Source organism: Leiobunum rupestre, chromosome 5, assembly GCF_980474605.1.
Source record: "Leiobunum rupestre chromosome 5, qqLeiRupe1.1.hap1, whole genome shotgun sequence".
NCBI lineage: Eukaryota > Metazoa > Arthropoda > Arachnida > Opiliones > Sclerosomatidae > Leiobunum > Leiobunum rupestre.
This window is the reverse complement of record NC_143388.1, coordinates 70,618,276-70,762,454: the sequence shown is the minus strand read 5'-3', so window position 1 is coordinate 70,762,454 and position 144,179 is coordinate 70,618,276. Positions and strand designations below refer to the sequence as shown.

Sequence of the window (144,179 nt, the reverse complement as noted above, 5' to 3'; positions counted from 1 at the left end):
CTCACTTCTCCGAATCAATCAACGGCGCTGCTGTCATTAGGTCAATGAATGCCACTAAACGATTCCAAGAGAAAGCGTTAGAGCTGCTGGACATCAATAACTCAATTGACTACCTGGAAAATACTATCACGAAGTAGGAATATATTCTTGCTCTGCTTAAAAGAAAACGGCCAACCTCCTTATCTTAAGTTACAAAAGATTAAATGACACGATTTTCTAAGTTGAGATCGCCATTGGTGTGATTTTATGCTACCCGCCTTATTGGAATACGGGCATGAATTAATATTAACGCCTTCTTGGCGAACTTTCATTTTGGTGACAAAAATTATTAGTTCGGTTTGTCTTCTTTAAGAGTTTAATGTAATTGCCTACGTAGGAGGGGTTCTAGTAGCGGCTGCAGGGCCACCGGCGCTAGTAAACCATAATGAGCTAGGATAAAACCAGGATGTGATCGACCTTAAAAAAAGGTAAAATCCTCAACCCGACTAAACGTCGCAAAAGAACATTGCAGATTTAACATTGTAGGGAAATTATCATTTTAAAACAATAATACAAACACTTTTCCAATGCGAGGAAAGTAATTAATTTCATTCCTAGAATGTTTAACAATTCAATTAATCCAATACCTAAATTAAATTCATTTTTTAAACATAATTCAGGTATGTAAATTTAAACAAAGTAACAATTTATTTACCACTTTTTAATTTATAGTAAACACTAATTTCAGTCATTTAATCTTTTCTATACTTTTTGAGTAAAATAAACGATAACATTTCAAGGGTACAAGAAATTTAGAAAAATGCTATATAATAATAATTTCAACTTTTTAATCGGATTTTTGGCCAATCATTTTTAAAGAAACTGTACATATTATATTGCGCGAGTTTTTACTAACTTCTAATGAAACTGGTCCATTAAACCTTGCTTTATTTCCCTTTCTACAAAAAATGAAACAATTTCATATTAAAATTCAAGATATGTTTCATAATTTTGGGTCTTTTTAAAAGATAGCATTACCGGCTATAGTGATAAGTTATAAAGATATTCATAAATTTCTTACAAGGAATCCAATATTTAGAGCACAGCCCTTATATTTTGGTTTTAATGCTTCTTTTTACACTAGATGGGCCCAATTTTAACTTTAGTAACGGGAAGTGTCTAATGAAATACTTTCTTATTACTAAAACTGGTTTATCCATTTAATTTTTGCGTATAGAATTATAAATTAAAGTTCCACCCTGGAATAAATTCATAAGATTCTGTTAGGACTGGGTATTGTAAAATCAGCCTCTTAAGGCGATATTGTGAAAGTTTTCTCTCTCTGGACTAATTTTATAGGTCTATTTCGCCATTTGGGCTTTACCATAAGACTATTTTATTAAGGCCCCCTTAGATTGAATTGGACATAAGGCCCATCCATGTCTTCTGTAGTAGAAAGGAGTGGTGAAATCAAAAATAGGATCTACGCTACCTCGCTGAGAAAAAGAGCAACTCATCCCAACCACCTTTACTACCTCTCTCCATCTGCGAAGCATGAGTAGGGGGATTTGTGCAAAAGTTTCAGTTTTATTCCACCACGGGGATTCATGTAGCCAGTCTCGCTAGTCACTAGCCTAACGCCAAAATCATATAATTTTCAAACTTATGGGGCCCTAATTGATACAAACTTTTAACCTGCTATTTTTTACATTTGTGACGATAAATAAAAAAGGAATGACCTTTTTCGGAAACGTCCAAAATACCACCGTCGCGTTCTTCATGACTTTCAGTCAGACATGACGATGTTTTACTAATTACTGTAATTTTTATCTTTAAAGCTGGTGTATAGCCCGAGGTCGCATTAGCCATGCTACATTTTTCCTAGTATTTGGAATAGTTCTGGTTTGCAAATCGCAATATTTATCACCAAGTGAAGTGGGATACACGATGGTTTGCTTAACAATTGTAAGTTATTAATTATTAAACCAAATCAATTTTAAACATAAAACAGTATTTTTTTGGTTCGCAGAGTAAAAGGTATTGTATCCCTTATCAAAATCAGGATTTGAAAATAAAACCTTAGAAAAGACTGGTTTTACGCGTATCACAAATCCCAAATAAGTCTCCCACATTCCAAAACTAAGACTAAAAATATATTTAAATGTAGATTCAATCAAGTCTTATTCAGGTTTCTTTAGCTTTATTTAAGAGTGCGCTTTGAGACTCGTTTAAATATAAATTCAAAATACTTAATTTAGACTTGTATTTTGGGAATTGTTGGAGACTTGATTTAATCCCGACTTCCGTGACTTCTAGGAGATTTGATTTCTTTGATTTTTTTAAACCTATATTTTTTCTATTGTAGGACACCCTATTTAGACTTATTTTTTACGCGATTTGGAAGCGACCCGACCTAAACTTGGCTTTGACGGTTTGAAAGCAGCTACATGCGATTTATATCCCTTTTCGGAATTCGTCAGAAATATTCAATGTTTAGAAAGTTTAAGGTAATGTTTACTTGATCCAGATGAATACCAAATTTGTATAACTGTTTTTGGTTTTGCAACAGGGTTTAGTAACCCAAGTGCGCTATATTTAGCAAATTCTAGAAATGGAAAAATTGCTTCAAATTGTTTCCTAACAATTTATCCCGGGTCTTGGTCAGACATTAGCTTTATTATTGAAAGTTGTTCTTCTGAAATAGAAACTCCCGACCTCAGATCCAGTTCCACCTTCAACCAATTTACAAGAGATTCGTTTAACTCGAGCATTCATTATAAAAATTGAAAAATATAAAAATTGCACCACACCATTTTATAATTAAATAAAAAATGCTTTTATCAAAGCATTTATAAGGTTGATTTAAGGGGTAGTTCGGATCTATGAAGGATCATATATTGGAAATGTTTTAGAATTAAAAAGTTATTTTTTGGAATTATTTTAGAAAGCAAAATATATTTCTAAAATAATTTTCATCAATTTTTCCTCACCTTTTATATATTTTAAAACCCTTTCCTTAAATTTGAGCCTTGAAACTGTAACAGTAACTTGAGAAAATATTAAATTGTAAAGGAGAACGCGGGTTTAGTTCAGAATTATGTATATTCTAATGGAAATATTTAAAATAAAGTTTAAAATCAGCTGCCATGGATGTAAAATAGGGCTGTGGGATAAAAAATTCGAAAGAAAAAGACATACTACGAGCTGAGTTATGCTGCTTGATAAGACACCATATTTTTGAAACGCTTATTTCTGGCCGTGCTTCTATATGCGGGGAATTTTTCTTTTTTCCGGAATTTTTCAACCTTTAAAAACGCTAAAAGGGAGTAATGCAATTTAAGAGGGAAAACGGGAAAATCGATAGAAATTTAATAAAGGATCATTATAAAAGTAATGAAAGTCACGATCTAAATATCTAAAGCAACTTTTGAGGATATGTTTATGCAACATTATTCAAATGTACGTAATTTTGTAATAAATAAAACCTTAAATTTTTATTCATTTTCAGAATTAATCTGAATATCTATATAAATTAGTATTAAGAGCGAGGGATACAAAATTGAAATATCTAGGTCAAAAACGCGAAAAACGGGATTTTTCATTTAATGAAATTATCGCAAGAGGAAAATTTTAGATATCAAATGTGGAAGCCCTGTTTAGACGTCTGCTATGCTGTCGTAACTGTCTTCTGCAGTTTTGTGTTTCAAACTACTACTCGCCGAATATTATAACCTTAATTAATGTGCTGTTTTAAATTAAATTTTTGCATAAATACACATGAAATTAAACGGTCAAAGGAGTTTGCAACTTTCTACGTAAGCTAATTCTCTTAACGAATTTAATGAATTTATAAAACAGACATGTACTTAATTATATATATTCAAGTCTGTACTTATTATTTTAAACTTCTGATTTAAAGTAGAATTATACATCAGTATTTAAATTTGGAATGGATCATGAAAAACTGAAGATCCTCACAAGTCAAGTACCCGCTGGTAGTAAAAAAGAGTGACATTAAAATGACCACATTTCTTTCTTGAAAAGCCTGATGAAATGTGTGCAGTTACACTGCAGTAGCCTATTTGAATTGTTAAAGGGACTTTCAAGAAAGACCTAGTCGAATTGAAATAAGTCATTCAGTCGTAACTTTGGGTTCACAATGTACGGCATGTTAACTTTAATAACTTTCTTGATTAAATTGATTTCAAATCTCTTGTATTAATCACTTTTTTACTTGTTTATTTTCTATGATGAGTTTCAGCTATTTAAATGCTGTAATTTCACACGTAATCCTTTACAATTTAAAATTTTCTTAGTTTACTGTTACAGTTCAAGGCTCAAATTTAAGGAAAGGGTTTTAAAATATATGAAAGGTGAGGAAAAATTGATGGAAATTATTTTAGAAATATATTTTGCTTTTTAACATAATTCCCAAAAATAACTCTTTAATTCTAGAACATTTCCAATATATGTGCCTTCATTAATCCCAAATACCCCTAAATCAACTTTCCAACTGCTTTGATAAAAGCATTTTTTATTTAATAGTTTTCCCTTTTCTCTGCCTCACTGGGCATTTTTTGTCTAAAATTTATAATTGAAGATAAAAGCCAAAAGTTAGAAAATAAAAAGATTTTATTTTTAAATATATTTTGAACAGACATGTTAATATTATTATATGTGATTTAATTTATTGAATATTATTTTAAATATTTTACTTAACATTTTGAAATAATGATGATAATTGGTTATGTCAATTTGAGTTAGATAACAAGGTAATAGGTGTATAACTGGTTCTAGTAAGCAAGTGAAATATGCTAATTTTGCTAAAACTTTCAATCAAAAACAGACCTTTGATAAGATACTGATTATGGGTAGAGCTTTTAATCGTTTACTTTTATCTCAATCATGTATCAAGAGTTTTCCAACTCGCCCGAACTTTCAAATAAAAAACCAACCACGTGTAATTTATATTCACCGAGGCAAAGTGTTATTTCTAGCCACGAAGGCATAGTGTAATTTATAGCCACAAGGCAATATAAATAAAATGGGGTACAGTATACAGACATTGTTAATAGCCACAAAGGCAATTAATATGAATATATGTTATATTAAAAAAACTAAAAAAAATCTAACGTGCTTAGTGTAAGTAAGCACATTTATCAACAGTAAACCCTAATTATTCGCGGTTGCACAGAAATATGACTACGCATTACCATTTACTACAGCTTCCGAGTCGAATATAACCCACTCGGCTATTAAACTATTCCAGAATAATGCGAAAATATTAGCGATTCCATTTGAAGAAATGTATACGCTTTTCTACAATGTTTGGTTAAAAGATAACCAAAATATTATTGAGCCTTGTAACATTAAAGAAGAAAATTAAATCGGTTTGAATTAATGAATATGTATAAATAATAATAATACTAATCAGCTAGGCTAATACCCAAGGCCACACCATAGGCCTAAGCAGCCTCATGTAGCTTAAGTTAAAAATGAATATTTAAAAATCATAGAGCGAATAACGTGGTTTAATTTTAATATGCAAATATACACAATTGAAATTTACTATGGTGCATAATAAGTTGTCCATCCGTGAGCATCATTAATAATCAACTTATAAACAAGCTCGATCCATGCAAGTATTTCATCAGCTTACTTCATTTCTGTAAGATTAAAAAAATTTCTATCCTAAGTCGTTTCTTATGTACCTTATTTGTTGAATCTACGTGATATGCATTGCAATTGTGTACTCATTAGGTTTCAGAATCATGTCTTGAAAGTGCTTTTTACGTTATTTCTTTTCCTCGCCTCATTTAATTCAAAAACCTTCCAAGAAACTAGTTTAATAACAAACATTTTAGGCACTGGATGAAGAATAGTGTAGGGTTTTATGGTTAAGCATTTTATTTTTCAGTTGTTTTACTACTCCACTGCTAAAAATAAAATACAAATTCAAAAAATTAAGAAGCAAACCAAATTAATCCACAATTAAAAATTACTTACCGCAGAAAGAAAAATTCATTCTTGAGTCAGAAAAAGGTATTTCTGAATTTGTTTTCGCTTCTCTAAATGGTCAATTACAGAAAAAGGCCCGCAACTCAAAGTAGATGAGGTGATAGTTCATTTTAAAGAACGCTACAGAAATCGAAAATTAAACATGATTTTTACTATTACTCTTATTTTTCTTATTTTAGTCTACAATTGTTACCCACAATCAACTCTCAATTACGTCTTTTTCAAATCCTCAGAAATGGGTTCTTCCCATTTGAGCCTAACGTGAAGTTTTCAATGACTCTTATTTAAGTCTAAAATTGTAACCCACAATCAACTCTCAATTACGTCTCTTTCAAATCCTAAAAATGAGTCTTCCCATTTGAGCCTAAAGTAAAGTTTTCAATGACTCTTATTTTAGTTTAATATTGTAACCCACAATCAACTCTCAATATGGTGTCTTTCAAGTCCCCAGTCTATTCATATGGGACTTAAATGAGTTTCAATTAAATATATTAAAATAATACTCGTTTCGTGAGACAAAAATAGATCTTATTTAAGAATAAATAATTCGGGTCTCACTTTTTATGCTTATATAATACTTAAAAAATCCTTGTACCTACAATAAGACTAATTGGTGACCAAAGTAAGACTCCCATTTTGATAAGGGACCTCAAACTGTTCCAGTTTAGAAACCCAGAAGTGCGACTCATGCAAAAATATTTTGTCGGATTGTAGGACAAGAACCTTGAAACGCCTTTCAAATATTTTAGAGATAAATCTACCTCTTAATACAGAATCTAATTAAGTCTTAAATAGCTGTAGATTGAAGCCCTCTAGAAAAGTAAAGTAACGGTTAAATCGTTAACAAAATTCTAAAAGAGTGTGAAAATTAAGTTAGTTCAAAATATAGACCAATTATTTTATGACGAAAGCGGGAGAAATAAGTGTTATAGTTTGATTAAATAAAATATTCGAAAATTTTATCAGAAAAATCATTGTGACAAAATATCTTAAATAATTTAATTTCGACTATTCGTTATTCAGTCTCTTGTAACATTCCCACCGATATGTGTATTTTTGACTGATTTGGACACATCGATGATTTCTGTGGAGCGCATTCTGGAATACGGCAGTTTGATATCAGAGGTAAAATTGATAATTTTAAGCGACTTTAAATCAATGTTTTATTCATGGTATTTGTGAGTCGTGCATTTCTTAAAATGTCGGTTCACTCTCGAAAACGTTTTGAACCAACTGAAATCATGACAAATCTAGTACAATCCAATTCTGCTTAGATCAAATAATTTAAATAAAATCTTGATTAATTTGAGTAATTATAGAATAGATCATCTGAAAATGAAATTGAATCTCCTATTTCCGTTTCCAGTTTCTTCTCTTACGTCAATTTTATTAGCTTTTAATTTGAACCGTACTTTAACGTTGTACGGTGCCAAAAATTCCTTTTATCTTTCGTTATTTATCCAAAATAAGTATTTAAGTTTTATTCCCAAACAGGCTACCTGGAAAAAGGATGATATTATTATCGCGCCGTCGTGGCCAAACAGAGGAGAAATCTCATTTTGCAACTACTCGACGCGTTACCGGCCAGGAACGGACCTCGTCTTAAAAAATATTTCGTTTACCATCAAACCAAGTGAAAAGGTTCCTACATACTCTTTAATAAATATTTTTTTAACAAGTGCATTTCGTATAACCTGGGAATTATCGAATTAAGAATTTTAAATGTCCTTGAACTATGTCGTTAATGTCATTTAAAAAAATTTCGAGATTCTTTTACCTTTTAATCGTAACTTTTGACGATTTACATTGCTTATGGATGAAGAACTAAAATAAGCTTTTTAATATTTTATACTTGACAGGTCGGCATTGTTGGTCGTACTGGAGCTGGAAAATCGTCAATAACATTTTCCGATTAATCGAACCAGCCCATGGCGAAATTGTGATCGACGGAGTGGACATCTCGGTTCTGGGTCTGTTCGATTTGCGCTCCAGACTGACCATCATTCCGCAAGACCCAATTCTCTTCTCTGGAACTCTGCGGTCTAACTTGGATCCTCTTGAGCAGTACACGGATCAAGAAATTTGGCTTGCTTTGGAAAGAGCTCATTTGAAATCAACGGTTCAAAATTTCAATGAGGGCGTAAACTGTGAAATTTCAGAGAGTGGACAGAACCTCAGGTAACACCAAAAAGAACCAGTCTTTACGATTGTCTTTCGAGTCCGTAAAACATGTTTTGCGGAACGTAAAAATTATTTAAGGGGTACCGCCTAGTTCTGTCAAAATTAAATGTAAGATTCAGAATACGTCAAAGCTGCCAACAAAATCCTATAAAACTATTTTAGTGTTCGAAACTACCGCAAAAAGTCCCAAATCTCTAAAACATACTAAGGCCAGAATTTTAAAAATTATATCAAATGTCTGAAACAAACAAAAAAATACAAATACGCTATTATCAGGCTGCGGCACTAGCGTTTCAAAGGTATAATTTTTCTTGTTATGGAAAATGCCGTGAAAATCACCTGGTAGGTTTCGTCTCTGAAGATGTAAAACGTGGCTTTCCACAGTGTTCCAAAAGCCCGATTTTTTGGCCAAAATTCCAGAGTGCATATAATAAATATTTGTTCATTTTTCGTTTATTCAGAATACCTGGATTTGTCAAATATATATATATTTTTTCATGCGACCCCTAGCGGCCAAGTTAGCTTCCTGTTAAGTTTTACACAATTGTGACTTTTACATATTGGATAGATTAAGCTTTAAGCGGTCACGCGTTTCGACAGCTCCTAAACGCGGTGATTTAAGCCTTAAATTTATAAATTTAACTATGTCGAAATGTACTAAATGTAGTAAGCTTTTTACAAATACGAAAGAGGTAATACAATGTACAATTTGTACGGAGTATTACCATCCACTATGCGGCGGAATAACAGATGAAGTTTTCAAAAAAATGGGCTCACGGAAGACTACATGGAAATGCGAACAGTGCAAAGAAAAAAAAACAACTAACAAGGAGATAACTATTCAAGAAGATACAGAAACCACACTAAACGAAATGAGTGAGTTAGCCCAACTAATTCAATACGTTAAAATTATGAGTGTTAAACTTGATAAACTAACGGACATTGAAATTAATGTCAAGAAAATCCCTGAAATTGAAAGGAAAATACAAAAGATAGACGATATAGAAAAGACGGTATCATTTTGTTCTGCAAAAGTAGACGATTTCACAAAACAATTAGACTTAATGGCAAATAAAATAGATAAGCTTAAAAAAGAGAATGATCAATTACAAATTGAGAAGAAATGTCTAGAAACGAAATTTAATGAACAAGCGATTACGATTAATGAAATTAAACAAGAAAACCTACATCATAACCTTGAAATTGTAGGTATTGAGTTTACCAAAAACGAAGATTTACTACTCATATTAGACGAATTAGCAAAAAAAGTGGGCGTAACGTTCGATTCAAATGACATCGTCACGGTCTATAGAGTAAATAAAAACTCAAACCCTTCCCAAATTATCAGAATTGTATATGTATCGAAGAAAATACGTGACTTATGGCTTAATGTATTAAATCTACAAAAAATTTAATGGCTAGCGATATAAATAAAGCGCTAAAAAATGTTAAAATATTTGCAAATGAACATTTAACCCCCTTAAATAAAAAAATATTATACGAAACTAAACAGGCAGCTAAAGCATTGAATTTCAAATATACTTGGGTTCATGACGGAAAAATTTCAGTGAGGAAAATTGATAATGGCCCACTGATAAGAATTCATACTTTAGATGATATAAAACTAATCAAATAATCTTATCTATTAATTTGTATAGTACTTTTTCTGTGTTACTTTGTTATGCTAGATACTAACAATAATACGGATACCTTTTCGGCAACATTTAATATCAATAATTGTACCCTAGAAGAGATGACTTTTAAAAATTTAGATTCTTTTTTAATAATACATTTAAACATCCGCAGTTTGAATAAAAATTTTGATGAGTTAATGATTTTTTTAGAAAACATACAACTCGATATAGACATTATTATATTAACTGAAACATTTAGTATTATAGACATAAATCAATTTTTTTTGAAGGGATACCAAGTACTACAAACTCAGATCTATTTAAATAGGAACGATGGTATTGTAGTGTATATTAAAAATAACTTAAAATTTGAAAGTCAAGATTTTACTTTTTCTGAAGCTACCTCTTTGAGTCTAGATATAACATTACCAAATAACCAATTGTATCGAATAATTACTATTTATCGATCTCCTAATAATAATGTTAATCAATTTATTAATGACCTTAGTGTAAAATTACCAACAACAATTAAAAATTGTAATTCAATCTGGATTGGTGATTTGAACATTGACTTATTATCAGAAAACTACTACCCAGGAATATTTGACTATTATGAATGAAAATGGTTATACAAGCTGTATAAACACCCCAACAAGAGTTACATCTACTACGAGTACTTGCATCGACCATCTTTTTATTAAAAAAAGAGATAATAAGGAAATTCAAATTAAAGTATGTGATTCGAATTTGACTGACCATTATCCCATCATTGCTGGCATCTCCTTATTGGGTACAAACAAAAAAGAAACACTTAAAAAACAAGAAATTACATTTTTAGACTACAACCTTTTATTTACAAATATAAAAAATGAAAATTGGTCAATGGTTTTTCAAGAAAATAATATAGACATCGCAGCGGATAAATTCATAGATACATTTAAAAAACATATTCAATCAGCTACTAAAAATTATAAAATAAATATATCTCATAAGACGGCTAAATTAAAGCCATGGATAACTAAGGGTTTAATTACTGCTATACGTAAGAGAGATACTATGGCCGAAAAAATTAAAAAAGAACCATTTAATATTGATTTAAAAAATAAGTACCGTACATATAGAAATAAAATAAATACACTTATTAAAACAGTCAAATACAATTATTTTAAAAATAAAATTAAAGATAACAAAAATGATCCGAAACTTATCTGGCAAACGATAAATAATGCCACAACAAACATTAAAGAAAAAATCCTTATCGACAGCGTAAATAATGGCGAGAAATTAATTTCAACAAAAGAAAACGCTAAAGAGGTCGCAAATATCTTCAACAACTATTTTTCATCAGTTGGCCCCACTCTTGCTAAAACGATTTTAGATAAAAATTGTAATAATAATACACATGTGAACGACAATTCTGTAATAGCAAACATACCTAGTGTGTTTATAGTGCCTTGTATTCCTAATGATGTTGAATCCATTATAAATAACCTAAAAAATACAAACTCTACTGGTGTAGACGATATAAGTATAAAAAGTTTAAAATTATGTAAAAAAATCATTTCTAATCCGATTTGTCATCTTATTAATTTGTCGATTTCGACTGGAACTTTTCCTGATTGCCTTAAAAAAGCGATAATTATTCCAATTTATAAAACTGGTAAAAAAGACACTCTTGGAAATTACAGACCAATTTCGTTGATCAGTAATATTGCGAAAATCTTTGAAAAATTCATAAAAAATCAATTAACGACATTTCTTGAGACACATAAAATTCTATCTAAAAATCAGTTCGGATTTCGTAAAGATTTAAGCACAAATGATGCAATAATAGAAGTTACTAAAGACTTATATAATGCACTAGATAATAATAAAAAAATAATTGGTATGTTTTTAGACCTAAAAAAAGCTTTTGATACGGTGTCTCATGATATTTTGTTAAAGAAATTAGAAAAAATTGGTGTAAGAGGTCTTATGTTAAAATGGTTTGAAAGTTATCTACATAAACGTTCCACCATAGTTAAAATAAATAATACTTTTAGTGACCCGTGCACATTAACCTTTGGAATTCCTCAGGGGACCATATTGGGTCCAATTTTGTTTTTGATCTATGTTAACGAATTATGCAATCTTAATATTGAAGGCCACCTGGTGGCGTTTGCTGATGATACTATTATTTTATGTTGTGCTGAAACTTGGGAGGAGGCTTTTAGTTTGGCTCAAAAGTCAATGAACCAAATCCACAAAGTTTTAGATAATCACCTACTGACTCTTAATGTTGATAAAACAAAATATATATGCTTTTCAAGTAGGATTTTCGATAATCAGAATAACTTTAAAATTAAAATACATAAGCACTTAGAGGATGAAATTACTTGTGATTATAAGTGTATGGAAATCGAGAGAGTTGACAAAATTAAATACCTTGGTATTATTATCGATAGTAAGCTAAAATGGAATTATCATATTGATATTATGTTAAAGAAGTTGCGTCATGTATATACAAATTCTTTACGATTCGCAATTTTCTCTCTTTACATTGGCTTAAAGTAACTTACCACGCGCTAGTCCAATCTATCCTTGATTATGGAATTATCGCCTGTGGCGGAACAAATAGGGTACACGTAGAACCATTGGAAATTATTCAGAGGAAAATAATAAGACTCTGTCTAAGGTGTAACTACCTTGAGCATCGGGTGGATTTGTACCGTAACATGAATGTATTTTCAGTTAGACAATTATATGCCAAACGTATTTTATTGTATACATATAAAAATAGGGACAAATTAATTCTTGTAAATTCTTATATAACGCGAGCCATGACTAATAGAAATGTTATGGTTTCTAGAATGCATAAGGATATTGGTCAAAAACACTTTAATTACTTAGGTCCTTTATTATATAATAACTTGGACTTACACATCAAAAACTCCATAAATATTTTTATATTTAAGAAACAAATATGTCACTGGCTTTCAATTTATGGATATATAAATTTGTATAACTTTTTATCGTTTATGTAATGTAAAGCCTATCCATGTTATATATACAGGGTCTTTTTTTTTGCTCGGAAAAGTGTTTTTTTTCAAAAACTATTTATAGTACCGATTTCAAATTTGGAAGGTCAATTCTCTATACCGGGGGACATCAGTTTGAGAAATTTGAGCGTTTTCGGTAATGTTTTTCACCAATTTTGAAAAATTATTTTTCGACCACTAGGTGCGAGATAAAAAATTTCTATTATAAAGTTGTAGGCCGTCATCGAAAACCCTTAAAAATTGTTCACTCGACGAAAAACAACTTATTTATCAGTGAAAATTCGAGCTTGAAAAATTTACAAGTTGGTGAAGCCAAATTACGATTGTTTGAAACGATAATTGAAAAGGGAACAAGTCTAATACAAACGTAGTAGAGTTTTCACACTTGAAAAAATGTACACGTTTGGTTTTTAAATGCAGATATTTTATTCACATAAATTTTTACAAAACATTTTCAATAATATCACCATTGGCTGCAACACAGGTTTGTGCGCGGACAATTAAGTTCTCAAACGCTTTCTCTACCATTTCTGGTGTGACGTCTCGGCAAGCACTGATTATTCGTCTAATGAGTTCCTCCCTAGTTTCAATGGGCGTGGCGTATACCTTTGCTTTAACGAATCCCCAGAGAAAATAATCCAGCGGTGTTAGGTCAGGTGACCTTGCTGGCCAATGCACTGGACCATTTCTCCCTATCCACCTTTCAGGAAACTCGTTGTTGAGGTGCTCAGTTACTTGCCGGGAAAAATGCGGAGGGGCGCCATCTTGCTGAAACCACAACTGACGTCTTTCAGCCAATGGAAGGTCGTCGATTGCGTCACTCAGTTCGTTCTGTAGAAAATGTAAATACCTTTGGCCGTTGAGGTTCGTCGGCAGGAAAAAGGGACCAATCAAACGGTTTCCAACAAGTCCAACCCAAACATTGACCCGTTCAAATTGAACCTGGTGATGATATTCAAAACCCCAATGTGGGTTGATGTCAGACCAAAGATGGCTGTTTTGATGATTAAAGGGCCCATCTCTAGAAAATGACGCTTCGTCGGAGAACAAAACATGGCGCAAAAATTGTCTATCTTCTTGGACAGCATTTAGTAACCAGTTGCTAAATTCATAACGTCTTTGATGGTCTCCGTCAATTAGTCCTTGGTGGAGCGTAGCTCTGTATGGGTGATAGCGATTCTTACGAAGAATTTTCCACACACGATTTGCAGAACAACCCAAACAAGCAGCGGCGTTAGCGCAACTGTGACGAGGATATGCCACAAAGTACGCGAGTACATTGTTCTCGAAGTCTAAATCCGGTTGACCCAATCCGCGAAACCTAGGTTGCAAGTTACCAAATTGATTGAAATCGTGAATTGCTCGTCTTACTGTATTTACAGATGGTGCTCCATTTGGATGTCTTTCTGCGAAGATTTCAGTCACTCTTCTAAGGTTTTGCGCTGCTTCTCCATAGTAAATGGCAACTATCTCGGTACGCTCAGCTACTGAATAACGAGGCATTGTTCGAAATATTATCAAACACTGATAATAATCTCCCAAAGTTTTCCTTTAAATACCCAATGCATGTTTAGGATTGACCTATAGCCTCGTGTTTTTTAAATCCGGTCGTTTTTTTAACCAAAGTTTCAACTGGATTAGGTAATTCGGTTTCAATTATCGTTTCAAACAATCGTAATTTGGCTTCACCAACTTGTAAATTTTTCAAGCTCGAATTTTCACTGATAAATAAATTGTTTTTCGTCGAGTGAACAATTTTTAAGGGTTTTCGATGACGGCCTACAACTTTATAATAGAAATTTTTTATCTCGCACCTAGTGGTCGAAAAATAATTTTTCAAAATTGGTGAAAAACATTACCGAAAACGCTCAAATTTCTCAAACTGATGTCCCCCGGTATAGAGAATTGACCTTCCAAATTTGAAATCGGTACTATAAATAGTTTTTGAAAAAAAAAACACTTTTCCGAGCAAAAAAAAGACCCTGTATAATTAAAACAAGTTGGCAAGCCAAAATATACCTCTCCTCGGAAGTATGGTCCCTAGTGGTATTAATTTCTCGATACGATCCCCAAAGATATCTCCGCAATTCAGAGTTATTTACGAAAAACGTATTCTCGGTTCAAACCCTGTCCGGTATAAAATTTTAATTTTAGTTTTAAATAATTGAGACGAAACAATCGAGTTTAATTTATTCAGAATATTATAAATTAAGTAGTTACAACAGCGAGTTAGATTCACTAAAACAATGCACAATTGAATGTAACCCTTTTTACAGTACATGTTTATCAGTTGAATATAATACTAAGCAAATTTTAATGAAAGAAACATCTACAGATGGTATTTGTATTTTTCTCGCTTACGAAATACTTGCCGCATCTTTAACGCTCATTTTATTTCAACTTCCAGTTGACGTTGTGACACATACCGCATGAAAAGACCAATGCCGTCCAATTTCCAATATCATATAATGACTCGCACACCCAAGAAATCATTGACTGCGTTAGAAATCGTAGATATCCAAATATCCACACCAAATATATTTACAAGAAGCAAAAACCTTACCATCAACAAAGCACAGAGAGCCACTTGACTAACCGCCAGCTCTTAAAGCAATTAACGTTAAATTATCTCCTTTGAATTAACACAACTATATATAGGTCGTTAAATAACAAAAAAAAACTAACAAAGTGGACCACCCACAGGGTCTACCCTTTAACCCTCTAATCTCGGCTGACTGCGCTAAAACAAGATTTAACCTTTAAAAAAAAACAGATTAGGCCTTCATAAATTCATTAATAAAAAAATACTTTATTACCTATTATGCTTCAGATGCCTGTCTTAATTTCAGTGAGTCTAAGCAGCTATCGGTGGTTCTGTGTTAGAGCGCTCGACTGCCAAGCCGAATGGTCTGGGTTCGAAACCTGGGTGGCGCATTTGTTTTTAATCAATAGAGAAACGCTAAATTAGAATTTCTTCGATGCAATAATTTCAATTTCAATTCTATTTCAATTAAACCAAAATTTCGTACTCTATTAAATACGCTTCCGATAAAGCTGAAGGTCTAATTTTCAATAATGCGTAACAAGTGTCGGTGGTTCTGTGGTAGAACGTCCGCCTGTCAATCAGGAGGTCTCGGGTTCAAGTCCCGCCCGATGCGATCGCAAATTGATACTAAGACGAATACCGTGTACAACTGGTGGAAACCCTGCCATTGGACGTTGAGAGGTAGCATTACACTCAGCACTCGGTCCGTCCGAAAGTCATTAAGAAGAAGTTAGAGAGAAAACGCCCATATAGACTCAACATGCACAACCATCAGAACACTAACACAACAAATTCAACACTCACAACCTACGCATAAACATTACAAAAACGTAATACACCAAACCGTAACGACGGTGAGCGAAAAAACACCATCCAAACCAAACCGCAAATGCATCCGTTAACGCTCACCGTCACACGGTGGTTTTGCCAACCCTTTGAGAAACTGCGTACACAGTGATTACACTTTGCACCGAAAATGCGAACGCGTTCGCAGGCCTGACAGACCCACAGACCCACAGACAGACACGGTGGTTGTATAACCCCTCCTAGGGGACTTTGTCCCCTCGGAGAGGTAAAAATAACAATTATGTGCCTATCTAAAGACTTATTATTCTTATCTAGCCGTTAACCAATCGCATAGTCCTTATATTTTCACAAAAAAACGATTAACAAAAAATCATAATATTTATTAACGGCAGTGTAATATAATTTTAATAATATTTTAAAAAATCTATAAGAAATATTTTTGTTATAAATTGTTAAAACAATTAAATGTTAATAAATTTAAACGTTCTAATACCTATTGATACAGTTGAAAAGCCTTTTCTATAAGGTGTAAAGTTAGTGGTCTTAAAATATATATTTCAAAAAATAACCTCCGAAACATTATCTTTTGTATATTAAAAGCAAAAATAACCGATGAAAATTAACCCTTTTTTTCGGTAAATCACAATTAACCTCTCATTTTACCGTTAATTTTTAACGGTTTGCCGAGCCCTACCGTCACTGATCTTCTATGCTTTCAAAGTATGACTAGAAGTAACAAATAAGTGTAAATATGTATATATGTGTGACCGTGGATATATTTTGGTTGTGATACCGGCGTTGCAGGTTGCTGTGAATAGCTCAAACAAACTTAACACATTAGAAGGATTGTGTGTATTCTGACCGTCGTACGTCTTGTTTTAGTAAAAGTACCTATATATAAGCAATTCAATAAGAAAAAGTAATTATCAGGGTTGTTCAAAATGAAAATTTCACTTTTTAAGACTAAATTTAACGATTTCTAGTAATTTGGCTTGTATTAATACTATTTATTTAAACGAACACGGAAGCTTATTCTAAAATGGTTATCAACCGAACTTATGGCACGTTATCGTCTTTAAGAAATACATAGGAAATATTTGTTAACTCTTAAAATCACGAGAAATGTATTCGAATATCTGGGGGGAATCCATAGCTTGACTACATGGGGAGGGGACCCGTTAGGGGGGAAAAATTCAATAGTGGGGGCAGAGGAAGTACGGCGGTGGCGGCCGCCACATGGGAGATGGTAAAGGGTGGTCGATACGTCCGTAAAAGAGTGTATAGGCGCCTGGAAATCCTATATTGCTGGTTTTTAAAATTAATAAAGCAACTAAATTAAATAACAAACGTTTCTAACTATACTTAAGTTACTACAGGCCGAAAATATAAAAAGGTGGGGCTTATTTTGAAAATATAGATTAGGAGGCTCCACGACGGGCTAATGCTATGATTACGTGTTCTTAGTACGTCTATGGGTTCTTGGTAGTTCTAATATGAGTAATTGTAATTTTAAAGCTAAAGATTTGTTAAAAATAATACTTCAAAGAAATTATGTACGAAATCAACTAAAATTAGGCCTACACGCTTTTTCGATATGAAGAAAGTTTATTATATTATTATTCAGAAATCAGAATGATAAGATATCTGTATTGCAGGGCTTTATGGTATAAAAACGTTTCGTCTTACATATCGACGTTACTCTCTGATAAAACACTGGCGAAAAGAGAACCGCTCCTGGAAACGAAATTGTTGGCTTTTTTTCTTCTGGGCATCTTGACAAGGTTAGTTTTTAAAAATTTATTTACGGAAAGTTACGGCGAGGATGAATATTTACCACTTTTAAAGATTAATTTTAATTAATGAAATTACAATTTATTTTAAAACCATTGGTTTTAGGAAACTGCGAGTAATATTTCCTTGATGCAGTTTAATCGCACTTTTTGCTAATACCTTTAATGGAAACTTTGTGGCTAAACTTTGAGTTTCAAAAGACCTTCTATCGAAATTGGCCGCGTTATACAGCGTAGGTGGTTGCTGGTAGGCCCTTCGTGCCTGTCAAACCAAAGGCTCTCTACACCTACTAGTAGGGTTAAAATTAATATTAATTCAAAAATCCCGCGCACACATCTGACAGCAATCCTCTTTAGAGAATATAAAAATCGCGAACGAAGGTTGAATAGGTTTCACTAGGAGAGTGCTACTCTAAGCTCCGTATTCCTTTTAGTTTGACGCAAAATGGAACGAAATGGAATGGAGATTAACAAACGAGCCCGGGCAGCTTTTAAGCATCCAGATATTTTTCAAAATGAAATGACCGCAGAGATGACCAAGAAGGTTTTGCAGATAGCCGAGGACAGCATAACGAGGATCGATCACTGGTATTACGCAGCCTTGAAACCATGAACAAGCTGAATGACTTGTACGGAGCGCACTGGGGTTGTTGCATAGCCAAGAAAGATTGCAGAAACGTAGCTGTTACTTGGGTTCATAAACACTACATCGATTTTAGCTTCGCCGACTTGTCCATCTTCATATGGAAAAATCAATAAAAACCTGTAACTTGGAGTTAATAAATGTTAGTTTATCTATATATACATTGTGTTTTTGATTTAACGACACCATTTTATCGCGTGGGCTATTTCAGTTAATTTCAGTTAAGGTTCATTTTCCTTGGTAATAAATTTTCACCATTTAAATGGAGAGAGCCCAGACTTTTAGTGTCGCACTGTTAAAAATAAAGGTTTTATTTTAGACCTCTAAAGTGCTTAAAACATTTTCTAATATTTAAGACCATTTAGGGTTTTATCATAAAACATATTTAAACCTTCTGCTCCCCAAATTCAGTCCTTTTGTGGAGTGTTTATGTACTTATTTTACATTCTTTTTACTTCATAAACAGTAAGAAGTTAATCATTTTTAACTTTATAGGCCCTTATTTAATTTTTTTATTATTATTCAATACGACTCAATAGATTAACCATTAACATGGCCAGATTAGGCTGGTTTTCGCTAGGGATAAATAGTCGTTGAACGAAGGGAGTTGATCACGTAAAGTATCATTTAATATTTTCAGTTTTTGATATACACATAGCAAGAACTCTTTGGTGCTGTTATTTGGGTTATAATAGTTTGACGAAATAATCAATATCCCCTATATTTAAATCTGTTATCAAATTTTTAAAGACTTAACCTTAGTTAAATATTCCTGGTGATTGGAATTTCTTCGCATTATGTTATTTTAAAGAAAATATTAATAAAATAATAATAATCAGCTAGGCTAATACCCAAGGCACCACCTTAGGCCTAAGTCATCAAGCGACTTTTGAAGCCTTTAATTCAGGTGGCCGGGTTAACAATGCGTAGGAGGGTGGTGGCAAGCCCTGCATGCCACGAGATCGAGCCAACAGCTCCCTACACTAACGTAGTATTCAAATACTAGTCTCGAAATTGGTCCATATCATTTTTTTCTTCGTTTAAGGGAATTAAATGGGTAGTCAAAAGGATTAAATGTTAGAACATCACTTTTTTATACAGGACAGGAAAAGGTTTATTCATAGGGCTCGTTCCCTTTCAATACCCCAAAAGGTATTGTAATAACCATGAAGGAGTAAAATGGGTCTAAAATAATTGATTAGACCGTTTTCAGTAACCAAATGGTTTGAAATAAATTAAAAGTCCAATTTTGGTCGTTTTATAAACCTTTATTTTTAACAGTGCGCCAAACGAGGCATAATATTTTTTAGTTTCGGTAATAAATAATCTTGGCCGCTTGATAAACTTTATTTACCACCGAATAATGGTTCCATGTTTGTAGTTATTAGTTTACTTTCATTCGAGGGCTCATCAAATTAAATGAAACTGATTAATTCAATTTTGAACATTGCAACTTTATTAAATTAAGTTTAAATACTTTTTAATTTTATAGTGTTTGGTAGTGATGGCTTATTTGGGGCAGTTTATTCAGATCGAAATATTAGATAACTTATAATAAAGCAAACTGTTAAAGTAGGGGTCATCTATAAAGAATATGTTACATTCAATTTGTTACACTGTTAGAAAAAACCGACCTGAGGTAAATCAATTCTGCAAGTTTTTGAACAACTATGCACAACTCATAAAACGCCATTTAAAATTTGCACGCAAGTGAACAAATCTGCATACATCATACAAATACTGGCTAAATTTGCACACATCTGATCTAACAAGGAGAGTACCCGAGGTGTTTATTGCCGATTTTATCAAAGTCGGGCGTAATGTAGACCTACATGAGATATGAAATTTTACAAAAGTAGATGTTGCACTACCCATTCATTTTGCTATGGCAACCGAAAATGTTTTTGATCACTTAAAACAATAAAATCTCCATTTAAAAAAGCATGGGATTTTCTCGGTTTCACAGGGTCCTAGCTACGAAAATTTGGAAAAAATTTGGACCACATTTAGGTAAATTTCATCAAGTTTGGGTAAATTGAAACATTTTTAGGGTAAATTGAAACATTTTTAGGGTAAATTTGTAACAAAATTTGGGTAAAATAAGGAAAAAATCTTATTTTGGTTGTAAGTGGTCAAAAACATTTTCGGATGCCATGTCAAATCGTATGGGTAGTGCAACGTCTCCTTTTGAGAAATTTCATATCTCATATACGTCTACATTACGGCCGACTTTGAACTAAATCGGCAATAAACACCTCGGGTACTCTCCTTGTAAGTTACACGAAACGTACCAAGGTTGTACTTTTTCGACCAAAATTTCAAATATAATCATGCCATGTTTGAACGCTAAAATTCGAAGTTGTAGGAAAATAAATATCCGGCCAAAGTTGCACATATATGACAAAAGATACAAACTTATTTCCAAATTTCGATCAAAGGTCAATAAAAATGAGCTATCAAAGTTGGGCGTTACTGAGCAAAACTGAACAAATATAAATGAGCTATCAAAACTGTGCGCTAATGAGCAAAACTAAAGAAATATAAAAGAGCGACCAAAGTTGAGCGCTACTGTCCAAATCTGAACAAATATAAATAAGCTACCAAAACGGGGTTCTAGTGGGCAAAACTAAACAAATATAATTGAGCTTCAAAAGTTGGCCGCTACTGTCCAAAGCTGAACAAATATAAGTGAGCTACCAAAGTTGGCCGCTACTGTCCAAAGCTGAACGATAAAATATGAGCTACCAAATCTGTTCGCTAGGGAGCAAAACTAAACAAATATAAATGAGCTACCAAAGTTGGGTACTAGTGAGCAAGCTGAACAAATATAAATGAGCTACCAGAACTGTGCGCTAGAGAGCAAAGCTGAACAAATAGAAATAAGCTACCAAGGTCATTTCTCCTACGTTTCATTTTTGCTGGCATAAATTTTGTATTAACCAAATTCATTTTCAAAAAGATGTCACGGAAAATTCGATACACACAATCCCGCTGATGTGTTACGAATACAGTCTGACATAAAACATTCCCTCTGTAGCAAAAATAGCACCCAAAAGTGTCGAAAATAGTATATAATCACAGCCCGATATAAAACATTCACCCTGTATCAAAATTAGCACCAATATTTCCAGAAAGTCTCCAACTTAGTAAATAAACACAGTAAAAAATATTCACAGTGTCCAAAAATTTGCGCTCGAAAGTTCTCATTATAGAGAAATGCGGGAAATTTGAAATTCAATGAAATTTGGATTGCACTCCATTGAAAAGTACAAATGACCAACTTCTTGTACTTCGATTTCAAAATTGTTAACACTTGCAGCTAGGGTTTAATATTCCTGATAGATTGACGTATCGTTTCATCTTATAAAGTAAACGATTCAGGAGTAGTAGCGCGAAGTTGGTTTAAATTTGAATAGCAAAGAAACGTGGGGTTCCACTAAATTGGGCAAATGATCAACTTCTTTGTGGCCCATTTAAAAATAATTTACAATGGCGACGACGGTATTCTATCACTGATCGATTGACGTATCGTTTGATTGTGTATCGCAATCCCTTTATTTTTACCTCTCCGAGGGGACTTTGTACCCTAGGAGGGGTTATACAACCACCGTGTCTGTCTGTCTGTCTGTCTCTCTGTCTGTCTGTGGGTCTGTCTGTCAGGCCTGCGAACGCGTTCGCATTTTCGGGGCAAAGGGTAATCGCTGCGTACGCAGTTTCTTAGAATTAGGGAAAAGGTTTTTCCAAAAGGGCCCGTTTTTGTTGTCATTGGGTGTAGTACAAATATTTTTCAATATGCGTTAGTACCGGGCGGGATTCGAACCCGAGCCCTCCTGCACGTCAGGTGAACATTCTACCACAGAACCATGGATAAATTGTACACTTCACTGAAAATTAGAAACTCTTCCGAGGAGAGGTATATTTTGGCTTGCCAACTTGTTTATTTTTTATTTTGTCAAAAAATAAATTTACATTGTTTGATTCACTTAAACCTCAGTGGGTTCTTTTAACGGACAAAAAATCCCCCTAGTTAAGCAGTGCTTGTATTTAGGGGGATAATTTACATAGATAATTATTTAACATTTTTTTAAATATATTTATTTATTATATTTGGGACGTCACACTCCAAATTTCAAGTTAGATTTTAAGAAAGACTTCAATTTAGCTTTAAAAGAATTTATCGACAACGCTGATATTACCTCAATATCTAACTCATTAAATAATTTTGACCCTTGCACTAAAGATATATTCGAAGTAGGAATATATACCTTTTGATTTGCGACAAAGCGGGTTTTGTAATTAAAATTATTTGGCGATAGAATATTTTTGTCAACAGTAGAATAACCGACATTATATATAATTTGTCCAATATTTAGAACATTATACTCTATATAGAGCTTAGAAGTTGATTAATACCATGGTTTTTTTAGGCAAATACGTAATATACGGTTTTGCAGGCTTATTAAAGGTTCTAAATTATTGGCAGTGGCACTACCCCAACAACTAATTCCCTCGCTAATTCCATATGAAAGAACAAGAGTTTACAGAAGCATGATAGACAGACCTTATAGTTGTTAAACACAAAATATTTCTCAATTGATATAAAGTAAAAACGGAGTATCTTAGTGTCTTAATGTTTTGACTAATTTGAAAGTCCCATTTTAATAAATTATCTACGTAAATTCCCAAATATTTCGTAGATTTAACACTCTCCAAAGCCTGACATTTACAATTTAATATATTTTTACAACTGACACGGTTATGAATCTTAATATGTTCATCAACAATTGGCTGACCACTAACGAGCGTAAGTGTAACAGAAAATGTAATATAACCAGTTTTTTTTCATTTTGAGGGCCAACGAAAAAGAACACATTTTCGATAGAATTTTAACATATGTTTCTAAACTAAAAAGTTTGAACAGGACTAAAACATAGACGAGAAGTGACTATAGTTAATGTAGATCGAGTAGCCAACGAAAACTGCCATGAGCCTTTTTTAAAATTAATATTACACGATTTGGCGCCCTTTTTCCCAGTTTTGGCTCCCGAGTTTACACCAACTTTGCTGCCCTTAAATATATTTCAGGTTGAGCCCTAGCCCACCCAGCCCTATCGTGCACACGCTTAGGACTAACATGTGCCTTACGTATGGCTTTTAGTATTGTCTAAACAGAAATTGTTGTTCTTCGTCGTTTCGTGTATTTGATATATCCGCAAATGTACACTCGTAACGATAACTATTCAAGGCTTAGTCACATTTCAATTTAAAATCGTATTTACGCTTTTTAATAATCATTCTGCTAGAAAAATAACAAATTGCCATAACTCCCTCTGTATTTGTTGTGCTGAATAAATATGATATACCATATTTTAATTTAAATATTACAAGGATTACACAACGTGCCAGGTAAGCTCGTCAAAAATATGGCGTCGTTTTCAAGTTTTAAATTATTGGGCCCGGCGAAATTTAAACGTGGAATAAAACCGTCGAATATGATCGCGTGACTCCCGACGTTGTCGTTGAAACTTCTAGAGCGATCTGCTTAACCTCTCTATTAAGGCGGATGCACACATAGCCTTCGCAAGCGAAATATCACTCGCAAATCGCGTCGGTTCGTGTGGTTTAAATGGAAAGGAAGCTCTGCCGCATGGGCGCGTGCGCGAAAATTTGCGGGTGAAATCGCTCGCAAACCTTGGCCGCGTTCAGTGACGCTCAACGGAGGGAAATTGATAATTAACCGTTGATCTCCGTTTGCAAGCGTAACGTGTAACCCTTCAGGTTCATTTTCCCCCGTATACTTATTTTTTTATTTTTGTGTTTATTTACTTTTGCTATTACATTATTCCCTCCACTCTCGGCCATCTATAGTAATTGTTAAGTATTCGTAAAGCCCCATACGTCAAATTTCTTAGAATTCCGAGCTCTATTTAATAAAACTAATCACAGTGTTAAATATAAATTAAAATTAATGATAAATTAAAAACTTAAATAACTTTTGAACCATACATACAAATTAAATATAGTTTATAAATCTGATAGAACTCAATGAACCCCCACTATAAAATATAAAATTGAGAGAATTAATTAAACAGGGTACTTAATATATATTATAAACTAAATCCCTGCCTTCAGCAATGTTAAAATTAAGAGCCCTTGATATCTGGAGATAATTGGTGTCTTTTTCTTCGTTTATTACCGTGTTACAATACTCTCGGAACCGACCCCACCCACATTTTTCTCAGAAACTTTGCCGAACTAAACCAGTAATATTCCCTCAACTCACAGCGATCCCACGGAACCTTTGTCATGTTAACGGGCGTTTAGCCCACTATCAGGTAACCCGAATCTAACAAAAAGCGCACATTTTCCAAGGCCAGGTCAAAGGTCAAAAGTGTGCCTGGACATTTTCGCTTGACAACAAAATAAATATAACCTCGTGATTTCCTGGCATCTTCTCCCGCACAAACACTGAGACCCCCGCAATCAAGCAGAACCAACCCCAAGGGACCTTTCGCTAGTCGGACCACGTCATACATCCCATGACAGGACACGAGTCTTAGGTGCACCAATGACCCAAATAAAATGGGAGGTCACCAATCGCTTTTCATTTTCAACTCCGCCCTCGAATCCGTGGAACAAAACCAAGAGACAGAGCTCCAAAAAGGGAGAATTCTGATTCTGGACAGAACTGGACAGAGCTCGAGAGAAAGACCATGTCGAGATAAATATAAAATAATGCGCGATGAAGTCGCGCTTAGATATTAATTAACCCTAAATGCAGCCCTCATGACCGAAACAACTCTCACCAACTGCCTAGATGACCTTCATCCAGGACATTCCGACCGGAAGAACATACGCCGAGCAGTAATGAATCCGGGAAGCGTAATGCCCTCAACACCCTCCAATCACCTGTTGATCACCCAAAATCTAGACGTTCCGAGGGAACAAAACCTGATGACCGAGACCGATTCCCTCGCCTAGCCAGACATTTCAGACTGAAACCCGAAGTACCTACGCCCCCGTCAGCTTGTGAAGTAAAAGAATATAGGAAGAAACCCGCAATCCGGCCGCCAAACCGAAGACGAGTAAATAAAGAGAAAGTGTGAATAAAGAAAACGTGTAAACAAGCCGCCCCAAAGACGTCCCGGGACGTTCTGTGAAGTGCGTGTGTTGGGCATCTTACGTAAACCGAGGAACGAGAAAACCCGTATACGAAGAGACGACAACGTAGCGGAGGACACCGAAATAAAATGATGAGTAGAATTTCCATCATAACCCCCCCCCCCCTTGTAGAGTACCCAGGGTCGAAATAAGAAATAGTCAGTGAAACGAAGAGAAAAAGTCTCAGAAAGAAAGTTTAACCCCTCGCTATTGTTCGAGAAAAAAGGTTTAAAGCAGGTCCCCTCAAGGTTGAGAGTTCATTCCGCTTCGTGTATTTATACAGTTCGGACTATATTTTTTCGTTCGCATTGTACCCTCGTGGTAGCCATTTTTGTTTTGTTTTATTTTGAGTTAATATTGCCATTGCTTAATTGTCGAATCTCTAATTTTAGTAGTTTAATTGTAGTGTTTATTATTTAGTATAAGTGTATATTTGTTTCTGCCCCCTCCATCCTTTGAAACCGAGATGCCTCAGAGTAGGGATACCAGAACTGATCCCATAGAAAATAGTAAGAGATAGTTTCATTATCAAATTTAAGGTCAAAGAGTGTATATTTTAGTGTTTAAATTCCCCTCGTACATTGGAAAAAAGCTAAAAGAAAAATAATAGAGATGGCCTAACCATCACTAGAAGCAAAGTAAAATTACCCCGCCAGTTCTCCCTGCAATTTGTTCATTTCTGTATTTAGTGTTTTATAAAATTCAGTGTCAAATAAAGATTTTGTGATTGATTAATGACAAAGGGTTTCCATTCTGAATTCAAATCTCCCCCATTTTTCTTTTATTTCTTTTCCCGTATGTAACCCCCTCTCTTAGATTTAATTCACGCCACGAAAGGCCACGACTCGTATTTCGTCGCCATCTTCCCCCCGCCTTGGTGAATTAATATCTTTGAGTAAGGGCTAGGAATACTTCTGTCAGTTAACCATCACATGACAAAGTCCTTAAAATTCCTTAAAAACGTTATAGACGCCACGTCTGTTGAACGCTTTTTTACGATTGTTGTAAATTTTATAAAATATCGTCTGTCGTGTCGTCTGCAACTAGCCTTCCCGCGTGCTGTGACGTCACGATTGCGTTTATCAACAAAATATCCGGCTCTTCCAGCCGCTTATTTCGTTAACTCTCCGTTTTCAAACGTGACGTCAATCCCAGAAGTGAAAAAAGTCGTACAGTAGCGAATACGCATTCAACGGTCCAACCGTTTGCTGTTACTAAACGCGGCCCTAATGTGTGTTTCCGCCTTTAGTCTTTACATTGTCCGAAGTTAATAGGCCTAAAGAACCACGAGACGAGAAATGGGTCGTAATCTTTACTGTTTGACACCTTTTGCCCCCAATTCATTACGTATTCACACGACGATGTAATGCACTGGCGCGTACATATTTCGACCTTACTCTTTCCGATTTTGAAATTTTTTAATAAAACGGGTAGTAGACCAAAAATTTGTGTTTCAACAAATACTATTCATGATTCGATTTTGCTAACGTTAAAGCAAAGAGGCTTTCGTTGGGCTTCCTAATCGAAAATAAAAATAAAAATAACGCCTAATTTATTTCATGGGCCTAAGCATTTGAAAATTACATAGACATTTTAATAGAAGCTTTTGAATGTTACAACTCTTCTCGCCTTGTAATTTAGTTTCGTAATTGAAACTCATTTAAAAAAAATACGCGTAAAATGCACAATGAAAGTCAGAAACTAGTTCTCAGTTCCTAATGGCACGTCGAAGAATGACGCACGTGGCAGCGACCACTTCGGTGAAGCCTGCGTGAACCGCCTTGAGGAACCCATCCAAAGAAACAGGAAGATGCCTCTTGTGGAGAGCGTTGCTGAAACACAGCCGTCGGGCAAGCTGGTCGGGGCAGTCAAAGAGAATGTGCTCCACCGTGTCAACCGCACCGCACTTCGAACAACTGTCTGTGGGAGACAGGTTGAAACGAAAAAGTAGCGTCTTCGTCGGAAGGCGGTTGCAGCCGAGACGCGCCAAAAGAGTGTCATTGCGTCGAGTGAGCTGTAGACGCATGATTTCGCGTGAACCCGGGTTCGGCTTCACGGGATAGAGAGCATACGCGGACGCACGAGTCCTCCAGGAATCAGCCCAAGTAGTGGTTTGGACCTTGCTGCATACCGACTTCAGTTCGGAGAGCGTCGCGGGGAGGAAGAAATCCACCTTTGATAGTCGCGGAAGACCGGTGACTCCCGTAAGTCCGTCCGCCGTTTCGTTGCCCTCCACTCCTACGTGAGCCGGGCACCACAGGAGCGTCACCAAGTAAGGGTACTTGTCTTAGAGGTCGTGTATTGCTGTGACCACCGGGTCAGAAGAGCGCTTATGGAGCATAGAATCCGAGCAGACGGACACCGAGCTGTGAAGATGAGCTGACGCGTAGGAAAGAGCTAGTTGTATAGCTAGTAGCTTGACCATGTTGATGGGATGACCGGAATCGACGTAGTAACGGGTTCCGACCCCGAGAGATGGGATTGCGAAAGCGGCGCCAGCGATTCCCGAGTCCGAAGCGAGAGAACCTTGGCGAGAGTGTCAAGCGTCGCGAGGAAAGATTGCCTCAGCGCGTCTGAGCAGAGGTCGCCTTTCCGAGAATGCAACCAGCGGGAGATGACCTTCACCGTGGGCGGTTCCCAAGAAGGAGATGGAGTGGGAGGGATATGACTCCTGGAGGTATGAAAGAGCCAGGAAAGATTGTGCTCTCGGGCTAAGTTCCACGCACGAAACAGGAAAGGGAGCCGGTCCGGTGCGAATTGCTGTTCAAGGACTTCCAAAGTGGCAAGATTGTCGCGGAGGAGAATGGGGTAAAATCCTGGCGTGTCGGCTGCTTCACAAGGCGTGAGAGTTTGAAGGTCCAGGATAGAACGACGAACGCTCAAAGGAGGAATTGCCACCTCCGCTTCCATTAGAACGATGGGCGAGGAGCGCGGGACTCCCAGGATGACGCGAAGAGCAGCGTTCTGTACTTTATCCAAAATAGCCAGAAGAGTGGCGGAAGCGGACGCATAGAGTGGGCTGGAATAGTCCAGCCTGGATCGGATGAGGTGGGTGTACAGGAGCCATAGCACCCCACTACTCGCTCCCCAACTGGTCGCCGAGAAAGTACGCAGGAGGTTGAGACGCTTTATTGAAGATGTAGCAAGAGCCTCAACGTGAGGTTTCCACGTGAGACGGTAGTCAAAAATGGTCAATGGGGTGCCGTCGAGATGGAGAGTGAGACCTCCCGGGATAGTTTTTGTTTTGGTGAAGAGCAATTAATCGCACTAGAGGCGTTGAAAGTTTAGGCCCCGAGATATTATCAAGCACTATCTGCATTGAGTGGTACAAGTTTTGAAGCGCCGGTCCACACTCCCAACATGCAATATCATCTGCGTGTTCACCCTGATCTACCAACCTCTGACACATTTGAGGGATCTCGTCCAACATAACGTTGAAGAGGATGGGGCTGATAGAGCTGCCCTGAGGGACAGCCCTTTTGACTGGATATACGTCAGAAAGCTCCCCATTGACTCTGACCTGAAAGGTTCTGTCATTGAGAAAATCCTCCACCCAACGAAGAAGATTTCCCGAAAGATCCCAACTTTGTAGCTTGTAGAGCATTGCTTGATGGGGGACACTGCCGAAGGCATCCTTTAAGTCGAAGACCACTGCAAGACAGTGTTGGTTCTTGGCCAAAGCGCTGAGCAGCTGTGGAAAGACGAATCACGTTGTCCGTTGCATGCCGGCCATGGCGAAAGCCCGATTGTTCCGCGGGGAGGACACCGTTTTGGTCCAAGAACCAAACCAAACGGCCAAGAACCAATTTCTCATAGATTTTCCCCAGGTTTGGGAGCAAGGAGATGGCTCGGTAAGAGGCGGCATCCATTGTGGGCTTCCCGGGTTTCAAAGTGGGATGCAGAATAGCGTGCTTCCACTGAGCGGCCATGGCGCCTTCCGCCCAAAGATTGTTGTAGAGCACTAGGAGGGATATACGAAACGCGTCATGTTCTTCATGATTAGGTTAGAGAGGTTGTCAATACCCGGGGAGGAGTTACCAAGGCCAGAGATGACTCCGTAAAAGTAGCGTTATACCTGGTCGGCGGTCTTTCCAGAAAAGGTTCCTGCCAGTAATGCTGATCCGGACTGAGTGTTGGTTGGGGGTGAATATCTGCTCCGACCGACTGAGCCAGGCGCTCGTCAATTGCTGATTGATCCGTTAGGACCGTGGCCCCATGGATAAGTGAGAGTAGCCTGCGGGGACGCTTACCACTTTTAAACCACCGAACCTGGGACCATACCTGAGTCAATAGGGTGTGCGCATGGAGCTTGCTGCAGTAGTTTCTCCATCTGTCTCGTTTGTTTTATCAAGTGAGCTTCTTAAAAAGAGCCCTTTGGTATTTGTAGGCCACTTGGTCCAGAGAATGCGCCGAGCGTCTAGCTCGTCGTCGAGCCACAGTGACTTTTTGCCCTGGTCGGCGTAATCATCATCCCACCAAGGGGGTTCACGAGGAGCTGTGGCACTGCCACCCCGCTTAACCGGAATCGTGGCCATCGCTGTTTGATGTAGAAGAGATTCCGCCGATTGGACAGTCAGGTTATCTGACCCGAGAGAGTCATCCAGGAGGATCCGGAAACTTTTCCAGTCAGCGGCAGGGTAGTGCCAATGGGCTGGACCTAGTGGACCGCTATTGGCGTGTAACGAGTCGCCCAAGTAGATTGGCATATGATCGCTGGTTCCATGGTGCAAAATTGACCATGGAAGATGAATAGCCATTTCGGTGCTAGCGAAAGCAAGATCAAGCGCTCCGTCCGGGCCGTTAGTTGGGCTGCGCGTATGTTCGCCAGTGTTCAGGAGTACCATGTGATCATGGGCTTCTAACCAACTCTGAATGAGACGGCCTTGAGTGCCAGTCCTATAAAGGATGTTATGGGCATTGAAATCACCCAAGATTAGAACCGGGGTGGTGGGGTCCGGAGGAGAAAGTTGAAAAACTCCTTGGTGGTGGAATCCCTGGGATCATAGATGTTGTAGAGGGTGAACCATCCAACCGAGGAGCGAATCCTCAAAGCTAAGGCCTCCACGCCGGCGCAGGCTGGGGAGAGGAGACAAACGACCGGAAGGGACTTGGCTACCAGTGTCGCAACCCCACCCCGGACTCCAGAAGCCGAGGGACCGGTAGGAATCCTGTCCTCGTGAAAAGGTTCGAAGTAGCCGAAATGTAAATTGACGGAATCCGTTGGAGTGAGAAAAGTTTCTTGTATCACTATAATTGATGGGTGTAAGTCACCGAAGAGGTCGATAATGTCCGGTAGACGAGCGCGAACACCATTGACATTCCATTGCGGGATGCTATGTCATCTCCAGTAGCTAAGGGGGGGATTCCTCCAGACTGAGAGCATCGTTACTCCGGGAGAACGTCGGAACGTTGAGTTTCTCCACAAAGCCTTTGGTAAGAGAAGCAGCGAGATTTTTTAAAGCTGATCTCGTGTTCTGAGTGTTGGTTTGTTTGTTCTGAAGCCTTTTTAGGGTATGTCGCTAGCCGAGAGTAGGCCCCGGCTTCGCAGGAGCGGTCGCTACTGGCGGTGCTTGACGACGTGGCGAAACACTCCTGGGACGAACAGCGTGGGCATACGACTTTAGACGGACGATGGCACGCGCTTCCCTGAAGCTGACATCCTCGGTTCGGCCGACTTCCAAGACCCGGTGTTCCCTTTTCAAGGAGGGGCACGCCGAAGACTTGGAGCTTTTTTTTGGAATAATATGAATTACGCACCGTTTAATTTTAATTCTACTTGTCTATTCAATTTCTACATCCAGTGTCCTGGCGCCCCGCCAACGACGTTCGAGATGGGGATCGCCTGGATTTTAGCTAAGGCACTCATCACTATTCCGAATACTTTATATGGCAGTTAGATTCCTCTAGTCTTGCGGTGTTCGACCCATGTCATCGCTGGGGTCGGGCTCCGTGCTGCGGCCAGTTGCTTTGTTGCAATCCACCTCTTTGCCGTAGGTGGCGTCCTGTAACCCGGGCAAAGGGTGTTCTGGTGGCTGAGTTGCGGAACTAGACTGCTATCGCTCTAGGCCCAGCTATTCTAAGACAATACGTCGCTTTGACCCCTGAGTCTGGGGTAGTCAGGTGGTTTATGCTGACTAGTGCTCCGCAGATCCGGATCCAACCTAGTTTGTCTAAGCCTAAACTTCTGCTCCTAGGAGTAGAAAGCAGCATTCCTCTTCCGGATATTGTTCCTTCTCTGATCGAACAAAACCCAGAACTAAACATTGATCCTCAGGATCTGACTGCTAAATACCCTCTCTACGGGAAGGGTAAACGTTCCAACAATTGGGTACTGGAAGCTACTCCTGCAGTCTACAAGGCCATCTTGGAAAAGGGCAAACTCTTCATTGGTTGGACCAACTGTCCAATTAAAGAGTATCCAAATGCTTTAATTGCTGCTTGGTCGGTAATCAACAGAAAGACTGTCCCCTGAAGGGTTCTGCAACCCAATTTTTCACTAACACTGTAAGTCCAAGACAAAGTGTTGCCGTGCCTGCACGGAACACAACGCCAAGAATGGTACGAAATTCCGCAACGCTCATCAGTCCATCGATTCTAACTGCCCACTATTTAAACGTGAGGTCGAACTCCGTAAATTATGCACTGACTATGGACAACCCCCCGTATAGGACGCTCCAATCGTCTTTTCTTCCGCACTCTAAATGATTTATTGCGCCCAGCTCAACTTGGCGCACCGTCGGGCTGCAACAGCAGCATCAAGGGAGTTCGTTCTCAATCGAAAAATTGATATCCTGGTTTTCCAGGAACCAATGATCAGAGACTCGAAGGTTTTGGGCTTCCCCCTGGCCTGTCGCCTCTGTCATGCAGCCGCAACCAAATGTGGTATAGCAATCTTTAACCCTGCTTTTAACGTAGTTGTCCTCTATACTGATGAACATATTTCTGTTGCCCACATCGCAACCGGTGCTACCACTCTCATTGCATATAGTGTTTGTTGTCCGCCGTCTGAGGACATTGGTCCGATTCTGGACAAATTAACTGAACTTACCAGGTCCTATGCAACTTCTAGGCAATGCATTTGTGACGATTTTAACTCTAAACATTCTCTTTGGGGTTCCCCGACGACTCTGTTATAGAGTTTATCAATCAGACAGACTTCTATATACGCAATGACCGCAACTCTATCTCTACGTTTTTCCACAGTGGTCGTTCCAGTTGGATCGACCTCACCATGGTGTCCAATGACCTAGCCCCTCTTATATTTAATTGGGAGGTCTTGGATGAGCCCTCACTTAGTGACCACCGCTACATTACCTGGTCAATCGGAACTTCCACAGTTCCGTCTGCTAATGAATATCGCAACCATCAATATAACCTTAAGGGTGTGGATTGGATTGCCTTTGAGGCTTCGGCCAGGGAGGCTATCCTTCCGCTTGATCTTCTTCCTCTTTCCACTACGGTGGATTTGGACTCATTTGTTGCTACCGCGCGTCAGGTTTGTGATGCGCACATGCGTCCCAAAACTGGTCGCCGGTTCAACTCTGTCCCATGGTACACCCCTCAACTGACTGCTCAACGAAGCAAGGTTCGAGCCTATCGGCGGAGAGCTCAACAGATCAATGATCCTCTCCTCCGCGCTCAGAACAAAGAAACAGCTGTGTACAAAAAGTTATTGAACACTTCTAAGCAGGCGTCTTGGCGCGTTTTTGTACTAATATCAATGCTTCGAACCCATTTACATTGCCTTATAAAATGGCTTAGCACAAATTGCGTTGCAATGAAACTGATGATCAGACTTTTATACGATATGATTCTGTCTTGGCTCCTACCACGCTCAACGACGTTCCCATGACTCTACCCGAACTTGAGAATATTATTTACTCCATGCTAGAGCATAGCACCGAACCAATTTTCAACGGCGGCGGCGGGAACGATAATTAGTTCGGCGGCGGCGTGGCGCGCCGATTTTCCGAAAATAATCGGCGGCGACGGCGCCTAAGGGGAAAAACTGCCCCTCCTCAGAAATAGCGCCAGCCTTTTAATAGACCGCTAGAACTTAAATTGTTAAACACATTTAAAAAAAAAAAGTTTAATAGAATGTATTTTATTAAAATAGGAACCACTTGTTTCCAAAACAAAGAAGAGGTAACTTTGGTTACATACTATCAGATGTAACTTATTTAATCATAAGTGTGCCTGAAAGAATTTTTTCATAATGATACCTTGTTGCAAGGATATGACGTTATTGACGTCACTTCCCAGTCGATGACGGTTTTATCGTCATCAAAACTAGTTCTCGCGTAGGGGGGAAGGAAGTTAAAACCAGTTTTACGCGACGTTAGTGCTGTATTTTCTTTGGTGGCTGTCAAAGACTATATAAAGTTACGCGTAGCTTTATATAGTCTTTGGTGGCTGTGAAACAAGGTCTCATTTAAATTTTTAATACAGATATGTTAAACAGAGGCACACTTATGAGTAACTATGTCACATATGATACTATTAAACTAAAACATTTACGCTAGTAATAACAATACTACCATTTCACTAGTATTATTATCTATACACTCTTTTTAGAAACTTTTGCTGGGCGCCGCCATTATCGTACAGACAACCAACGAGCCAGCCCTCTACCGCATAAATTTCATCCCCCCAAATCCGGTTTTTCCCCACGCATTTAAGTCTATTATCACAAATTATTTTACCTTTGTATCAAAGGAATTTTTAAAATGTAATAGAATAGTTATTGCTGAATGCAGCCAATGCAGCTGATACGTTTCTGTACTTATTACAAAATACGAGGCGAGGCAACTCCAAAGCCGTTTTCATTTCTCTCTCTCCTATCCCAGCTATCTGCTGCAGAAAATCTTGGTGCGCGCGGTGCAGTGGTGCCAGATCTTTTGCAAATTATTAATTATTTTTAATTTTATAACGCTAGTACGGTGCACCCAACAGCCTAGGAATCGTAGCACTACCAAAAGAAAAATCTATGTAGTTTAGATCTCAAAACGTAATTATTATACTTTAATAATGGAAATTAATTCGGCGGCGAAATGAAAATGTGGCGGCGGCGGCAGCGGCGCCACCGAAATTAAATTTATCGGCGGCGGCGTTTCGGCGCTATCCTCTACCCCATGCCACCTCATAAGGCTCCTGGCCTCGACGGGCTTTCCCTAGAGATCATCCTGGTGCTCTTTCAAGCTATGCCGCTACTCTTGCTGAACCTGTCCAATGCTTGTCTGTTGCTTCAGCACTTCCCTTATGAATGGATTTTGCTACTTAAACCAGGTCGCGATCTCTCTAACCCATCGTCCTATCGGCTGATAAGTCTTTTCAGTGTGTTTGGTAAACTCCTTGACAAGTTCCTCATTCACGAGGCACAGTATGGTTTTTGCCACGGCAAATCGACTGTTCACGCGCTTAACGCTATTATTACCTCCATTAGGGAGAGTTCCAAATCGGGGGAGTACATCTCCCTTATATCTCTTGATATAAAAGGCGCATTCGACAGAGTGTGGATTCCTGGCATCTTGCATCGCCTCAAGCATGCTTTCTGTCCAGCCAATATTTATGGCTGTCTCGAGAGCTTCCTCACCGATCGTCGCATTGCTGTTCCAACAGCGAATACTATTATTTTGCGTCCTGTCTCGCGGGCCCTGTGCTTTGGAACACAGTAGCGGAGCTAAGGTTTTTTCACAAGTGGGCTATATATTTTGTGGCCCCTAAGAATTTGGTGGCCCTTACAACTTTAGTGACCCCTTATAAATTTTCCAGGAAGCGAGAAGAGCAAGGTCGTTTTATTGTTGCGGCTCTCGTCCCATTTACTGGACCCCCTACTGCTTGTATCCGACCTGGAGGGGACACGTGCATGCCCAGGGTATTTCCCTAAATTCCTTGAAGCCCCTTTCTTTTGTTTCTATCGTTCATTCAACTTTCTCTCAATTTCTGCCTCCTTCCTCTATATCTGTTTATGGTCTACTCTCTTCTTTTGAAAGATTTTTTCCAGTAAAACGTTTCTTAGCAATAAAACAAATTTCTAGAGATTAAGAAGATTCATAAATTCAAATATGTGGCCTCTTAATTATAAATATATGGCCCTTTTAATAAAAATGTGGCCCCTCTCAGAAATGCAGGGGGGCTAAAGCCCACCTCAGCCCACCCTTAGCGCCGCTACTGTTGGAACATAGTTATTGATTCCCAACTACGTTTGCAATTGCCGAACGCCTGTGATTCGCAGGCTTTCGCGGATGACACAACTTTGCTGGTTCGTGCCAAGTCTAGACGAGATCTAGAGTCCAGAGGTAACGAAGCTCTGGCACTTGTCAATAATTGGAGCAAACGGTACAAGCTTACCTTTTCCCCGGAGAAGGCCGGCTGTATAACCTATCATGGTCTGGGCGCACCTGACCGCTTACCGATCTATCGTTTAGATGGTAACCATATTCTCCATGTGAGTCAAATTAAACCAATTGGGGTGATTATAGACAATCAGCTCAGCTGGTTGCCTCACCTCAAGGCAGTACATACAAAAGTGGTGGCCCTTACCCAAAGTATAGCCCAAAGTATACGAAACCTGGGGGATTACTGGGGCCGCCTTACGGCAAATTTACAACGTGGCATCGAAAGAGTAATTGTGTACGCAGCCGGTGCCTGGTGGAAGGAGACAGGCAATGTTAAACTGGTCCAGAAACTAAGGACCATTCAGCGTATTTTCGCTTTGCGTATAATCAAGGCTTATCGCACCATCTCCACTGATGCTCTCCTAGTGCTTGCCCGTTTGGAACCAGTTGACTTGGTTGCCAGTAGGGAGGCCTGCCTTTTTCGACTCTTTCACGGGTGACTGACTGCGATACCACAGTTGTTCCTAAGAACCTACTCCATCCCTATGATATTTGGGCCGACCATCCGGATAGCCGGCTCGGCCATCCGTGCACTACAATCGACGCTACTGAGACCCACTACGAACTCTTCACCGACGGATCAAAAACTGATTCACATGTCGGGTGTGCGTTTGTATTTTATTGGAACGGTCTTGAACAGACCTCGTTCCAGTTCCACCTAAACAAGGAAACTGATATCTTTTAGGCCGAGTTATTTGCCATTTTTCGGGCACTGACATGGATCAAGGACGAGATGATCGTCGCTCCGGTCGTGATCTACACTGATTCACTATCTTCAATTCAGCCTTTCCGAAACCCAATCTCTGACGTTACATTGGTTCACGAAATTAAGCATCTTATCAATGATATTGGCACTGACATTGTCAAGCTCTCTTGGATAAAGGTTCACGCGGGCTTCCGCGGCAATGAGCGAGCAGACGCTTTAGCCAAGGCCGCGACCTTAGGGGACGGGACTACAATCTCCCTCCAGCTGACCAGAAACTATTTTCGCCAAGTCTTTAAGGACCTTTCAGCGCACCGATGGCAACTGCAATGGGACCATTCTGAGAAGGGTCGTTATACTCACGCCCTCTTACCCAGAATTGACTCTCTTGCCAATAATGTCGACCATTTTACGACTCAAATTTTAAGCGGGCACGGCAAATTTCTTCGTCGGGATAACTCTTTCGGACCTGAACGGGACTCTCTAACTCTAGATTGGATTTACGTCTCTCGCTCTCTTGGGATTTGTATTGGCCTTCTTTCTGGATTCATTGATTTTCGTAGCTGGATACGTCTGGGGACTCGCTGAACGTCATTATTATGAATGTTAAATGATAGGGGACCTCATGATTTCATTTCGACTTTGCTAAAGTTTCTAAGTTTTGGTTTAAAGTTTTAAGTTTCTAAGTGAAGGGCCGGGCCATGGCGGAGCAGAGCTTCCGCCTGCGAGTCTCTTGGGGCTTTCTTCTTGTTTCTTTTTGTTTTGAGGTTGCAGGGTCCTTTTATGCTCTCGGTCTTGTCACTCATTCCTTAATGATGGTGCTCTCTTGGGGCATTGGGTACCTAGGACGTAGGGGGGTGGCTTACGCCTTTGACTATGCTTTTTTGGGGTCTACGTGACTTGACGAATTTGAGGTTGGTGGGGAGTTGGGGATCCTTTCGTCCTATCGCGTCTTTGGTAACCTTGGCCTTGTTGCTGAGGGATCCAATTCACGATTTATACTATGGCTATTTTTCGAAGTTTATGATAGTTTCAAGGTTTTTTGCGTGGGGCTCTCTCAAACTGACAATAAAACTCTACTCCTTGCCTATTCTATTAAATTTTTTGGAGCCTAGGCTTAACAATGAAATCTACATTACTTTACATTTAATTGTGATATTTGACTAAAACTTAATGGGGGTCACACTTAAATTACATTTCTTATCTTGGGCCATCAGGCCATATAGTTCCCTAGGGACTTTATACTTTAGATATGACTAGGGGGCCAACCTTTATTATATACATGACTTAAACTTAAATTTCAACTTAAAATAGTTAACGTTTGATAGATTTAGATATTTCAATATTATAAGAGGGGGTACTTTACATGGTTTACTTATAAAAATATAATTATTGCGTAGGAAACTAATTTATTATAGCGATATAACGTTAGTTACGTCAGCTTAACCTTAAACACATACTGACGAAATCTCGAGGGGACATTCATAAAGACTTACTTCGCTTACCGGATTTCAAAACAAGACGAGGAGTACGCAAAACCTAGAAACACTCTGGGACTTTACATAAAATATAAAATGGAATGGAATGAATATCAAAAAATATTACACAACAAGACAAGGGGGCACCTCTGAGGCGGTCACACCACCCTCTAGAAAAGCTTTGCTGAAATCCTCCCACGCCCTTGCTAGAAAGATTATCTCCGGATATAGTAGCGACAGCACCTTTAACAACTTGATTTCGAACTACAATACAATTTGTCTGAAGAATATGTTAATCGTCAAGAAGAGGTTTCAGGACTTTTTGATACCTGTTTTCTTTAAAGGGAATATAACCTGCTAAGCAATCTTTATGGAAGGCCCCTTCAATTTTTCAAATTTCCCTGTACAGTGGCGCCAAACATTTTTAAAGTCAAATTCAAGGGCGGCCAGAACTGCAAACGTTGGTGTTCCACACCAAATACCTCAGGTTATATTCCCTTTAAGATCAGGATACCTTTCAACAAGGGCCAGGTTTAGTTAGTTAACTTACTCCTCAAGACCGGTCTTATATTTCCTACCACAAAGTAAACAGAGTAACTTTATGTTTACCCCTTCTAGCACCAAGGGAATTATTTAGTTCAACCTCGTCTAAGTAGAAATGCAAACGTAAAGCTGAGGTATCCTTACTAAATATCATATGAACCATCAACCAACAAATTGAACCATCATCATAGTCTCTCAAATATTTCGATTTGTTTTTACTTTTTGTTATTTCAGACCAAATGTCATCGTGAGAACACATATTTTATAAGGTTTTCAAAACTGGGAAATAACTAGACGCTTGCCTCAAAATTTTACCATTAACTCTTTTAACACCAAGAATGTAATCTATTGGCTCAACACGATTCAAATTATCTCTGCAGAATTTATGCAGGTAAAATTCGGAATTTATATGCTTTGTAACTAATTCAGACATAATTTTAGCTTCTGTTAAGCGTTCTAGCTCCGAAAGATGACTTTGACATTGAAGGTAACCATATAGATACAATTTTCAATAATGATTTTGAAACTCTTTACAATAGACGTTGGAACACAATTGGGTAACTTATGCTTTTGGACATGAGTTCCAATCCATGAAAGTAGACCACAAATGCCGCAGCTGCGGCATTCTCCGATAGAAGAAAATATCTAAACCTGCATTGGTTGGTCGCCCGGGTAAAAACAATTTCCACCTATAACATTGTATTCACAGTGTTTAGCTCCCATCTGTTGGTAAAAAGACCTGAAGATGGTTGCTTCCTCACTTACAATGTTTTATATCGGGGTTAAGTTTTTAATTACTAATAACGCATCGGTAGAGATCGTACGATATACACAGCAAATTCTAAGAGCCGCTATTTGTTCGATTGACCTGAGCTTTCGAACCATTTAAGAGCTCTCTGACTCGCGCCACCATGCGCCAGCACCGTAGGTGACAATACACTCAATATAGCCTTTGAATACCACCCTCAACGCTCTATAATCAAGCACCACTCGACCTTTGCAAGGCAAGCAATGGACTGAACGAGACGAGTAACCTTATTCTTAACCTCCTCCAAATGAGGCAAGAAACACAAAGTTTGGTACATGGTAACGCCCAAAACTTTAACGGTTTTGACATTAAGGATTCTCTTATTATTAAGAGAGGAAATTGGGAGCCGATTCATCACCTTTGTTTTGGAAAAAGTGATTGCAACGGTCTTCCTAGAACAGAACTTCAATTTATCAATTGAACTCCACTGATTGAGAGTATCCAGAGCTTCGTTACCAAGAACCGCAAGGCCACGCCTCGAGAACTCCAGACCATAGCCTGTAGGTCATCCGCAAAGGCCAGAATAGCACTCGCAGCCGGGTAAACCCGACTTAGAGCGCCATCCATGACTAAATTGAAGAGTAGAGGCCCGCTACAAGAACCCTGTGGACACCCCTTGGTAAGTGACTTATTAAGAACACTACCGCCTACATCAATCGAAGCAATTCTGTTGCTTAAGAAACTTTTATATAAATAATACAAGTTCTTTGGGCAAGCAACTTGCCGGACTCTTGACCGGACCTCCGGAACCCAGACATTGTCAATGGCCCCCTCTATGTCTAGGGAGATAAGATTAGTGTGCAGACCACTCTCTTTGTTATGCTTGACGCCTTCGACGATGTTATAAAGAGCATGCGTCATAGAGCGGCCATGCTTGAACCTATATCGGGCTGAGTTCATAAGACCTCTCTTATGAAGAGAGTAGTACAGTCTTCTTGAAAAGAGTTTATCAAGAACCTTACCCACTACTGACAGTAGAGAGATCGGACGGTATGATCGAGCATTCCTCCTATCTCTCCCCTCCTTATAAATCAATGCAATCCTAGCCACTTTCCAAATTTTTGGGAAGTGCCCAAGAGTTAAACATGCATTGTAGAGGCGCACGAAAACCAAGGGACAGACCAAAAACATAATCTTAAAAAATTCGATAGTAATGCCATCGAAACCCGGGGCTTTGCCCCTTTTGAAGGAATCAATGACATTTAGTACTTCATCTTCTTTAAAATCCACGTCGTCTGACTCGACGTAAGGAGCTTCGACTGACTCTCTGATTTCCTTGTGTACTTCAAGGTCATCATCCTTCGAGTCGTCAAAAAAAAGAGAATTAAGAATGGTTTCATATGTTTCGGTAAGTCCTTCTGTCAGCGTGCCATCCTCTCGTTCCACACAGGAGACAGCATTTTTACGTATGGCCTTGCCGGTTGCCAATTTATAAGGAAGAGAGGAAGGATCCTCCCTCGACACAGAAGAGCAGAAGTCCCTCCAAGGCTCCAACTTAGAGGAACTGATGAGGTTCTTATACTCTCGTTGGAGAGTCATGAATTCATGTTTGTAGCGTTCCCTCAGCATGGGATCCCTAGCCATGCATGATGCACCTGCATACGTTTTCGCGCTATGCGTACTAAATTTCGCTTCCTACCAAGACTCTCGTTCCACCAGGGAGCCGAGTTATATGTCTTGGCAGTGGCACTACGCTTCTTGCTTATCTCACTAGCGTCTTTGAAAATTTTCTCAATAGAGGACGCAACAACTTCGATCTGATCTCTAGAGTCAAGTGCTACCTCACAAAGCCTCAAGAGGCAAATCGATCCGGTCGCGAAAACGTTCCAAGTCCAGATCCTTTAAAGTTACATGCCTTTCGCCATGGACAATGTCCGAAACGGTAATTTTAAAAAAGATGAAATTATGGTCACTATTGGTAATGTCACCAGACACTTCCCAATCAGTTACCATATTAAAGATATTCATTGTTGAGAGCGTTAAGTCAATCCTACTATTTCCTATACGATCATTTATCACAACCAGTACCATAGACTCAACCAAATCCACACAGGCAACACCTCTAGGACAATTGTCCGTTGAGCCCCACAGAGTATGATGATAATTGAAATCACCGCCAACTATTATTCAACGGCCAGCAAAGTTTGTAATTTTGTCAGAAATTGAATTCAAGTGTTCCTCCAAGACCTCCGACGGGGGAGGAGGTATATAAATGGAGAACACTATAAAGCAGAAAACCCCCGCCTTTAAACCTACAATAGTAATGAAGTCTTCATAAAAAAGATTAATGACATGAAACTTCGTATTGAAGATGGCAATAGCTGTTTTTTCTGTTTGCGTTGGAGCACACCACCCTGGATGAAAGTGGGAGACCCGCCAACCTCCCGTCCACCACATGAGGCTCCTGAATAATTGTGATGTCGATGCTGCCCTCCTGACAAGTCTGCCTAAGAGTAGATGTGGCAACCTTCCCTTTGCCAAGATTAATTTGGGCCAGCTTGATCTTACTATCCATTGGGCTTAGTTCTTAAATCAGTTCTTGATCGCAAGTATAGCAGTTCCCTCGTGTAAAGTGGACAGAGGTTGTCCAGAGAGGAGTGTTCCGAATTGAAGTTAGTCTTCTTATCCCTGTTGCTTCTGACACAGTTGACGCAACCTCTAATGGCATTATTACAGTCTGTGAACTTATGTTCCTCAGACCCACAAAGAGAACAAACCTGCTTATTGACTTGGTCGCAGGATGCCATAACGTGTCCAATTCCCATACATACCTAGGGATAAAACGATACTCCCTCCAGCCATGTATTTGCCACCCAATACGAATTTTCTTTTAGCCCTGTTTAAGGATATTAAGAATGGCATTAGGAACCTCCAGGACCCAATTCTTTCCTGCTTCCTTTTCTGCCATTTTCTAGTGTTAATAAAGTATTTGACTCGGATTTCATTCTCCTCACATTCAAGACGAATGCACTCAATTAATCTGCTTACGAGATCCTCTTTCGAGGTCTCGGGGTCGACGTTAAAAATTATTATCCTTGGTCTGCTTAAGGATGGGTTGCGCAGAACAAAATTTTCGTTAAGACTCGCAGAGTCTTCAATAATGCGCTTGAGTTTTCGACGTCCTCTATGGAATCAAGCTGGACGACCATACCCTGGCCCCTACAGGGTCTAACAGTCTTAATTTTGTGCTCGTTTGGATTTAATTCATTTTCGAGCCTACGTCTAAAGTTATCCGCCGTTTCTACCTTATCCTACGGATTTTCTTGTCTGGGAGGTTATTTAATTTTCGAACCCTTATTCTTACAAGAAACAGACTGATTTCCAGATTTGGATTTTACACGCTGTCACCCAGCTGGTCCCATAGATTCTGCCGGTGCTGAGACTGCTTCAGCGAAAGATGGTATACGATGCTCTTGTTTAGCAAGGATTTCAATGGTCCGATCGTTTTGCGAGGGGTAAGACACTTATGATTTTTGTGTACACCGGGAGTTCGAACTCTGCAGAGCTCTCGAGAGTTCGGGAGAGTTCGCGAGAGTTCGGGAGAGTTCGGGAGAGTTTGGGAGAGCTCGCGAGAGTTCGGGAGAGTTCGGGAGAGTTCAGGGGAGTTCTCTAGAGTTCAGGGGAGTTCATAAGAGTTCCAATAGCAAATGTACACCTGAGTTCTTGAGTGTCTTACCCCTCGTAAATTTGTTAGCTTTTGAATCGTTTTTCTCTTTAATTTTCGGCTTAAGAAACCGATTTAAAAAATTAAAACTTGACGAAGGATTAGTATTCTTTGCCGTTGTTTGGTTATTATTTGCCAATTTATTATCGAAATTACATACTACAGACTTATTCTTCGTTTTAGATTTGCTAATTAAATAGTAACTATATTGAGTCATGGAGGAAGAGAGAGGAGGCTTTATGAATAACCTTTTTACCCTGGGAGCTTGATGCCAACTCCCACAGGGTAGGAGAGTGGGGGCTGAAAAAAAAGGGGATCAGCACCCGTCGGTTTTCGTGTCGTCTCACGCGTTCCCTATTTGGTACCCTCTTTTATTGTTTAGGCGTAGTCGGTGTAATTTCGCAACGGGCAACAATTTCAACAAAAATAGAGGGAGCCAACTAGAGAACGCACAGCCCGGCCGTGAGAGTAAAACTTTAAAGTGAAAATTTAGGGTTCTTTAGTTACTAATAAAATTATTTATACGGAAGTATGCTTAAGGATGATTCCAAAAAAACTACGCAATCCAACGCCACCAGTTAGAAGGAAGAAAGAAGAACGAATATTCTATTTTATCGTTAAGCATTTCTGCTCGGTCCTCACAATGGGTGAATCTAGTAATTCAAGTTCAGTTAATGAACGCAAGCGCCCCCGAACTGAGGGAAAAATGGTTGAAGTAACTGAAGATCGTATAGAAGATCTGTTGTTCAGTCTATCCTCAGAGATGGAATCAATCTTAACAAATGCAGTAATAAGATTACTATTGAAGTAGGTGCCAAAATCAGAACAGTATATAAACAACTCGAGACATTGGTATTTAAAAGTAATCTGAAAATAACGCAACTGTTGGGTTCAAGTGAGCAAAAGGACGAGGGGTAAGACACTCAAGAACTCAGGTGTACATTTGCTATATTGGAACTCTTATGAACTCCCCTGAACTCCCGAGAACTCTCAAGAACTCTCCTCGAACTCCCGCCGAACTCCCGCGAACTCTCCTTGAACTCTCCTCGAACTCCCGCCGAACACGCTTGTCATAGGCCTAAACCGAATCTCTAGCTTTCACCGCGAGTCGCGGAGTTTTGCCTCTAGATGGCCACAAGGATGCGGTCCCCACTTTTTCAATTGGAGTTAACACGCTTGTCATAGGCCTAAACCGAATATCTAGCTTTCACCGCGAGTCGCGGAGTTTTGCCTCTAGATGGCCACAAGGATGCGGTCCCCACTTTTTCAATTGGAGTTAACACGCTTGTCATAGGCCTAAACCGAATCTCTAGCTTTCACCGCGAGTCGCGGAGTTTTGCCTCTAGATGGCCACAAGGATGCGGTCCCCACTTTTTCAACCCACTGTGGGAGACTCCTGTCACGAGCCAGGTAAGAGTTCACCTCAACAATGCAAATCCTCTCTTGTATTATCCTTGGTAAATTATATAATTTCTTATTTAATCGTGTCACCGATAAAAGGTACTTTCGGCAGGCTTTACCTTACGACTGCTACGTTTTGCTTGCAAACGCGCTCCTTGTGAAATCGGGTGTCTATTTTTTTGATGTGTCTTTGGTAGGAAATAACCATACCAATTTCTAATCATTACCTAGGTACGGTCAACTCCAATCACGATAAACATCGAAGTTGGACGGTCATGTATAGCGGCCGTTACAGCCAACTTCGAACACGCGGGAAATCGAAGTAGGCTGTAACCCAGGAAGCGCCCGGTTCTTTTTTAGGACTAAACCACTGTTTAAAATAACAATAAATCTTAAGTCTTTGGATAAAAAATTAAAAAAATTAAGATAAAAATATTTAGTTAGAAAATATTTAAAGTAAAAATCATTTCATTTCAAAAATATTTCATGAAATTAAGTAATTTAAATTTTTAAGTCTCAAATGAAAAATTATATAAATTTGATAAGATTTAAAAAATGCCCGAACGAACTGTTTATAATATAATCTTAATAAAGGCCAACTCCATATTTATTCGGTTTACTCGGTTTTTCAATAGTAGCTGGCTGCTCGCAGAGCATATGTGTATTGAGTCGCAGCGAGCACCTTCCGGTGAAAGACAGAGTAAACCGAATTACTAAGTAGTCGACCTTTAAGTATCTTATACATTACGTCATTGTGCTCCAAAACCAAGACTATAAAAATGTGTATAAGTAAAAGCGGTTGTCATATCTGGTACTTCTCGCTATCTTCCAAATCGGACGAACGGAGGCAGGCATCGCATCGCCAGCGTTCAATACACTTTGTGATACGAATCACCGGCTTTAAAGGCCACAGGTTTCAGTGCTGTATTCAAGACCATATTAAAAAAGTAAGTTTTAAAATTGGTACTTTGAAAAAATGTATATACAGGGTGTCTGAAAATATTCGGCATGGAGATTTTTCTCGAAGACCACTCATACAAAAAATCTTAATTTTTTTGGACATGTTCCCTAGTATTGGACCTCTTTAATCTGTAAATTTCAGAAGAATCGGAAAATATTTATCGGATTTGGAAAAAGTATATTTTTACCGGCAGGTGGTAGACAAAAATGTTCAATGACAAAGTTCAAGAGAATACTCTGAAACCTAAGAATACATTTTGATCTGTGAATTTTGTGCTGTTTGGACTTAAATAATGGGTCCCGAAAAATAACAAGTTGTTACTACCTAAATTATGTTTTTTGTTTAAATAATTCGAAAGGTTATCAAAATTGAAAGGTTATCAATTTACAAAAATGGTTCGATGATTCCCACTTCTGCTGCTATGCAAGTCTCGCAACGATAAACTAGATAAACTTCTGACCATATCAAGTGTGACCAAACGGAAGGCTTCAATTATCCTTTGGCGTAAGACATCTTGGTTTTCGACAGGTGTGTGATAAACGTACTCCGAGACGAAACCCCACAGGAAAAAGTCAAGCGGGTTCAAGTCGGGTGTTCTTGGTGGCCATTGAACCGGGTCAGAAGAACTTTCCAAAATCCCGTTTATCGTTGCGAGACTTGCATAGCAGCAGAAGGGGGAATCATCGGACCATTTTTGTAAATTAATAAATTTTCAATTTTGATAACCTTTCGAATTTTTTTTGATATGTTAAAAACTAAGTACTTTTAAACAAAAAGCATAATTTAGGTAGTACCAACTTGTTATTTTTCGGGACCCATTATCTAAGTCCAAACAGCACAAAATTCACAGATCAAAATGTATTCTTAGGTTTCAGAGTATTCTCTTCAACTTTGTCATTGAACATTTTGGTCTACCACCTGCTGATGAAAAAATACAAGAAATATTTTTCGATTCTTCTGAAATTTACAGATTAAAGAGGTCCATTACTAGGGAACATATCCTGAAAATTTAAGATTTTTAGTATGAGTGGTCTTCGAGAAAAATGTCCATGCGGAATATTTTCAGACACCCGGTATAATAGCGAGGTTAAACCATCGCTAGGAATCACGAACGGCGACACTTGTAAAAGAATAGTACCAACTAAGGTGATAGAAGTTCTTCTTACACGTTTTCTAGGGAGGGCTAAACTCACTAGCTCTGTGACGACTTTAGTTGGTGCCAATTTCCAGCTCATTGTTTTCTGTCCGTCAGATTCAGGGCCGAGCAGAGACATTTCGGGGTGCGCGGGGCAAATTATGTCATCGCGGGCACTTCTAACTGGAATTTTACAGAGGGGGTGGGCGACCTGGTGAAGGGAGATATCGTACCGGGCCCCTAACAAGTATGCTTTTGTGCTATTTATCTCCGGGCCCTGGAGAGTTTGTTACCCCTTTCCCCCTCAGTCAGCACGGCCCTGGTCTTATTACAATCTTTTTGAATCGGATATGAATTTATGAATTTTAAAATTTTATATAATGTATAATAAGCTTCAGTTGATTTTGTCAAATTTGGTTGCGTTCGTAAAGTTTGGATAATTATATAAAATTTTTGTTAATTTTTTAAAATCTTTGTTAATTTTGTGTAACTATTACACATGACTGTTCGTTTCAAAGGCAAAATATAACGGTACAAATATTAACTGAGAGGGATGTACTAAATACAAAGTTTTTCTTCACATTTGTAAAAGACATCAATAAAATAATAATAACAGTAACATAAAGTTGTATTTCCTATTACAGAGGCAAACGCATCGAAGGTTTCAAAATCGACGGCTGATATTAGCCAACCTTTGAAGCAGTTGAAGGTCCACAGAGGGCCAGTTGAGAAGCCAGAAACCAATGGACATCAATCGGATTTGGACATGGAATGGAAGGAGCATGAGACGCACGATCTTCAAGAAACGGAACAAAAAGTAAGGAGCACGGTCGTTCTTCCACTGCCTTTAAGCCAGTAAAGTTACGAGGCTCAAAAGCTTTTTATAAGCTTGTGAAATAATATATATTTTTACTGTTATTAGAAATCACTCAGTGACATCAGAGCTACCAAAAACGCAACAAACAACGAATGCAACATTCTAATTCTCGGGGAAACGGGTGTTGGAAAGTCTACTTTCATAAATACTTTCGCCAACTACATGAAGTACAGCAGCCTCGAAGAACCCGAAGAGCGTGATCTGGTATCCTTGATTCCGACCTCATTTACGGTAACCGACAGGGACTAAACCGAGAAACACTTTCAGTTTGGAAGTGACCCCAACGAAAGCGGACGCCGTGGAGCTTCTCAAACCCAGTCTTGCCGAGAGTACGCGTTTGAAGTGGGATAAGTTACTGTCCATCTCATCGACACTCCAGGAGTTGGAGATACTTCAGGAATTGATCAAGACACGGAGAACTTTAGACGAATTATTTCCTTCATTAAACAGTACTCTATTCTAAACGGAATTATCATTCTGTTGAAACCGAACAATGCTCGTCTGTCCATTCTTTTCCGTTTCTGTATTCAAGAACTTTTAGGTCATCTTCACAAGAGCGCCAGTCGCAACATTGTCTTCCTTTTCACCAACGCTAGGTCGACCTTCTATCGCCCTGGAGATACGCTGCCATCTTTACGCGAGCTTTTGGTGAAAAACGCCCAAAATCCGCCTTACGTAAATATTAAATTGGATTTTAGCACAATTTATTGTTGAGACAAAAAATCTTTTAGATTTTTGGTAGCGTTAAAGAGCCACGTCCAATTCTCAGCCGACGAAAAAAGAAACTTCGTCGACAGTTGAGACAAATCCGTTGAAGAGTGCCAACGTCTGATGTTGTACATAATGAATCAACCTCCGCACTCGATTGACGACACGGTCTCTTTGTACGAAGCCAAGCAGATCGTCTGTCTATTAGCCAAACCACTTTGCGATATCTCCATTCACATTCAGAATAATATTCAAGTTGCCCAAGATCAACAAATTAAAATCCAGCAGTCCGGCGACGACATGCATAAATTGAAAGACGCGCTGTACGTACCGCACATCGATCTGAAGGCAGAGTTTTTCGATCAGCCGAGAACGGTGTGTACGTCGAGCGAATGCGTCACCGTTCACACCGTCGGCGAAGGCAAAACCGTCACCGATTACACGAAAAGCTGTCACGAACCTTGCTACTTGGAGGGCGTAACTGCGGAACTGGTTAATAATACTCAACTGTTGAATTGCGCCGCCATGAATGAACATTGCAAATGCGGATATGAAATGCATATGCACGTTTATTACAAAAACGTGGAGACGAGCACCCAGAAAATCGATTCCAACGTTGAGCTCGAGTTGAAAACGAAAGGGGACATCAGAGCGGAAGCGGAGAGAGTTCTTCAAGAATGCGAGTTCAGAATCATCAAGCAAAAGAACGAACAAAAGAAAATCACCGAAGCGAGCGCTCAAATAGCTTGTTTCTTGAAAGCCAATTCAATTTCTTTGGTCAATGACGCTACCATGGACTATTTAGATCACTTGATTAAAGTCGAAAAGGATAAATGCGCTTTGGATCCCAGTAACAAGAAAAAAGTCGATCGTTTGTATCAAGTCAAGCAAGAGTACGAAGGACAGTTGGACATTCTCAAAAAAAGTCTAAAAAATACCAACGAACCCAAGCGAAGTTACAGTCCCAAAATGATTCGAGATCTGCAAAACGATTTGTTCTCGTTAGAAATAAACGGAGAATACATCAGGAAAGCTTTCGAGGGGCAACAACACATGTTGAAACATGAAAACAAAAACTTCAAGAAGACGCCCACAAACAATACTGCTCCTGCTTTGCCTGCCAGTAAGCCTAAGAAACGGTTCAACTGGTTTTCCTAGAGTTAACTTTTTCATTTATTTGTTGGTAGAGGTTTTTTCGTATAAAAATGTTTTCCAGAAAACATTGTATAAGTAAATCATGTTAATTTGTGGTACAAATCAAAATTTTCTCTTTGTTCTACAGTATTCTTCGTAAAACTGTTTCTACAGTTTCTAAATGTACGCTATAGTTTCATTTCGAAAATTATTAAATAAAAATTATGTATTGTCCAAACTTTTTCAAAACTTCAAGAAGACGCCCACAAACAATACTGCTCCTGCTTTGCCTGCCATAAGCCTAAGAAACGGTTCAACTGGTTCTAAACGTTGTACCGCATCCTATTTCTATAACGTACAGTGAATATTTTGTTACTACTACGCAAACTGTATTGTCCGTAGTGATGGGCCAAAATCGATAACTTTGCTAAGAAAAATCAAACCCTTTTTTGTCAGTTTTCTTTTTCATTTATTTGTTTTTTGTGGGTTTTTGTTAAAAATATTTTCCGGAAACATTTATATTAGTAAATCATGTGTATTTGTGTTAAAAATCAAAATTGTCTCTTCCTTCTACAGTATACTTCATAAAACCGTTTTTACAGTTTCAAAATGTACGTTTATGTTTACGGTAGAAAATTGATTAAAAAAAACTGAGGAATATTATAATATTCCAAACTATGTTAAACAAATCATACCCATTTATTTAGTTCCTTGGTTTTCAATTAAATCAATTCAATGTCTAAGTGAAATTATAATTTCAACTCTTATTTCAAGGGGGCTCGAAACAAAGGTCAGCGATGACGTCAATTATGATATCTATCTAGTTTTAAATTTATTCCCCCAAACGCCTAATTTGAAAAGCGAAAAAACTGTGAGATGATTCTCAAACTGGATACTAGGTTATTTGAGGCGCTTTCAACATTAGCATGACGTTCATTATTCTCTGGTTCCCCAGCTGGCTCTCTATGGCTCTCCAACTGCTTGAAAGGTTCTCTGGTTTCAGCTGCCGGTCTTGAAACCGCCAATGCGTTCCTTTCTGTAATAGCATTTTCATTATGTTAGAGCTGGTTTTAACTCGGGTATAAACGCCACGAAGGTGAGCTTCGAAGCAAGAAATGAGTGATGTGGAGAAATCGATATTAGATCGGTATTAGTTCTCGAATAATCGCTTCGCGTCATAATAACCGATTTTCCCGGATTTTATCCAAACATTTTACCCTAGAGGTCAGGGACGGTTAATCATTATCCATGATTAAATTGATTTTTTTCGGGAATAAGTGTAAACAAAGAAATTTACCGGTTAATATTTCGGAAAATGATTAAAAAACATGTATTATTCGTAAAATTTTAGCTTTTTATCGAAAAATACCTCGTTTTTCCGATTAATTTTACAAATTTTTCAAAAAATTAATCGGATAATACAGAAATATAAATTACTTGATCAAAACGTTTTACGAATAATTTTGAGAGCTTTATCTATTGAATAAAAGTTAACCATCCCCGACCTCTATTTTACCCCCGATTTTTTTAAAACAAGGTAGATGGCGCAGGTCCGTGATTATTTCACGTGTTAACCCCTAGCGTCCCGCCGGGAGTAGTGACTCACTCCTGTAATCCCAGGCGTCCGGGAGGCAGAGTTTGTGGAAGGCCGTGTGAGGACGACTACCAATCCCTCAAACGGGTTTTCGGGATACTTCCGCCACGGGTGTCCCCACCCCGGTCCCCGCGTATCCCCCCGTTGGCGTGGCCGTTACTCATATCTTACCCTGATTAATTAGTTATTGTGTGTGTGCTGGTGTCTAAGGCCTCGGGTCGACACCAAAGGTTGTGTATCTAAACCCCCCCCCCCCTAGCGTCCCATAAGTTATGTAATGGCTCCTCAAAAGAAGAAAAGGTATTGGTATTGGTAGAAATCGGTTAGGTATCGGTAACGATTTCCCGAATCTCCAATATCGGTTAATTAAACGGTATCGATATTGGCGAATATTAAAAAAAATCTTCGTTAGGACTAATACAATATTACGTCCACCGTATTTGCGCTAGTTAAAATCAGATTTCACTATTACATTTTGCGTCTTACTAAGTTCTCCGTGTCTTCGGTAATATATTTGAGCAGGATACGTTAAATGTTCAACACCAAATAATAATGTTTTGAGAGTATGTTGGAATAACAATATTGTAGGTACCTGTTTCTTTTTCTGTAGATTGTGTCTGTCCATTTAAGCAGCTAATTAGTTTCCTCGCTTGAATAGGTTTGAGAATTCCTTCAAAATCAGTGTCCTTCAAATAATGCAGATCTTCTTCGTTATCAAAGCCCAAGTCAGTAAGTGCTTGAATTACTTCTTTGACTTTGACGCTACTTAATGAAGGTAAGGTCTTCGATACAATGTCTCTCAGGAGGTCGTTACTAGCCATCTAAGAACAAACAAAGATGTTCCAGAAATTAGATTACACAGAGTTCCCTCAATGTGTTAAATATATTTAATTCCATATTAAGCGAACTATAAAGATCTAAAAGCACCTAATACCCTTTCTTCAATAAATTAAAAAGCCTGTTTGCTTAACATAATTAGTGCACAAAACATTAACAACCCAAGTTTGGCTTGACCACAAAGATAATCCATTGTAACGCTATCCCAATAACCTTGTCTATTGGACCAACGCTGTCCATTCAAATAAGAAGAACTTTTAAACATCAATTAAGATTTATTTTTACACAGAAAAATACATAGTTATTAACAATAACTATAATTATTGCGAAACACAAGCTGACAGATATGAAGGTAGCCAGAACATAATGAACAGCTTCCCTTACGCTTATGCTACCTTATTGACCAGTACTAAATTAAATATCACCATAGCGCGTACACGAATTGGCTTAAAACCGCATTTAAAATTTACCCTTGGGCTCCGTGGAAGGGTCACAGGGGTTCCGAGAATTCGCAGCGCGGCCATCTTGGTTTGTGTCAAGAGTCTTTTAAGATATTCCTTGGGTATTATCTTAGCTTATTGTATTTTTTAGACTTAGGGAGAATGACCAAGCAACTAGTTTTGAAAGGTCTGAATTTCAAACAGCACATATACTTTATAGTACGCTATTCTAAAGAATAGGGACTTGGCAGCGTGACGTAGATAACACGTCAACCATGCTTTCTCCAATTGGAACAAAAGCTTGTTAATATGGGTTTAAACAGTCTTTCGAATGTAAAAAAAACACAATATGAAAATTTCAAAAGCTTCTGTAAATTTTGCAAAGACTCATAATTATAAAATGTTTTTATCCTATTACTCCGACAAAATTCAAATTTACCTACAATTTTATGTGTACGATATAATTTTTTCAAATATCAATAATAATTATTAAAATATGAGTATCTGGCAACGCCGAATAGAGTATATTCAAACATTACCAAGTTCAACGAGAGGGGAAAGCCGGGGCAGATTTCCAGGGCCCGTGTTGACAAAATGAATTCCGATCGGCAACATAAAGTACTCGGGGTCTTTTTTAAAAACATTCTGAAAAGTGACTAAAACAATTACGATGGATTGGACTAATTAAAGCGTTTACAACCTGCTTTCAATAAGCCCCTGGGGGTAACCCTTCACCTGGAAACCTTATAACAACAAGAACTACTATATTTATCATATTTAAACCCGATGGCGCTGTGATGAACTACACCTTGATGGTGAAATAGCTCTTTTAATTTTTTATGATTTCGTTATTTTTATTGTTATATTGTTACATTATTCTGAATGGATTTTCACAGCTTTAAATATATTTATTTATAATAAAATTAAAACTTACCGTTATCTTGTTCCCCAGAAATAAATTGAATGTTCGTATAACGAGGATAATTAAAAGCTGCCACGACGATGACTGCGACTATTTATAATAATCTGCGTTGGGATATAAATCAGTTCCTAAACGGGTGGGGTAGACAACCGCTTTTGGGAATACACTTGTTTACAGAGTTGGAGTGCAATGACGTAATGGCGAGGAAATCTTACTCGTCGGTCACATCGCACCATTCTTTACTTTATCTCATTCTAACAAACTAAGTTTTAGTTCTGTTTATGAATGATGCCGTCTAAAATACCCTATAGACTCGTCTATGGCTTCTGATTTTTTCTTTTTTTTAAATACATTTATTACCATCAAGAACCACTCCCGCGTTGAGTTTGTAAGTTCTCTCCCCACTAAAGGGGTTTCCCCTTTCCATAAAAACTTTCTGAGGTTAACGGTAATAGTAAGTGTAGGGAGCTGTTGGCTCGCGTGACTTGAAGGGCTTGCTACCACCATCCTATGGCTTCACAAGTCATGTATGTTGATATTAAACCCCGAAATTTTGGCCGGCAGCGGCGAAATTTGCTAATTTTGGGTCCGTACGAGGTAATGTTTGTTTTTGGTGTGCTTGTTTTAAGAAAATCGAATTGAATTGGGGTATTGTGTTCGCTTATTGGATTAATTTCAACAGGTATATCTGAACTATTTTCATTTTGCAGTTCTTGTTCAATATTTTCAGAATGAATACCAATACTTTCATTTTGACTAGATTGAACTAAGTTGCATTGAACAGTAACATCCTTACGCTGGTCTAAATTTTGGTTTATGGTAGTATCCGAAAGGCCATAACAAAATAAACAATACTTACGTCGTTAGTATGAACGTGTAAAAAATGATTACAAAACAATTCATTTTCACGAAAATTTCGCGGACTAGTGAGAGAGTTCTTTTCAAACTTATGATAATTGGACGAGTCTTAGAGTTTTTAATAAAAAAATTGAAGAATAATCTAAGCCAACAGATGGCCGAGGCTTATATGCACATTCGGTTACGCAGTTTTCTATCCAATTTCATTTAACATCTTGGTAGTTTTTGAAGGCGCCTAAAATTATTATTCTTGTTCAATCGAACTTACGAGGTTTCCTTTTATTACTTACAGTTGAATCCGACTCCATTACTTTATATAATAATCAGGGTAATCGAAAAGTCGCGAAATACTAAACGCCGAACTCGTGGCGAAAATCAAAGAAAACACGAGTGGAGTAACAGGTTTTTAAGGCATAATAGTTTAGTCATTATTAGAAATTCCTCAGAAAAAAATAGGGAAGATTTGAAAATTTCAGGGTATGTAGATTTGACCTTCCTGATGAACGTATGTGTGCATTAGTGTCCGAAGTGAGCGCTAGCCGCCATCTTGGAAAATGGCCGCCAAAATCACTCTTTTCCCTCAATTTATCGTTATATCTCCTAAACCGTACCCCCACAAGAGTGTACTATTTTTGTTAGATAAAAGATTTGATTATGCATAAAATGATGTATCCATATGTCTAAGTACGACTAATCGCTTGACCGCTACGAATTTTTAAAGATTGACCACTCATTTGAAAAAAAATGGATTTTGGTGTTTTTCGGAACTTTCATGCATTTTTATTTTTATAAAAGTTTAAAAAAAAAGCATTTACAGAGTTTTAATTGAGTACCATTCTAAAATCTCCGTTTAACTATAGTTATTAGCATGAGTGTATAAGGATTAAGTATGCCACGTTACAGATTTGTACAGGAAGCCTTGTTTTTTATTATTGAGGTAGAAATTTGTGAAAGTATTTGTCGGCTCCAAGCAGGGCGAATTAAAGGAGCAAAGTTAGTATTGTTTAAATATATTTATTACTATTATTACTACCCGTTAAGTATTATCCGCGTGAATGGATAAGCAATAAGTATAAGCGGGAATGTCTGACAGGTAGGTCTCTAACCATGTACTGTGTCGTAGGATAACCTTATGAGCCCTTTTCGATTTTCGGAAACTTCTCTATTTTATTAAAAACTAACCGTTTAATATTTTTTGATTTATTTTATTAACAGGCTATGTGGTTATATAACTGGTTAAAGCTTGACCGTTCCCCTTTAACACAAAAAATAAAGCATGTTATAGTATTAGGTTTTTTAATGAAACATGTATGACAACAATTTGAGTTTTAAGTATCGGGGACAATGTCTTCTTCTTCTGAATTGTTCTCTAGCCTAACTTCTGTTTCGCCTGATTCTAGACCTTCGTTGTCCGAGTCGATCACCTCTACAGCTTTCGAATTATTACAACCATTACCACGGCACTGTCCACATGGTACTGAACATAACAGTCGGTTTGCACTTGCATAATATTAGGTTTAATAATATTTCTGGTGCAGGTGGTTGTCGTGTAAGTACTGGATAAAGTTCACCATAATGGAGTCCCATCCCCAATCGGTAGCTTTCAACTAATACCCGAGCCAGTGTTGAACTTGGTGGTACGCGCGTAACGAATGTTCGCAACAGCTCTCATGTTGTAGTTTTTAGAGCACCATACAAAGCGAGTAAAAATGTTTCTCCAGCTGCAACAATTTCGTCTTTACTTGAAGTTGGGTTGTTGAAAGCGTCAACTGGTGCGACAATGTCCTTTTTCATTATAAGGTTAAAACCCTTTTTCTTCCCTTGACGGTATAAAACGGAGGTCGTGTCACAGCCCGTGATTGCGTGTAGGAAAAGTAGTTCGTTGCAGTGCGTACTAAATTTCCTTTGGATTGCGCTTATTTCGTAACATTTGCTCTTTACTTTTCCAGAACCTGGTTTGAAAATTAAGCTGTTTTGTTAAGCCAAATCCGTACCTGCTCTTACAAGATTTCTTTTAAAGAAAATTCTAAGTTCGTCGTGACATATAACCTCAACGAATAGTGCCTCGAACAGGAGTTTCGAAAAAACAGGTCATCTTGCGGTGGGAACACAAATCCGGATGTGTTTCACTGTAGTAAAAATTTTGACATTTTTAAAGATTTGGATAACTTAATCAAAACATCTACGACAGGAAATTCGAAAAGTTAAAAAAAATACCGTTTGAAATAGTTTTGTTGGTATAAAATATGTTTATTTTTATCATTTAGTGTACTTTAATCTAATTTATATATTCCATGTAAAAATATTGTTTATACTTGCTGGAATTTATGTTATTGGCCAATTTACAAACGATCCAATGAATGCGAGGGGTAGTTAAATTCCGCCTTTTTGACTTCGCCGTTATAGCGACATCTGTTGAAAAAAACGCTACATCACGTCGTGGAGTCGCTGTACATAGAAATCCTTGAATTAATAGGTCATCTCCTATTATTTGGAATTATTAAACTGGTCACCTTCTTTTTTTTTGTTATTATTAGGAATTAATAAACTGGACACAGTGACCAGTGACCCCTCAAATTTTGAATAAATAAACTGGTCTGAGCAATTAATTAACTGGTCTTTGACCACCTGACCACCGTTATTTCCAAGGCTGGTTCTCTCTCTATGTAAAAATCCATTTCACCAAGGCCCAAATTAGGCTTAAGCCATGGGCAAAGTATAACTTCATGATGCCACCATTTAAGTTTTTCGTAGTTCTTAGTACCTCTATGCGTTCTTGCTTATACCCATACTTATACCCATTATACAAGTTTATAATTTAATAATCTAATATTTTATGAAAACATATTCTGAACACTACACCACATTTTGAAGCTTTGCTTAAATATGATATGTAAACATACTTCAGTCTTAAATAAAAATAAGACAAAATATTAAAAAAACATTGGTTGGCTATTTATGTACTTTTTAAAAGGATAAAAAAATTTAAGGCAATATAATCTACAAATTATCATTAAATTACTCTTGTATACGATATTTTAACAGACTTCCTTACTACGGCGGTTCATACATTTCCATCACGAAATTAACTTTCATTTATAAAAGACACTCTTGCATTAGTCATTTTACTGCCATAATGACCGGCCCAGAACTGCGTGTCCTTGCCAGAATGATTGAACTGCACATAGCGAGCACCTGAAGGATAGTTTCGAAATACATGTTTCACCTTTAAACATGAAAAAATATTTAGGTTAAGTATGTTTATTTACATCTAAGAGCCTCCTTATTATTTGTCTATTGTTCTGACTCGTTTAACAAAATACGAAGAATAAAGTAAGAATTCAATAAAAGAACCTTTACCTGTTTCCATTGTCTTCCAGTCCGTTGAGGCTCCGTGTGGTTAAATTCAAAGTTGTCCAACACTTTCTTCTTATCATTAAGAAGACTAACATACAAGTGGTAAATACTTCCACAATCAAATCTGGCAGCATACCTAAAACAATTAATAATATTTTAAGTTAACCTTTACTAACTAGTTACAAATTTTACACACTGCCGATTCTGATTTTAATGAAATCATATGATGTTTTTTTATTCAAAAGTTAACAATTTTAGTTCCACATCGATATATATCGAAGTGGGACTATTGCTATGGACGGAATGTCGTTAAGTGTTTGTTGTTTGTTTGTCGTGGAAAGCGACGACACGGTAGATGGAGCTGCGAACAATAACTATCATAATTTATATTTTTGGCAACACCGGGATTCAAACCTAGATTTCTGACCGCGTAGTCTCCAAAACCGACGTCTTATTCAAGTGAGCAACGCCATTCTCTTCAAAAACTCTGCTTGAACATTAGCCTTGAAAAATTTTATAGTTGGTCCAGAGATTTTCGGCCCTCTCACGCGTGCCATTAATTTCCGCCCCCTCTGACCAACCCCCTTAAAGGGAGAGTCACCGAATTGTATGATATCGTACGCCACGAAAATTGTAATACGCCCTAAAAATTGCGATAAAATCATCGCACTGACACGTCTTCAACTGATTTGCTATTTTCTGCAAAATACATCCATGGTTTTTTTTTGATGAATTTGCGAATTTACATGACTTTTCGTGCCTAAACTACCCAAATGTTTGATATTAATTTCCTAAAATAAACACATTTGAATCGCAGTTTAAGAATTTCTTTAAATCATATTTCCACTAATTTTAATAATTTAAAAGAATTATGTTCGTCGTATTTTGCTTACCTATTTCACCTTTGATACTTTCCGTCTATCAAACGATAGGAAATTACATGGCCTCAACAGCTTTTGTATTGCTTTGCCCAACCGCGTATCCTGAGGGTGGGGGGCGCACAAGTTTTAATCCTTCAACTTAGGATGGTATTTTATATATCTAACGATAGGAAATCACATGGCCTCAACAGCTTTCGTATTGGTTTGCCCACCCGCGTATCCTGAGCGTGGGTGGCATCCACTCTTTAACATAGTATGGTAAATTATATATCAAACGATAGGAAATCACATGGCCTCAACAGCTTTTGTATTAGTTTGCCTACCTGCGTCTACTAAGGGTGTATGGGTTTGCTAACCCGAATAGGTCGATGTGGAACTAATATTACGGTCTGGGCCGACTTGTTATGATATGGTTTTCGAATAACTACGGAGCTGAATTAATGACAATTTGTTTTTCTATAATTATACAGTTGTCCTATTTGCGATAGAAAAGCAATCGTTGAAATCAAGTACGTTAAGTAAAACAAAGAATGTTTCTCTAATTTAAGCCAAATACGTAGCGTAAGTGGTGAGATTTTAATCAGGGCAGGGAATGGGAAAAACAAGACTAAAAAACCAGATCCTCTTTGTGATGGGGCTTGTTAAATAAAAATAGTAGACTTAGTTTTTAATGTGTAATTTAACATTAAAATATGTTTTTAACAAATTGAAGGATTCTATCAGCCTCGTAAGGGTAGAAACGTGCCCCCTCCAGAATCAAGCAAGAATGGAGGAATACTTGCTAAATTCGTCCAGTCTGCAGCACCAATATCTGTTGGTGGTGAAGACCAAGATTGGCTGAGAACGGACACATTTTTATCTCCTATCGAGGTCAATGAAACCCTTTAAAGTTACTTGAGAGGAAAATAACGCATGATTTTTGAACCAAGTAAATTTTTATATTGGCATACCATTCGGAAACTTCAATTCCTGGTTTTAGATCATCTAAGATGCTGGTGTTGCCTCGAACAGCCTCCAATAGGTCAATCGTTTGAGATTTCTTACACCAATTGTATGTGGTTACAAAACAAGACTGAAGTTCTAAAAATAAAACGTATATTATTTTATTTTTCACTTAGTGCAAGAAGTACTAGGTAGACCAGATTTCAAACAGCAATGTCATCTATCAGGGACTTGTTTTAAATATTTGTATTGGATATATAGCTGAGAATCTACCAACTATTTTGCTATTCGTGATTAAACTAATTAAATCGATAAATTCAGCTTTTATTAAAGTTACACGAACGAAATTAATAGAAAATGTTCTTGAAACCAATATTATATAGCACTATAAAATTGTGAAAATGGAGGATTTTCTTTTAATCATGTGTCTGTCGGGAAGTTTGGCTCTTACATTCTCACTTCTGAGCAACCGTAATAAGTTATTTTTGTCATAAAATCCAAGCTATGAGAAATACGTTTCTCTACCCATGAGAAGTTTTATTGGCAGTGACACTTCTTTGTACATTGCCTAGCGTAAAAGAAAGCTCTATCTAATGAAAAATGTCTCTTGAGTCTCGACTAGACACGCATCTTATTTCAGATTGCGCAGTTTAGTTGGTAATGTTGCTCATAGAATAATAATAATAATCAGCTAAAGCTAATACGCAATTTTCTTCCTTGGGCACGGTGCCCGTGTTATTCTGCGTAGGAGGGTGGTGGAAATTCCTCGCGCGTTGAGTTCTTTCCCAACTGGTTATAAAGTACTTCTGTTTCCCCTCTAACTTGTTGAGGTTAATGGCAATATTAAAAGAAGGGAGCGGTTGAGCGTGTTGACTTGTGTGGCATGAAGGGCTTGCCACCACCCTCCTGCACAGTATAGCCTCACCTGATTTAATGACATTAGAAGTTTCGGGATGTCTTGGGCCTAAGGATGTCTCTTGGGTGTACTACTACCACTCAAAAGTTTACACTTAAGAAAGGATATTAATTAATTTTAACTAGATTGGAAATAGTGTTGTATTTGCAATTTGCGGTCGAAACTAGTCTAGGTGGCGTAATGACTCTAACTTTTCCAAGGTAGCACCTATTACTACAGTTAAATTAAAAAGGCATAAGATCGTTTTGTTTGAATAAACTTATCAAAATATAAGCGAAAGATGAAAACATTATATTCAAATGCAAGTATCATTAATTATAAAGTCAAATCTAAAAACTAAAAGCGTCTGCTTTAGCCGCTACCTATCTAGGATTCAGTGGCGAACTAAAGGGGACGTAGCGATAGTTTTAGGGTGCGAATAGTACTGAATTGAATTTGATGAATTTCAATTAGTTAGTTTGGATATCATTATTTTATCAGTAACATTGAAAGTTTATAATATACTCTTTTGGAAGAAGTAGGATTTCTTTGGGGACTAAATTCCCAACAAAACATTGATGCATACACTGGCATCATCGAACAAAATTTATGTATGTGTACTAATTACATGTAACCAGTCATTTTCCTAATGTAATAGTTTAAGAAACTTGCTATACGAAGAACTGAATTTAGTGTATTTAATGCCATAATTACTTAATTGACCCTTAATTAAACCAACTACATTTATGTTTAACTATTTTGAATTATAAATAGACAGTTGTTTGTACATTCAATTATCTCATTATTTCTTTCAAACCTGAATTTGGAACGGGGTCTGCTCCCTTTGGAGGATTTTCAACCTCCCATCCACAATAATTTTCGGGATATCCATCACCCATAGACAAATCAAGGTCCCAATGTCTCAATCTATCTGAAGTAAAAGGTTTATATTAGAAATTGAAAATAAACTCACTCAAACTTATGCATGTACTTTTCCGCAGTTTAAAACCCTTCCAGGGCTCAAATACTACACCAAGAATGTCTTTATTTATATTTCGGTAAAATGACTATCTGTAGACAATCATCTAGTGTGGCCAAATGTTGTAACACAAGTGAAGAACACGCGGGTGTCATTTGCTTCTCCCCTCTGAGCCCTCCCGTGTAGGGAATAACAAGACTATAATCTGCACCGTATTGCTGTCAACGTATGCCATTAAATACTAACACCTAAAAACAAGTTTTTCTACATATGTTTCCTCTAAAACGTAATTTTAAGTGTAGTAGATAATGAGACAATTTTGTTATTGTAGCTAAAGATCAGTGGCGTTTCAAAGGCTTGTGAAACTCATAGGCATAGAACCATTATTATTAATACTATTATTGAAATTGAGTTAGCACAACAAATGGCACAAACCTAAAACCATCACTTCTAAAAGAGAAAGCTTTAAACAGATAATTTAATTGTTAAGTTTTTTTAAGTTTTGCATCTTCTCCAGAGCGCTATAAATATAACATTAGCAACCAAGTTCGTAATTACCTTTTCCACAGGGATTTTTCACTAAATTTTGTCCGAAAGGCACAAAATACAAGCCTCTATAGACGTTTTCTGGTAATGGTTGTGGTCTTATTTGAGGAATTACTTTTCGTTCATTTTCAAATTTACCCCAGTTGAACCGTTTCTTAGGCTTACTGGCAGGCAGAGCAGGAGCAGCGTTGTTTGTGGGCGCCTTCTTGAAGTTTTTCTTTTCGTGTTTCAACATGTGCTCTTGCCCCTCAAAAGCTTTCCTGATGTATTATCCGTTTATTTCTAACGAGAACAAATCGTTTTGCAGATCCCGAATCATTTTGGGACTGTAACTTCGCTGGGGTTCGTTGGTATTTTTCAGACTTTCTTTGAGAATGTTCAGCTGTCCTTCGTACTCTTGCTTGACTCGAATCAAACGATCGACTTTTTTCTTGTTACTGGGATCCAAGGCGCATTTATCCTTTTCGACTTTAAACAAGTGATCCAAATAGTCCATGGTGGCGTCATTCACTAGAGAAATTGAATTGGCTTTCAAGAAACAAGCTATTTGTGCGCTCGCTTCGTTGATCTTATTTTGTTCGTTTTTTTGCTTGATGATTCTGAACTCGCAATCCTGGAGAACTCTCTTCGCTTTCGCTCTGATGTCCCCTTTGGTTTTCAGCTCGAGTTCCACGTTGGAATCGATTTTCTGGGTGCTCGTCTCCACGTTTTTGTAATAAACGTGCATATGATTTTCATATCCACAATTGCAAATTACGCAATGTTGAGTTCCATTCATGGCAGCGCAATTCAACAGTTGAGTATTATTAACCAGTTCCGCAGTCACGCCCTCCAAGTAACAAGGATCGTGACAGCTTGTCGTGTAATCGGTGACGGTTCTACCTTCGCCGATGGTGCGAACGGTGACGCATTCGCTCGACGTACACACCGTTCTCGGCTGCTCGAAAAACTCGGCCTTCAGATCGATGTGCGGTACGTACAGCGCGTATTTCAATTGATGCATGTCGTCGCCGGACTGCTGGATTTTAATTTGTTGATCTTGGGCAACTTGAATATTATTCTGAATGTGAATGGAGATATCGCAAAGTGGTTTGGCTAATAGGCAGACGATCTGCTTGGCTTCATACAAAGAGACAGTGTCGTCAATCGAGTGCGGAGGTAGATTCATTATGTACAACATCAGACGTTTGCACTCTTCGACGGATTTGTCCCAACTGTCGACGAAGTTTCTTTTTTCGTCGGCTGAGAATTGGACGTGGCTCTTTAACGCTACCAAAAATCTAAAAGATTCGTTGTCTAAGCAATAAATTGTGCTTAAATCCAATTTAATATTTACGTAAGGCGGATTTTTGGCGTTCTTCACCAAAAGCTCGCGTAAAGATGGCAGCGTATCTCCAGGGCGATAGAAAGTCGACCTAGCGTTGGTGAAAAGGAAGACAATGTTGCGACTGGCGCTCTTGTGAAGATGACCGAGAAGTTCTTGAATGCAGAAACGGAAAAGAATGGACAGACGGGCATTGTTCGGTTTCAACAGAATGATAATTCCGTTTAGAATAGAGTACTGTTTAATGAATGACATAATCCGTCTGAAGTTCTCCGTGTCTTGATCAATGCCTGAAGTATCTCCCACTCCTGGAGTGTCGATGAGATGGACAGTAACTTCTCCCACTTCAAACGTGTACTCTCGGCAAGACTGGGTTTGAGAAGCTCCTTGGCGTCCGCTTTCGTTGGGGTCACTTCCGAACTGAATGTGTTTCTCGCTGTAATCCCTGTCGGTTACGGTGAATGAAGTCGGAATCAACGAAACCAGATCACGCTCTTCGGCTTCTTCGATGCTGCTGTACTTCATGTAGTTGGCGAAAGCATTTATGAAAGTAGATTTCCCAACACCCGTTTCCCCCAGAATAAGAATGTTGCATTCGTTGTTCGGTGTATTTTTGGTAGCTCTGATGTTACCGAGTCGTGATTTCTAATAACAGTAAAAATATATCTTATTTCACAAGCTTATAAAAAGCTTTTGAGCCTCATAACTTTACTGGCTTAAACGCAGTGGAAGAACGACCGTGCTCCTTACTTTGTTTTCCGTTGCTCGAAGATCGTGCGTCTTATGGTCCTTCCATTCCATGTCTAAATCAGATTGATGTCCATTGGTCTCTGGCTTTAAAAAGGGCTCTCTATGGACCTTTAACGGCTTCAAAGGTTGCCTGATATAGGCTAACAATTTTGAAACCTTTGATATGTTTTTCACTGTAATAGCAAATACAACATTATGTTACTGTTACATTTTCGTTTCTTAATAGGTTATCTGTGTCTTGAACTGGATACGCTCAATGCTCAACACCGATAATTAATAATAGTTTAAGTATTGTGGAATACCAATTTTGTAGTTGATAATTATTAAGGTCTTACTAACCGAAAAACAAATTTTTATTGGACTATAATTAATCAATTAACTTACTACCATGAAGGTTCTCAAATTTATTTTAGTTACCCGTTTCATTATCTATAGATTCTCTCTGTCGATTTAAGCAGTCAATAAATTTCCTCGCTTGAATAGGTTTGAGGATTCCTTCTAAATCAGATTCCTTCAAATAACGCATATCTTCTTCGCCTTCAAAGCCCAAGTCAGTCATTGCTTCAATAATTTCATTCACTTTCTCACTACTTAATGTAGGTAAGGTCTTTGACACAATGTCTCTCAGGAGGTCGTTACTAGCCATCTGAAAAAAACCGAACAAAAAGAGAACGTGTGAACACAATGCTCTAGTCATTCAAGAGGCGTTCTTTAGCACTGTTTCTCAAAGATTACCTTACTACTTGCTTGTAAATAATATTTGCATACATACCGAATCGACCAGCTTCCTTACTAGCCGATTTTGATTTTAGTAGACAAAAATCATATTGTTAAGCCTAAGATAAATATTATATATGTTGCCTCAAATAATCTTTCCCCATTTTCAGGGAATCATGACAATAGACGACATCCTTGATTAGTATAATATCTGCTAGCCTGGATACATTCTTGTTTGAAGTTATTGCTACAACTAAAGCAGTTATTATAAAGTAACGTGACTTTCTTGTTTAAATGGGAAAGGCTACCTACTATTAAGTTTCCATTAGCCTCCCATCAATGAGCCTATGAATTCATCCAAAGCCTTTATCTCAACTATTTCACCGTACGAATTTAACAAGTTGGGTCATGAATAGCCAACTTTATGCTGAGGCTAAATGGCAAACCTTAATCGTGTTGAGTCTTTGGCATTTTAAATTGTTTAGCAAGAGGAGCCGGGTTCTATCCCAGATTGTGGCACTGGGCGAAAACTCGGAGCCACTCCTGTGATGAGTTTGTAAGTTCGCTCCCTACTTCACGAAGGGGTTTCCCTCGAGTTCTTCCTTTTCCCCTTTCTAGAACGGTAATAGTTAGTGAAGGGAGCTGTTGGCTCGCGTGCTATGAAGGGCTTTCCACCACCCACCCACGCATTGTAACTCGGCCACCTGTTTAAAGGCATTAAAAGTCGCCTAGCTGATGATTGATAATTAGTGTTATATTATTGGACTGATTTGTTTGAAGTAGCTTTTGGAGGTTGGAGTTGAGGGGCGGAAGGCAACTTTTCCGAAATTATATTCTATATTTTTCAAAGATATTTGGCGAAATTATTTAAAAACATTTAATGATTTCCGTGAAATGGACGCGATAATTTTTCCAGCTGTACTTCGATCATTATGCTAACTGAAACTGAGCCAAAATTAATAGTAGGCATGGCTTACCAACTTTTTACCCACCAAATGTTCTTTTCGAATGGCGAATACCACGTTGAAAATATTAAACAGTTCTTTTTGTAATAAAATTTTTAAATTTGGATTTATTGAGAATAGAGCGACAGCTGCGCCCTCTTCTGACATTTTGACAAACAACGACTAGCACCCTCCGATTACCGACGTCCACATCTTTAGTTTTCAATAAATATTGCTCTTGTCATATTTACTAGCGCTTAAAATCACAGCGATTTTTACCATCTTTTAGACCTGACTTTTATAGGTTTTGCAAGTACACTTTCCAAATACCACAAGATATGAGTTGCCTGTTCTCCCTCTAATTCCTCAATCTTGTCCCCTGCCCCCCACACCGCTACGCCCCTGCATACCACTAACAAATCTTCGCTCTATTTATTATTTTAAATTATAATTGAATAATCAATTAAATTAATTTTACTGAGTATGAAGTACACATGCTTCATTTTACTTTCTTCTACCTGCTTTAAATTTTTGAAGCATAAGTATGAGTTTTGGAAAGATAGTGTCGGTTACTCGTGTGTAATCTATTCGAAATATTTCGATAAGATGGTTCGCTGTCATAGGAAGTTCATATATACCAGAAGCTTCCAAGATATTAGTTATCAGAAAATTATCGAGCCCTCTACCCTGTTTTATTTCCGAGATGAGGCAAAGAATATTAATAGGTTGGTTTTGTTCGAATATTATTAAAAAAGAAACAAGACGTCAGTGACGTAGACATGGGGATAGGCGCCCTAAAAGTTGCTTTTAATTTAGAACGTTATATTACTTTACTAGTAACAGTTTGGAGAAATCAACATTGGCAAGAGATAGATTAAAATGAGCTCTTTATCGTCATGAGACACCATTAGCTTAAGTCACGTAAAAGACTTTTCAGTGTCATAGAACAACAACGGAGAATCTCGCCTAATGAAAACAGATTGAAACCCGAAGATTCACCTATAAAGTCAAACAGTTTTCCTACAAATCGTCTTTTTGAAAATGATGTTTCTGGTGAAATTTCATAAATAAATGATGAGAGCGAAATTAAAAATAATGTTATTATTAGATTTGTTTGTTCGAATAATATGGAAAAAGAAACGTCAGTGACGTAGCCATGAGGATGGGTGCCCTAAAAGTTGCATTTAATTTCATTCTTAAAGATATTTCCCCCGTGCTGTAATTTAGAACGTATTAATTTTAATAGTATACAAAGCGCCACGTTGCGTCCAACGCTAGAAGCTACTAAGCTGCAGAATTTTCTTTGACTAAGCAGACGGGGTGTGTTTTACCGTTGCATCCGTTATTATCAAGGCCCGTGGTCTAGAGAGCTGCATTTGAAGACCACATTCCCGATCACAAAAATTCCATTACCATCCCATTTCCATTCACCTTGTTTCATTCCCGACCATACCATTCCCGTGACTTTCCAATTAAATCCATTCCCAATCCATTCACGTGACTTTCCAATTAAATCCATTCCCAATCCATTCCCGTGACTTTCCAATTAAATCCATTCCCAATCCATTCCCGTGACTTTCCAATTAAATCCATTCCCAATCCATTCCCGTGACTTTCCAATTAAATCCATTCCCAATCCATTCCCGTGACTTTCCAATTGAATCCATTCCCAATCCATCCCCGTGACTTTTCAATTAAATCCATTCCCAATCCATTCCCGTGACTTTCCAATTAAATCCATTCCCAATCCATTCCCGTGACTTTCCAATTAAATCCATTCCCAATCCATTCCCGTGACTTTCCAATTAAATCCATTCCCAATCCATTCCCGTGACTTTCCAATTAAATCCATTCCCAATCCATTCCCGTGACTTTCCAATTAAATCCATTCCCAATCCATTCCCGTGACTTTCCAATTAAATCCATTCCCAATCCATTCCCGTGACTTTCCAATTAAATCCATTCCCAATCCATTCCCGTGACTTTCCAATTAAATCCATTCCCAATCCATTCCCGTGACTTTCCAATTAAATCCATTCCCAATCCATTCCCGTGACTTTCCAATTAAATCCATTCCCAATCCATTCCCGTGACTTTCCAATTAAATCCATTCCCGTGACTTTCCAATTAATTCCATTCCCAATCCATTCCCGTGACTTTCCAATTAAATGCATTCCCAATCCATTCCCGTGACTTTCCAATTAATTCCATTCCCAATCCATTCCCGTGACTTTCCAATTAAATGCATTCCCAATCCATTCTCGTGACTTTCCAATTAAATCCATTCCCGTGACTTTCCAACTAAATCCATTCCCGTGACTTTCCAATTAATTCCATTCCCAATCCATTCCCGTGACTTTCCAATTAAATGCATTCCCAATCCATTCCCGTGACTTTCCAATTAATTCCATTCCCAATCCATTCCCGTGACTTTCCAATTAAATGCATTCCCAATCCATTCCCGTGACTTTCCAACTAAATCCATTCCCGTGACTTTCCAACTAAATCCATTCCCGTGACTTTCCAATTCAGTCCATTCCCAATCCATTCCCGTTCCATTCCCGTGAAAATATTATCACCCCCGCCCATTCCCTAAATTCCCGATTTTCCCATTCCCGAAGCCAATAACTTCGAACATTATAATAACACCAAGAATGCATTCTATTTATAGGTTGCTACGATCCATTCTGCTGAACTCATCGACTTTCCTTTACTTATGACCATTTTCGATTTATATTACAATACCCCTTTTGACTTCTCTTCGGCACCAAGGCTAAAGAGACTGACTAGAGCGCACGTTCTAGAATTTTCGAAACGAAACTGAAATTAAATCTGACACATGTCATCGCTTTCAAATTTACATGGTTTATACTATTCAAAGCGGCCTGTCAGGGTAGGCGTTATAAAAGATCAGCAAAAATTAATTTAAACGTACTCCACGTTCCAACTATAAGAAGCGGGAAAACGGTCAATATGTAAACTTTTTAATTTTAATTTACTAAAACATTACACTTGTCATCGCTGTCAAATATACACGGTTTACACTATTAAAGCGGCCTGTCGAATGACGAAATAATTTCTAGGGTGGGCGTTAAAAAACGTTTATTTTTACTATTTTACTAGATATAAAATAGTAAAAATAAATAAGTATTGCCTTTTTTGCAAATTAATTTTAAATTACCTAAAATTGACACATGCCATCGCTTTCAAATTTATATGGTTTATACTATTCCGGGGTAGGCGTTATAGAATATCAGTAATAATTAATTAAAACGTACCCGACGTTCCAATTATATGAAGCGGGAAAACGGTTAATATGATAACTATTTAATGTTAATTTCCTAAAAATTGACATATGTCATCGCCATTCGACAGGCCGCTTTGAATAGTATAAATCATGTAAATTTGAAAGCGATGACATGTGTTAATATTTTAGTTAATTAAATTTAAATAACAATAACGGAAATACTTTATTAGTATTGTTTTTCGTTTTTCTAATTAGTCGCGTACCCTGCTGCATCTGTCAAATATTTTTCGAGACATTCAAGATTCTGGCAGATTGACTCCGGGAGTCCGGTGTAAGAGACTAGTTTTGTGAAAGTTCGTTAAACAACCAGCAGATATATCCATAATGGCCTTTCGACTAGGCTGCATTCTAAATTGATTATTTTTACTAATTTCCCAACAAACAAGCTGCTTAAAATACACCGAAGTCCGAATATTTTTTGCTTACTTCTTACGCCGTTGGTTCTGTTCTACCGAGATTTTAATATTATGCACTGGCTAAATTCCCAACGAGATCGTAAAGAAATGAGTCCGTTCTTTGTAAGGTAACTATTTTAGTAAAGCAAAGTATACGAAAGGAAATAATATAGTTTGTACAGATGGATTTAACTAAATATAATATGTTTATAAAATATATTTTATGGATTTGGTTTACTTTTATATTTTTTAGGCGCACAATAATATTTTTTAGGGGCACTCATTAATTTTGAGAAGGCCATGCCTTCTTCAGTGGCTACGGGCCTCGTCGCATTTCAATTTAAATAAGTATTTACTATTTTTAATACTTATTCTGCTAAAAAAAGAACAACTCAGCGAAATCACCAGAGCTACCTATTGATTTGTGGCGCTGGATATTTTTAATATTAAATATTATATAACGTCAGGTAAGCTCGGCAAAAATAGAGCGTCGTGTTCAAGTTTTAAAATATTGAACTAACAAAGTTCACTTTAAACACGTAATAAAACTGTCAAAAAAGGCACGTGATCTTGAAAAATGTTTTTCCTAGAAAACCTGCTATGCTTTATATTTAACAAAATCAACCTTCTATCAAATCGGCTTACTAGAATACCTGGAACAAGTATTGTAGTTTAAAATCTAAAAAACGTTTTTTTAGGCGCGTAAAACTGACTACCTATTGCGAGAAAATGCCACATTCGCAATGTTTACCCCTAAATTTTCAAGTTTCCGATACCCGCTTTAATACTTTAGGCGCCTCTTTGGCGCCCCCCTTACCGTCGGCGCCCAGGGCGTATGCCCCCCTGTCCCCCACCCTCGCTACGCCTCTGCCGTGGGGAGGGAGGGTATTCAGGGGACGTCACCGCCTGGCATACGAAAGCCGCTCTAGTAGGAGTTAACGGCGCAAATCGCCCGTGAGAAGAGACACCCCCCCCATTCATTAAAAATTCTTACATTGGATTCTCGCGTTTTACTCGTAAAAAAAATTCTATTTGAGGGGCCGACCACTTAGAATGTATATAAAATGAGGAAAATCCATTCCCGTCCATTCCCGAGACACAAAATTCCATTCCCATTCCATTCTGATTTAAAAATTTGGTTTTCCATCCATTCCATTCCCTAAAACTAAATATTAATCCCATTCCCGTCCATTCCCGCGGGAATCTCGCGGTAACCATGGTAAATGGTAAAAAACCATTTCCATGCAGCTCTACCGTGGACGATATATGCAGTAAGGTATTACGAGTTCTTCCCCCTATGTTTAAGTTACCAGCTTTTCTCGGTAGATGGCGTGATTTTTCTTATATTTTAAATTTATGGTTTTGTTCGGCTCCAGTTTCTTATCAAGAACACGAACCGAACCGAACCGTGGCCACCGTAATCCGATTCAATCACAAAAATAATATAATACGACCAGGGCCGTGCAGACAGATGAGGGATAAATTTTGCACAGGTTTTCGCGGTTCAAATTAAAAACGTTCCTACTCTCTGAATATCCGATTCAAAAAGATTGTAATAAGACCAGGGCCGTGCTGACTGAGGGGGGAAGGGGGGCCCGGAGATAATTAGCACAAAAGTTTGCTTGTTAGGGGCCCGGTACGCTAAGGCCCATCACCTTGCCCTTCACCAGATCGCTCCCCCACCCCCCCTGGAAAATTCCAGCGCCCGCGATGGCATAACTTGCCCGCGGGCCCCGAAATGTCTGCTCGGCCCTGAATCTGACGTTCAGAAATTTATGATTTGGAATTTGCACCAACTAATGTTATCACAGAGCTAGTGAGTTTAAGCTCTCCCTAGAAAACTTCTATCACTTTAGATTGTATTTTGTAAAGAGTAAAGGTACGGCTGTGCAAGTTTCGACTATTATATAATTGACATATTTTAACAACATAGTACAAATTTCAAAACTTACTTTTATAATATGGTCTTGAATACAGCACTGAAACCTGTGGCCTTTAAAGCCGGTGATTCGTATCACAAAGTGTATTGAACGCTGGCGATGCGATGCCTGCCTCCGCTCGTCCGATTTGGAAGATAGCGAGAAGTTAAACGAGTACGAGATATGGCAACCGCTTTTACTTATACACATTTTTATAGTCTTGGTTTTAGAGCGCAATGACGTAATGTAGAAGAGACATAAAGGCCGACTACTTAGTTATTCGGTTAACTCATTTTTTCACTGGAAGGTGGCTCGCTGCAACTCAAGACACATATGCTCTGCAAGCAGCCAGCTACTAGTGAAAAACCGAGAAAGCCGAATAAATATGGAGTTGGCCTTTAATAACATTATATTATAAACAGTTCGTTCGGGTATTTTTTAAATTTATTTTCTAATCAAATTTACATAATTTTTCATTTGGAGACTGCAAAACCTAGCAGTCATAAGGTAAACCTGCCGAAAGTACCTTTTATCGGTGACACGATTAAATAAGAAACTATATAATTTCACCAAGGATAATCCAAGAGATGATTCGAAATGTTGAGGTGAACTCTTACCTGGCTCGTGACAGGAGTCTCCCACAATGGGTTGAAAAAGTGCGGACCGCATCCTTGTGGCCATCTAGAGGCAAAACTCCGCGACTCGCGGTGAAAGCTAGAGATTCGGTTTAGGCCTATGACAAGCGTGTTAACTCCAAAAGTTTTTATTTGAGTTATTTTGAAAATGTGAAAATACTGCGTATAAAGTTAATGTAAAAGTTACGAAAAAATCAAAACTTTCTCGAAGTCGGAGGATAAAATATTATCCCATAGCAAAACCCAACAAGAGCCAGAATACTTTTTAAATTTTCTTTCAAAAATATTTTATTAAACCAAGCCTGTGGTAGAAAATATACTATCAGTTAACCATTTTTTATCTCAGCTTCTACGCAATTGCAGAGCGCAATTTAAATAACTACGCTACATATAAGAGAAAATACAATTAATCAAGTTTTAAACAGTTGACCTTTGACCCTGAAAATAGCTTATTTTTAATTTTCAAAATTTAATTTTTTTCTTCATTCCCTATACGGGCTTTAGTTGCAGTCAAAAATCTGCGAAGGTAAAATTTTTGGTTTTCGAGAAAAAAATATTTTGTATACCCCTCCATAAAAAATATATTGAAATTTAAAAAATATGTATTTTAGAGTAATGCAAGGTTTTTATTTTGAGACATAAAATAAGCTTGTTCTATTATATTAATTAATAGTAATATTTTATATTATTATATATAGGCCTTTAATTGTTTTAAACCTATGAAAAGGTAAGTTTGTGCCTAATTTAAAATTTGGCAATGGGAAAACTCGCCACTTTTGAGTAGGGCTCGGGGATTGGTAAACTTTATCCATAAATAAAATTTTCCAGTTTATCCAATAAATTATTATTTGAATAAAGATGTTCTTCGTATTATTCGATTAATTTTATCCGAAAAAATTAACCACTTCATATTTTGATTAATTTTATCACCGTTTATTTATCGTTTAATACTTTTAATTACGAGTATAGAATTCCTTAGATAAACAAAAGTTATTTATGTCAATCTTATTTTTTACAGTTAATTTTTCAACCAAATAAAAACTAATGTGTAAACTCATTTTATTTCGTTAATTAAATTAACTGTTTTATGATTTTCGGTCAAGTTCTTTATTTAGATAATTTAGCTATTTTTCGATAAAGGGAAACGGCAATCGTACAAAAATTATATAAATTAGCAATTGTCGGAAAAAAGGACTTTTGAACTTTTGTTTCTTATAACCTTTCGAAAATCCGAAATTCAAACAATTTAACTACATTTGTCAAACGCTAGAATTATTTAGTTTTCGGCAGTTAACTGCGCGTTACTATGGCGGAAGCTTCGGTACAAGATATAGATAAAGCCACCTAGGAAATGGGCCGCAACCTGGTTTCTTGAAACGGTAAAAGTACCACCTGGTTTCTAATTCCAACGGTACAAGTACCACCTGGTTTCTAATTCCAACGGTACAAGTACCACCTGGTTTCTAATTCCAACGGTACAAGTACCACCTGGTTTCGTCAACCGGTACAATTACCACCTGGTTTCGTCAACCGGTACAAGTACCACCTGGTTTCTTCAACCGGTACAAGTACCACCTGGTTTCTTCAACCGGTACAAGTACCACCTGGTTTCTTCAACCGGTACAAGTACCACCTGGTTTCGTCAACCGGTACAAGTACCACCTGGTTTCTTCAACCGGTACAAGTACCACCTGGTTTCGTCAACCGGTACAAGTACCACCTGGTTTCGTCAACCGGTACAAGTACCACCTGGTTTCTTCAACCGGTACAAGTACCACCTGGTTTCTTCAACCGGTACAAGTACCACCTGGTTTCGTCAACCGGTACAAGTACCACCTGGTTTCTTCAACCGGTACAAGTACCATCTGGTTTCTTCAACCGGTACAAGTACCATCTGGTTTCTTCAACCGGTACAAGTACCATCTGGTTTCTTCAACCGGTACAAGTACCATCTGGTTTCTTCAACCGGTACAAGTACCATCTGGTTTCTTCAACCGGTACAAGTACCATCTGGTTTCTTCAACCGGTACAAGTACAGATGACCACCCTCTCGATACATTTATATTTGACTCCAGGCCCTAGGATATGATAGGGTCTCTAATTTTCAGGTCTGCAGATCTTCCAGACCAGTTCAGCCACTTTAGCACGACACCTGCTTCATTAATTTGGTGGGTGTTCAGTATTTAAAACTGTAGAAAGTTCTAATGTCTCCAAAGACAAAGACTTCGTTTCCATAACCCAATATTTAAGGGGAATGTGTCAAAGTACATACATCTTATTTCATTTCTAGCCTTTCTAATTGGAATTTATGTTATTTGCTTTGAGCCGAAGAATATTGAATTTAGATTATTATTACCCGACTTATTCAATTTATTTGAAATAAATTTAGTCGAGTAATACAGAATTTGGATAATTACATATGTTTTCTTTCTATTACGAACCTATAATCTGTTTGGTATTTCCAAAGACTATATAAGCTATCGCTACATAGACTGGAAAGTCAATGTTTCAGAAAGGTTGACAATTTAGTCGGTAGCGTCACGTAGTATCTATCGGTGGAGGGAACTAAAAATAATTCACTTCTCTGCCATCTATCTTTGTTTTTCGAAACAAAATGAAGCGGTAAAAATATTATATTTGAATTCGAAGTTTCATTTAAATCAAGGAATACTTCTGCGTATTGTTCCATACCAGAGTGACTGAGAAAAATCATATCACCTCGGGTAGGAATCGAACCTACGACCTTTGGGTTACCGTCCCAACGCCACTACCATTGGACTACCGAGGCCACGAATAATCAGGCCTCGGACATCCAATTTAAGAATGACTCGATCTGGTTCACATTATTGACGGGATATATTTAACCCGTTGTTGACGGTGCCGTAGCATTTAACGTCAACTAATTTATAACAGGACCTTGATAGCCTGTAGTCATAACATAGAGATAATTTAATTTAATTATATTTGAATCATTGATTACGTTTAAAATGTTGCATTTTTTAATAAATTTGATAGAATATGCCTTATGCTGTGTTCTTGAAAATAAAAAACAATTATATAAAGTTTATCAAACAATAACTGAAAACTTTATTAGAAAATCTATTTAAATTTTAATACTGTTTATTTTTGGATGAAATAAAATTATCTTGATACTTTTACAAAACGTTAATAATATTTTGAAAAGAAATAATATTTAATGGCCCTGGGACATGTGCTATATACAAATTTGATCAGCAGAGGCATTATGGAAGGTGTGTTCCAATTTATGTTCCGAAGAATCCAAAACGACACCTGTTAACATAGTCAATGTTGAGTCTTGTGGGAGTTTTTGCCAAAATGAAGTAACAAAAAATAGCGGGTATGAAGCTGTTATTTCGTCTGTTGTTCCTTAAATAGCAACGGACCTAGGGAAGGTATATAATTGACCTTTAACATCCAAGATGCGTGACTTTTAGCAATTTTTTGTCAGAAATTTGAATTAATTTATGTGATATTGCTTTTAAACTTTTTGGTTTGTTTTTACTTGATCCTCGTCTATTAAGCATGAAGCAGTTCTACATAAGCCATTCATCATCAAATACTCGTAAATCAGACTTTTGCATAAGTGAATTTTATATTTCAAACAACTCTCATTAAGTGTGTTACCTAAGAGAAGTTATTCATTATGTAAATAAAATTAAAATAGTTCATAGTTCATAAACATACTCATTTGCTGTGAATTCCTATTATTAAATTCGGGGGAGCTTGTTCTGCTATTTAAGTTTGGGTTATCCAGTTTTCGTCGAGAAGGTGGTGAATATATTGTCAAAGAATCTGCCTCAAAACTTCTTTTAGCATTTGAGACACTCTCTTCAAATGCATGATTAACTACACCTACATTAAATTCTAGAAATTAATACATATTTGTATAAGTTTATTACATTTAACAATGTCACCTGTCAAATCAAAGTAGTTTTTATTAGTATTTTAAACTTGACAAACTTTCCATTAAATATTTGATCTACCAAAGCTTTAAGTATTTCATATTAGTTATAAATTCAAGTCTATTTATTCTGGTTTAAAATCACCTGGTAAATCAATGAATCCCTTTATTGGCGTTATAGGAACTGTTATGACAGTTGGGTTTACTTCCAACTCCAATGAATTATCTTAAACATTGAAAAGTTACAATGAAACAGAAGTCTTCATAAATATTTTTGCATCTTTACAATTACCTACTAAATTATTAGATGGCGAGCCCGAAGCTGATAATACTTTCTCCCGTGTGTTGTTCTCCTGCTCAGAAATTCCATTTTCAGGCAGTTGAACTACTGATACTTGGTGATTCCTAACTGCTTCAAATTGAATTACTGGTAATTTAATTAACCAGGCACTATTACATATTTTACTGAGATTTACCATTTGAAATTGTATTTGATGGTTCTGCGGGTAAATCAGAAATTGGAACATCTGCTCCTAAAAAGTTTAGAATTTGTTCCTCTCGGTGTTCCCCAACTGCTTCAAAATGAATTGTTGGTAATTTTTCAAAATTTAAGGTAACAGTTTATAGTTTCAATTTACTAGGATTTACCAAATGAAATTGAGTTTGATGGTTCTGCGGGTAAATCAGAAATTGGAACCTCTGCCCCTAAAAAGTTTATAATTTGTTCCTCTCTGTGTTCCGCAACTGCTTCAAAATGAATTATTGGTACTTTTTAAAAAATTATTAGTTAATATTTACTGAGATTTACCATTTAAAACTGAGTTTGATGGTTCTGCAGATAAATTAGGAATTTGTTCCTCAACTGCTTCAAATTCACCAGTTTTTAAATTTGGGATTGCGTTCCAAACCAATTTTTTTTGGCATTATTCATGTCATATTTTTGTACAACAAAAAAAAATTAAAATTCTGATTCTGATTCTGATTCTGAACACCAACTTTCAAAATGGTTCGAACAAATAGTAAATGACTTATTTAGAGAAACAGGTGTTTTGTCTTTTAGGTCATTACGACCTGCATTTGAAACCCAAAGATTGGACCTAATAAACAATATATAAAGTTAAAACTTTTTACAATACCCTTTTTTCAAATTTAAAGTTCACCTTTCTTTATCTTTAGGAAACCTAAAAATGATAATATCTTGTTTTTCTTTCTTTCATTTTGACAGTTTGTAAAAGCACAAAAAGAACTACTTCTCCCTTCTATATGTTTCTCACGATCCATATTAATTCATATTTAAATTAGAAAGATACTCAACAAAATATCTCTAAGACTAAACAAAATCAATTTCGTACGTGGTTTTTACGACTCAGAAGGCGCGGACAGGCTGGCATTCGCTGCGGCGTTTGATATTTTTTGTAAGTAGTTATCGCCACCACTACTTGACGGCGCTGCGGTCACACAGAAAAACCCATCAACCTATTCTCCCATATAACAAGCCAGTCTATGTAGCGATAGCTTATATAGTCTTTGGTTATTTCTAAAAAAATAAAATAATAGTTACAAAATTAAATAGCTAAAGCTCTTCGTGGTTTTTCGGGTAAAATATATTTTCGAAAACATAGGAAATGATAAACTTATTATGTTTAAAAAACCAGTTATATTTATATACATAAAAACTTAATCAGCTAAACAATATGAAATTTATTTGAACTAAAATGTCATCGGAGAAACGTGCGAGACATTTATTCGGAAAATTATCTGTAAATTGTCCGATTATTTACAGTTCACTGAATTTTTCGATCGAAATGATCAGAAAACCCCGAGCCCTACTTTTGAGCATTTTACCATATAGTCAGTTACTGGCTAAGAAAGACAAAATATATAGTACAATCGGCGCAAGGACGCCCCAGATCATTTCCGGTCATTCCACCGAGCGAAATTTGAATTTGGCCGTTTTACGGTCAAATTCGAATTTTGCTCTTTTCGTCGTCTTTTAGCGCCATCTAGAGACCAAAATTTGAATCTTTATTTTTTAATTTCATAATTGCGGTGACGAGTAAATTTAAAAGATAAGGCATTCCTATCATTCTTATATTTAAAATAGAATGTATAATTATTTAATTTTGTACATTTATTTCTACGCCTTACCAGTTAAATCGGCAGTTTCTTTTAAAATAGTTACCACGCTTTCTTGGGGGTGACGTTGTCTTACTGAGCTATAGACATTTAAAATTATGTTTTTTCTCTTAACTTGTTAACAATAAACCTTTATCATGGTTTTTATAGTAACCTCTTGGGCTATTTAAAATATTTGGAGCTTCCATTATCGAACCTTCTTTAGCAAAATAATTCGGCTGTATTCAGTAATTTAACTTATGACAACATAAAATTAAAAAATTATTCCAATTTCGGTTCCTAGATGGTGCGAAAATATGATGAAAATCACGAAATTTTAAATTGACCATAAATTGGTCAAATTCAAATTTCACGCGGTCGACTGGCCGGAAATGATCTGAGGTATCCTTGCGCCGACTGTACTATATATTTTGTCTTTCTTAGCCTGCAACTGACTATAGTAAATACCAATTTTTTAGAAATCAGTAGATGTCACGAAATAAGTTTTGATAATTACGAATTGTTATTTCAGATGTCGCTTTTTACTGAAATTACCTCACAACCAGCCTTGGAAATAATGGTGGTCAGGTGATCAAAGACCTTTAATTAATTGCTCAGTCCAGTTTATTTATTAAAAATTTGGGGGGTCACTGGTCTAAATTCTGCTATGTGAAAGTATCTATATTATAAGGAGCGCTTGGTACGTTGGTCGTCGTCGTCGTCCGAGCTTTCAGGAATGATTGCATAGTCGGCCACGAAGCCAAAGGCGGGGCGGCGAGAAAGCGCCAGCGCGGGACGGCGAGAGAAGCTGCTGGCCTTCGCTTCGTTACTGAGGTGGTTCGACTATCTATTTTCTCCAAATCTGGCGTCCCTGAGAGTTGGGCCGTGTTTGTCCCAACACGCAAGACACCCGATATTCTCTCTCTTTCCACCGCGAATTTCGGAAGGGGGAAGGCGGTGAGTTTCGGAAACGGGGAGGGGCGATGGTTTCGGGGCCTTTGCGATTTGAAAGCAGCGTTGCTAGATAGCCAAAATCCAATTATAGACCCAAGGACTAAAAATTATATATTTCCAGTCCAAGTTATAGGCCATATTGTATTTGGCGGTAATTTCAATTTTGCATCGGATATCCCACTGATGTTTGATAAAATTTCTCTTTTAAATAAACCCAGTGACGTATAGTAAAATAAAACTTTTTAAATAAAAAAAATGCAAAATTATAAAAACACAGTTATCCATCGCATTTGTCAGCTGCGAGCCGAGAAATTCTTGGACGGTTAACGCTCTCAGTAAGAAATTTTCAAATTATACGATTTATAGGTCATCAATATCGCAAAGTCGGAAAAAACGTCCTATATAGTTCACTGTTAAAATTATAGGACACCGAAAATGGTAATTATCGCATGGGGGAAAGGGGGAGGGGGTCTTAGGGGGGAGGTCGATTATGGGGTTAAGGGTACCATGGCAATAATCGCATGGGACAAAAGGGAGTGAGCCTTACTGCGGTGGTTCGACTATGGAGAAAAGGGTTCTACGGTAATTATCACATGGAAAGAATGGGGAGGGGGTACCCCGGTCATTATCACATGGGGAAAAGGGGGAGGGAGGGCCTTACTGGAGGGGTTCTACTTTAGGGAAAAGGGCACCATGGAAAATCTCGCATGGGAAAAGGGGGAGGGGGTCTTACTGTGGTGGTTCGACTATGTAGAAAAGGGTTCAACGGTAATTATCACATGGAAAGAATGGGGAGGGGGTACCCCGGTCATTATCACATGGGGAAAAGGGGGAGGGAGGGCCTTACTGGAGGGGTTCTACTTTAGGGAAAAGGGCACCATGGAAAATCTCGCATGGGAAAAGGGGAAGGGTGCCTTACTGCGGTTGTTCGACTATGCGGGAAAGGGTGGCACGGAAATTATCCTATGGGCAAAAGGGGTTAGGGGGGGCGTACCGGGGTGGAGTGCCTCGAAACACACAACTAGCTGAGGGCCCGCCTGTAAGGCGGGCTTCTCGGCTAGTCTACATTATAAAACTCTAAGCCCCTTTCGTCGCATCTACATTATAAAACTCTGAGCCCCTTTCGTCGCATTTTTTTCTGACTCTCATTCGCGACTCTAACGTGGCATCGCCGCGGGTACACGGAGGTACACACCGAAGGTATGTCTAGCGCTTCGCCTTAATACTAGGTCATTGAGCATATTTCAGAAATCGGGTCTAACGTGACATCGCCGAAGGTAATTTCTCTGTGTAAAACCCGCGGTCGTTGCGCTTCGCCTTAATACTCAGTCAAGTATACATTTGGTCATTAAGTTTGTTTTTGGAATTTCGGATCGGATTTCGCACTGGCTCGAATTTCGCACTGTAAATCGGGACTCAAGGACGAGCGTATTTTAATTTGTTCGTCATGAGAGTAAATCAGCCTTTGGAATTGGATACAGGGGATTTCAAGGAGTACAGATAGGTTGAGTTATTTTTGCGGGGAAAAGAGTACCATGGAAACTCTCGCATGGGAAAGGGGGGGAGGGGGTACCACGGTAATTATCGCATGGCACATAGGGAGAGGGGGTCCCGCGGTTATTATCACATGGGAAAAGGGTGGATGGGACACCACGGTAGTTATCACACGGGAAAAGGGGGAGGGAGTACCAAGGTAGTTATCGCATGCGAAAAGGGGGGAGGGGTACCACGGTAATTATCACATTTGAAAAGGTGGGAGGGGGTACCACGGTTATTATCACATGGGGAAAAAGGAGAGGAAGGGCCTTACTGGGGTGGGCCTTACTGGGGTGGTTCTACTATGCGGAAAAGAGTTACTGGGGTGGTTCTACTATGGGGAAAAGAGTTACTGGGGTGGTTTTACTATGGGGAAAAGAGTTACTGGGGTGGTTCTACTATGGGGTAAAGAGTTACTGGGGTGTTTCTACTATGGGGAAAAGAGTTACTGGGGTGGTTCTACTATGGGGAAAGAGTTACTGGGGTGGTTCTACTATGGGGAAAAGAGTACCATGGAAATTATCCCCTAGGGAAAAGGGGGAGGAGGCCTTATTGGGCGGGGGGGGGGAGTTCGACTATGGGGTAAAGGATATCACGGCAATTATCGTGTGGAAAAAAGGGTCAGGGGCCTTACTACGGTGGTTCGACTATGGGGTAAAGGGTGCCACGCTAATTCTCGCATGGGAAACAGGGGGAGGTGGCCTTACTGCGGTGGTTCGAATATGGGGAAAAGGGTGCCTCGAAACACACCACTAGCTGAGGGCCCGCCTTACAGGCGGGCTTCTCAGCTAGTTAAAAATAAAGTAACTCGAAGCGTGCGAAACAGACTCGACGCGCAAAAGACAAAAGTCCACCGTAAATTTATTGATCTACAAATGGGAATGATCAAGGCCCAAATTGAAGAATGCAGAATACATTTTACTACGCAGGCAAGAATTATTTTACCATTAACATTGTCTAATAATAACACGAAAAGAAAAACGATATTTTCGTTTTGATAAATTTAAAATGTAATGTATTGTAAAATAATCTTAATACAGATTACGCTGTATTTTTTTAGAAGAAGGCGAATCATTATCGACACAGAAGTGTCCAGTTTAGGGTTTGTTGAATCATTCACAACATCAACAGTAAAATTATTTTTGGTATTATACCTTGTTTTTTACATTTCCTACATTATAATAAAAATTATTTAAATTCCTAAGATATAAGAATTTATTTATTATTGTTGCTATCATTTAAACAAAAAGGGGGACGCATTTCCCTTTTGACCTGATACCCAATGATAAAAAACCTTCCAAATATAATTACTGACATGTTTATTGAGCCCCTAACTGCATTTAGGGGTAAAAAATTACAGGAAGGTGATCCATATAAAAAATATCATCCAAATGAAATTCAAATCTACCGCCAAACTAATATTACGAGAAAAACAAGCATGGAGAATTGGAGATGGAGACAGCTTCCAACGGGGGCGCATTCTGGAAAAAAGTCTAGCCTCCGTTGAAAACGTTCGCTTTTATCTCTCTCCCTTTGTAATGGATTTCGCGATTTCTGTAGACCGAAGTAGAGGGGCTTATGGCGTAGTTTCAATTGTCTATCGTTTCTCCTTTTTATATTCCCGTTAAGATTCGAACTATTTTAAACTAGGTAGATATAATATTATAATCAGAATTAGATAAGGAGAAGTTACTACAGAGCCTGAAATTCCTTACAAAAGCGTGGGGGGTAAGTTTCTGTCGCGTTGAAAATTCAACCCCCTCATAAGGAGAGGAGATTCACGAGGGACGATGGGTAACGATACCGCCATCTTACGTGAGCTAACGAAATGAAAATATCGTCTGCTATATCTTACATTTTACAACTTACAAGGGGTACGTTCAGTAACGCTCATCAAAAACATCGCTGAGTAATCGATGCCAACATTTTGTTACTGTACGATTTTTCACGTTTCCTATTTGACGTCACGATAGGCATCCGCTGCTCATAAAAAAAACATCTCGGGGAGAAGGTTTTTTTGATGACTTTACGTCAAACGCGTCGGTGTTAACATTTATAGCCGCCATCTTTAAAAACAGCGCTGACTAAAATAACACCGTTCAGTAAATTCCTACGTCACTATGACGCTGAGCGGTCATCAAGCAAACATCAAGTAAAAACCGATTTTTCCCAGATTCGCGTTACTGAACGTACCCAAGGCTTAGATATTAAGTGTTGTTAGACAGGGATGACACCTATTAACCTAAGTTACTAATATATTTAAAAATAGATGTCAGTTTATTTGTTCAGTCAAGAACTGCGTTATTTAAAACATATGCTTCAATATTCTCTATATTTTTTATTTATCTTTAATGCCAAAATTCCTAAATACAAATTTACCTACTTCATAATTTAATTCTACATGATAATTAAAATGGATCATCTTTGAAATATCACAAACTTATGTTCCAACTACCACTGATGCTGTAAGGGTGTATTAACTCTTCGTTGATGTCAACATTGGTAAATTGGCGAGGGTTAAGACACTATTAATTTTTGTGTACACCGCAGAGGCGTCGGAACCGGGATCGGCAGGAGGGGCATTGCCCCTCCCTAGAATTTTGCTGGGAGGGGCAACTAATGTTATTGACCCCTCCAACCTTTGGTCAGTTGAAATCTTCAAAAGGCTCAAATTATCATTTTAAAAGCATATACAGTTTATAGAACCTCAACTGTGTTTAAATTTCAGTCTTTTCCCGCCAATTTACATAGTAATGACAAGTACACATGCATTCGGAGAAGCTACACTCCATTAAAAATTAACAAGACGTACGACGGTCAGAATACACACAATCCTTCTAATGTGTTAAGTTTGTTTGAGCTATTCACAGCAACCTGCAACGCCGGTATCACAACCAAAATATATCTACGGTAACACATATATACATATTTACACTTATTTGTTACTTCTAGTCATACTTTGAAAGCATCGAAGATACTTTCGATCAGTGTCACTATTATTTTTTACTTCTGATCACACTTATTTGTTACTACTAGTCAGCCGTTGAGTGTCACACTTATTTCTTCGGATTATACGACAAAGACTAGTTCAATTAGTTTCATCCTTATTTGTTACTTCTGGTCATACATTGAAAGCGCGACCCACTCTGAACGGCCTTGAAAAACGCTAGAGGGAAACCGGCGCGTAGACCTCTATAAACAAGCGGATTGACAATGTTGGAAATTGCTGGGCTCCGTATACGCTGCTCAAAAAACCTTACTTAAAATTAAGGAACATATTTGCAACTCTAGGTCATATGTAAACCACAGCTATTAAAAATCGAACTTAAATTAAGGAACGTTATGCCGACTTTCAGGCGGAAATATAAATGTCACGCTTATTTGTTACTTTTGGTCATAATAGAAAGGCCTCCGATAAGTGGCACACTTATTTGCTACTTCAGGTCATACGCGGTAAGCATCGCATATTACTCCGATAAGGGTCACGCTTATTTGTTACTTCAGGTCACACGTTGTAAGCATCGCATATTACTCCGATAAGTGTCACACTTATTTGTTACTTCAGGTCACACGTTGTAAGCATCGCATATTATTCCGATAAGTGTCACACTTATTTGTTACTTCAGGTCATACGTTGTAAGCATCGCGTAATACTCCGATAAGTGTCACACTTATTTGTTACTTTTGGTAATATTAGAACGGCCTCCGATAAGTGTCACACTTATATCTTACTTTGGGTCATATTAGAACGGCCTCCGATAAGTGTCTCACTTATTTGTTACTTTGGGTCATATTAGAACGGCCTCCGATAAGTGTCACACTTATTTGTTACTTTGGGTCATGTTAGAACGGCCTTGGAAAATTCCAGAGAGAAATTCGCGTAAAGTCTCTATAACCACCCGTATTCCCAATGTTGGAGTTGATGGGGGGACTTAAACGCTGTCCAAAAAACCTTACTAAGAATTAAAATTAAGCAACGAAATTACAATTCTAGGTTATATGGCAACCACAGCTATTCAAAAATATAACTTTCATGAAAGTCGGACCGAAGTTGTAGTTCAACTTAATCCTAACCTATCCAATAATATTTTTTTAAACGTTACCGGACTTAATTTTTAACAAAATATCAACCACACAAAGCCAAACTACCGAAAACGGTAAATTGGGCAAATGGCCAACTTCTTGGGCTTCGATTTCAAAAATTTAGAATGGCTATCAATGGCAATGCATTTACATTCGAACGAGATATCATTGACTCTTCTAGCCTTAACCGTTGAAGAGGTATGCGTGACACGGCGCCATCGGCATCGGCGGCAACGTCTACACTGTACGTGAGACTAATACACACAAATCCTTAGGATTGTGTGTAAAAACCATTCTCCAGACCCCTTTTCGTTTATTTTTGCCCCCTCCAACTTCTAGAACGTTCTTACGCCCCTGGTACACCGGGAGTTCCCGAGAGTTCAGGAAAGTTCACGGGAGTTCACAGGAGTTAAGGGGAGTTCACAGGAGTTCCAGAGAGTTATCGGGAGTTCAGGAGAGTTCAGGAGAGTTCCCGAGAGTTCAGGAAAGTTCACGGGAGTTCACAGGAGTTAAGGGGAGTTCACAGGAGTTCCAGAGAGTTATCGGGAGTTCAGGAGAGTTCAGGAGAGTTCCCGAGAGTTCAGGAAAGTTCACGGGAGTTCACAGGAGTTAAGGGGAGTTCACAGGAGTTCCAGAGAGTTATCGGGAGTTCAGGAGAGTTCAGGAGAGTTCCCGAGAGTTCAGAAAAGTTCACGGGAGTTCACAGGAGTTCCAGAGAGTTATCGGGAGTTCAGGAGAGTTCAGGAGAGCTCACGGGAGTTCAGTTGAGTTCGGGAGAGTTCTCGATGTAACTAGAATGATATTTGCAATACCCACTGATTACAACCGTAGCTTTGCTTGTTTTGTAACTTAGAAAGTCTACCTTCGTTAAGAATAAAGGATATCTTAAAAAGACAGCGTTTAAGACTAATCCGCCAGTTTCAAATCGGCGCGTGTTTTACCCTCGGGTTTACCATTAACAAAATCATTCTAGCTACTTTCTGATATATATGGTAGTCTATCGACGGATCTGGCAGCACATGAACGTGGGCTTAATATTTCGTCGCCTGAAAGCAAAAACTACGTACGTTTAACTACAATTTTACACGTTTTGACTAGACGTCAACAGCGTAATGGAATATTTTAGTGTAGAAATAATATAAATATAAAAAAGTACCATTATAGTACAATAGGTTGGAAATATGGGACATTTTGATTTATATTGTACGCTCTCAAAATAATAGCACCATTTATAAGGATTCTGATGTACCAAGAGCTTTAAATTTCGATCATTTAATTTTGTGCTATTATTGAAAGATAAGCAAACGCTATTTCTCTATTCCCCAACGAAACTAGCCTAGGTGGCGCAACGGCGCTGATTAAAAAAAACGTGTATAACTCGTCTGCTAAATTTCCTGCGTACAGACTATAGAGTTCAGCAGGACTAAAAACATTTGTTATTCTTTGGTTTAAGAGAATTTGGCTTATGTCCAGTCTTTAAATGAGCTGGAAATAAGACAATTTTGGTACCGATTATTTTACGCTTTAGCCAGAAAGTCGTACTATTACTATGCCTAAAAACTAAAAACTTGAGAAAAAAGGGGGAATATCTGCTGTGTCTCTAATTGTAAAAGTAAGAATATTTTCTGGATCTAAGTTTTTTTTAAACGTGCATTTGGGACTAGTATTTTTCTTATCTACCATCATAAATTGATTACAAATATCTTTTAAAACAAGAAATATGGCGTAGATAGCCGGAAAATAGTTAAGCCCATGCTAGCAACTACGCTCGGTGACTCGAGCTCCTCTCTCAAAAATCGTCTGCTCCCAAATTCATACGGGTTTGCCAGATAAACATTTTTATCTCTCTCTCTCTCTCTCTCTCTCTCTCTCTCTCTCTCTCTCTCTCTCTCTCTCTCTCTCTCGAAAAACCGGTCCAAACTTCAGCTCCTCCCGCGCCCCCTCCAAACTCAAAAGAGGGAAAGCACATAACGTTGATTTTATTAGAGTGTGAAGCAATGCTTAAAAGGAGTAGACAAGGAGAGCGAGCCTATCTGAAAGTTTCAAAGGAGCTCTACATTTTAAAATTAGGGGCCTCCAAAAGTGTTAAATTAGTTTCTTCTAAAATTGAAATCCAGTGCCTCTAAAATTTAAGCTGAAGCTTATGAAATAAAATCTGGGAACTTTAAAATATCATCGAAATGCTTTTTTAATTATGGCATATAGATAAACAAATAATTTCTTCATTCAAAAAACGAAAAGATTGCGGAAGCTCGACCCGATGCTCGACCTGCCTAATCGGTTTTCAAGTTAGACAGGGAGAAATCCTACCCTTAAGAATTCATGAAGAGTTCGAGTAGAGTTCGCCAGAAAAGGAAAGAATTCTTGGGAGTTTGAAAAGAGATCGAGGAGAGTTCGCCAGAAAAGGAAAGAATTCTTGGGAGTTTGAAAAGAGATCGAGGAGAGTTCGTGGGAGTTCTCTAGAGTTCAAGGGAGTTCATAAGAGTTCCAATAGCAAATGTACACCGGAGTTCTTTTGTGTCTTACCCCTCGTCCTTTTGCTCACTGGAACCCAACAGTTGAGCTATTTTCAGATTACTCTTAAATACCAATGTCTCGAGTTGCTTTTATACTGTTCTGATTTTGGCACTTACGCCAATAGTAATCTTATTACTGCATTTGTTAAGATTGATTCCATCTCTGACGATAGACTGAACAATAGATCTTCTATACGAACCACTTCTCCCTCAGTTCGGGGGCGCTTGTGTTCATTAAATGTATCATGTATGCAAAGTGCGAAATTTACGGTAAACTCTGCGTGGTCTCGCCAGTAGGGGGTTAAAAAGCACGTTGCTTTTTCTTTATTTTGCCACAGAGCTTGCGTTGCCCTTTATCTGAACTTGAATTACTAGATTCACCAATTGTGAGGACCGAGTAGAAATGCTGAAACGATAAAATAGAATATTCGTTCTGCTTTCTTCCTTCTAGCTGGTGGCGTTGGATCGCGTATTTGGAAATATCCTTAAGCATACTTCCCTATAAATAATTTTATTAGTAACTAAAGTTTTACTTTAATTGTTTAGTGAAATTGCAATTAAACCTTATGTAGACTTATATTAATATTTTAATGTAACATAACATAATAATTTAGTGACACATTCTTTATAGTAATGTATAATGATACATACATACATATACATATATATATATATTTCTTTCTCAATATATAATTTAAAATATATTATATAATACATAATTTATAATAAACTATATTTTATTTTAATATAATATATAATAACAGAATTAGATTAGAGGAAGTTATCATAGAGCTATAGAGCCCACAGTGGGCGCATTTGACTTATCACAGATAGAGGGGGAATACTAGGCGGGATGACATTTTGCCCCTCCCCCCCCCCCTCCCCTAAGACCAAGGTCGGTACATGGTGGAAGTTTATAGGAAGCCGATATAACCCTTGAATTTCTAAAACTTTGCGTTAGAAAGTTAGACAGATGCATTTAGAAATATTAAATTCCATCCTCCTAGAATGCATCAACTCAATATAGTTACTATTTAATTAGCAAATCTAAAACGAAAAATAAGTCTGTAGCTTGTAATTTCGATAACAAATTGGCAAATAATAACCAAACAACGGCAAAGAATACTAAGCCTTCGCCAAGTTTTAAATTTTTTTAATCGGAAATTAAAGAGAAAAACGATTCAAAAGCTAAAAAAATTATGAGGGTATGGATAATCTTCATTTGAAATTCGATAACGTCAAATATTACGTAGGGTACGGATGACTCAATATCTGTAAAACAAACCGTTAGTGAAGAAATAGAGCTAGTGGTATACCTATGAGTAATTATTTTACATATGTTTTTAGGTATATGCTTTGAAAACCAGCAACTGAAGGGTATTAGATAATATTTTGACCATTGGTGGCTTTCTTAAGTCTGTGCTTTGAAAAACCGTATTTCAAAATCTGCTAATTTATGTTTTATTGATGTGTTGGCACAATTTTAGACCTTTATATAAACAATTTTAAATAATGGAATTATTTTATTATAATAAACGTACTAATGTTTTCAAAATGAATATTTTGTTCAGTAATATAAAAATATGAAATAAATTATTATTACATATTAAGTCTAATTTAGAAGTCTGATATCAACATTGTGGTCAAAGGTAAACATTAAGTTGTAAAGTACACTGTTCACGAAATATAAATAAAGTTCAAAAAGCTAAGGCTAATAATAAAAATTTGTTTATGCTACGAATATGTGATTATTGAAATTTTTCAGAGTCACATAGATTAGAGAGCTGCAAGGAAACCGTTTTTTACCATTCACCATTGTTACCGCGGGAATCCCACGAGAATGGACGGGAATGGGATTAATATTTAGTTTTAGGGAATATAATGGATGGAAAACCAAATTTTTAAATCTGAATGGAATGGGAATGGAATTTTGTGTCTCGGGAATGGACTTTCCCCATTTTATATACATACTCAGTGATCGGCCCCTAGAATATAATTTTTTTACGAATAAATCGGGATAATCCAATGTAAGTATTTTTCATGAATGGGGGGGTGTCTCTTCTCACAGGCGATTTGCGCCGTTAACTCACACTAGAGCGGCTCTCGTATGCCAGGCGGTGACTCCCCTGAATTCCCTCCCTCCCTCCACACGGTGGCGAAGCGTGCTTCGTTTGCGGCTGGGAAAATCCGGAGGTGAGAGGAAAAGTTAGATTTAATTTCAGTTTCATTTCGAAAATTCTAGAATGTGCGATCTAGTCGGTGTCTTTAGCCTTGGTCTCACAGAGAAGTCGAAAGGGGTATTGTATTATAAATCAAAAATCGTCATAATTAAAGGAAAGTCAATGGGTTCAGCAGAATGGATCATAGCAACGTATACGTTATCCCTAAGTATAAATAGAATACATTCTTGGTATTATTATTATGTTCGAAATTATTTGCTTCGGGTATGGGAAAATCGGGAAATTAAGGTGGGCGGGGATGATAATATTTTCACAGGAATGGAATGGGAATGGATTTAATTGGAAAGTCACGGGAATGGTATGGTTGGGAATGAAACAAGTTGTATGGAAATGGGATGGTAATGGAATTTTGTGGTCGGGAATGGGCGGGAATGGTAACTTTTTTCTTCAAATGCAGCTCTCTAACATAGATGAATATCATTGGAGGACCAAAATTGCTTTGACCACAAGATCATGAAAATATCTTCAGAACATATTGACTTAAAAATGATGGTTGACAACTTCCTAACAGAAAATGAGAAAACCCTAACAAATCGCCACTCTCAAGATCGCCAAAGTTGAAACCCAACCGACCCGGCCTGAGAAATTGTTTTAAATTTTAAAACCGAACCGAACAGGCCCGATAAAATTGAAACCCGGCCCGACCCGAATAACTTGAACTTTTTATGTTAGTGTATACGCCTGTAATAAATGCTAGAGCGCTTGGAAATCTTAAAGAAACGCTTAAAAATTAGTGAACGTGCCAAGAGTATTATTAACACGTGATAATGGTTCGCTTTCTTAATGTAGAGATTTGCTGTGGCAAATAAAATAGAATCTTGGAGACCGGGTCACTAATATATAAAAAGCCCGACCCGACCGGGTCAGTTTTATGTAAAAAGCCCTTCCTGACCCGACCAACGCGGGTAAGCCCGCCTTTAGCGGGTGCAAGACTCATCTCTAGCTAGCCATGAATTTAGTGTTCACTCTGTTCGAAAAACCTTTGTCCGTTGCGATTTTTTGGGTAAAACGATACGCGGGGCCCCTAATAATTCCCGACAATTTCATAACCTCCAATGCGAAGTCCATCGTCGCCCTAATATACAAATATTGGTTCAAATAAAAAATGCGACGGTCTAATCCGTCTATATCACGAAAAGATATGTTTTAGATAGTTTAATAATTTGTAAAATGTGAATAGACAATACTACAATTAAAAAAAATTTAAAAACAATATTTGTAAGATTCATCTTTTTCGCCTTACAAAAGTTGAAAATGGGGCCCTCCAAAATCTTGGGGCCCTAGGGCAGTGCCCTATTTGCCCAATGAGAAAGATTCATATATCGAAAATGTCATTTTTATCGCCTTTCGATACAATTGGCAAAATTCGAGGAATGAGATAAAGTAAATAATGGTTCAATGTGACCGACGAGTAAGATATCTTCGCCATGACGTCATTGACCTCCAACACTGTAAACAAGTGTATTCGCTAAATCGGTTGTCTACCCCAGCCGTTTATGAACTGCTTTAGCTCCCAACGCAGATAATTATAAATAGTCGCAGTCACCGCCGTGGCAGCTTTTACTTATCCTCGTTATACGCACATATAATTTATTTCTATTCCCCGCTGGTTTTAAAGGGAACAAGATAACGGTAAGTTTTAATCTTATTATATATAAATAAATATATTTCGAGCTGTGACAATCCGTTGTGTATAATGTACCAACATAACAATAAAAATAACTGTTATCAAAAATGATAAGAGCTATTGCCCAATTAGGGTTAGTTAATCACACAGTCCCCCCACCCCGTTTCTTAATATTCTCAAGGCGAAATATAGTCATTCAGAGCTACTATATGGTCTTCCAGGATAAGGGTACCTCCAGGGGCTTATTGAAGGCGGTTGGAAAGGCCTTAATCCATCGTAATTGTTTTAGTCACTTTTCAGAATGTTTTTTCGGATTTTTCCGGAAAAGAAAATGGTTAATAAAAAAGACTCCGAGTACTTAATTTTGCCTCAGTTTTTCAACACGAGCCCCAAAAATTTGTCCAGGTTTTCCCCACTCGTTGAGTCTGATGATGTGCAAATAAGACTGTATTCAGCGTTGTCAGATCCTGATAATTTACTAATAAGTATCAATTAAAAAAGTACTCTGAAAATTGGCGGTAAAAACATTTTATAGTTGCTAAATTAATTTATTACAAATGTAACTATTTTAGCACCGTACGAACTTCAGTGTTTATTTTGTTGAGCAGGGCGGTGCAGAGGTTTCCTGGGGCCGGGGTCAAACTTACTCGCGGGCCCCTTCGATTTGCACCCCCCTCCCACCTTGAGCTTCTTCGATGGGCCCTACACCTACGGGCCCTCCTTGTGGACCCTCTTCGCCCGGGCCCCGGGGTTTTTCCCCCACTGCCCCCCTCTGCACGGCCCTGTTGTTGAGGCAGACATTAGAGTGTTAATTACTTAAGGAAATATGAAAGATGCTTAGGTCTAAGGTGGTGATTATTATTATTAATAATTATATAAAGTTTTGCAAAATTTACAGAAGGTTTTTGAAATTTTCATCTTGGGTTTTCTCCGAGGGGTAAGACACTCTGCGAACTCGGTGTACACTGCGAACTCTTGAAAATAAGTATCTTTAACAGTGCTAAATGCACGAACTCGGTGTACAGATTATCTGAGACTGTCTTACCCCTCGGTTTTCTCAAACATTGAAAGGACTTTGTTAGTTTAAAACAATAACACAAGATTTTGGATTACTTGGAAATACTATCCATTTAATAATTCACATGAAAATGTTTTAAGGATGACCCAACTTTTTGATATATGAAATCTTGCATTAGTTTGAAAGGATTTCTCTCCTTTTATGAAAAGGTTTGCGATGCCACTTAACTTGAAGTTGAGGGGGCTAGTCACTTAAGAAATCAGGTTTTTAAATCGTAGGTAATCACGGGAAATCGGTTAAGAAAATCTCTGGAATTCAGGGGCGGCTCCAGTTAAGAAATACGTGTAAGAAATCAATACAGCTTACTGTTTACATGGCGTCACGGTCTTTTATATGCAAGAGATACTGCAGCTACAGAAGAGCTACGTAACGTATAACTGCGGAGATCATAGACATAGGAACTATACTTATACCTAGACAAACTGCTGGATCTACGAAATTGAGGCCGGTTTTGAGCAATGGCGCTTTCTTATGCGTGATATGGACAAAATTATGTGGCGCCGCCTACGGCGTCTACGCGCGGCTAACTATACCTAGGCTATAGCCTTGACTATACTAAAAAAAGTAAGTCAGCTGTAAGATGTAAACAAAGGAAGTATGGAGGAATGTACCAATAAATTTCCAAATTATATAATGAAATGTGAGTAAATATTAATGATATTTATCTGTTAATGTAATACTTATGAATATATTAGTTTCAATATTAATATAAATAATAGCAGAAATACATGATAATAGGAATAAAAATAAACAGTGTCTGAGTATTTGACTATTGACATTGCAATCAAAGGATGTAAAATGGAGGTATAATTGTGGAAGGGATTCTACACACACTGATAAAGGATTAAAGAACTCTTATTGCCCTTGAAAAAGTATTAGCTTGGTGAGTCTTTTTCGAATAGCTTCTTTCTTCATTTGATTGTTTATGTCTCTGCTTATTTTCCTCAGCCTTATGTTAACGTATATTTTGATAATCTTTTTCATCAAAACATTAACGTGGTGTTGTGATCCAAGTTCGTCATCAAACATGTGTTCAGTAAGAGTTGGAAAAATATTGTCCGTTACTAACTGGCGCAGAACCAAACATTCTATTTTTAAGTCAATGTTTTTAGCCACAGTTTGAATTGATCCAAAGTATCTCACTGCCTTCTCGGTCAAGCTACAAATCTTGAGAACACTAGCTTAAAAGGAGAAGAAGTTTGGTTGGATCACCCTTTACATAGCTTTGACTTGATAGTGAGGAATGCCTTTCGTCTAAAGCGTGTAAACATGTTTCGGATTTTAATTCTTTTTGTAATTTCTTTACAACAAAACCAGCCATATAACGGATTATGTTTTCTCGTAAGATGTTGGATGTTGATGTTTCATCAGTAAGAAACATAATAAAGTCATCCATTTCTTCCTCTAGAGATTCTTCTTTAATAACTCTAAGTTCGTTGGTTGGAACTGGCACCATGCACAAATTTGGAACGTGAGTGTTGTCCAAAGCAATTAAGTGGCCACTTTTTTGATTTTCAATTTTAGTAACCAACGTGTTTTTGTATGCAGCAGTGAAGTTTCTACAAGTAGGATTGTTGTTCCAACCTCCTCGCTGACGAATTGTGTTAAAAACTTAAAATATAACTCTAAATGGTCCTGCGAAAGTTTTTAAGTTAAAAGGTACCTTAAAAAATAAACAATTGTTTGCAAAATCTGGTATTTTAAAAAATATACTTCAGTGGTCCATCAGGGGGAACAATGTACTTCTCTCCAATGTCCAAAACACTGTGAATTGTGACACCAAAACCAATAATGGCTGTCTTTCTTTGGCTTTAAAAAATCAAGTTGCCTTCCAGGTCTGTTAAATTGAATAGAAGTTCTTTAGTCTTCATTATGTAACATTTGGTTATTTCCAGGTTGGAAAGCCGAATTGGTGCCTTGTAACCTTTAGCCCATGGATTTCGAGAGTTCAATACCTCAAACAAACTGCAAGGGACAGTGAGGTAAGATACGGTGCCAAAATTGTGGAGAAAAGTTGCTTAAAAATTTTTTTTTGTAGATACCGATCAATTTTTTATATAAATTTAGATGTTGGCCCGCTTCCTTGAAACACTGGATCACCAGCCTCTTTCAAAAATTCTATGCTTTTTGCCACAGAACTGCTAACTGTTTGTGCGGCCAAGTTGACTTTCATTTTTTGAGTTTTAAACTGTATATGAAATTTTGATAATTTGTTAACCAACGTTAATCCTTCATATTCTTGATACCTCTGAAGGATGGCAATATATGCCCATTCGAATTTCTAAATATTTACATTAAATGTTGTTCAATTTCCTTTATAAATTTTTAAGGTGAATGTTAGATCACTTTTTCCGCTCGCAAAAACCGAAGGAATTGAGTCTTCCTTAAGAATTTTCCGCGTGAGATCTTTCGCTTTTTTGCCAATATGATAATCTGATTCTTTAAAGTGTTTTCCACAAACAAAGTGATACTTTAAGTTCAATCGATTTATTGCCTTAAGATATTTTGAGCACAAGTTTAAGTTAGATTGAGGTAATCTTTATTGGGAAAAATGGACAATACAAGGTTTTAAACAAAGACCTGAAATTGTTATGATAAAAACAAGAAATACTTGTGAAATGGTATTTTTTCCTTTGGTGACCGACTTTGACGATTGGAAGCCACACAAGTTTGTACCATTTTCAATTGTTTGATGTTTAAATTTACGTAAAATATTTTATTTCGCGTTGTATTTTACCAAAAACTAACTTTATTTTCGAAAATTAAACAATTTTTACAAGTCTCGGTAAGCAAATACGTTTTTGCGTCCAGCATTAGAATTTTCCGCTTTTTATAGTTTCTCCATTCTCCACCAAACGATTTGGTGGCGCCACGGAATTTTGTCCATATCACACATGAGACGTGCGTGGGACTGAAAACCGGGCACAAAAAGCTAGTGCCTTCAGAATCTGCAATACTCCGTCTATGGCGGAGATAAATTTGCCAGAGCTTTCTGCGGAACTTTGACCGTCACTTATATGCTAAAGTTCTTGCAGCTGCAAGCCGAGTCACTGACTCCCTTCTGGAAAATCGAGACCAATGCCACGGCAGCTGCAGTGCTTAACGGTGAGGCGTTGACGACCGTTTCCGTTCCTTCTTCTAGAGGAGGCAAAGGCCAATGGAAAATGTACGATACACAGTGATGGGCGCGCTCGTATCTTTGGATACTTTTAGGATACGAGATGATACTTTATCCGAAAAATAAAAATAAAAATATACGATTTTGATATGATCTTCTACATTGCAAAATGATCGCGATAGAATTTTGAAGAAAAAAACTCGGCAGCGAACTATATTTGAAAAGATTCTTCTCTTACCTAGCCTAGCGAAAAAAAGAGCGGGAATAGAGCTAGTGCTTCCATTTGTTGTATTAGAAATTACACGATAGATTTTTTCTGGTTACTCTTCAATTTTGTTCGTATTTGAGAGGAAATATTTTAACGCCATCTAGATATGCCGATATACAATTATTTGAGCGGCGAACATCTCTCACGTGATACCGAAATATAGCCAAACCCGAAACACTGTTAAGTGATAGAAGGGAGAGGAGCGGTCAACGGTCGCGCGGTTTTTCTGCTGGGGGAGGGGGGATCATTCGCTCTATCACTAGGCAGACAGAAGAGGGAAAGCAAAGACTGATTCTAGCAATAAGAAGCTGCGCCGCGCAGCCTGAAAGGCGATTTCAAAACTAAAACCAAAACTCTCAAAAGTTATTGTTCCCACCGTCCCAACTCCCACGCAGTTAGAGTGTCACGTGTGTTGCAAACTGGCAGTGTGGGCTGTGGCGATGCAATAGCTTTATTTATTTTCCATAATCAAAATTAAAATCGATTCTAATCCATAAAATTAAAATCGATTCTAATCCATAAAATTAAAATCAAATGTTGGAGGGTTTACTACTAAATTAATAATCAAAAGATAAAAATTGAAATATTCATTTTAATACTTCGAACTTTTGATATGAAAATTTTTTATTCTACTTTCTCGTGAAACGTAGTTGAAATATTTTTAAATATACTTTTCAAAATAATGAAAACTAAAGAAGTATTTGAAATGATACTTATCTAAATCTTTAAAGATTTCTATTGATATTTTTCAGGCAAGGGCAAAAAAGAATTGAAAATAATTGAAACTCTCATATCTTAAAAAGAAATTTGAAAGATCGTGAAAAATCAAAGGGCCAAAACTAAATAAAATGAAAGATTGTGAATGATTTTGTCGAAATCTATGCTCAAAAATATCAAAAATAAAATGATATTTTATAGAAATTTCAGAGGGAAAAAATTGATAGTATAGTATAGCTGCTGCCATCTATGTAAAAAGATACGAAAAAGATAGATATAATTTTTTTTGTGCAACACTGACGATACATTGTTTTTTTTTTATTAAACTTCAGGAAATGTTATTGTAACTTTAAAATTACAATTTATAACTAAACAAAAACCTCGTTTTTGTCGCTGCTTCAACTTGTTTGGGTGCACGTATGAGATTATGGTAAGTCACAAGTATCTTAGTGATAAAATTATTTTAGTAAGCCTATTTATGAAATTACGGTTGTAGTGCAACCGTTCAACGATGGCGTCGTAATTTTCGTCGAAACTAAACCTATATAAATAAGGGACAAACGATAAGTTTTATGGGAACTTTAGAATATCAAATGCAAGTGCTTTCTTATAAAAATATTCTAAAAATGTCTAAAAAGCTTTATAAAGTTTTATGGAATGCCCATAGATATAGGAAACGTATATAAAGGTCTAGATAAAATATTTCAAAGGGAGTGAATACGGAGGTGACAGCTAGCAGAAACGCGTAATTTCCGCAGGCTATCCTTATAAGACGCTATCTATCAGTAAGAAAGCTCGTGCTATCGTCGCGAGAGCCATTGTCTACTGCTTAAAAATTTTACTAAAAGTCACCGACAGATGGTGTCGAAAGACTACGGCCTGCGGAAAGGTCAAGCACTTAGTACTAAAATGCTAAGAAAGCTCGCGCTCTGGGTCACGTGCCTTCATCGGTGTCTGCTAGGTGTCAATTCCGTATTTTATGTTAGGCTTAGACGCCCCGAAATTTATCTAGACCTTTATATACATTTCTTATATCTATGGGAATGCCTATGGCGCACTAATACCTACAGTGCCATGGCTGGACTATCTTAACCTAAATCAAGATAGATATCATAATGGACGTCATCGCGGACCGTTGTTCAAATAAGAGTTAAAATTATAATTTCAATTAGACATTGAATTGATTTAATTTAAAATATTACAAAAAACTAAAAGGGAATGATTTTTTTACATAGTTTTGAAAAAGTTTGGACAATACATAATTTTTATTTAATAATTTTCGAAATGAAACTATAGCGTACATTTAGAAACTGTAGAAACAGTTTTACGAAGAATACTGTAGAACAAAGAGAAAATTTTGATTTGTACCACAAATTAACATGATTTACTTATACAATGTTTTCTGGAAAACATTTTTATACGAAAAAACCTCTACCAACAAATAAATGAAAAAGTTAACTCTAGGAAAACCAGTTGAACCGTTTCTTAGACTTACTGGCAGGCAGAGCATGAGCAGTGTTGTTTGTGGGCGCCTTCTTGAAGTTTTTCATTTCATGTTTCAACATGTGTTGTTGCCCCTCAAAAGCTTTCCTAATGTATTCTCCGTTTATTTCTAACGAGAACAAATCGTTTTGCAGATCCCGAATCATTTTGGGACTGTAACATCGCTGGGGTTCTTTGGTATTTTTTACACTTTTTTTTAGAATGTCCAGCTGTCCTTCGTACTCTTGCTTGACTCGATACAAACGATCGACTTTTATCTTGTTACTGGGATCCAAGGCGCATTTATCCTTTTCGACTTTAATCAAGTGATCCAAATAGTCCATGGTGGCGTCATTCACTAGAGAAATTGAATTGGCTTTCAAGAAACAAGCTATTTGAGCGCTCGCTTCGGTGATTTTCTTTTGTTCGTTCTTTTGCTTGATGATTCTGAACTCGCATTCTTGAAGAACTCTCTCCGCTTCCGCTCTGATGTCCCCTTTGGTTTTCAGCTCGAGTTCCACGTTGGAATCGATTTTCTGGGTGCTCGTCTCGACGTTTTTGTAATAAACGTGCATATGCATTTCATATCCACAATTGCAAATTTCGCAATGTTGAGTCCCATTCATGGCAGCGCAATTCAACAGTTGAGTATTATTAACCAGTTCCGCAGTCACGCCATCCAAATAGCAAGGATCGTGACAGCTTGTCGTGTAATCGGTGATGGTTCTGCCTTCGCCGACGGTGCGAACGGTGACGCATTCGCTCGACGTACACACCGTTCTCGGCTGCTCGAAAAACTCGGCCTTCAGATCGATGTGCGGTACGTACAGCGCGTCTTTCAATTTATGCATGTCGTCGCCGGACTGCTGGATTTTAATTTGTTGATCTTGGGCAACTTGAATATTATTCTGAATGTGAATGGAGATATCGCAAAGTGGTTTGGCTAATAGGCAGACGATCTGCTTGGCTTCATACAAAGAGACCGTGTCGTCAATCGAGTGCGGAGGTAGATTCATTATGTACAACATCAGACGTTTGCACTCTTCGACGGATTTGTCCCAACTGTCGACGAAGTTTCTTTTTTCGTCGACTGAGAATTGGACGTGGCTCTTTAACGCTACCAAAAATCTAAAAGATTCGTTGTCTAAGCAATAAATTGTGCTTAAATCCAATTTAATATTTACGTAAGGCGGATTTTTGGCGTTCTTCACCAAAAGCTCGCGTAAAGATGGCAGCGTATCTCCAGGGCGATAGAAAGTCGACCTAGCGTTGGTGAAAAGGAAGACAATGTTGCGACTGGCGCTCTTGTGAAGATGACCGAGAAGTTCTTGAATGCAGAAACGGAAAAGAATGGACAGACGGGCATTGTTCGGTTTCAACAGAATGATAATTCCGTTTAGAATAGAGTACTGTTTAATGAATGACATAATCCGTCTGAAGTTCTCGGTGTCTTGATCAATGCCTGAAGTATCTCCAACTCCTGGAGTGTCAATGAGATGAACAATGACATCTCCCACTTCAAACGCATACTCTCGGCAAGACTGGGTTTGAGAAGCTCCTTGGCGTCCGCTTTCGTTGGGGTCACTTCCGAACTGAATGTGTTTCTCGCTGTAATCCCTGTCGGTTACGGTGAATGAAGTCGGAATCAACGAAACCAGATCACGCTCTTCGGCTTCTTCGAGGCTGCTGTATTTCATGTAGTTGGCGAAAGCATTTATGAAAGTAGACTTTCCAACACCCGTTTCCCCGAGAATAAGAATGTTGCATTCGTTGTTCGGTGTGTTTTTGGTAGCTCTGATGTCACCGAGTCGTGATTTCTAATAACATTAAAAATATATATCTTATTTCACAAACTTTAAAAAAGCTTTTGCGCCTTGAAACTTTACTGCCAATAAAGGCAGTGGAAGAACAACCGTTTCCCTTACTTTTTGTTCCGTTGCTCGACGATCGTTCGTCTCATGCTCCTTCCATTCCATGTCTAAATCAGATTGATGTCCATTGGTCTCTGGCTTCAAAACGGGCTCTCGACGGACCTTTAACTGCTTCAAAGGGTGGCTTATATCAGCTGTCGATTTTGAAACCTTCGATGCGTTTGGCTCTGTAATAGCAAATACATAATTATGTTACTGTTACATTTTCGTTTCGTAATAAAATATCTGTGTCTTTAACTGGATACGCTTAATGTTTAACATCGATTAATAATAATAGTTGAAGTATTGTGGAACATCAATATTGTAGTTGACAGAGCCGTACCTAACCCAAATGGCGCCCTGGGCAAAAAAATAAAAATAAAAACCTTAGGTAGAAATTTTTAATTTTTCAATATCCAATTTAAATGAAAATCTTTGATTTTGCGCCCCTAAAACTTTGACGCCCTGGGCCACTGCCCCGCTCGCCCTACTCAACGGACGGTTCTGGTAGTTGAGAATTAAAAAGGTCTTACTAGCCCAAAGGCTCTCGCTAATCCGAACATTAGTCATCCAGATTTCACAAACAAATTTTAATTTGACTGTAATTACTCAATTCTCTTACTACCATGAAGATTCTAATATTTATATTAGTTACCCGTTTCATTTTCTGTAGATTCTCTCTGTCGATTTAAGCTGTCAATAAATTTCCTCGCTTGAATAGGTTTGAGGATTCCTTCTAAATCAGATTCCTTCATATAACGCAAATCTTCTTCTCCTTCAAAGCCCAAGTCAATCATTGCTTCAATAAGTTCGTTCACTTTTTCGCTTCTTAATGTGGGTAAGGCCTTTGACACAATGTCTCTCATGATGTCGTTACTAGCCATCTGAAAAAACCGAACAAAAAGAGAACGTGTGAACACAATGCTCTAGTCATTCAAGAGGCGTTCTTTGTAGCACTGTTTCTCAAAGATTATCTTATTACGTGTAAATAATATTTGTATACATACCGAATTGACCACTTCGTTCAATTCTGTACACCGATTACAGAGAGTACAACCTTTGGTAGTGCAAAGTCTGTAATTGATTACGTAATGTGTGACTTAAGTTCAGTAAAAGCTACAGGTTTGTACACCGAGCCAACTTTTGATTTTCGTCGACAAAGATCATAATTTTAAGTTTACGATAATTATTGTATTAGTTAGTATTATTTCCCCTTTTTCCGGGAATCATGACAACAGAGGACATATTTGCGGAGTATATTATCTGTAAGATTGGATACATTCTTGTTTTGAAGTTATAGCAGATATTGTAAAGTAACGTGACTTTCTTGTTTAAATGGGAAAGGCTACCTACGATTATGCTTCCATTAGCCCTCCCACCAAAGAGCCTATGAATTCATCCAAAACCTTTATCTCAACTATTTTAACAAGTTTGGTCATGAATTTTTAACTTTATGCTTTCACCTACCCAAGCTGAGGCTAAAAGCAAACGTTAACCGTGTTGAGTCTTGGGAATAGAATATGGTTAGCCTCCAAAGCTGCGGTGGCGGAATGGTTAGCACTTTCGGCAGCAAGAGAAGCCGGGTTCGATCCCTGTTTGTGGCACTGAGTGCCTTACTTCACAAAGGGGCTTTCCCTCAAGTTCTTCCTTTTCCCCTTTTCATAAAGACTTGCTGAGGTTAACGGTATTAGTGAGCGTAGGGAGCTGTTGGCTCGCATGAAGGGCTTTCCACCACCCTCCTACGCATTGTAACCTGGCCACCTGTTTAAGGCATTAAAAGTCACCTAGCTGATTATTGATAATTAGTGTTTTATTAATGAACTGATTTGTTTGAAGTAGTTTTTGGTGGTTGGAATCGATGGGTGGAAGGGCCTTTTTCCGAAATTATATTATATATTTTTCAGAGATATTTGGCAAAATTATTTAAAATTATTTAATGACTTCCGTAAAATCATTGCGATAATTTTTCCAGCTGTTTATCCATCGTTATACTATCTGAAACTGAGCCAAAATTAATAGTGGGCAAGGCTAACCAACTGATTTCCCAGAAGGCGACCACCAAATGTTTTTTCGAATGGCGAATACCACGTTGAAAAATATTAATCGGTTATTTTGTAATAAAATTTTTAAGTTTGGATATTTACTCGTGTTAAATCTATTCAAATTATTTCGATAAGATGGTTCGCGGTCACAGGCAGTTCTAAGATATATCTTATCAGAAAATTATCTAGCCCTCTACCCTGTTTTATTTCCGAGCTGAGGCAAAGAATATTAATTGGTTGGTTTTGTTCGAATATAATTAAAAATAAACAACAAAACATCAGAGACGTAGACATGGGGATGGGCGCCCTAAAAGTTGTTTTTAATTTAGAACGTTATTTTACTTTACTAGTAACAGTTTGGAGAAATCAACATTGGCAAGAGATAGATTAAAAAGAGCCCTTTATCGTCATGGGACACCATTAGCTTAAGTCACGTAAAAGACTTTTCAATGTCATTGAACAACAACGGAGAATCTCGCCTAAAGAAAACAGATTGAAACCCGAAGATTCACCTATAAAGTCAAACAGTTTTCCTAAAAAATGTCTTTTTGAAAATGATGTTTGTGATGAAATTTCAAATATAAATGTTGAGAGTGAAATTAAAAATAATGTGATAGAAATCAGAGATAATAGTACCACCAACACAATTGATGATCTGATTTTCACTGGCCAAGTAGATGTTGTTACTGATCTTTACCCAAGACAATTTTCCTAAACTGACACGTAATGACCCGATTTCTACCATAGCAAATATTTCTATTTTTATACAAGATGACCTGATTCAAGCCAAAATAAGCGATCCTGTTTTTATACCTGAAGATCTAATTCAAATTAAAGAAACGACTAAGAATACTTGAAAGGATGCTACAACCCAAGCGTCAGTGGTAATTGGCAAGAGACTTTCCAAGTTTTCAAAAAGAAAACTCAGTCGAAATGTTTTCTAGTTGAAGAAAATTGATTAAAAAAACATATACAAATCTCAAATCTTACAGCGAAAATGTTAAAAGAAGATAGCAAACGTAAGGAAGTCATTCAAATTAAAAAAAACTTTTGGAAGACGCTAGTAATTCTGAAGATTTGAAAGCAAAATTTTTGATTGAACAAGGTTTTGCTTATGGAAAGAAAAATAGTGTATTTAGAATCAACTTTGAGAGTTTGTTAACTGATATTAAAAAATCAGCAGCACCGTATACTTATATGAGGGAATTGGAAGATATTCACTTGCAAGTTACCTCACAGGACAATGCTTAAACAATTTATTGGCCATTCAACTGGAGAAGATGTAATCACTTCCTTGAAGAAATACTTGCATGTGAATACGGAAAAATTACAGATGAAAAAGAAGTTCTAGGCTCTCTTATCTTTGATGAGACAAACACCGGTGGCTCTCACGAAGAAAAATTAGCGACGCATGTATGTAGGCACACATACTCTGTTTTATCTTTCAAGAACTGTGTACCAACTTTAAATTCGCAGTTGGACACTTTTTCACGGCCAATTTAGATGGTTAGCAGTTGTACCAACTAATTTTGAAAGAAATTGGTCCATGGCTTTTTAATGCACGAAATTGTGCATCCACTGGATGGAGAAACAAAACTATTCATGTCATTCGACCAATGCCACCTAATCAAAAATATACGCTCTAAATTTCTGCTCTAGATATATGCTGTACATTGGTATCCTAAATTCTTCAAACTACCAGAACCAGCTTTACTTTAAACAAAAGGGAATGATCATTAAAGCTGCAAGATGTCTAAACCAGAAAGTTTTGTTTCCAACATCATATGAAAACATGAATGTCCTACGTCGTGCTATTCAAGTTTTTCGCAACCAGTAACTGCTGTCTTAAAAACAATGGTACAGTTAAATCAAGTGAAGGTGGAAGACCGGGAAAGTGTTGAAATGACAATTTTCTTCATGGAAAACATTCGCAAATGGTTTGTACTTCACGACTTAAACAATACCAGTTATGGGCATCGCTCAAGAAATGCAAATAAACTTCCCTTCCAGACTATTGATGATAATCATTTGGAATGGCTCGAAAATGATTTTCTGACGTTCATTGAAGGCATTCAAATGCATCCCACATTAAAACAGGAACGATTCACAGATGAAACGCACGAAGCACTTGTAATGACTACAAAATCTACTGTGGCATTAACGAGGCACTTGCAAGAAAATGGTTTCCATTTTGTGCTAACGAGAAAGTTATCAAGTTATTTCATTGAAGAAATAAACGTTTTAGTAGTCTTAGGAACAACGGTGGATTTAACGACTGCATGGATGTGAGATCATGCACTTTAGGTCTTGAACATGCCCTAAAAATTGGAATTCTGAAGGCTTCACAATATTCTAATGTAAGCTGCTGAAATAATGTTGAAATCTCCGAAACTATTCATTAGACTTCTTGGGAAAAAAATAGAAGAGGCCAGGGAAACCAAACAGCTAACTATTTTGGCACAAGCAGAATAAATGAAAACCTTCCTTACGCCATACCATTGGAAACTTTCGGATTCTATGGGAAAAGTCACTGAAAATGGTATTATTAAATATGGTTCATTCAGATGTATTCACTAAATTTAAAAACAAATTTGAATTTCGGATTATTGTTATCCCACAATCAGAAATTGTACCATTGCATTGGTCGGTAGATACATCTTAAAGGTTGCGGAAAAGCGTTCAGTATGTGACAACTGCTTGCAGAAGCTAATACAACCAGCTTCAAATGTGCCTTTGCTAAAATTATTTAAAAATCAGGACAACGGTGGTTGGAAATATCCCAGCAGGCTTTTAATTTCGCTCCTGATTAGCGTAACCGATTTTGCGGAAAATACTATTTAAATTTTCTCACGTTACATGGTACTTACGATGTTAGTACATATGGCAAAATAATTTTGCCCCATTTTAGTGAAGTACTAAAATTCCATTGTTCTGGATATTAAGATTTGGTTAAATTATTACTAAATTTTTTTAACAGCGTTTTTATATAATCATGCTCTTAATGCATCTGAACGACTAGAAATGAAAAAAACTCCTAATTCTAAACAAGTTTTTACTCATGTGCCCATGTTTTAGTCAATCTTATATTTGGACACATTCTTTTCACCTTCCCGGCTTTTCAATATTAAATATGGCCAGCTTGGAGTGCCATCTCACGACATAAAAGCGGGAAAAAACTAGTCGCGGTTCTAAAAAATATCACCTGGTCCTTGATAATAACGTAGGCAACGCTTTAGATAAAGAGTATAGCTGCGGCTATACATCTACAAATTTCCCCGTTCGCGTTTCATAGCGCTGGCTTATCTTCCCCCGAGATAAATTTTGAATGACCTTGAACCATGAGTTAAAGGTCATCCGAGTTTGCAAATTCTAAAGACTTCCTACTAGATGAGTATGTCTAGCATGAGAACTTTTCGAGTTAATAGCCCTTCAACTTGGTCGCTGGTACATTATTATTATTTTCATTACGACCTTCCTGTTTTTGTCTAAATTCCTTTGTTATTGGTCATTTTTCATTAAAATCAAAGCTATTTAGATCTAAAATATGACGGGAATACTTTTCTAATTCAAACCAAATTTTTTACTCTAATAGTTTTCGAGTTAAATTTTAAATGAATATACATATATATTATATAAACTTACTTTTTTTAAAAAGGTCTTGAATACAGCACTGCCAACTGTTGCCCTGGAAGCCGGTGATTCGTATCACAAAGTCTATTTAACGCTGGCGATGCGATGCCTGCCTCCGCTCGTCCGTTTTGGAAGATAGCGAGGTATGAGAAGTGCCTTTACTTATATACTTATTTAAAGTTTTGGTTTGGGAGCGCAATGACGTAATGTTTAAGAGACTTTAGCCGTCGTCATTCGCTATATATATATATATATATATATATATATCTATCTCTCTCTCTCTCTCTCTCTCTCTCTCAAAGTGGGATAGTTAAATTTTTTATTGATTGGTTCGTTTGGGGGTTTTTTGTTTAAAAATATTTTCCAAAAAAACATTATATTAGTAAATCATGTTTATTTGTGGTATCAATCAAAATTGTCTATTTTTTCTTCAGTATTCTTAAGAAAACCATTTCTTAAATTTCAAATGTACGCTCTTATATAAGTTAGAAAATTATTAAAATAAAACTTACGTATTGTCCAAAAATATGATTAGATCAAAGCAAAAATTTCTTTATTTGTGTGAATAAGCATGGATTTTATTTTGCAGGTTTGCCGTACGATAATTTCAACAGCGTATTTTCTTTATAGCACACCATTTTACATTATTCCGCCCAAACTGGATTCAGTGGCGTAGCTACGAGTTTTGGGTCTCCCTACGACGTCGTCAAGGCCACCCTTTTTTAATTGCTTCCGAAATTTCAAGGGTTATTGTTATCTTAGCCTTATCAAACTAGAGCTTAAGTTACTTATACCTCAAGCGAGGAGTTTTAGTCACTCGTAAAATCTGTGTACGCTCTGTAAAAAAGTCTTTGCCTCTTGAAATTTTTGCGCTTTATTTATAATTTCTCGAAAAGTATTATCATATGTAACATAATTACTCATAAGTATGCCTCTGTATGATATTTCCATTGAAAAAATTCAATGAGACCTTGTTTCACGCGGAACATACATTGAGCGGACCCAAAAATGCAAAAATGCTTATAATCCTTGCGCTATTGAAAAGGTTACCATGGAAATGAAATCACGTGATCGCGAGGCACGAGCTAAACTTGACGTGGGCAAAGCTAGAAACGCGCGAGTAATTCTCACTAACTTCAGTTTCCCATCAGTAAAGTTGATGACGCGTATTTCGTCACGGAGTTGTAAGTGACGTAATTTACGTCATATCCCGTGAACAAGGTTTTATTTATGAAAATGCTTTTATGGCATACTTATGAGGGGTTATGTTGCATATGGTATTATAAATAGAAAGATGAAACAAATTTAATTCTTAATATTTTTCGATCCTCTTTGAGATTCAACCATCAGTTCCGTCGACAAATTTAAATATCATTTTTGACGACTTTTAAAATAAAAGAGTTACGTCACTGAACACGGCATTAATGGATTCAGGATGGTCGATTTATATTTGCGAAGTGTTACTTTTATGTCTCTAAGACCAAAAGGTGACGAGTTATAGGCTTTCAAACTTTAAGACGGAAATCAGTTTTGTATGCATAACCGGCCTTTTCATCAAACCATGGACAGTTAATTAAGAGGACAGACTTTCAATACCCTTCCTCAGTGCATTTTATTTCTCCGCGCGTATCAATCAGCTCGAGAGACTCCGAGCAGTAGCCCCGCCAAGAATTTTCTGCACGTAGGCCCAGCCTGATTTAGAGGCCCCATCTATAATGTTTTTTAAAAACTTTCCTGACTTTTAAGGATTGTTTTTAAAATTTTTATTTTGACATGATTTGATTTGATTGATTTCCCCTGAAATGGATTTTTTATAGGCATTTTAATCAAGGAATGACATTCGTCGATTAGATTTTTCCGAGGGGCAGGTCACTTCCATTTTGGCTGCGTCTTAATCATAGTAAAATGATTAAATCAGGGTAATCGTGATTAAATGAGGGTAATCGTGATTAAATGAGGGTAATCAAGATTAAATCAGGGTAATCAAGATTAAAAAAATCTAATCTAGATTTAATCAATCTGATGTGGTTGTTCTTGTTAATTAAAGTTTTAAGTAAGAGTACCGAACATGTCGGCAGCCGGTAGACCACTGTTTAGGTGGTCATAAAACTAGAGCTCCCTCAGCTTCCCCACCCAGTGGCGCCCCCTGGCTATTATAGTTCATAACATAACCTCTTTTTTAAATAGACTGATTATAGTGTCTTTTAACTACATTCACGATTAAACATTTCAGTTCATAAATTAAGTCTTTTAATTGATTTACGTCTTGGACTGGATCTTCGTACGTGTGGTCTGTGTTTACTCGACTGAGGCTCTTTGTCGAAATCTTGTCTAATAAGTATCCTTGATCGGGCTCCTTCTGATGATGTGGCTACACTAGGAATAGAGATGCTTGTGGTAGGCTGTTGCTCTGGTCTCGAGTCTTGTCGTGGTAATAAGATGGGATTGCGACTCGGTGATCGACTTGGTGATGATTTGCTACTCCAGCTTGGAGATTCATTGTCAGGACTCAGGATTGGTGGTTGCTGATGACTCTGGATCGGTGGTTGTTGATGACTCTGGATCGGTGGTTGTTGATGACTCTGGGTCAGTGGTTGTAATACTGATCTGTACCCTGCATCTGGATTTGGATTCATTTTACTGGCTCCAGTTGTTGATGTCTCAGACACGGTTGGTTTTAATAACTTCTCACTCCTTAGTCTCAATTGGTTCTGATGTTTTCTAATAATACCTCTCCCAATATCAATCCCATACATCATATTTCCGATAGATTTTTTACAGTTCCCTCTATCCAAATTTTCTCCCTTACCATAGTTTTTTTACAAAGACTTTTTGATTAGGATGAAACTTACAGGTAACATCACTAATTTTTACTAATGGTTTTATCGCTATTATTATTTACTTCTAGCATTTCAATTATAGGTTTATCGATGTTGATATTCTCATTACCTCTCTCCTCTTTAAAGTTCGTTGGATGGACCATGCCAAGTTTGGTGCGGATTTCTCTTCCAAACATGATTTCCGCTGGAGATTTACCACTAATTTGCGGAGTGCGGCGATAGTTTATGAGAAATCATGCTAGTCTTACGTCGAGAGATCCATTTGAGAATTTTTTTATACCTTCGTCAATGACGTCAATGGCAGAGTTAGAAGTACCATCTATTTTTTTAATGATGTCTTCACGGTACGCACCACCCTTTCAGCCTGACCATTTGAAGCAGGGTGATACGGTGCAATGGTCAAATGCTTGAAGCCGTTATTCTGCGTGAAGATTTGGAACTCGTTACTTGTGAAACAAGTGGCATTATCACTCACCAGGGTCTTCATAATTCCATAACGTGCCAAATTTTGTCGTAAGAATGTGATGACTACGGCTGAATTGGTTGTTGAAGTGACTCCGATTTCCATCCATTTGGAGGTAGAGTCCACTAATATTAATAAATATTTCCCATTTACCGGTCCGGCAAAGTCTATATGGACACAAGTCTACGGTTGGATCTCCTCGGGCCACTTCAAGTATTCAGCCTTTGGCATGGTTGCATTTTGCTGACAACTTGAACATGCTCTAATTCTGTCCTCAATGTTGGTGTTCAATTCTGGCCACCAAACTTTGCTCCTGGCTAATCGCTTTGTTTGCACCATTCCCTGGTGTGAACTATGCAGTTCATCCAGAATAACTTCTTGGCAAGTTTTCGGTATGACCACCCGATCCGTAGCTAATAAGACTCCTTCATGAATAGTCACATCATATCTTCTCTTCCAGTATGGGTTGAAATGTTCTTCTAATTTGTTTGGCCACCCTTGTTGAACAAATTTGTAGATTTGCTTCAAAATATGGTCTTTTGCTGTTTCTTCAGCTACTTGTATCGAGTCGAGAGGTCCTTGATTGAGTTGGCTAATTGCGAAGACATACTCGGATAGTATTGGTGGTGTTATTAGTTCTGATAATAAAGGTAAACGACTTAGTCCATCGGCGTTAGAATGATTTATACCTTTCTTATATATAATTTCATAGCTGTACGCTCCTAATGTTAACCATTCTTATTTGCAATACACATCAATAGTTTACCTTCAGCTGTCGACCATTCTTTCCCCAGTCTCTTTGCAGATGACACAAAACTTATCAAAATTCTTAGTACAAACACATCTAACGCCGAGCTACAACAGGATCTCTCTAAAGTTGAATCTTGGCAAAAAATTCCGGTTTATCCTTCAACACCTCAAAATCCAATGTGTCTTGAAAAAGACTGTTTGTAATAGCTTACTAGTCTTGAAAAAGACTGTTTGTAATAGCTTAGTAGTCTTGAAAAAGGAAATCCGCAACTTTTGACGGGTTGCGTTATCCTTTTGTGGGGTGCTGTGTTTGTTGCTCCTCGGTCTAACACAGTGTGTTGTAGCTTCTCACTGACACCACGGCAAACAGGTGTCAGGTGCACCTTTCTGCTTAGCATGTAGTATTTCAGTCGATTCAAAAGATCAAGTTTTTAAGGGAAAAATCTGGAATCGCGGTCATTCTTTCTAACCCTCTTGAAATTGGCAAAGAAACCTGCTTTCTAAATAAGCATTTTTAGAAGGCCCAAATGTAAAAATCTTACGAGCTGAAAGTTTATTTCGATTTTGGAGGCCCAATCATAGCCACCTTTTTAAAAATTTGGAGGCCCCCAAGTAGGCCTACACTTTTTCAACGTAGGCACGTGCCTACTTGTGCCTATTGCTGGCGGGGAGCCTGACTCCGAGGGAGTATTGCAAGGTCGTTTGTACCACGTGATCTTAACATTTCAAAATGGCAATCTAATGCCATTGATATTGTTACGTAATTTTTTGCGCTTTATATTTTAGTAATTTTTAATTTTGGTTTATTAATTCAATAAAAACTATTGACTGATATTGAGTATATCATATTTAATCTATAAAAACGTGGAAAAAAACGTTTTGGCGGTAAAATGTACTTCATGTTTATCTTTTTTCTTTTTCGAACAGTATCGCCCACTCTTAGCGATACTTGTTTGTTTTTTTTTTTCAAATAACCTTGGCCGACTCCCTTAGTGTGATTGGTTTACGGGGGCTAAAAACCAGGCTCTTTATCGATCCTCTAAAATCTACTATCCATGATCAAACACGCCTAATTTCGACAGCATTTTTGGCGGCTACGTTAAATAAAATAAAATGAAGAGACTATATTGGAAATGCAAAATAAAACTCGGGTTTTTTTTTCACCCGGGGTTCAAAATAATATGATCCCATAAAAAACCAAAGGATAATTAATACTTGGGTTTCGTAGTCAGGTTATTCTTAAAAATTGTAAGAATAATAATCGTTAAGCAAAAATATAGTGTTGGAACTTTTACTTTTTATTGCACACGATATAAAGAAAGTATTCCTTTTATACCAACTCAAATTAAAGCCTAAAATATTAGACGGATCCATCTAGCAACTTAAAGGGCCTCACCGGCAATTGAAAAAAATCAGCTCGGATTTACCACGTGATAGCAGATACGACCAACTATAATATTCTGGAACAAGCGCGGGAAACTGGTTAAAACTAAACCCCGATGTGTCTCTTCAATAGATCGCATCACTTGACTGTAGTGGCCAGGTATACAGGGTGTCTCAATTTGATCGGCCCAGGCGTTTTTCTCAAAAACTATAGTTGCTATAAATGTGAAATTATCAGGATATACTCTCTCTTGGAGGACCCTTTTATTTTAAAATTTTCAGAAAAATCATGAAATTTTTCACCGTTTTGAAATGTTTATTTTTTGAACGATAGGTGGTACACGAAAATTCTCAATCAACAAGTTATAGAGCGTACTCGAAAACCTCTAATGAAATTAGTTTGGTCAAAAACGGACAATGTTTCATTGAAATAATACGTCATGAAAAAAAAACAAAGGTTTACGTCTCATGAAAAAGAAATTTAGAGAATCCTATCAAATTTGAAAGGATAGTTTGTTTGTAAAGATAAAAAAAGGGACTGTTTTTTAAGCCAAATCATTTTAAATAATGTTTTAGAGAAAATACAATTTACATAGTAGAATTCCAGAATTCACGCGTCTTATTTGGGGCAAGAATGTTGCAAGAAGTCCACGAAACCTTCTAATTAATGCCAACTGAATTTCCCACGTGTTTCATTTTTTGCACTACTCTGTCGCTTAAAGTATGGCTCCATTTTAGTATTTAAAGAGACACAGCTTCGTTTTAGAATCATTCTCTGAATTACGTACTCCAGTAAAATAAACAGATGCCTCGTTATACCTGTGAACAGCGGTCCAGGATGGTCGAATTATACTACGGAGATGGTCAGCGAAATGCACGTGATGTGAGTCGATTATTCCAAATGTTGTATCCTGACAGTCGTCCAAATCACCACACTTTTCTCCGTGCTGTCCGTGACTTTGAAAACGAAGGCAACGTGAATCGCATATTCCGCGGATCTGGCCATGACAACATCAACATGGAAGACACAGTCATCGCCTACTTTGTCGCCTACCCTCGAGTAAGCATAAGAATGGCCTGCTCTGATTTAGACTTGTCAAAGTACTACGTTTAGAGTGTCCTTGACCGTCATAACTATCACCCATTTCGTGCCACGCTCCACCAAGCACTTAACGACGGTGATCAGCGACTTGGGCTGGATTTCTGTAACTGGTTTTGTACTATGGCCGACGGATTTCCTCCGTTTGATTCTTGTGTCCGACGAGTGCTCGTTTGGGGAGACGACCCGTTTAACAGCCAAATAACCACATGTGGAGTGATGAAAATCCGCACTGGGAATCTCCTCACCACAATCGGGTACAATTCCGTTTAAACGTCTGGGCTGGTCTTCTGGGAGATGGCGTTATTGGGCCATTTTTTCTTCCGACTCAATGGGCAGAACTACCTGGCCTTTCTACAAAATGAAGTCGCAGACGAGTTGGAAGATGTGCCATTAGTCGATGTCCCACGCCTTTGGTTCCAGCATGACGGTGCACCTGCCCACCAAGAAAGACACGTCGTGCAGTACCTTAACAACGAGTTCCCTGGGCGATGGATAGGCAAGAACGGTACAGTACGATGGCCTCCGAGGTCCCCAGATTTCGCACCGCTGGACTTTTTCCTGTGGGAATTCGTCAAGGAGGAAGTGTATAAAACGCCTGTCACTAACGAAGAAGATCTACGGCAGAGAATCATCGTAGCGTTCCAACTCGTAACTCCCGAGATGGTCCGTGCTTCGTTTCAAAATATGCTTAATCGCTCGCGGATTTGTATTGCAGCGGACGGTGGAATTATTGAACCTCATTTAAAATAAGACGCGTTAATTCTGGGATTCTACTATGTAAATTGTATTTTCACTAGAAAATTATTTAAAATGATTTGGCCTAAAAAATAGTCCCTTTTTTTTCTTTACAAACATACGATCATTTCAAATTAGATAGGTTTCTCATTCTTTTTCATGAGACGTAAACCTTTTTGGGTAGTACCAGCTTGTTTTTTTTCATGACGTATTATTTCAATAAAACATTGTCCGTTTTTGACCAAACCAATTTCATTAAAGGTGTTCGAGTACGCTCTACAATTTGTTGATTGAAAATTTTCGTCTACCACCTATAGTTCAAAAAATAAAAATTTAAAAACGGTGAAAAATTTCACGATTTTTCTGAAAATTCCAAGAGGAAAGGGTCCTCCCCGAGAGAGTATATCCTGATAATTTCACATTTCTAGCAACTAAAGCCGATCAAATTAAGACACCCTGTATATAAGCTTCGCTACATAGACTGGCATGTTCAATGGCTTAACTTGCATACAATAGCAGCCACTGGTCAAATTTTTCTTCGCGCTTCATCAGTGCTGCTGTGCTACTAGTCAGTAGCGCCGCCAGGATTTTTTCCCAAGTAGGCACCGATGAATTTAGAGGCCTCCCTCTACGCAATAATTTCACGCTCTCCGTTTTGAAAGAGTTCACCGTGTATCTTATTGCAAATTATGTGAAGCTAAAATTAAATTAATTTTTTCACTTGTCCCCCAGTTCCAATAATCCCTTATTTTAAATACTAAAGTCGTTTTACTCAATGAATGACACTCTGCGATTAGAGCTCTTCCCAAATTCATCGACCACTAACTTCGGATGTTCTTTTAAATGATTCGATAAATCTCGATTAATGGATAATGTCGCCCGGTTGGAGAGTCTATCCTCTCGCATTGTTGTCCGTAGACGCGTTTCAATTCTATTCACGGAACTGAAACTCTTTTCAGAATAGTATTGGCCACGGGAATACATAGAACAACTTTCTTGTACTTAACTACATGTAAGTTAGGAAAGCCACCTTCCATCGTCATTAGATAGTGATAACAGTCTGTTACGCTTTTCATATTTTTCGATTTTATTAAATTTCTGGCTATTTTAATTTGACCTTTCAATGAATCTAGGTCGAAATTAAAGCGAGTGAATATTTGGCAGTGGGCTAGGACGTCATTTTCTACGAGAAAGTTTTCCGAGTCGGGGTCAGACGCAGTTATTCCTTTAATTAGGTTATTATTTTCTAAAAATCGGTTTTTCATTTCTGATATAAATTAATCGATTATTTGGTAGTAACTTGATCTCAACTGTTCATATAAGGTCTTTGCTTCAGTGTCTCGGTTTCCTGTTGTACACGCTACCACACTATGCTTTGGTCTTTGATTAGGGATTATTTTTCGTTTTCTCAAAGCTAAAGGTGCAGTGTCGCGATCGGGAACCGTGATAAAAACGGATTCTGCTAACTTAGAAGCTTCGTCCCAAATTAAGTCGAATTTTTCGGGGTTCCTCACTTCCTCTAAGGTAGTTATGGTAGCTTTGCAAATAGCGGTAGCTTCAGTTAGAACGACTCTCGAACTTGGTAAATATTCCGACAATTAAGGAGTTGGTTATACCTAATATTTCATCTAAAGCCGTAATCAAAATCAAGTTAGTGAAGTTTTGTAATTGCAATATGTACACTCGGCAGCTTCTTCGGGCTTATCATTTTCTACCTTAAGTACTCCAATGCTAATAGAACAGAATCAAATCTACTTCGGAAGTAATGAAGACCTTTTGTTTTTGCTGCACCACCTAGGGTCGCAGCTTTGCAGAATTTTAAGAACTATTTCGTAGCCCAGCTCTTTTTGAGAATTATCAAAACATTCGCTCCTAATAACTGAATTGCTTTGGAAATTATAGATCGCTTGAACTAGTCCGAGTTATTCCCCAACCGCGACTATATTGGAGCAGCATTCAACCAAAACTAAATTTAAACGATGGGCATAGCAATGGACGTACGGACAATTTCCACCTACTGCCTTCTCTATTTGAACCCTCACCCCTTTTATGAGAGCACACTTATTACACTGGCCCCATCTGAGCAACGCAATTAGCAATTTTCAGTCCATTCTCCGTCAAAAGGGTAATTATAGCTAAGCTGATGCTTTGAGAGTCAAACTTGTGCAAATCTGTGTATGCTAAAAATTCCTCTACTACGCCAATTTCCTTTCTAGTATACGTAATGCAAACACTCAGCTGTTCTACTCCCGCATTATCTCTAGCCTCATCGGTAATTACGGAAAAGAAACCACCTGATTCATTAACCTCCTTTACCATCATTCGCCTAACAAAATTTTCACTAAGGTTAATCAGCTCATTTGGACAGTGCTATGTATTTAGCATTATTTGGCATACTTTCGCCCTTAGCTTTTAAATCGGGACAATTTCTCTTTCATAAATCAAAAATTTCTACGAAATTGCCCCTGTTCCCATTTCCATCGTCCGACCTATGCCCCCGAAGAGCGAGATCTTGTTGGGCGCACAGTACTACAGTATTATCTGCACGTGAGCGGCTAAGACATCTCTATTTCTAGCAACGTCTGTTTTATGATGCTGATCAATCTGACATACTATTGAGCCTCGAGATTTCGATTCCAAATAGTATGAATTTTTTTTAGAAGACTGTTGGTGTAAAGATTTAGTCGAAGTAAAGTGTTCTTCGAACTTTTTGACCATATTTTTCCAGTCCGAAAATCCCGTATATCTGCCACCTAAAAAATGCTGACAACAAAAACAATAAACTTTGTCGTTTGCTACAGAATATTCGAGCGTTTGGTATTTGGTGTACCAAGAAGAATTGAAGCCTCGGTTTTTACCACCCATTAGGGTTTTGGGAAAAGACGCGAGGTTAGGTTGAACGGGCAGACAATCCTTATCTAAACTAATACCTAAAGCAATTAATCGTCTTACGTTGGAATTGTTTATCTTTGCACCCGAGGCTCTATTAGAGGATTCAACCAAAATTTCCGATAACTCAGAATTTAGAACTAGAACTACCTCCTTAGCCGGACTGACATCGACATTGGGTAAAACGTCAACAACATTTTTTTTACTGTTTTCAGTCTCTGTAAAACCTAGAGTCTCCCCTGAATTCAGTTTATTTATTTTAGCTGACGGTTGAAGAAATCGTTCCATTGCATCTTTCTGAATACTAACTATGCTCGCTTCTCTCTTACATTTTTGGCGTTTTTGGGCCCCCGACATAAACTTTCGGTAACTCATTCTGGTTTTAGTTTTTAAAGTAAAATCTCCAGATATTACGCCTTTTAAAAAAAACTAGTTTTAAGAATGGTACCACCCTCGGCACCACCAATAGTTTTTTTTAAATATCTAGCTACTAAAAGCTTGATAAAGGCCAACTAACTATATAAACTAGCCCGAATTGTTTTTATTTAAAACAAGCGCAGTACGGCTTCTTTAAACCTCTAGGAGATAGAAGTCGGCACTCGGCATGCACTTGCCAAAAATATATAAACAAAAAGGACACTAAATTAACTGACTGAGAAAGACTCGAAATGTAGAGAACTGCTTTGAAGAAGCGCGCAAAATGAAATGAAACTCTGGTAAAAATAATGTCTTTTACGATAACGTGTGCGCCTTAGCAGCTGTTTTTTCCCCGAATTACAATGATCCCCCTTTACAAATAAACTCGGAATGTTAACACCGCTTAACCTACCCTTTTTAGGCTGCAGGGGGCCCCTGAGGGTGCTTGTTTTCTAAAGTGGAAAGCAAAGATTCTGGGGGTTTACATAGACTACGGTTACATGGGGCTCTGAACGTCGATGTGAGGGAACGTCGACGTATTTTGGCGCTCCTTAAAAATATGCTTTACTTGCGTTTTATTAGTATATCATTTTAGGTAAGTTTCTATTGCTAATCAATTATAAAATAATACATTATTAAATATAAATATATCAAGTATTTCATATAATAATAATATATAAAATGAAATCTTTCATACGTTGATTAATTTATTATATATATTAATTATAAATTATGTTCATTATATTTTCAGTATAATTTAAAAAGTTTCATAAATTATAAATTGCAATTTGTAGTTAGTAAATTGTTTCGAAATATTTGCAATTATTTATAAATTAATAGGAAATAAAATTAAGTATATAAAATAATATTTATATAATTATTATATAAAAATAAATATAAATATAAATAGTAAATAATATAAAAAAACTCAAATTAAAACGAATTTATTTCGGAACAGTCGGATATGCGGTAGGAAAAATCCCTACTGGCCAAGGAAACGTCGTCGTAAAGAGGTTACATGCAGCGCCGAACGTCGACGTAAGGCGTTAAATCGACGGTTCGAGGTAGTTTTCGTGCGGTTACATGAGACAAATAAACGTCGACGCTCCGAGCTCCATGTAATCGTAGTCATAGGTAGAGTCGAACCATTCGAAGCCGCACCGTTACTAATCCTTTTGCTCGACGCGTTTACAATGTCGAACTTTGACCAGCGGGAGATCGGGGCGATCTTTTTTTAGCATTTTTGGTATTTTTAGGAGGACTTTAAAGAGTGGAAATGGACGCGAATAAAATTGGACAAAGCTTATTTCAGTTGTTTAATATTTTCTGGTTTGTGACATGTATACAACGAAACTATTGGAGAACAATTATTTTAAACTCGCGTTGGGTGTTAATAGAAAGACTTCAAAATCAACTAAAAGCTAGACGTCGTATCTTTTACAACAAGTTAATCGTTGAAAATTGTAACATAACAATAATGTTGCGCATACCAGCCCAGTAGGTGACAGAAATAATAACTCACGAATTAAAAGTACCGAACAGTAATTTACTGATCATTCATGTCTACTTCGAATATTAAACAATACTGCCCATAAATTGAAAGGCCATGATATTTATACAGAAAATCAGAATATAAAAAATAAAGTTTAGATAACAATCATCTTACTCTGCGATTAAAAACACATTACAAATAATTAAAACGTGTAGTGGCGAACTTGCCGGTGTCCTTAAAATCTCATTTTAATTATTCAGAGGACTTATCAATATTCCATTGGTAGTAACAAAAGTAAATAGACATAAACAGAAAGTCTTGGATTCTCACCAAGGGCAGTGCCATCAAAACTGAGAAACTACTTTATCCCTTTTTGGCTTTGCCGACCCCCCTCGCGTATCGCTACAAATTTGGGCATTGTGCGAGGTACACTGAGAGAAAAATTCGTAGTTTTAACTGGAAAATAATACAGAAACGTCTTGTAAACTATTTATTCAGGAAAGTGCTGTAAAATCTACAATTTTTCTGTAGTGTTAACATGAAAGAATAGCATGAGTTACATGTTTTTACGAAACACTGGTTTCTTCGGTACATATTGCAGGAAATTCCAGTAAGATTGCTTTACACGTTGTCAAACTGTATTTATTACGGGTTTTAGTCATGTAAATCGAACCTGTAAAAATCACAGGTGTGCCCGTTTATTCAAAACACTGGAAACTTCAGTATATATTGCAGTGGATTACAGTAAGATTGCTTAGCAGGTTTTCAAACTGTATTTATTACGGGTTTTAGGTTTGAATATGGAACCTGTAACAATCACAGGTCCGCCCGTATATTCAGAACACCGGAAGCTTCAGTAAATATTGCAGTGAATTCCGGTAAGATTAATTTACAGGTTGTGAAACTGTAATTAATACCGGTTTTTATTGTATCTTAGAACCTGAAAAAATTACAAGAGTGTTCATTTCCCAAAAACATTGCTCTCGATTGTACATATATTCCAGTAAATTACATTCATTTAGTTTCACAGGTTGGAAGACTAAAAAACAAGCATTAATTTAATAAGTGCAGTGGCGATATAGCTTTGACTCCTGGTAATCGTAGCACGGGTTTTGAAGGAGTTAATAATCAGCTAAGCTAATACCCTATAGGCACCACTACAGGCCTAAGTCATCTAGCGACTTATAAGGCCTTTTGACCAGTGGCCGGGTTATATTACGTAGGAGGGTGGTGGCAGGCCCTTCAAGCCACGCGAGCTAACCGTCAGCTCCCTACACGTACTATTATACCGTTAACCTCGGCAAGTTTTTATGGAAAGGGGAAACCGAAGATCTCGGTGGAAAACCCCTTAAACCAGTGGGGAGAGAACTTGCAAACTCTACGCAGAAGGAATGCACTTTGGTTCCGGATTTTCACCCAGTGCCACAAGTTGGGATCGAACCCGGCTGCGAGGTGAAAGTGCTAACCACTCAGCCACCCAATAGAGTTGCGTATCTCTTTTCGCTATACCTAAAAACTACCGCTGTGCCTCATTTCGACGGTTGTCAGAAACATCGAGTGGGTACAAATAGGTAATGCAGTATAAGCTACGAGAGCAAACGTTCTAGCAGACGATTGATACACAGTTTACCCTCTTAGCAGACGCTAAGACTTGAGCATCGCTGCACAACCTAGACTCGTTTCGATCAAAGATAATCTAGACTACTAACGGTTCACTTTGTTTTATAATATCATTATTTTTCTCATTACTTTTAACAAACTTGGTTTGTACTCCGACGGTAAATAATTCCTTAATGTAAAAATTACACTGATTTGCTTGGTTTTTAGGCATTAATAACAGATGAGCTGCAGTTTTTTTACGCGGCATCGTGAATCCTCTTACGTAGAATAAAAATAGAATAAAAAAAGCAGACCACCTGAAGAGGTTACACTTTGTCCCGCCAGGAGCGCTAGTATCGGAGGGGCTAATTTCAGGAATTCCCGCCGAAAATTTCTAAATTTTTTAAACGTTTTGATTGGATGGCTCTTTTGGGGTGGCGGAAACTAGGGGTGTGCATCTCAGATTAGATGGAATCCCTTAGGGAAGGTACGAAACGACTCGAATCCAAGACTTTCTGTTTATGTCTATTTACTTTTGGTAGTAAGCATAATTTATTGATGGGTCTCTGCAGCACACGGTCAGTTGTCTTGATGGTGACCACTCTTACACAACCGACTGCGCCAGGATGTATCTCCTGTATTCTGCCCAGCTTCCATTTGGTCGGAGGAAGATCTTCGTTCTTAAGTAGGACGAGATCGTTGACTTGCTGTCGGGATCAGTTGATAATGCTGACAAGGGTCTAGAATTCAGACATGTTTCGACTTGGCATAGTAAGGTATTCATCTCTTCGCACGTCAAAGCAGTCAGTCCCACGATTCGCCTTAGATGGAACTTCATTGATCGTATTCAAGCCTCCCAGAGACCTCCAAAGGTTGGCGCGCTGGGTGGATTAAAGTGCCAGCGAATACCTTCATTCGATGTCCAACGTGAAATTGCGCTGCAACTACTCTGTGTTGTCGTGAACTTTAGAAATTCCTCAGTTCTCGATTTGCACCGTGGAAGTTGGACCCACAGTCGCTATAGGTGTTGGAGCTCTTTCCTCTTCGAGCTGTGAATCGTCTCAAGGCAGCTAGGAAGGCATCTGCACAGGGGCGGCTGAAGGGCCGGGCAACCCGGGCAACTGCCCGGGGCGCCAGTTTGAGAGGGGTGCCGAAATTGAGTTGCGCGTCTTTTTGGTTTACCAAGAATTGGATTTGTTTATAAAAATTTTAATGAAAGAGTTACATAATTCGAAAAATCCTAAGCTAATTAGAAATACAAATCGCTTTCCCAACGAAAATGTCCAACATCATCGATGAACGTTTTTTCTCTACTATTTACATTACAATAGTAAATAATCCATAAAATTACGGTGGATAGGTTTGACGGATAAAGCATTTTCCTGGTATTTTCGTTATAAACCAGAGTATATAATATGAAGAAGAAAAAGTGATTGAGCGATACTACAAGAATAGAAGGAATACAGTACTTCAAAGTACTTGCTTGCTATTTCGTTGTCGTTTATCCAGCTTTATGATAAATAAACTAGCAGGCCATCTTCAAGAATTCTATTTGTTGTTTAGGCTCTTATGAACCGGCATTCAATCTTCTAGGGAAAAACATAGGATTGGCCGGTTTTCAAACCGTGGGGGGCACGCATCCACGATGATATTGTATGCGCGATTGGTGAAAGCACCCCATTCGCTTTATGGATGATGGAGTTTATCGTCACAAGACGTTTGATGCGGCGACGCGACGCGAGAGTGCGCCAGTTAACATTCTTAAGTACTTGTGAGATACTGATGTCCCACGAGTACCCGACCGATGTGGCAAAACGGACGACCTTTCGTTGAACCATATCGAGTTTGTGGGTTTCCGCCGCGGTGTGTGGGGACCACACGGCTGAGCAGTACTCCAAAATCCGAGTGACGTAGGTTTTTATGGCTGATGCTTTCGTGGGAAAGGAGTAGCCGTGGAGGCTTTGACTGAGGAAGCCGAGAGCTTGGTGGGCCCTAGAGACAGTCATAAAGTAACACCAAGACTCTTGAACTCTTGAACGTGATCGATGAACGTGCCTTCAACTTGGTACTCGAAGGAGGTGGGTTTAAAACCTGAGTGGTGAAGGCATTTTTTGGAGTTAAGTTTCAGCTTCCAGTGGCAGCTCCAGAGCATGATTTGGTCGAGATCCAGCTGCAGGGTGACGTGATCGCCAGAGCAGCAAATTGCTCGAGACAGGGCGACGTCGTTGGCGTAAATGGACAAACGAGAGAATACACCAGAGCTTACGTCATTGACATAAATTGTGAAGAGAAGAGGGCAAAGTACTGAGCGCTGTGGTAGCCTGAAGTGACGGGATACCAATCTGACCCAGCACCAGGAAGGACTACACGGAACTCATGCCCCTCCAGGTAGGAGGCTAGCCACCGTAGAGTAGGGCCGTTTACGCCGTAGCATTCTAGTTTCGAAAAAAGAAGCTGATGAGGCCCCGTGACAAATGGCTTTCTGAAGTCTAGGAAGACCACATCCACTTGGGGGGGGGGGCGGTCTCCAGACCGGTGCACCAAGTGTCCACGCTGGAGAGGAGCTGGCTTTCGGTACTGTAACCGAGCTGGGCTGGAGTAATGGCATTATGGAGCTCTAAGTGGGTGGTGACGGAGGAGGTGACAACGTGCTCAGCAACTTTTAGGAGTTGGGCCAACAGGGAGATTTGTCTGTATTCCTCAGGATCATCTGGGGGCCCTCCCTTTGGAATCATCGTTACATTGGCGCGCTTCCAGTCCTGGGGGAGTGTGGCCGTGGAGAGCGAGCAAGCAATCATGTCCGCCACCGCAGAAGCCAGCAGTCCCGCGCAACGTTTCAGGATTGCCGGGTGAAGGCCATCAGGCCCTGGCGCTTTATGGGGATTTAGGTGCTGAAGGAGCTTTAGGATTGCCGTGCTTGAGATTGTGATATCTTCCATAGGGGGGGGGCGACCAGTGGGAAGAGGGGGACACCGAATCTGGATGTGAGGGGTGTGACGTTAGACCGCCTCAGAGAGGGTAGCCTTAAAAGTGTTCCACTTGTCACTCATATCCTGATTTGGGAGGCACAGTAACTGGAGTTCAGCGGAGATAGCTTCAGTATCGCTAGGCAGGTGCGGGGGGGGGGCAGTCCAGGTTGTGAGGGGAGAGCCGGCAGACTGAATTGAAAAAAGTAATGGTCCCCGAGACCTGGGCTGTGTATCACGTCACCAACAACACGAGAGCACAGTGCACAAGAACTTCGAATCGAGAGTTAAAGGGGTTTGTAACAGATCACAGTCTATGGATTTATAGTAGAAATCGCCAACTACTAGGATATCAGAGACACCCTGGGACAGCTTTTCAAGTAAGGCGTTGACCCGGGCGGAATACGACTTATTGGACGAGGGGGGACCATAGACGCAAGTGACCCTCAGATATTTGGAGCCCAAAGTAAGTCTCACCACAACCACCTCAAATATTTCCGAGGAATGTATCGAGGAGTCCAGTTTTGTCTCAGTTAACGCGACAATAGCAGGGCGGAGAGTTGAGAGGTAACCTCGGAAGGCTGGGATCTTATTGCAGAGTGATTCCATGTTGGCGTAGAGGAGAGTCAGTGGAGACCATCGGGACGGTCAAGCTGACACGGTCGCTGAATTGGAAGTGTTTTTTGGCGCTGATACCATTCAGTTTGGACATTATAATTAATGAACTTTAGGTATACTAGTCTTGCCACCTTACCTAGTGTTTCAAGTGTTTCAAGCTCGATGTAAAATTACCATGTACCATAAAGATGGTATTAAATATGTTTACACAAATATTTTGAAAGTGATTAAAGGGATTATTTATTGTTATGAAAACCGTAAATTTATAAAAAGGACATGGTAATGTTTTTTTACGGGGGAGGTAGTTTAATTTAGTTTCAAAATAAAAGGGGCGCCAAAAATCCCCCTTGCCCGGGTGAAAAATATTTCTTGAGCCGGCCCTGCATGATATGCAGTCATGTCGCTGACAATTTCTAGGTGAATCGCTCAGGTTACAAAAGAAACGAAGAGAGCTACGTACGCCTTGAAAGTCCTCTGTCCACGAATTTTCATGACCTTGAGGGAAAATGGTCCGGCGTAGTTCACACGGCATCGTAAGAAAGCTCTGGCTCAAATCATCGACATAGAAGTCTTCAGTTAGAGCCAGTGCTGCTCTAGGATATTGCTGTTGAAGGTCTATCGCTAGTTGCTTGAGAGTTCGTGTCACAAGGAACGGAGCATACGCAATATCATACGTGACTGTTAGTAACTTGTAGTCACGTCATTGCTCTGATGGAATTGTGCGCCAGACAATTCATTGTAGATTCGTGTCCTGTGAATGAACAAAAATTTTTCTGTACATTTTCTCAATGTCTGCCGTCATTACGACAGCGTGTAGCCTGAAACGAATCAATAACAATATTAAGTCGTCTTGAATTTTGGGCCCGACAAGGATGAGGTCGTTGAGTGATGACCCGTTTGTTAATTTAGCCGACGCATCGAAAACTACTCTTAATTTCGTAGTAGTACTGCTCTCTTTGACAGTGGCGTGATGTGGTAAATAGAATCCCTTATGAGCAGTTCTTTCTTCTTCATAGAGCAAGGACATGTGTCCGACGTCGATATATTATTTCACGAATGTCCGATATTGTTCGTATATACACCAGGATTTGTTTGTAGTCGTCTCTCTTTAATGGAAGACGAACTACGTACCTTCCGTCCTTGTTGCGAGTGGTGAATTTTGAGAAGGTTTCTTCGCATTGAAGTTCGTCGACAGTGAGTGTTCTTTTCGGACATATCTCTTCTAGCTCCCAGAATCTAGACAATTGGTCATCGATTGTACACGAATGAATTTGAATCATTGGATGTCGTTGTTCTGGACTCGTCAATCCCGTCGGACCGCAAATCACCCAACCGAAGACGGTGTTCAATGCTTTGGCCGTGCCCGGTCGTCCCGTGCGAATACCATATCGTACTAGATAGACGTCAGCACCTAGCAACACGTCGATAGGACCAGGTTGATGAAATGTTGAGTCCGAAAATTTTAGGTTCTTGATAAGAGTCCAGGAATCGTGTTAATTTTTAGTAAAAAATACTTTATCTATGCTATAAACTTCAACTTATTTTTTGCGGAGGATTTTTTAGGGAAAAACCTCTACGAAAGGTTCGACAGCGTCTTTATGGTGATTTTGGGTCGCTCCAATTGAAAAAGTCTACCTCATGCTGTCGCACCTTTTTACCAAAAATGGAGTGATACGTTCGGTCGAACTTTGGCACGAGCTCAGCCGCTAAGAATAAAAGAGAAGAGCGCGAGCGCGAAATCAACCTCTGAAAAAAAAGAGAAGACCACGAGCTTCAGCTTCTGAGATAAAAGAGAAGAGCACGAGCGCGAGCTTCAGCGCCGCCCTTAGATAGCGAAATTTAAAACAATTGATTCCCGCCTTTCTTCACGAATCACATCACGTGGTGCTTTTTCTGAATGTGAATTTCCCAGAATCTATCGGCCTCTGAGAGAGGGCGCTTTCATTACGAGCAGACCGCGAGCTCTAGTTCTTCCTCTTAAAAGAGTGCGAGCGCGGGCTACCCCTCTTGTACTAAAATAGAAAAGTGCGAGCGTGGGCTCGCCCTCTTGTTCTAAAAGAGATGAGCGCGAGCGTGGGCTCGCCCTCTGGTAATAAAAGAGATGAGCGCGAGCGTGGGCTCGCCCTCTTGTACTAAAAGTGAAGAGCGCGAGCGTGGGCTCGAACTACTCACTGTGAAAGAGAAGAGCGCGAGCTCGGAAATTTGGTTTTTGCCTATCTCTGGATGTGTACACACATTTACTTTACCTATTACTTTTCCTATCCATGTAAAATTACACTCCGGATGTAATAGATATATAAACTCCTTGCATGATGAATTTTACCCTGCACTATGTGTACCATAGAAATCTCATAGGTAACTAGAATGCTGCCGTGTAACTGGCAAATGGGCCAAACGCCGTGGCAGACGATAGCCAGATTTCAGCCAATCAGAGCTCAAAGAGTGGTTCTGCCAAGAATTTAATGTCACCAGAGAGAATGAAGTCACCTATCTCCCGCTATAGTAGCGGATCCAAGGAGGATTATTATCCTCCTTGGCCGAACCACTCTACGGCCTCTCATTGGCTGAAGGTTCAAGGCGAACTGGCGTCAAGCTCGGCCGTAGGCGGCAGCATTCTAGTTACCTATGAGATTTCTATGATGGGTACAGTGTTCTTCCAAAACACATTTGGAAAATTATCTAATTGGTGTGTAAATAAGAACTACATAATCTAATTTGTGTGTCAATAAGAAATACATAATCTAATTTGTGTGTCAATAAGAAATACATAATCTTATTTGTGTGTCAATAAGAAATACATTATCTAATCTGTGTGTCAATAAGAATTATACTATAAAATTTGTATGTCAATAATAAATATGATATCTAATTTGTATGTCAATAATAAATATATTATCTAATTTGTGTGTCAAAAATAAATTAGTTTTCCACTACGAAAAGCAAAAATTACTAATAATTGTAGGAACCGTGTGTAAATAATATTTTCTGAATTGGCACTTTCTGTGTAAATAGCTAAGAGCTATTGCAAAATAATTTGCAATTTCACTTCGAGTGTCCCAACTCAATGGTTCTAATAGCTACTCTACTATTGCCACACTTTGATTGTCAATAGCCACCGCATTTTAGATCTTTCGGTCGTGTGATTCTGTTTAAAATTCGAAAGTAAACTTTTATAAGAATGTTCTTGTGTTTTTAGTTTGTTGAAATGTGGGAAGTATTGTCCAACGTTATTAATATATTTAGGAGAACCGATAGTAGCCCTAATAATAACAATATCAGTAACGTATCAAGAAATACTTTTTATCCATCAGCTGAGGTTGGACTTAAAAATTATGACATGACATCTGTACCCCTACCATTACCAGATGATTCCCTTATAATCATATTGTCATATGTTCCTGCCAATGACTTGCTTCAAAACTGTGTATTTGTCAGAGAGTGGGAAAACCTGATAAAAGGGCAGAGTGTATGGTTGAGGAAATGTGAAAATGAAGGAAAAGTAATTCCTCATATAAGACCACAACCATTACCAGAAAACTTCTATAGAGCCTTGTATTTTGTGCCTTTCGGACAAAATTTAGTGAAAAATCCATGCGGAAAAGGTAATTACTAACTAGGTTGCTAATGTTTTGATTGTAGCACTCTGGGGCAGATGCAAAACTCAAAAAAAGAGTAACAATTAAATTATCTGTTTAAAGCTCTTGTAGTAGTGATGTTCTTAGGCTGGTGCCACTTGTTGTGGTAACTCATTTATAATAATAGTATTAATAATAATGGTTCTATTCTTTTACCTGCATGCCTATGAGTTTTACAAGCCCTTGAAACACCACTGATCTTTAGCTACAATAACAAAATTGTCTCATTATCTACTACACTTAAAATTACGTTTTAGAGGAAAAATATGTAGAAAAACTTATTTTTAAGTCTAGTATTTAATGGCCTATGTTGATAGCAATATATTTATTTATACTTAGCAAGAATGACTATGTTGAGATGGTGCAGTGCATCATAGTCTTGTTATTCCCCACACGAGATGGGAGAAGGCAAAATGACACTCTCGTAACGCCATTTGGCAACACTATAAACTGTCTAAACATAGTTATCTTCCCTAAGTATAAATAAACAGGGCTGGCGTTAGGGGGGTAAGCGGGGCAAAAGTACCCCGGGCCCGGGCCTCCTTAGAGTGCCTAAATAAAAGTTTCTGACTATTTCCACAAAACCAAATTTTGGAGTTAAAAAATTGGTGGGCAGGGGCCTGAGAATGCTTACCTGGGGCCCGAAAATACTAGTGCCAGCCCTGTAAATAAAGACATTCTTGGTGTAGTATTAGAATCCTGGAAGGGGTATAATCTGCAGAAAAGTACATGCATAAGTCTGAGTGAGTTTATTTTCAATTTCTAATATAAAATTTTTACTTCAGATAGATTGAGGCATTGGGACCTTGATTCGTCTACGGGTGATGAATCTCCCGAAAATGATTGTGGATGGGAGGTTGAAAATCCTCCAAAGGGAGCAGACCCAGTTCCAAATTCTGGTTTGAATGAAATACTGAGATAATTTAATTTTCAAACAACTGTCTATTTATAATTCAAAATTGTTAAACATAAATGTAGTTCGTTTAATTAAGGATTACTCTTGAATTCTACTAGTTTCAAATGTTGTTGGGGCCCTTTTAATTATGGAATTAAATAAACTAACATATTGATTATAGAAATTCAAATTCCTCCAAATGCTTTCTGGAAGAATACATAATGTAGGGCCCAATTCCATAGGGAAAATGATTTATTAATTAGCACACATACATTTTGATCAGTGATGCCAGTGTATGCATCAACGGTTTGTTGGGAAATTAGCACCCAAAGAAATCTGCCTCAATTAACCTGCGAAGATACGTGTTTCATTTTAAAGGTCTATATGGATACTTCTCCCGTAAGAGTATATTATAAACTTCGAATGTTACTGATAAAACTGAACATTTGTTATTTTTATGAATTAAGGTGCAATTCTTTTTTTCACTTTAAAAATAATTAAACCCAAACTAACTTAATGAAATACATCAAATTCAAGGCAAAAGTCACGTAGATAGCGTGGGTATTTTTCATTTGGACCGCAAATGATTATTTATTTATTTATTAATTTAATTAATTGAACTTTTGTGTATTTTAAAATTTTGTTTTGGTTATTATTTGTGTCGTGTGTTCGCCGACACCAGGCTGTTTGAAAAAATTGCTAAAGAACAGTTTTTCGTGAACCGTGATAGTAAAAGTATTGGCGCCTAACGGCGCCGCACGTTCGCTACGCTCTCGTGCTGGGGGTTCGCGGCGCCGCCCCAGCCCCATACTAAAAAAAGCGATGGGCCTTCTATAACGCAACCTAGAGGACAGTACCTAGGCATACCCTTCCAAGTATTGTCGGGCGTGTGAAAAATTTGCCCGTATATCGCACGGCCAAGGGCAAAGTGGGGTACGCGACTGGAATAATTATAGTAATTGTTGGATTAAACTGAACTCAAATATTTAAATATGCCGAAAAATGAACAAATCGTGAAAAGGCCCAAAAAGGGAAAATAATAAAAATATAATAAGCGGTTGCGGCCAAAAAAAGGCAGCACAGCTAGAAATGTCACGTTGAGATTATGCGAATCAACAACGCAAATAACAACCAGCAGAACGTAGCGCAATATTACGTGGAAATTATTCGTAGTGAACAACACGGCTACCGAAACTGCAACCAAAATCGTGGAAAGGCCCAAATAAGGAAAAATAAAAAAATGAAATAAGCGGTTGCGGCCAGAAAAAGGCAGCACAGCTAGATAATTCTCAAAATTTAGAAAACTTGTAATTTATGTAACCGGAATACTACGTGGAAAGTATTTTTTTTACCAACTACCGGAATACCACGTGGAAATTATTAGGGCTGAAAAACACGTGGTGTCGGCGAACACACGACGAAAATAATAACAAAAAACCTGAAAAAACAACAATTTAAAAATTTTTAAATTAAAATAAAAAACTAAATAATCATTTGCGCCATTAAAAAAATACCCACGCTATCTACGTGACAAACTATCGTCTTCGCCTGATATAGTTATAAAACAAGATGAGGTTGCTGTAGTTAACTTCACCCAAATATCCATGTGCCCTTTGGTTGGCCATTGAAACCCAGATAGGTAGTGGCTAAGGCAGACGCTATTAGTTTTTTCTCATTGTTAATTATTGGTAAATTTGACTTTATAAATATTGATATTTGGATTTTAATATAATATTTACATCATTTTCTTATATTTTGATAAGTTTACTAAAAAAAAACATTCTTAAAACTTTTTAATTTTTACTGTAGCAGACGCCAGATCATAGGCGCTACCCAGGAGAGGCTAGTGCCGTTACGCCACCTAGATTAGTTTCGGTCGCGAATTGCAAATACAACAAAATTTCCAAATTGGTGAAAATTAATTAGTATCCTTTCTTAAGTGTGAACTCTAGAGTGATAGTAGAACACCAAATGTCATTATGTGACTAGGTTAAACTGTGTAGAAGCTAGGGTGGTGGCAAGCCCTTCATGCCACACAAGTCCACAGCTCCCTACATTATATATTACCATTAGCGTAAACAAGTTAAAGGGGAACCAGCGGGGAAAGAACTTGCCAACTCAACGCATGAGGAATTGCCACAACCCTCCTACGCATTATAACCCGGACACTGTGCCTAAGGAAGTACATTGGGTATTAGACCTAGCTGAATATTATTATTAATCTATGAGCAGGCCTACAAACACGATAAGCACAAACTGAAATAAGATGCGGGATTAGGCAAGAGACAGTTTTCATTGGCTAGAGCTTTCTCTCATGCCAGGCAATGCACAGAGAAGTGTTACTGCCAGGAAAACTTCTCTAAGAGTATAGAGAAACATCTTTCTCTTAGCTTTGATTTCATGTCAAAAAGAACTTATTAAGGTTGCTCAGAATGCAAGAGTCAAACTTCCAGACAGACACTAACATGATTAAAAGAAAATTCTCTATTTTAACAATTTAATACTGCCATATAATATTGGTCTCAAGAACTTTTCTTATATTTTTGTGAAAAATTGTACTTAGTTCCATTTAACTATTAATTTAGCTTGTGCAAGTTTAATAAAAGCTCAATGTCACGATTTTATTAGTTTAATCACGAATAGCAAAATAGTTGGTAGATTCACAGCTATTGCCAACAAAAAATATTTTAAAACAAGTCCGTGATAGATGGCATTGCGGTTTCTAATCTAACCTAGTACTTCTTTTACTAAGTAAATAATAATATAATATACATTTGGGCTCTTTTTATTTTTAGAATGCCAGTCTTGTTTTGCAACTACATACAATTGGTGTAAGAAATCTCAAACGGTTAACCTATTGGATGCTGTTCGAGGCTACACCAGCATGTTAGATGATCTAAAACCAGGAATTGAAGTTTCCGAATGGTATCAACTCTAAAAACTAATTTATTATTTTTACTTTGTTGTTGTTAAATTTTACATGGTTCAAATGTCATTCGTTATTTTTCTTCCAAGTAACTTTAAAGGGTTTCATTGGCCTTGTTAGGAGATAAAAATGTGTCCCTTCTCAGTCAATCTGGACTTCAGTTTTGGTATTTTTCACCAACAGATATTGGTACTGCAGACTGGACAAATTTAGCAAGTATTCCTCCATTCTTGCTTGGTTCAGGAGGGGGCACGTTTCTACCCTTACGAGGCTGATAGAACCCTTTAATTTGTTAAAAACATATTTCAATGCTAAATTACACATCAAAAACTAAGTCTACTATTTTTATGTAACAAGCCCAATCACAAAGAGGATCAGTTTTTTTAGTCTTGTTTTTCCCGTTCCCTGGCCTGATTAAAATCTCACCTTGTACGCTATGTACTTGGCTTAAATTAGAGAAACATTCTTTGTTTTACTTAACGTACTTGCTTTCCACGATTGCTTTTCTATCTCAAATAGGACAACTGTATAATTATAGAAAAACAAAGTGTTAGTGTTCATTAATTGATCTCCGTAATTATTAAAAACCATATCATAAAAATGTTAACTTTGGAATGAAAAATCATCATTTTGGCTAGTTAGTGAAGGGTAACCTAAAATAGTATTAATTGTTTTAGGTATGCTGCCAGATTTGATTGTGGAAGTATTTACCACTTGTATGTTAGTCTTCTTAATGATGAGAAGGAAGTGTTGGATGACTTTGAATTTAATCACACGGAGCCTCAATGGACTGGAACACAATGGGAACAGGTAAAAATTCTTTAAATTCTTACTTTATTCCTCGTATTTCATTAAATAAGTTAAAACAATAAGGAGGCTGTTAAGTGTAAATATACATTATAAAAACAAATACTTTACCTAAATATTTTTTTAATGTTTAAAGGTGAAACATGTATTTCGAAACTATCCTTCTGGTGCTCGCTATGTACAATTCAATCATTCGGGCAAGGACACGCAGTTCTGGGCTGGTCATTATGGCAGTAAAATGACTAATGCAAGAGTGTCTTTTTTAATTGAAAGTTAATTTTGTGATATGAAATGTATGAACTACCATAGGATGGAAGTCTGTTAAAATATCATATACAAGAGTAATTTAATGATAATTTGTAGATTATATTGCCTAAGAAAAATCTTTTAACCTATTAAAACGTACGTAGATGTATAGCCAACAAATGTTTTTTTTTATATATTGTCTTTTCAATTATTAACACTGAAGTATGTTTACATAGCACACTTAAGCATAGCTTCAACCTGTGGTGTAGTGTCTAGAATCATTTTTCATAAAATATTAGATAATTTAATTATAAACTTCCTTTTTGGCCTCTGTTAACCGGAATTTGAAATAATAATTAGTTTTATGAAGTATGGGTTTAAGTAACATCATAACAATTAAGAATGGCACTTCCTATTGTTTTAATGCTAATTTCCAGACCAAACCTGTTTTTGATATTGACATTCTTGGTAAACCGTCATGTAACTTGAAAAACCCTAAAGGGAAATTTCTTCATAGGCAACCGTTTTGCCATGGCAACCAAAAATTTACCCCCTGTAAAATTTTTTAACAATTTCGAATTTTTTCATAATTTTTTTTATATTTTCCTTAAAAATTGGTCAGATTCCCATGTTATTTTCAATAGGAAAATTTCCATTTTGTGTTGTCAAAATCATTTTTGGTTGCCTATGGAGACATTTCACTTTAGGGGTTTTCAAGTAACATGGTCTACCAAACCCCAGAGTTTGAACAAAATTGGTGTGTTACACCTTGGGTCATCTTGTGAGTAGTATGTTATTGTTTTTGGTAGTAGTATATTTCGACACTAGGGGGGCTCTGTGCTGGGAACTAAATCTAGATTGTACAATACCACTGAAAAAAAATTAATTTTTCATAATTGACATACTTATTGTTCTTATGTTACTTATAGTATGGAGGAGTCCATGAGATGCTGCTCTCAGAGATAAATATCCCTAACCTGCTATGGTCATAATTCTACCAAATGTCTAGAATTAAAAATGTTTATCATAGTAAAGACCTGAAGGTAAATAGGAAATTAAAGAAATTTCAATAAAATTAGGAGCTTGAAAATAACTCTAATATCTCTGACCATATGTTGTGACATGTACAATGAGAATCACTAGTATCAGTTTAATTTTGTATGTGTTAAATTTAATTTATCTAAAAAATGTTTTATGTTAAAAATGAATAAATTTATACATTCTAATAAATATTTGTATTCTGTATAGAAATAGATTAAACAATGGTAGAAGTGAGCTGGTAACATTAAAAAAAGCTTACCTATTTTTCTGCAAAAATTTCAAATACTTTGTCCCGTTGTCCGCCTATATACGAAAAACCAATCTTGGATATGGTTGTCAATGGCAAAATATACATTTTTTAAGCATGCTTATTAATATTAATACAATTGTATAATTTTAAATTGTAAAAGAAGTGGTAATTTTAAAATAATTTTAATCTTAATGGGAATGGAATATGTTTATGCAGTCTTATTTTACAGCAATTTATAAATCGTTTTTCAAAATTAAGAAGAAAATTGTTTTTATCAAAATTACAGTATTCCATTATAATATTTAAATAATACGACAGATACTTCATGGTTTTGAGAACATCATTTTAATATTATATATGTGTTTCGATTTAGTGCTTGACAAGGGGTCATGTACCTGAAAGCTAGCAGAATTTTAACGTTTTTTTTAAATTATAACATTAAAATAATGTTTTCAAAACCATGAAGTATCAGTCGTATTATTTAAATATTATTATCATTTTGACCATGGACATCAAATTAAATTTATACAATAGTATTCCATATCTCCACATTGATTTACCAAGTGTGTGTGCCACCTGGGCATAATTTTTTTATGATGAAACCCTTTCTGGTTAAAAATTATTTCATGGTTACTTAGTTTATTTACAATATTTTATTCTAATGAAAAAGAAACTAGTCAATCACTCCTCGATTAGAGTGCTAGCGAGCTCAAGTTGCCTTTTGGCCATTTAATTAATCTTGGAAAAAACATTAAGGTGTTAATTTTTTCTATTTATGCAGTGGCATCGTAATTATTTATATAATGCGGGAGGAAGGGACAGAAATAGGCTATTTTGTAACCTTGCTCTCTGAATTGGGGAAGCTAGAGGTGTAACGACAAAATATCCATTCAATAGGGTATGTGTTGTAATAAATAATTTTCCTGTGTTACACAATATGGTTTTCAACAACTTATATGAGTGTTTCTGAGAGCTGTGTTTTAACCAATCAAATAGCTATTTAGGTTTTTTGTCATCCACAATAAGCAAACTTAACTTGGTTTGAGCCCCAAGTTGTTTGTTTAACTACGGAAAGCGAGCAAACACTACCAGTAGACTCAATTTTGGTTTCTGCATGTGGGTATATGTTTGATACAAATGACATGCGATAAATAATGCTAGATGGTTCTGAGAAGCTGGAATATTTAACTGTAGATAAATAGGGATATAAGCTTTTTTACCCTATAGAGTGCTGGTAGTTCCATGGACTACTAGTAATATAAATAAATATGATGATTTTCAGAAATATATTTTTGGTATAGGTGGTTTTATGTCATTATAACTTCAGTAGCGAATTGCAATAGGAAAATGGAAAATGACAAAACTGTAATAGATGCGAAAAAATAATTGAATTTTGATTAAAATGGTAATAATTGTTTCGAATTCCACTCGCTACATGGGATATTTCCTGTTCCTACGCCACTATATTTGTTTATTGTTTTTCTATTTACGTGTATCTGTCGGATAAATCTTTTTAGGTTTATCATGACTTACTTTAATACCAAAAATAAGTCTTAAACTCGCTTCCCATCCTAGAAGTACAATCATAGACTAAAAAAGTATACTTTTTCTTAGTCTATGGTACTACATAGTCATTAGTACCATATTTTTCTTATGCTTAAATTTCTTCCCAATTTCTTTTTATCATCTTTTTATGTTATCTCACTTGTTATCAATTTCCCTTGTGGTAAAGATGTAAAAAAAATTGATATCAATGATTAATCAAATATAAAATTTGTTATCTGATAATTTATTTTTATACTACCCATAGTTATGGGAGAAATTACTTATTCCGCAAACTTAGAAAAATTAAAGGCGGTATTGTTATTCAAAGATCTGAAGATTGCTTTGTAATCTGGGCTGTATAATTGCCAGTTATTTTTTTAAGGAAACAATGGAAGTGATTGCAATATAGATAATTTTTTAAATGTAACCAGGAGCTTAATTGTTATGTATTATCAAATATTTTGTTAAAGTTAATAGATTTTAATACCTATTACCATTTACTCCAAACTGTAAGATAATAGGATGAAAAAGCGATGGTAATGGCCAGTTTATTATTTTTAGGTATATGCTTTGAAAACCAGCAACTGAAGGGTAATAGATAATATTTTGACTGTTGGTGGCTTTCTTAAGTCTGTGCTTCAAAATATCTTATATCAAAATCTGCTAATAGGTTTTATTGATGCGTTGGTACATTTTTAGACCTTTATATAAACAATTTTAAATAATGGAATTATTTTATTATAATAAACCTATTCATGTTTTCAAAATAAATCTTGTTTAGTGTTATCACAATATGAAATAAATAATTATTATTACATATTTAGTCTAATTTCGAAGTCTGATATCAGCATTGTGGTAAAAGGTAAAGGTAAACATTCACAGGGTGACCACAGAATATTTTAAAATCCTTTAAAGGAATTATAGGAAATTTATCAGTGAAATCATGTGTAACATATTAACTCATAAGTGTGCCAGAAAGAACTTTACCCCAATCAAAGACTGTATAAGCTATAGCTTATATAGTCTTTGACCTTGTTGCAAGGATATGACGTAATTGACGTCACTTCCCAGTCGATGACGGTTTTACCGTCATCAAAACTAGTTATGGGATTTTTTAACAATAGGTACTTTTGTTTTTTTGTGTTTTTATTTTGTTTTTTTGGTTTGTTATTTGTCAAGGATTACAGTAATGCAAAAAGTTTTAACCGCAAGTTATTATTTAAAAAGATATGATCAATGTAAAATTGCTACTTGCAAGCAATTTTTACAACGGAAAATACGACATATTTCGAGATTTCTGTATGTGTTGGATGAGGTAGGACTGATGACGAGGACGATTCTTTAAATTACTAGATTGTAATACTTTTTGGATAAAGTAGGACTGATGACGAAAAAGAAAAAGGCTGAAATGCAAAACAGTACTAACTTTTAAGGGTTGGGAATTTTCCCCGTATTTCAACGCATTTTAGCCTTTTTTTAACCATACTATGTCATCTGTGTGATGTTGACTTAAACAACGTCGAATGTATTTTAAGTATTGGCGCCTAACGGCGCCGCGCACTCGCTTCGCTCGAGCGCTGGGGGCGCGCGGCGCCTCCCCAACCCCATACTAAAAAAAGCTATGGGCCATCTATAACGCAACCTAGAGGACAGCACCAAGCCTGACGCATCAAGTATCGTCAACCCGATATTAATCCAACCTAATAATATAAATAACCTAACCTATTATCCCCGCCAAAACCCCTAAAATGCATTGAAATACGGCGAAAATACCTGAAATATAAAAGTAAGTTATTATGTTTTGCATTTCCACATTTTCTTTTTCGTCATCAGCGCCACGTTATCCACAACGCATTAAAATCTAATAATTTAAAGAATCGTCCTAGGGAAAATTCACTGCAAAAAGCCAATGTTTAAAAATGCTTATCTTTGTTAATATTCATTTTCGCCAAAAAAAAATTAAAATTAAAGTAATCCCCATCTTGCAGCTATTCTACACTAAACCCAAAATTGCTGGCAAATAACAATTTTATATTTATCATATCTTTCTAAATAATAAATTGCGGTTAAAACTTTTCGCATTACTGTATTCCTTGACAAATAATAAACAAAAAACAATAACAAAACCAAAAAAGCCGTAAACACATTTTCGGTTTGCACACGTTTTAAAAATTTAGTATTATCTTGTCGTTAAATCTAATTCGTCATCAGTCCTACCTCATCCAACACGTACAAAAATCACGAAATATGTTGTATTTTCCTAGCCTCCTAGGTAAAAATTGCTGGCAAGTAACAATTTTAAATTTATCATAACTTTCTAAATAATAAATTGCGGTTAAAACTTTTTGCATTATTGTAATCCTTGACAAATAATACATCTAAAAATATAAACAAAACCCAAAAAAAACAAAAGTACCTATTGTTAAAAATAGCCCTAGTTATATTATGCCCACTCCCCCTATTTACTCCTCTTTTTAAGTATATTAATTTTTGGTTAAAAATAATGGCCCAGACCTCCACAGGAAGTTTTTCCGATCGCCGCTGCTGTAGTCATAAATTACGTAATTTCCAACTCCGTGACGAAAAACGCGTCTTCAACTTTATAGAAGAGAAACGGAAGTAGGCCAAAGCTATTCGCTCGCTTTGGGACGAAAGGAATACACCTTTTACCCCAAACTACCAATTTCTTCCATACAATAACAGCCAAACTGTATTTTGAAGTTGCTCGCTTTATCCAAAAAAATACCCCAAGACTAGCGAATAGTTTTCCCCTAGGTAGTGAAGTGTATTTTAAAAACGCACGTAATTCCTCGCGTGTTTTCAACTTTAAATTTAGAAACGCGCGAGGAATTTTAAATATTATAGCATTTTCCATTTGACTGCTCTCGAGCGCTCTAGACCGCTCTAATCAACATATATTAATATGTTCAATTTGCGTGCTCGGATCTGCGCCGATCAGGATTATCGTGTTCCATTTCCTGCTCTCGGGTGCTCCGAGATCACCCAAAACCGATCTGCCGATTTCGACAGATCAACGGATCGAGATCGAGACGGAGCAAATTTCGATAAATTAACTTTCAAATCTGAACCAAACTGCGTATAAGACTAAAAAACTAATTTTGAGCCCCTCCCAAATTTACATGTATAAGACAAAATTACTTTTTTAGTCTTATACGCCGTTTGGTACAGATTTGAAAGTTAATTTAGCGATATTTGGTAAGAGCACGTTGAGACCAATCGATTGATACCAATATCAGGTCATATCAATTTTCAAGGTCACCGGAAGTGACGTCACGTGGTTCGTATTTCCGGAAAGCCCCCACTTTGACCCGTAAGACAAAGAGTTCTTTGTTACAAATCACTAACCTAATTTAAAAATATCTTGACCCATCGTGTACCTTATCACATGCTTATTTTGTCATGGGCTCTTGGACTATTCCACTTAAGTGCTTTAGTAAGTAGTGGCGATGGTTGGACCCTACTCATTTATCGGTGAAAATTTTGAAATATACGTTTGGATACAATTTCTTAAAGGGTCGCAGAATCGTGTTAAAAATTCTAACCGAATTTCAAGCAGCTATTATAAAAAATCATTATTTTGGCCAAAGGGTTTTTTCTTTTAAAGGCTTTTCTAAAGATAATATTAGCAAATATAACAAGGCTGTGTTTAACAACTAACCGTAACATAATCCGATACTTCTGATTGCGTTACGTTCAGTCAGATTGCGTATTGTGACGGAAATGGTTGTTGAACGCCAGAAGTCTCAAAATCCGTTAAATATTAATAAATCAAAATGGCGTCCAGCAGAAATATTCTACGTGCGCGCTCACCATTATAAACGTACGCAAAAGAAAACCACAATTTTAAAGGGAATATAACCTCAGGTATTTGGTGTGGAACACCAACGTTTGCAGCTCTGGCCGCTCTTACCTTTGGCTTTAAAAATATTTGGCGCCACTGTACAGGGTAATTTGAAAAATTTAAGGGGTCTTAAAAAAGGTTGCTTTGCAGGTTATATTCACTTTAAGATTAATTTCTTTAGCTCGATATCAAACGTTGTTACGCACTTGCTTTGTATTTGGGTGGAAATATTTTACGATTGTCCCGGTAGGAGCGCTTATGATTCGGGTCCAATATTTTATTCGTTCAATATCGTGCGGGATATAAACCCGTAAAAATCAGACTAAGCTTTCATATTTTGTCAAAATGGGTTATTATAAACTTCTGAAACCACCAAAGGTTTTTTTAGGGGGGTGGCGAATATTATATTAACGGAACAGTCACGTCAGTTCCAAAGACTAGTAACACCTCTCCAAGATTTGGCAGTCCTTAGCCACGTTACTATTTATTAGGTTAAGTAATAATTAAACGGTCGTTAAACTAATTAGCTTTGATTGACTATCACAGTGCTACATATGATATGTTACTTATGGTAATATTTCAACGATGTTTTAAGCTGGTTTCACACTCGACGGAAAATATGCCGGAAAGACGATAATAAACGCCGAGCTGAAAATTGATTCCCATTCGATATACCGCTAACGTTCAACTTTACGCTGCTAATTTTCCGTCGAGTGTGAAACCAGCTTTAAAGTGTGGGACATTTTACAACGCCTTTATTTTAAAATAAATTGACGTTTCACCAAGCCTCATTAAATAAAATATATTTTGGCGTAATTTCCTTCAACGGTATTTTCAACTATCCACGCAATAGACATACACTTTCATGTTTCACAAATTTAAGAAATGATTTAGCAGCCTTTCTTTTGGAAAATAAATAATTTTCTGTTTGTGGTGTTACGCAAGTCTTTCGCGCTATTTCTGAGAATTCATCAAACAGGAAAACTAGAAGAGTTATAATTTTCGTTCGTGCGTTACAAAGGTTGTCTGGAGGAGGCGGGGGTATTGATTAAGAGGACCGGGGGGAGACGGTGTCGACTGGAGAGGACGTGATGGAAGAGTTCTGCGGGAAGCAGATTGGAAAATTGGGAAGGAAGACCGGATCCCCTAATACCGCCACCTTTCTATCTCGAACGTTTTCAGCGCGATGCTAGAAGTCGGGTTCAATATAGTTGGGTTTCATTCGAATGCTTTTGCCCCGCGGGAAGTAGCCAGTAGCTTTCAAATGCTTTCACTGGACCAAATACACTTTCCTCTTTGTATAAATGTAAATCTACTGTCCATTTTCATTTCGTGGTTTTTCTGCTAGGGGCGAAGTTGATGTTTTTAACGGTTAAACGTCTGTATATGTTATCGGTATTTTATAACATAATCATTGGGATTCCAGTAACCAGACGCATTTTAATAATTTATGTGGTATTTTATAACATAATCATTGGGATTCCAGTAACCAGACGCATATTAATAATTTATGTGGTATTTTATAACATAATCATTGGGATTCTAGTAACCAGACGTATTTTAATCATTTATGTGGTATTTTATAACATAATCATTGGGATTCCAGTAACCAGACGTATTTCAATAATTTGTGTGGTATTTAAAAAAATTAGTAACGCAGAGGAACATAAGCATGCCCAATGGTTTCAAAGGTAAGCTAAGACAGAATCGATTTAAAATAGGGCAGAATATAAGGTTACAATAATATTTATCAATTAGACATTTTAACATATTAAAGAGGGCTTGTATGTTTGTTAATAGTTGTAAAACGCTTACTACAAATCCAATAGACGCTTCAATAAAACATCTTCAAGGAAATTGCCAACAAGTAATATTTCCCAGAGCCAGGACCTGCCAGTCACTGTTTATATAGTTAAGTTAGAAGAAACCACCTATGGACTGTGAGAAGGATGATAAAATACGCGAAAAAGTAGATTAGTCCATATTTAATTATGGACTAATCTACTTTTTCGCGTATTTTATCATCACTGTTTATATAGTGCCTGTTAAAACATTTGAAACTTTTCACCTGTAAATAGATCGTTGTGTTTTTACTAAGTCTTAATATTTCAAAAAAAGGTACCTGGTTAAAAGGAAACACTTGTTGCATACCGTACAAAAGAAAAGTTTCCATTATTTCAACAAGCAGGTCCGGGCTCTCGGAAATATTACTTCTTGGAAATTTCCTTGAAGATGTTTTATTGAAGCGTCTATTATCAAAATTCACACGAGCGAACATTTTTAAGCATAGTTCACACGCTCCAAGGAAGTAGTCGAGATTTTGAGCGTTAACCGAGGTAGTAAATTGGTAGTAATTCTAAACAAAAACACGTTAATTCACATTAAAAAAGGTATTCTATGTGAATATCATCATTCATTTTGTGTACTTTTTAACATTTCGATCTAAGCCTCGTTCCGTACAGCCTGACCAACAAATTCGTTTGCGTGGCCAACACTTCATGGAAATATTTTCTCCATTCTCACATGAAGCAACTTGGTTTAAGATCCGTGTTGTCCAACATTATTTTGCAAAAATGTTTTATCGTGGTGTCTGTACATCAGCGTTCTATTGTCTAAGTGGGAGATCATTCGTTCAAAGAAGATTTTACCAAACAAATCAATGCGTAAACTCCTTTCAAATGCCGGTGTGGCTGAGTGTAAAATGGGATTTTCAAATGATGTTACTACCCCCAATTTTCAAAACATTGCATATTGTCGTGAAGTTTAAAAATAATAGAAATCGGTACAAAGGCGATTCCACCCTGACATGGCGACTATTGTGTGAAAACCTCAACCATGGCACCATAGATTCATATCGCAAAGCTAGCTCCCAGGATTGGCTCATTGCGTTCACAAATTGAATAACATACAAAATGTACTTAACCCATGAGCGAAAAAATTATGATTTTCTGTTTCTTGTTTATCACTGTCGAGCTGTGAAATGTAAGCTTCAATGTTTTGGAAGTTCATTATGCTGTATAATATTATTAAATAGAACTTTACAAGGATTTAGACTTACAATTGTTAGTATATTGAAGATAGACGATCCTTTAGTGGTTACATCATTAAATAGGAGCAACAATTATAGATGATCAAACAAGAAGCGAAGATACATCGCAGATTCGCAGTAAGTACCGTTGAAAGGGGTTCGTATCTCTTAGCAAATTTAGCAAATATTTTATGTGGATTAAGAAGTTGTACGACGAAATTGTCCAATATGAATTTCTATAGGAAACTCCCTAAATGCTACCCTCATTTAACAAGGTGCAATCAAAGAGTATGAAGGCATCACAGTATCGGATAGGTCGAAACACAAGCGCGATTTGATTGAAGCAATGAAAATATCATTGAATTTCGTTAATTTCTAAAGAAGTCACAAATCCAAGAGCCGTGTGGAATCATCAGAACCTTGTTATTAATTGAGCAGTACCTCAACTACCGATACGGATAAATATTTTATTACGCAGGTGTTTGGACCGACGCACATTCTTTTGTTGCCGTTGTTAAAAATATCGTCTACCCTTACGTGGAACCCTTGAAACGAAAACATCGTATACACCTTATTTAACGCAAAGTATTGGTGGATACTCTGCATTGTATACACCTGTATTATTAGCACAATAACGCAATAAGTACATGTACGATGTACGGCGTCGAGTCGGTAATCATTCAACATCAATGTTGTTCTCTCTTCGTTTTATCTCATATAAAAAAAATCGAAAGCGGAATCACAATTACCAAGTGCTCGAAATTGCAGAAAATCAACGGGTAAATATGAATAGTTTCAAAAGAATTCTAAACACGGGTGGTGGCGTGTTCATTTTCATTTTAAGCTGAAGCCACCTTAATTGAAATTAATCTAGTGCTTTAAATATCCGTAAAGTTAGGATTAATTAGCGCGAATAATTATTGAAAAATGTTCAAAGTTTTTGTCCCACGCTTAAAATAAATCGACGAAATATCACTACCATAAGTAACATAATATTTATCAGTACGTTACTTGGTATTCTTCCAAAGCTAATGTTTTTAATGATAGTCTGTCAATGACCGTGTAATTGGTGTCGTCGTCAAGAACTGACAACTGTACGTGAGTAGTTACTAGTCTTTGGAACTGGCAGGTAACGACGGCCGAACCAACTAAGACTTAGTCCAAATTGAACATTTTTTAAAAGGAAATTAAATGTTCCCTTTGGCAAAATTAGGATGATTTATTGAATTGGGACACAGAACTCACCGCATTTCATTTCGGCGCTAATGTATTCCGTCATCTTTGCATTTCACCGCCTGCCTTCATTTTTTATTACGAAATAGGAAGGACCTTTCTATAAAATAAGCTACGGCTGCTGAACTTGTTTTTACGTAGCTCATTCGTCACGAAATACATAGAAGTTCAGTTCAGTTGATGCCTAAAAACAGGGTGCCTCGTTGAAATTTACTCGTATGTCCACGGCTTTTCGTAGTAAAACGTCATCGATACGTCAACCGTGACGCAGCAGCAACCTCAAAACCAGAAGGGGGTGCTACTTAATAAAAAGGCCTATTGGAACCCGAATCCAAATTGAAATGGAAATCATTATTAATGGGCAACTTGCAAGCGGCAACGCACCGGGTGGCGGGGAAAATATCAGGGTGAAGCGAATTCTTTCCCCCTCGCCACAATTTGGGGTTTTTCCACTTCTAACGAGACATATAAATCTTTAAGCGCATGTAATGCTGTAAAGATGACAACATGTTTCGAACAACTTATCGAAAAAAATGCAAATTTTCAATATATTTTTTCGTTCCCCCACGAAAGGGTTAGGTGAAAATAACTCCCCGTCCCATAGAAGTTTTCCCACCGACCACCGACAACGTTTGCCTTAATCTCTTTGCTCCTGAAGCTAGTTATTTTCGAATTTCAGAGCTAAACGCATTTTTGTTCGTATTTTTCGCTATTAAACTTACCTGACAAACAGAATGAACGCTTGCGCCACAAAATGGGGCTCCTAGAAAACGAAAATTTTAAATATGGTCTTTTTGGAGATAACCTTGTTTTCAACCATTCTCCCACTATGGCGTTTATTAAAATTGGTAGAAACTTGTAGAGGTTAACGGTAATAGTAAGTGTAGGGAGCTGTTGGCTTGCGTGGCATGAAGGGCTTGCCACCATCCTCATACACAATTTAACCCGGCCACCGGAATTAAAGGCAATGAAAGTCGCTAGATGACTAATTATTAAGGTCATTTTGCCCATCTTCGGGTTTTAGAGAAAACTAACTAAAGTGGTAATTAAAAACCAGGGCCGAACTTATAGAGATCCTGGGCCCATAGGCAGATAAGGAGTCTGGGCCCCCTTTTCACGCGCTGCATTTACCGTTATCCCTGGAACTAGGCTGTGCCTGAATTTCTCTGATTCAGCGTAGAAGTCTGAGCTCTACGGTTATATTACTAATTAAAAGCTCTTAACAATCGTCGACTAAATATGCGATAGTTATGCAACATTGCGATTTAAGGCTGGGTCCGTAAACTGCCAGGCAGAAATTTTGGTAACTTTAAAACAAAATCTTCTACCTAGGAATTTCTCCAACATATATTACGATTGATATTATAGATTTATGCCTTTGAATACAGTAATTACGGTCACTGGAGAGCCCCTTCCAAGGATGGACCCCTAGGCCACGGCCTAGGTTGGCCTAGGCGGAAATACGGCACTGTTAAAAACCTATTCCCAAGAAATCCCTTTTTTTATACTCTTTCTCGTTCCTAGAAATATTTTAATATCATAAACAAATTTATTTAGAATGGGCTTTGAAGTTAAGTAAACGTTACCGCGTATCAATAAACCGTATTTAACCTAAGCCGTATATAACATTTACCATATGTAACATTATTACCCATAAGTGTGCCTCTGTATAAAATTTCCATAGAAAAATTTCACACTGAACATACAATAGTTCACTGAAAAAACCATATACAATAGTTCTTTATCATTTGATATACACCATCTACAGGGGATTCGCTAGATATTATGCGTATCAACATTTTCGGGATTTACGCCTGCTTAACTCGTACCGTTTAAATTGTCTGCTACGTAAGTTAGAGTACTTTTTAGATACTTTTTACGATTTACAAACGTGATGAAGAGACATAACAGAAAAAAATAAGAATAAATATTTTCGCTTATATTATTGAATGTGCAATTTTTAATGAAAGTATATTATTTTCAGTTCTTCAGAAACTTTCAAATGGGAAGGGATCCAAAAATAGAATTTGTTTTTAATCTTTGCGCAGTGGCGTAAATAGCACCCCCGCAGACCCCAAACGTTTATGAAAAAAAATTGGTGCTATTTAAAAGGGCCCCGAGTCGTTTTTCGTGGGGGGGGGGGGCGGAGCTCCTAGTTCCGCCACTGTCTTTGCGTTATTGAAAAGGTAACATGGAAACAAAATGACGTTATCGCGAGGCACGAGCTAAACTTTGGATCCGCTTCACTAACTTCCGATTCTCTTCTATAAAGTTGGTGACGTATTTTTCGTCACGGAGTTGGAACTTGGAAGTGACGTAATTTACGTCATGTCCCGTGAACAGGGCGGCTGCCCCATGGCAAAACCTTGTAA

At 37.5% G+C, this 144,179-nt stretch overlaps 7 protein-coding genes, 2 long non-coding RNA genes and 1 other non-coding gene across 19 annotated transcripts; 4 read left to right on the top strand and 6 right to left on the bottom strand.

The window, feature by feature from the left end:
* Positions 1 to 16,896: 16,896 nt before the first annotated feature.
* LOC149945789 (uncharacterized) lies at positions 16,897 to 18,762 on the top strand. Its single transcript, XR_016481038.1, has 3 exons — positions 16,897 to 16,922; positions 17,858 to 17,983; positions 18,427 to 18,762. It is a non-coding gene; the product is annotated as an uncharacterized LOC149945789 (long non-coding RNA).
* A 26,849-nt stretch (positions 18,763 to 45,611) lies between these two features.
* On the top strand, positions 45,612 to 90,514 carry LOC149945783 (uncharacterized). 3 transcript variants are annotated; one of them, XM_090174858.1, is made up of 4 exons: positions 45,619 to 45,737; positions 47,531 to 47,703; positions 47,809 to 48,438; positions 48,495 to 49,715. In XM_090174858.1, the coding sequence occupies exon 4, from the start codon at positions 48,595 to 48,597 to the stop codon at positions 49,627 to 49,629; it is 1,035 nt and encodes a 344-aa protein (XP_090030984.1). In that variant the 5' UTR covers positions 45,619 to 45,737; positions 47,531 to 47,703; positions 47,809 to 48,438; positions 48,495 to 48,594; the 3' UTR covers positions 49,630 to 49,715. The 3 variants fall into 3 exon arrangements, 2 of the variants coding, with proteins under 2 accessions (XP_090030984.1, XP_090030983.1); XM_090174857.1 differs by having other exon boundaries at positions 47,809 to 49,715; XR_016480843.1 differs by lacking the exons at positions 47,531 to 47,703; positions 47,809 to 48,438; positions 48,495 to 49,715 and adding an exon at positions 89,042 to 90,514 and having other exon boundaries at positions 45,612 to 45,737.
* LOC149945788 (uncharacterized) lies at positions 50,250 to 53,635 on the bottom strand. The gene is made up of 3 exons (XM_090175453.1): positions 53,411 to 53,635; positions 51,792 to 52,020; positions 50,250 to 50,641 (listed from the first exon to the last, which is right to left on the bottom strand). The coding sequence occupies exons 2-3, from the start codon at positions 52,018 to 52,020 to the stop codon at positions 50,454 to 50,456; spliced, it is 417 nt and encodes a 138-aa protein (XP_090031579.1). The 5' UTR covers positions 53,411 to 53,635; the 3' UTR covers positions 50,250 to 50,453.
* On the bottom strand, positions 55,536 to 62,091 carry LOC149945787 (F-box only protein 6-like). Of its 4 annotated transcripts, none has more exons than XR_016480852.1 (6): positions 61,869 to 62,091; positions 61,149 to 61,262; positions 59,445 to 59,574; positions 57,617 to 57,749; positions 56,572 to 57,482; positions 55,536 to 56,385 (listed from the first exon to the last, which is right to left on the bottom strand). XR_016480852.1 is itself a non-coding variant. In XM_090174950.1 (5 exons), the coding sequence occupies exons 1-5, from the start codon at positions 62,089 to 62,091 to the stop codon at positions 57,342 to 57,344; spliced, it is 741 nt and encodes a 246-aa protein (XP_090031076.1). In that variant the 3' UTR covers positions 55,536 to 57,341. The 4 variants fall into 4 exon arrangements, 1 of the variants encoding a protein (XP_090031076.1); XR_016480851.1 differs by having other exon boundaries at positions 56,576 to 57,482; XR_016480850.1 differs by having other exon boundaries at positions 55,536 to 56,704; positions 56,770 to 57,482.
* On the bottom strand, positions 62,125 to 71,470 carry LOC149945786 (uncharacterized). Its single transcript, XM_090174949.1, has 4 exons — positions 71,246 to 71,470; positions 64,348 to 64,576; positions 63,931 to 64,103; positions 62,125 to 63,825 (listed from the first exon to the last, which is right to left on the bottom strand). Exons 1-4 carry the CDS (start codon positions 71,420 to 71,422, stop codon positions 62,125 to 62,127), a joined length of 2,280 nt encoding a protein of 759 aa, XP_090031075.1. The 5' UTR covers positions 71,423 to 71,470.
* TRNAT-GGU (transfer RNA threonine (anticodon GGU)) lies at positions 74,563 to 74,635 on the bottom strand. The gene has a single exon. It is a non-coding gene; the product is annotated as a tRNA-Thr (tRNA).
* LOC149945784 (uncharacterized) lies at positions 75,696 to 76,693 on the bottom strand. The gene is made up of 8 exons (XM_090176703.1): positions 76,678 to 76,693; positions 76,578 to 76,634; positions 76,418 to 76,513; positions 76,246 to 76,341; positions 76,062 to 76,178; positions 75,915 to 75,995; positions 75,783 to 75,856; positions 75,696 to 75,720 (listed from the first exon to the last, which is right to left on the bottom strand). Exons 1-7 carry the CDS (start codon positions 76,691 to 76,693, stop codon positions 75,786 to 75,788), a joined length of 534 nt encoding a protein of 177 aa, XP_090032829.1. The 3' UTR covers positions 75,696 to 75,720; positions 75,783 to 75,785.
* Positions 90,515 to 92,035: 1,521 nt separating the features above from the next.
* On the top strand, positions 92,036 to 94,294 carry LOC149945782 (uncharacterized). 4 transcript variants are annotated; one of them, XR_016480899.1, is made up of 8 exons: positions 92,622 to 92,801; positions 92,867 to 92,954; positions 93,031 to 93,259; positions 93,327 to 93,389; positions 93,470 to 93,577; positions 93,637 to 93,753; positions 93,814 to 93,900; positions 93,957 to 94,294. It is a non-coding gene; the product is annotated as an uncharacterized LOC149945782 (long non-coding RNA). The 4 variants fall into 4 exon arrangements; XR_016480898.1 differs by having other exon boundaries at positions 92,623 to 92,801; positions 93,467 to 93,577; positions 93,986 to 94,293; XR_016480897.1 differs by having other exon boundaries at positions 92,623 to 92,801; positions 93,467 to 93,577; positions 93,957 to 94,293.
* A 2,895-nt stretch (positions 94,295 to 97,189) lies between these two features.
* On the bottom strand, positions 97,190 to 105,270 carry LOC149945781 (uncharacterized). 2 transcript variants are annotated; one of them, XM_090175413.1, is made up of 5 exons: positions 105,098 to 105,270; positions 100,421 to 100,487; positions 100,069 to 100,297; positions 99,429 to 99,601; positions 97,190 to 99,320 (listed from the first exon to the last, which is right to left on the bottom strand). In XM_090175413.1, exons 3-5 carry the CDS (start codon positions 100,295 to 100,297, stop codon positions 97,482 to 97,484), a joined length of 2,241 nt encoding a protein of 746 aa, XP_090031539.1. In that variant the 5' UTR covers positions 100,421 to 100,487; positions 105,098 to 105,270; the 3' UTR covers positions 97,190 to 97,481. The 2 variants fall into 2 exon arrangements, with proteins under 2 accessions (XP_090031539.1, XP_090031538.1); XM_090175412.1 differs by lacking the exon at positions 100,421 to 100,487.
* Positions 105,271 to 125,449: 20,179 nt separating this feature from the next.
* Positions 125,450 to 132,010, top strand: LOC149945780 (F-box only protein 44-like). The gene is made up of 5 exons (XM_090175357.1): positions 125,450 to 125,941; positions 126,760 to 126,873; positions 129,665 to 129,794; positions 130,473 to 130,605; positions 130,739 to 132,010. The coding sequence occupies exons 1-5, from the start codon at positions 125,545 to 125,547 to the stop codon at positions 130,877 to 130,879; spliced, it is 915 nt and encodes a 304-aa protein (XP_090031483.1). The 5' UTR covers positions 125,450 to 125,544; the 3' UTR covers positions 130,880 to 132,010.
* Positions 132,011 to 144,179: the final 12,169 nt, after the last annotated feature.

Coding starts and splice junctions, on each gene's coding strand:
- LOC149945783 (XM_090174858.1), top strand. CDS start 48,595: ATGTTGTACATAATGAATCAACCTCCGCACTCGATTGACGACACGGTC.
- LOC149945788 (XM_090175453.1), bottom strand. CDS start 52,020: ATGGCTAGTAACGACCTCCTGAGAGACATTGTATCGAAGACCTTACCT. Junction 50,642..51,791: donor ATCTACAGAAAAAGAAACAG/GTACCTACAATA, acceptor ATGCTATTACAG/AAAGGAACGCATTGGCGGTT.
- LOC149945787 (XM_090174950.1), bottom strand. CDS start 62,091: ATGTTGAAACACGAAAAGAAAAACTTCAAGAAGGCGCCCACAAACAAC. Junction 61,263..61,868: donor GAAAAATCCCTGTGGAAAAG/GTAATTACGAAC, acceptor CTTTTACTTCAG/ATAGATTGAGACATTGGGAC. Junction 57,483..57,616: donor CTGGAAGACAATGGAAACAG/GTAAAGGTTCTT, acceptor TCATGTTTAAAG/GTGAAACATGTATTTCGAAA.
- LOC149945786 (XM_090174949.1), bottom strand. CDS start 71,422: ATGTGTATAAGTAAAAGCGGTTGCCATATCTCGTACTCGTTTAACTTC. Junction 64,104..64,347: donor ATCTATAGATAATGAAACGG/GTAACTAAAATA, acceptor TTGCTATTACAG/TGAAAAACATATCAAAGGTT. Junction 63,826..63,930: donor TTCGAGCAACGGAAAACAAA/GTAAGGAGCACG, acceptor TACTGTTATTAG/AAATCACGACTCGGTAACAT.
- LOC149945784 (XM_090176703.1), bottom strand. Junction 76,514..76,577: donor ATCAAACTCAGTTTTAAATG/GTAAATCTCAGT, acceptor ATTTTGAAGCAG/TTGCGGAACACAGAGAGGAA. Junction 76,179..76,245: donor ATCAAATACAATTTCAAATG/GTAAATCTCAGT, acceptor AATTTGAAGCAG/TTAGGAATCACCAAGTATCA.
- LOC149945781 (XM_090175413.1), bottom strand. CDS start 100,297: ATGGCTAGTAACGACATCATGAGAGACATTGTGTCAAAGGCCTTACCC. Junction 99,602..100,068: donor ATCTACAGAAAATGAAACGG/GTAACTAATATA, acceptor TTGCTATTACAG/AGCCAAACGCATCGAAGGTT. Junction 99,321..99,428: donor GTCGAGCAACGGAACAAAAA/GTAAGGGAAACG, acceptor TAATGTTATTAG/AAATCACGACTCGGTGACAT.
- LOC149945780 (XM_090175357.1), top strand. CDS start 125,545: ATGTGGGAAGTATTGTCCAACGTTATTAATATATTTAGGAGAACCGAT. Junction 126,874..129,664: donor AGACCCAGTTCCAAATTCTG/GTTTGAATGAAA, acceptor TTTTATTTTTAG/AATGCCAGTCTTGTTTTGCA. Junction 129,795..130,472: donor GGAATTGAAGTTTCCGAATG/GTATCAACTCTA, acceptor TAATTGTTTTAG/GTATGCTGCCAGATTTGATT.